This window comes from Macrobrachium nipponense, chromosome 49, assembly GCF_015104395.2.
Source record: "Macrobrachium nipponense isolate FS-2020 chromosome 49, ASM1510439v2, whole genome shotgun sequence".
Classification (NCBI taxonomy): domain Eukaryota; kingdom Metazoa; phylum Arthropoda; class Malacostraca; order Decapoda; family Palaemonidae; genus Macrobrachium; species Macrobrachium nipponense.
Genome location: NC_087224.1, coordinates 11,102,228 through 11,246,406, shown reverse-complemented (window position 1 = coordinate 11,246,406; position 144,179 = coordinate 11,102,228). Strand labels below are relative to the sequence as shown.

At 39.7% G+C, this 144,179-nt stretch overlaps 3 protein-coding genes across 3 annotated transcripts in view; all 3 read left to right on the top strand.

The window, feature by feature from the left end:
• The window catches only part of LOC135205204 (protein phosphatase 1 regulatory subunit 21-like), a 123,896-nt gene extending 108,096 nt beyond the window's left edge, over nt 1-15,800 (top strand). Inside the window, exon 15 of the mRNA XM_064235567.1 lies at nt 15,264-15,800. Coding sequence (XP_064091637.1) covers nt 15,264-15,284 — 21 coding nt within the window. The 3' untranslated portion in view covers nt 15,285-15,800. The remainder of the gene's footprint in view (nt 1-15,263) is intronic.
• Nucleotides 15,801-42,711: 26,911 nt separating this feature from the next.
• Nucleotides 42,712-107,999, top strand: LOC135205203 (sucrase-isomaltase, intestinal-like). Its single transcript, XM_064235565.1, is given in 40 exon segments — nt 42,712-42,872; nt 47,891-48,033; nt 61,639-61,743; nt 62,137-62,288; nt 67,529-67,700; nt 68,799-68,898; nt 69,341-69,465; nt 70,064-70,189; nt 71,092-71,223; nt 71,839-72,069; nt 72,990-73,180; nt 73,910-74,017; nt 74,858-74,994; nt 75,494-75,617; nt 76,326-76,455; nt 78,400-78,561; nt 81,350-81,498; nt 82,644-82,776; nt 83,652-83,868; nt 85,411-85,534; nt 92,754-92,878; nt 93,394-93,536; nt 95,119-95,223; nt 95,539-95,690; nt 96,366-96,537; nt 97,704-97,803; nt 97,948-98,072; nt 98,453-98,578; nt 99,003-99,134; nt 100,084-100,144; nt 100,147-100,313; nt 101,022-101,182; nt 101,827-101,928; nt 102,866-103,002; nt 103,469-103,592; nt 104,415-104,544; nt 104,825-104,986; nt 105,524-105,672; nt 106,770-106,902; nt 107,641-107,999. Coding segments are annotated over 40 exon segments (5,604 nt in total). The 5' UTR covers nt 42,712-42,757; the 3' UTR covers nt 107,863-107,999.
• A 9,564-nt stretch (nt 108,000-117,563) lies between these two features.
• LOC135205328 (phenoloxidase-activating factor 2-like) lies at nt 117,564-136,399 on the top strand. The gene is made up of 7 exons (XM_064235774.1): nt 117,564-117,716; nt 130,910-131,160; nt 131,786-131,973; nt 132,172-132,320; nt 133,628-133,925; nt 134,102-134,299; nt 135,600-136,399. Exons 2-7 carry the CDS (start codon nt 130,911-130,913, stop codon nt 135,744-135,746), a joined length of 1,230 nt encoding a protein of 409 aa, XP_064091844.1. The 5' UTR covers nt 117,564-117,716; nt 130,910; the 3' UTR covers nt 135,747-136,399.
• The last annotated feature ends 7,780 nt before the right edge of the window (nt 136,400-144,179 follow it).

Below are 144,179 nucleotides of genomic sequence, written 5' to 3'. Positions count from 1 at the left end.
TCGCAAATCTGTAGATTCGCATGCATCCAGAGTTGTGAACTTTGAGCCTTCTCAGCGTCGCAACTCGGAGGCACAGAACAGAAGAAAGGTGTGAGTTCTAACCAGCCAGGTGTACACTCAACGCCACCCAGCTTGCGTCACTCTAGCTTGGTGGCGGAGAGCGATTCACCTGCCATGCGAGAACCTTGTAACCATCTGTGGGGGAGGTTTTGCCAGGGCGAAAACGCTCTCCTAGACTCAAGTCGCAGCGATCACCATGGGTTGATCACTGCTTGCGAACCGTTCCCTCTGCTATTTCTGCAGGGATAGGGTCTCAGGAGGGATGCACCCTAGAAAGATCAGAGGGTCCTTTGCCTCAGGATGCAGACATCCCCAAGATCCAGAGGACTTTTGCAGAGGTCATAGCACTGATTCATCAGCACAGTGACCTAGAGGAGGGGACCATGGCTTCATCTTCTGATCGCCCCTCTGGTCTCAAATCTCTCTTGGGTCCAAAAAAGGAACCCAAGGTTTCGACGGGGCTACTATGGTCCGGGCTTGCCGAAGGTATGCTTAACTAAGTGAATGGTCTGGTCTTCAGACAGGACAGTTCACTCAAAGCAAACCATTCGGATAAGGTTCTTCCTCCTCCTATGTGTCATCAGAAGCGATATATCGCCCCCGGAGGGATCATTGCCAACAAATCAGGTTGAGCCGGACTTAGTACGCCTAGGTCCTAGCCTTATGCTGCAGCACCTTACTGTGGAAATCGTCTCGCTTTCGCAGCAAGAGGCAGTGAGACTGGAGGCTACCGCCATGGCAGCTCTCCAGGCTGTCTCTTGGTTGAATCTGTGGTCTTTCACAGTATCCAAGGTCACTGCTTCCTCAGGCTATCATCCCATGAGGATTCGGCCTTTGGGAGACTTAGTCTGGAGGTAGGGTCATCTCCTACCTGACCCACCAGACTGCCAACCTGTGGGCCTACCTGGTGTTGAAGAGGAGGGACGCAGTCCTGAATCTAATCGCCAGGTCAGTCGGTTCTGAGTTGGCTTTGGAACTTAGGAGTGGGTCGTTGCTGGGTTCTACCTCTCTTTCCGCCTTCTTCTTTTGCTTTGAAGGGAGCGCAACTCCTCCTTTTCAGGGGAGGGAGGTAAGGGAAAGAAAAAAGGGAAAAGCTAGGGGCAGCATTTCCCTCCAGCTGCTGCCATTGGTGGGGGATGCCTATCGAGCCAGTGGTCAACATGGCAGCAATAAAGAGTCGAGGCTACCCCTCACAAACCTTCTGGTTCGTCACCAAACTTACATCCCTGGATTGACCAAGGATGTGGCACTGAAACAAGAAGTGCAAGAAATGCTGAGCAAAGCCAAAGGAGCTGTGGAAGTCATGCAAGATCAATCCCTGGGTTTCTACAGTCGAGTCTTCCTTGTAGAAAAGGCCTTGGGGTGTCCTGGAGGACCAGTGATAGATCTTTCTCCTTTGAACTGATTTGTTTGCCAGACTCGGTTCATGATGGAAATGGTATGGTCTGTGCTCGCTTCAATCATGGAGAATGACTTCATGCTTTCAATGGATTTGAAGGATGCCTATTTCCTGATACCCATCCATCAGTTTTCCCAAAAGTAGCTTCGCTTTATCCTTAAGGGGATGGTGTTCTAATTCAGGACACTGTTTCGGACTCTCGACCACTCCCCAGGTGTTCACATGAGTGTTCACCCTCATTTCAACTTGGGCCCATTCAGTTGGGATATGTCTCTTGAAGTATCTCAACAGTTGGTTAGTTCTGCCTGCTCGCAGTTGCTATAGGACAGGGATGATCTCCTTGAATTTTGTCACGATCTAGGGATCGTGATAAATTTTGATTAGTCAGATCTCATTCCCAAGCAGAGGATAAAGTATGTGGGCATGCTGATCGATAGGGTAGCAGCAAGAGTCTTTCCTGCAGACTTGCATATCAGCAGTTTCAGGGAGGCAGCACAGCTTTTACTATCTTGTCAGGAGCAGCCAGCTCAGCAATGGCAAGTTGTGATTGGTCGCTGCCCATGGTCCCTCATGGGCAGCTTCACCTTCGGTCTCTTCAGTGGAGACTGAAGGAGTTTTTGTCACAGGCTCGAGACCGTCAGTCCTTTCCCATCCTGCTCTTGGAGGAGGTGAGAGAGGATTTAGCCTGGTGGCTTGACGACAGGAACCTCTTAATAGAAGTAAAGTTCCGCACTCCCTTCTGGACATGCTTCTGTTCTCAGACGCATCGACCGAGGGGTGGGGCGCACACCTGAGGGAGTTGCTGACTGCAAGTGTGTGGAAAACCATCATGACAAGAATTCTGGGATCGAGTGATGGGACGCTGTGGTGTTGAGAGACAACACCGCAGTAGTGGCATACAGGCAGTCCCCGGTTATCGGTGGACTCGGTTATCGGCGATCCGGTTTTATGGCACCAAACAGGACGAGTTCCGGTTATCGGCGTCATAAAGGTGCTTGGGTGCTTATGGCACCAATAACCCGTTATCGGCACCACAAACCCCATTATGGCACCATAAATCACCGAGTTCGGTTAATGGCAGTTTTCGCTTATGGGCACACTCCCGGGAATGGAACCCCCGCCAATAACCAGGGACTGCCTGTACACAGTGGAACCCCTATAAAAATGCTGAAAACAGCCTATTTTGGTTGGTAAAACTCAAGAAAATCCCATTAAAAATGTTTACACCTGGTTTTTTTAATGGTTTTATCACAAGATTGTATTTTATGATGAAGTTGATGAAAAAAAAAATAAACAGGAATTTCTGGATATTTCTCATAGAAAAATACCGTGAATAGGCAAGTTTCCAGAGAATAATAGGTACATTTGGTCCAGAGAGAAATCCGCAGATTAGTGAGTCCGCGAGTCGGGAGAATGCACATATTATGGGGTCCACTGTATGTCAACAAGCAGAAGGGTCTCGTATCTCTCCTGCTTCACCAGTTGGTAGTGCAGGTGCACAAGTGGGCGGCAGCTCACTTGGTAGAGCTGTCAGGCAGGTACATTCCAGGCAAGAGGAATGTAGTGGCAAACAAGCTCAGCCAGTATCAGGTGATATGGACAGAGTGGTCCCTCACACAGACTTGGTGGAAAGGTTGTTTGACCTATGGTAGGGGGTGTCCAGTCGTACACTTGTTTGCCACCCGGCACGACAGTTAGCTACAGGTCCCCTGTTCCGTAGTACTGGACCCAGCACCTGTGGGACAACCTCGATGTGTACACCTTTCCCCCTGTTCTGCCTGAATCGCAAGGTGATCAGTAGGGGGCTGATCACTGAATCTTCGCATGATTCTGGTTATTCCCAAATGGCCTCAGGTCGTTTGGTATCTTGACCTGCTAGCTCTTCTTTCCGAGGCACCGAGAGAAATTCCTCCCTGGCACAACCTTCAAAGTCAGCCACATATAGAGCAGTACCATTTGGCTGCAGTCCCTGTCTTCATGGCTGGAGGTTATCCACCGTCTCTTGTGAGCAAGAGGCTTTACTCGTCAAGCAACAACAGAGATGGCAGGATACCTCAGACAGTCCTCTGCAGCAGTAGTGCACTGGGGAAAGTTTGCTGTCTTCTGTGGTTGGTGTCATAGACGAAGTTTCTCTCTGGTCAGAGTTACTCTTCAGCAGGTCATGGACTTCCTAGTCTTTCTTTGCCAAGAGAAGCTTCTCTCAGTCTCTGCAGTTAAAGGATACAGGTCTGTTTGGGCCTAGTCCTGAGACTGAGAGGTATAGATATTTCTTCCTCTCTAGAAATATCTTTGCTTATGAGGAGCTTCGAGAGGTCTTGTCTACCCAGGGAACTCAGGCCTCCTGAGTGGGATATGACTCTCATACTAAGAAGTCTGACTCGTCCACCTTACGAGCCTTTATGAGAGTCATCAGATAGGGATCTGACACTCAAGACCGTCTTTTTGCTTGCCCTGGCATTGGCGAAGAAAGTTGGAGAAATTCACTCTTGCCTTCAGTATGAAACACTAAAGGGGATTGGGATCGGTTATGCTCTATTTCATCCCGGATTTCGTAGTTTAGACTCAGAATCCTTCGTTCCTTGATAAGTCATTTATAATCCCCTCCCTATAGGACTTTTGTGGTGGTGACCCTGACGAGATGCTACTTTGTCCCATTAGAGTACTCAGGTGCTATCTGAAGAGGACTCGTCATCTCCAGCCTGAGTACTAAGGAGCACCAGGGTGACCAAGAAAGAAGTGTCCAAGAACATTATTTCTTTCTAGCTTCGTGAAATAATCAGGAAAGTGTACTCCGCAGAATTCAGGTACGATGAAGTAACAAGATGCCGTATAGTACTGTTGCCTAGTTCCTGCAGGTTCTTCTGGTTACAGCATACTTGCACAGTCTTCAGTTTTCTGGGCACCAGCTTGAAGAGCCCCAATATATTGGGTTAGATTTCAGGATTAAACTGGCCCAAGAGTCCCCTAAGATTTTCGGTATGATCCTAAATGGTTGTTTTGGTAAAATATGGTCTGTTACTGTGTATTAAGCCATGAAAACCAGATTGGAAAAGTAATTTATTTTCTCTCAACAAAAAATAAAAAAAGGACTTATTTTAAAACAAGGAGAGTGTTATTGTACAAATGAAAATCCTTCTGTAAAAATACTTCTTTATTAAACAATTGAAACAAAACTCAATAAGGTTCAATAAGTAATGAAAAAGAACACTGGTGCACAATATTTAAATAACCATTACTTGCTCAAGAACGCTCATCTTGAACATTTAAAATTAAATAAATGACTCAGGTTTAGAACATTTCAAGTTAAATGACTCAGGTTTATGACATATCAAATTAAACACAAAATATTCAGTGTCCAAGTTTCAAAGTTCCAGCTCTTGAATAGGAAGCTCATCTGAATTGTAAGCTTCTACACCTGTGGGGAAGAACCAATTGACAGTTAGCAGTGGAATGAAATACTGACACACCTCACGTTACAACAAAACCCAAATTTTTTAAAACATTGGAAAAATTAACAAAATAAAAATTCAGATAACCTTTGAGTCTCACTTTCAGCTCACTACATTCCCCCTCACCAGTTCCACTCTAACTGTATTTATTTGTTCTTAACATTTCCCAGGTCAGGTGTAGAGGCTTTTTTTCCCTTTTGAAAACCATAAATATTCTGGTAACAAAATTATTCGGTACAATCAAATTTCACAGTCAACTATATCCCGAGTTCACAGAAAAAATATACATTATAAACAGGGCATTCATACAAGCATCTTAGGCCACACAACATATGCAAATTACAATAATTTCTTTATATACACTGTACAGTACATAATAGAAGAGCACCTAATACTGTATCAGACTTACAAGTAATGAGCAAAAATTGGTCTAATTTTTTTCCGAAGGACTTCACTCTCAAATTCAAATTTATGAAAGGGACAATTAATTTAGTTTAATTACTTTTCCTTTCCAAACTTTCAGGCATAACATGGGGTAATTGGGGAGCTGAGCCCTTAGACCGCATAGCAGGTGGACTTCCTTCCACTCTTCTCCTAAATGTTAAAGCTTTAGCATGAGATTCTGCTCTTTTCTGTTGAATGGTAGAGCGTGCCTCACTGAGCTCCTGCAAAACAGGAGAAAGACTCAAGCGTCTTCTAGCTATCCGAGATGACCTAGGCTTCGGTTGTTCTGGTTTTAATGTTTGCTTGAGTACTTTTAGCTTCCGGGTCATACCTTCCTCTGGGGTTTCAAAACCAGAAAAATCAGCTACAAAGCTATCACAGACTGGAATGTCTGGTTCTGGGTACTGAGCCAAGTCAGCACAAGGAGTAGTAGAACCTTTATGGTCTTCTTGGCTAGATAGCAAAACATCAGAAACATCCAAAGTGTTCAATGGTTGATCTAACTCTCCATCCCAAAAGACGAAGTCAAAACTGGCTGAGGCGACCCTTCTAACAATGGTGAGACCTGGATATTAGGGTCTGCTAAGGTTCCAACAGTTGACTCAGACATTGAAGGCATCGAGATCAGATCATCCATAGCAAGAGCAATACTTCCCTGCTTGACTAAACAAGAGGTTGCTACTGGCTCAGGAGTCAGGATACCAGTCATGTCAAGAGTTGCAGGTTCTGCTTCCCACAATTCAAGTACTGTAGGAAATACAGTTGCATACAAATCAGGTATGTCAGCTGTCATAGTCGATAAGCTGGTAGGAGATAAAGGAATGGTCAGGTCCAGGATTTCAGGAGTATCTTGCCAACTATGTAGAGCTAGTCTCCTTTCATATGTCCTGGGAGGTTTTAAAATAGACTTAGGCATTTTTCTTTGGTATGTCATGGTAGATGCTTTATTTGGCAGACTTGCAAGAACTGCAGCAACCACTTCTGAAGAATCATCCTCTGAACAAGAGCTGGAATCGTCCTAATTATTATTAATAGCGCTAAGAACAGAAACTGAGGAGTATCCATCACGGCCTGGAATATGCTGGGACTCTCCAGCAAAACGGAATGATTTTGGGTACCACTGGAAATGCCTCTTTACATAGAATGGTGGCTCCAACCAAGCCTTCAGCTGAATATGGTGTGCCTTGACTCTCTCCACTGTCTAAGTGTTTCAATTTATAGGTTACCCTATTTTTTTAGAACTGAATCACTTCATAGGGACCATCAAACCTTGGACACAGTTTGTTGGTCGTGAGATGACCCATAAGGGCAACTTTCCTCAGGACTAAGGTACCCTTCCTGAAAGGCTGGTAGCGTGGATGACCTTCTGCCCAAGGATTCCTGGTTTCAGCAGACAAGAGAGGGAGACTATCCATGTCATGGGCTGTTTTTAGAATCTTTTCAGCAGGTGTACAACCTAACTCAGAATGCAACGAGTGGTTGTAACTGAGGAGGGCTCTTGGCAAGTGCTTATCCCACTAACAAGCATCATCAACTAGGACGCTTAATAATTCACCAATGGTGTGATTTACATGTTCAACAGCTCCATTACTCGAAGGTTTGTGGGGAGTTGTTTTAACATGAATAATATTATACCTCTCCATCAGAGCACTGAATTCACAGGAAGTGAATTCTGGACCATTGTCTGTCAGACATCGGACTGGCACTCTAGGAATAGACAGGAAAACACGTTCTTCAATAGCCTGGCAGATTGTTCAAGTTTGCTTATTCCGAATGGAGATTGCAGTAACCCACTTGGAGTAATGGTCGACCATCATGAGGCAACCAATGTAACCAGTAGATGAAGTTGGAAGGCTGATGAGGTCCATAGCAACCAACTCGAATGGAGTCAAGGTGGAGATGCAAAGGGTTGGAGGAATAACTACTTCCCTTTACACCTTACACATCTGGCACTCCTTACAAGTGAGGCACAAATCCCTAATGACTTTCGTCAGGGAGTGATGACAAACTAACTTCCTTAGCATGGACGTCATTTTGCCTATTCCCAAGTGAGCATTCTGTAAATGCGTCTCGGCTACCAAGTCTATTAGAACCTTAAACGATATAACTGGAACCAAGTGACCATCACTCAATTTCTTGAACAGGAGATCTTGATATACCCTAAATTCTGACCACTTGCTCTTCAATCTCATCCAGGAGCGAGGCAGTTGAGAGGCAGGCTCCGGAGTGCACCATCCTTTTAATGGCCTGGAGTTGACGGTGTTCACTCTGTATTTCTCTCAACTCATCATGGGAAATAAGGGTGTTACCATAAAAGTCAAGATGATTTCTACCATCCAGTGTTGAGTTTGCCACCATCATGACAGAACTGGTTGATGTGACAGATTACATATGAGTGTTCAATTGGATGACAACTGCAGTATCAGAACACAGTTGTCCATTTAGAGCATCTAATTTCAAGTTAGCTTTGGTCAGCAAATTCTTGCCAAGGATAACACAAAAATCCATATCCCCAGCTGAGACAACAGCAAAGGGGAAAAGCAGTAACCTTTGCACGCTTGATCCTTCCAAAGCTAGTTGGACTGTTCCCAGAACTCTACTATTCTGTCCAGTGAACCCCTTAACTACATCAATAGTTAAGGGGGCCGGCCGGCTAATGCCATTCTTTAAGGACAGGACTTTGATATTCACACCACTTAATAAGGTGACTTGGGACATCTCCAAACCGCATATGATTTTCGCCTCTGACCTTCGGTTTTGTGACACCAGGGCGATTTATCCAGAAAATAACCATTTTTCAAATTCTATCTCCTCCCTTGATAATTAATATTAAGACCTGGTATTACTACCATATATAGACCTGATGTAGACCTCCAATCGAATGAGGATTTTTTTTCTAAAAGTCATTTTTTTGCTAGATATGAATTTTTCATTATGGTAAAAAAATAAACCCTATAAATTAGGAAAACAAAATTTATAAAAAAAAAAAGACGAAACAAAAATGGAAAAAAAAGGGCTTCATTTGATTGTTCTATAATGTCTTTCTGAGTTATATACCAAATTCCAATGTTATAGCTTTAAAACTAAGTGAGAAGATAGATTTTGAAGGTCAATAACTATAGTTTTGAGATACGGGCGTTCAAAGTTTTTCTTCGTATTTTTATAACGACAATGTTAATAAATAATGATTATTATGAATGTATATTTCTTTTTTGTGTATTAATAAACCAAAACTATTTTGTTTATCATTATTTAATCATAAATGATGATCCCTTTGCTCATATATCGTAACTTGGGGCACTGCGTCAGGCAAGATGGGGCACTCCTTCCTAAGCAATTCTCTCTCTCTCCTTCACTAACTCGGCTTATTACTGCGAATTTTCTTCTTCTGTATGTTACCTAGATGTTTTCCTAGTATTTTCCGTTTTGGCATAATGAAATTCTTGCCGAAACAAAGATAAGCAAACGTAAATGCAAGAGAATGTCAAGAGGTGAAATTCGAAGTTGTACTCTCTTTTTATAAAGACAATGTTAATAAATCATGATTATTATGAATTTCATATTCCTTTTAAGGTATTAATAAACCAAAACTATGTTATTTATCATAAATTAAGATCCCTTTGCGAGATGTTTTCCTTGTCTTTTCCTCATTGGCATGATGAAATTCTTGCCGAAACATAGATAAACACATGTAAAAGCAAGCGAATGTCAGAGAAGAAATTCGAACGTGTAGACTACTTGAAGTATGTGCTCACACTGAATCATGGGATACTCCCCGAGTCCCCTCTGCGACTCAAGGAATCACTACAGATGCCCTTTCTCACAATTTCTTTGACAATAATTATCAAAATTGACGATAACAGAAGAAATATTGCATTTTCTTGTACGGATGAATGTTTTAGGCTTATTGAGTTATGTTTACTAATTACCCTGTAACTACGAAAGTAAGAGGAATTTTGACGAAATATTTCGTATACGTATTCTCAATTGCCATATGAAGCTCCATGAATTTTTTCATGACTTTGCATTTTTCGCCCTATACCCCCATATATAAGGGTTCCGGCCGGCCTCCTTAAAGTGTCATATGAAATATTAGCCTCAGTAAGCACAGACTCATTCACCAGGCATACTTGAGCTCCTGTGTCTACAAGAGCACAACAATGAATACTTCCCAGGGTCCCAATACCTACTGCAGGATGACAGGTATTATGTTGACAGTAAGACACCAAAGGAACAGTTTCACTGGCATACAGCACTTCAGGGCACTCAGGATACACTTCAACCTCTTCAGCAGTGAAAACTTCTGGTCCATCTTCAGGTTTTGAACTTCTCACCGTACATCCTTCAATTACAGTAGTAGGGTGGACAAAGTTCTTTCGTTCAATGACTGGGTTCAAATGTATTCCAGCCAGATACTGAAGATGAATCCTAAGAGGATCCTTGAGCGAGGGATCGCAACATACCACAGGATGACTCAGTCCAAAATGAACCCAAATTTCCAGACTGAATATTTTGGAAAATGCTAATAATAATTCTAGAGCAGGAACAGTGCCTGGATACTTCATGGCCTTGATCCGGTTTCTAATGGCCTTGTTGAGTTTGAAACCTAGACGATCTGCGTCTTTAAGGAATTGTTGCACCAACGCTTCTTAGCTTTTCTCCCTTCAGCAAGGAGTTATCCGGCAAGCCTTGTTCCTCATGCAACAGTTCCAGTGCAATTTCAAGAGATTCGGTCATAGAATCTGGACCACCACTGACTTTGGTGTATACTTTCAGGCCAGCAGGAAGTAGTGTCATATTTGGGCTAGGGTCATGAGAACTTGTGGTACCAGGAAGTCGGGATAAATAGTCAGCTGCAGTGTTCAGGTCACCAGGACAATACTTAACAATGAAATTGAACTCTGACAGTTCATCCAGTGTCCTAGCTAATCGACTATCTATCATCTTCATGTCCTGGAGATAAACAAGTGGACGATGATCTGAATAAATTACAAAGAACTGGCCATATAAAAATGACCTGAATGTCTTGACACCCCACCTAAGAGCAGCTAGCTCACGCTCAATAGTGGAGTAACGGGTCTCACAATTAAGGAAGGACATTGAGTCATAGGCGATTGTAACCCGTGATCCATTCTGCTCCTGACACAAACAGGCTCCAGCCCCCTCACCAGATGCATCCACGTATAGTTCAAGGGGCTTAGCTTCAGGAGAGTAGTCTGGGTATGACAGGGTAATTTCTTGCTTAATTAGCTCCTTCAGGCGATTAAAGGCACAATCCATCTCAGGTGTCCAAGTCAACTTCCTGGACCCAAGTCTCTTAGGGCCTCCAGTAAGGCAAGATAATGGTTTCGCAACCACAGAACACATGGGTACATACTTCCTCTGGAAGTTCACTAGACCAAGGAAGCTTCGCAATTCCCGCACCGTAATGGGCTTACGGAAGGATTCCACCTTCTTGATATAATCGGGCAGCTTCTTCATACCAGAACGGCCCACTAGGTGTCCCAGATACTGTACTTCAGACTGAACCCATGAACTCTTCTGAAGGTTAATCTTCAGCCCATGATTCTGTAAGGTTGTCAGGACACGATCAACTAGTTCAAGGTGCTCAACAGTACCCAACGTCCTTTGTCCTGAGTTACCTAGACCTTTGAGTCCCACTGTGGTAAGGTAAGACTTCCAGGTCTGCTACCACAGTTTCAGACACAAGGTTGACCTCTGCTCCTGAATCCAACAAAGCATCCAAAATCCGGTTGTCAGCGACAGCAACAGGGACAACCATTAGATTGGCAGGGTCAAGCTGAGCTAGGTTCACCCTCCAAAGGGTACGGAAAACCACTGCAGGTTCCTGTACTACAGGAAAGTCTGTTCGCTCCGATGTGACTGCTTGAAGCAAGTGTGGGGTTGTTTCAGTACTACCGGCTACTGAAGTTATCGGTGGGCTAACACAGTCTTCTTCACCACCCAAGAAATCCTCTTAACGTAACCCCAACATCTACATTAGAGGTCTGAGGTTTAACCCCTCATTTTCACTATCAGTTCTTGAGGACCTTGAAATGGTGCTATAGACAGTCCGTGTCTCATAGCTTCCCTTCTTGTTCCTCCAGGACTTTCTTCTTCTTGAATGAGCAGCTCGGGGTTTCTAGTATATTCCTGGCTCATTCCTCTCACTGCTGTCAGACCCTGTAGCTGCTGTTAACGAAACCAAGCGTTTTTTCCAGTCTTTTGGTCTCACTGTTTTAGTTCTTTTCTCCCCCCGATGAGATGTTTTCTGGGATGATGACCGAGCAGGTGATACATGATGCCGCCTGGCTGTGTTGAGTAGGAGATATCATACAAGTCTTAGTAGGGGTTTTTTCAGACTAGATGCTTTCTTTTTGGTGTCCTTCTTACAGGAGGCACTTTTGGACAGAGAGCCAACAAATGTCTGTCTGACCCACACCTAAGACAAAGATTGAGCTGACGACGACAGTTTTCAAAATGGTATCCAGGTCGCTTACACCAGGCACACTGCTGACATTGCTGGAATTCTCCAGCAGGTGGGGACCTATATGGGCTCCGAGAAAGTCTAGGTTGTCGTGGTGCACTGGGAGGATGAGGGAATCGTTGGGCTGTCAAAGCATCACAAACAGGGCTAGCACCTTGCCAGGACTGACCCACCTTAGAATGGATGAATTCTTCAGGCCCCGTTCGGCACTCCTTCCTGGTGGCCAGAGGTGTGGTCTTGATGACTGCCAGGTCCCTCAGTAGCTGCTCCTTAGCATTTCCAGGTATGGACTTTAAGCAGCTGTCTCTTAAGCTCTGCCCCATCTAATGGCTGGTTAGGGTGAGCAACCTGGTACAAATGCTCAAGGCGAGTAGCAAATATTGACAGGGACTCGCCTTCCATCAGTCGGACCTGCTTGAACTGAGCCTTCCGTCTGGTTCCGATCTGCTTTTTCACTCTGCTGTACCTGGCCTTGAGCTCCTTCTTCATTTCAGGGTAGTCTACCTCTGTTCCTCCTACTGCATCGAACACAACGAATTTCCCCCTCCAAATACCTGCCAAGCTCAGGTGTCCATAAGTGTGTACTGCCCTGGGAGTACCGGGCTGAACAATACGTTTCAAAGGAGGTGAGGAAACAGGAGAAAGTGTGTCCAGAATCCCAGTTGTAAAGTGCTGGTCTGGGACATCCCTTCCTGTCCAACGCCTGAACAAGCTAACCAATCTCCATGGTATTTACCGGTACAGTATTCGATGCCTCAGATTCAGATGAAGAGGAGGAGGACTGAGAAGGTTCTGGTGAAGCTTCTTGCAGAGGGACTTGTCTCCTACTCATTGTCTTAGGACGGACATTAGAAGAAACATCTACTGGTGCATAGGTAGAAGGAATCCTTGTCGGCTGTGAAACTTTACCATCCATTCCAGGGGGATCAGAGACACAAGCAGGACTATCCTGATGGGACATCAATCCCTCACCTAAGAACCAGGTACTGGAGGTGTCCGTTGCCACCATAGACACAGGTCGACTCCATGTCAAGGTAGTAATTGTCGTGCACTGTGCCATATGGGTGACACAGGCAGCACTACTCTTCAGGGAACGCTCCCACTTCAGAGCTTGAAGTTCCTCTTCTAATCGGAGGAGCCTTTCTTGGAGGAGTACGTACAATGGTCTCATGATGCTCTGATAGCTTTGTTAGCAATTCCTCCTGGCTCATATTTGCAACAGGGTCTGTGGACTCTTGGGACTCCATTTTTTCTGGATTCGTCCACCCTAGTGCATATGAGATTCGAACTCTTAAGGGGTCCCGGGTCTGGACACCAAATGAAGTAACAAGATGCTGTATAGTACTGTTGCCTAGTTCCTGCAGGTTCTTCTGGTCACAGCATACTTGTCACAGTCTTCAGTTTTCTGGGCACCAGCTTGAAGAGCCCCAATATATTGGGTTAGATTTCAGGATTAAACTGGCCCAAGAGTCCCCTAAGATTTTTGGTATGATCCTAAATGGCTGTTTTGGTAAAATATGGTCTGTTACTGTGTATTAAGCCATGAAAACCAGATTGGAAAAGTAATTTATTTTCTCTCAACAAAAAATAAGGAGTGTTATTGTACAAGTGAAAATCCTTCTGTAAAAATACTTCTTTATTAAACAATTGAAACAAAACTCAATAAGGTTCAATAAGTAATGAAAAAGAACACTGGTGCACAATATTTAAATAACCATTACTTGCTCAAGAACGCTCATCTAGAACATTTCAAATTAAATGCTCAGGTTTAGAAACATTTTCAAGTTTAAATGACTCCGGCTTATGACAACTTCAAGGTTAAAATGACTCAGGTTTATGACATATCAAATTAAACACAAAATATTCAGTGTCCAAGTTTCAAAGTTCCAGCTCTTGAATAGGAAGCTCACCTGAATGGTAAGCTTCTACACCTGTGGGGAAGAACCAATTGACAGTCAGCAGTGGAATGAAATACTGACACACCTCACGTACAACAAAACCAAATTTTTTTAAACAGAAAATTAACAAAATAAAAATTCAGATAACCTTTGAGTCTCACTTTCAGCTCACTATGACACCGGTACTTTTCGTCCGAGAGCTCACTAAGTCAGAGGTATTGGTTCTTCCCTTGCATTCCGCAAGAACCTGTCAGTTCCTCAGGAGCTGAAAGCGGGGGTGTGGTCGAATCAGAACACGTTCACCTCTTTCTACCTTCGGGATATAGCCCACAAATCCTTGGATACTTTTTCATTGGGACCCATGGTGGCTGCTCAACAAGTTGTGTAGCTTACCCAGCTCCTTTAACAGGACAAGGTTTCATCTCGTCTTTTGTGTTTGGTATGAATGAGAGTGACTAGCTCTCCTTCTGCTTTCTTCCTTAGGGCAAAGAGTTGCGTCCGTCACATGCTGAAACTGGCAGCCGATGCTGGTAAGACTATATGCAGAGTAGCCTTTCTATATTCTTTGGTCTATAAAAGCATATATCCTCCCCTTTCCCTAGCAAGGGGGAAAGGGAGCCTTGGCATAAGACACACCCAATGCTTGTATTTGCCTTATTGTTGCTGACATCAAGTGTTCTTGATTGCATTTTCATATGAGACTATGTATACCTCCCTCATATGAAATGGTCCAAAGTCTGACCATTGATCGTGCAGTCCACATACTCTGATCAATGGGTCAGAGGCTTAGTTCCCTTCCTTGCTTTTATGACCAGGAAGGGAACGTAAGGTGGCAAGAACACCAGTCTGTAGGCATTACTTCTTCTGTAATGTGCATATAAATTGATTCATGTTTCAATGAGGGAGACATCATGGATTATAGAATAAAAAATGGGGGGTTGGAAAGTATTCTAGAAAGATCTAGTTGATAGTAACTGAAAAAACCTCAAAGTTGCTGGTTTAACTTTTCTGAAGGTGTGGCAATTTGTAAAGAAGATGAGAACTGCCATGTCTAGCAGTTACTACATGTAAGTTCGTCATGTCAAGTTCAGTGTGATATTCTTGTTACTCTTTAGGACGGCAAATGTTAAAGGATACCAGAATTCTAAGTACGTACTGGCAGTCCCCGGTTAATGGGGGGTGTTCAGTTCCAATGGACTTGGTGATAAACGAAAATCGCTATTAACGAAATTGGGCAATTTATGGATCAGCACTGGTAACAAGAAATCGGCACATTACCGTGCCAAAAACTGCCAATTTCATGTTGCTAGACAAGCGCAATAAACCTGGATCGCCATTAACTGAGTTCGCCAATAACCGGCGACTGCCTTTATGGTTTTTTATGATATATTTGTTACATCAAACTTATATTACAACAAGATTTTAGTCTTAATTTTCATGGGTTTACCTTACTACGTATTGTTGCTTAAGAATTGGTCTTTGGCTTAGATATGTGTATCCAAATTAATCTGTGCTTTTCTTTTCAGGCTAAGAAAGGCAAGAAGTAAGAAGTGGAGTTTTCAAGGTTCATCCAACTACAATAGATTGATTTATTGTGGTAAATTTACTGCTTAGTTGTTATTTTTGTATGCTGAATGAATGGATGAATGAATGTCGAATATCAAATGGGTATAAGTGTGTGAAGAATCCACGAAAGGCTCATTTCATCTTAAAACTGACCAAAGTTTGAGACATTACGGTGCATTGTATACTAGTTTGTGATAATTCTTTATTATAATAAAAGCTCTTTTTAAGATATGATTTTATGATACTCAGAGAACAGATATATAGATCTGACATGATAGTGTAGCATTGTATAACCTGATTTTCATTTTCTTTTGACTTCCTTATAGAGGCTTAGAAATAAGTGATTTAAGTCAATTAAGTGAAAGTATTTCCTGTATGTATTGTAATATAGACTTTTTCATCTGTGAAACTGCCGACTGTAGAGGGTCAAAGCTTTACATTTCTATTGATTTGTTAAAATTGAGTTACATTCCATTAAAGTTTATTTACACATCAAATTGCTTTTTTATTATCGATCACCTTAGTGAGCTAAAAGGGATAAATAGAATTCGGATTTTTCCCAGATAGTGACCACCCCCACAGGTTTTAATCGGTATGTTTCCACTGTGTAGCACGTTTAGTACAAGCCTGTTGGGGATTACCGTAAAAATGTAAACAAAAGACTAAATATCATAAAAATAAATATCCCTACGAAAACCCTTGGGGATCACCATCTAGGAAAGATCCAAGAATTTTTTTAGTAACGCCCAACTGAAAGACTGTGTACCAGCATTATTATAGTATTTTATTCCATACTACATAATTGAATAGTAGTATTTTTGTACTGTTCAATGTTCTGCTTTCTTCCATGAGACTAGCTTTATTTGACCCAAAGACCTTGTGATTTCAGACTTAAAAAGGTTATGATAAATCAGCATGGAAGATATGAAGATGATTAACTTTGAAGGTGCAAAATGAAATCCAAAGAAAAATTTTGTAAGGTATGAACGATGATTGAATGAAGGCGTTTTTTGTTTGTTTGTATGGTGTTTTTACGCTGCATGGAACCAGTGGTTATTCAGCAACGGGACCAACGGCTTTACTTGACTTCCAAACCACGTTGAGAGTGAACTTCTATCACCAGAAATACACATCTCTAACCTCTAAGTGGAATGCCCGAGAATCGAACTCGCGGCCACCAAGGTGGCAGGCCAAGACCAAACCGACCACGCCACTGAGGCGCTGAATAAAGGTGTTATTAGACAGTAAGGGTGAACAAGATACCTGGGATATGTGACAAAGGAGTTGCAGAAATAGGAAAAGAAGAGATTTTGAAGTTGGAATAAAACGAGGCTTACCAATGGTCATTCTGTCGAAAGCAGTCAAGGACACTAGTATATACACAAATATATCCCAACATTTTTTGAACTAACAAAAGAACTATGCTGCAAAAATCTCCACAATTTGTATAGAACATTGTCTGACTGATTTTACAAACATGCATTTGTTAATATGCTGAGTGATTTTAATTGAAAATTATTTATTTACCATACTACCTGCAGAGCTGTATGCAGGTAAGTTATTCCTGTGTGGAAAGGGATTGTATTCATAAGTATATCTGGGTCATACTATTGTTATTTCAATTTAAACATTTTAAAAAGCGAAGTACCTTGTTATCATGTATATCTGGAACCTACAACCATTACATTTTGATTGACAAAATACCTTGTTATATAACTATATTCAAATTGAGCATTTTAATTATAATTAAAATACTCAAATTGAATACCTAATTTGAACACTCAAAGAAGGAGTAGAGTTATATCTTAAACTAAAATTTCTTTATTCATTCAACTTTTTTTTTGTGCAGCCAACCCATAACAATGGTCTATCAAGTGAAAGTACCAGAGGCTGTGTGAAATTAGTTGCCAATCTTAACTTTGTTTGCAGAATAGTATTAGAAAATACGGTGAAAAAACATATTGGAAATGTGAAAATAAAGAATGTAAAGCTAGGGTGCATACCATGCTAGAAAATGATAATTCACCTATATGTAAAACGTTTGGCGAGCATTGCTAGCCATCTCGTCCATCAAAACCAAAAATGTATGAAGCAAAAACAAAATTGAAATCACTAGCCACTAATTCACAAACTTCTGCACGAAATTTCATCTAGTTTAGATGATGATGCACTGTCTTTGCTATTGTTAGAGTATTAGAGGTTGGAGGCAGAAGAAAAGGCAAGCTCCCTCCCCCAATCCCAACCGGAAGTGGGTACATACAATACCTGAAGAGTATAGATTTCTTTTAAATGGTGAGTACTTTTTATTGTACAATAGTAGTGAAGATGATCCGGATAGAATTTTAGTGTTTAGAACTTAAGCTGGGTTAAAGGACCTTGCTGATAATGAAGATTGGGCTTGTGATGGCACTTTTAAATGTAGCCCAGATATATATTATCAGTTATTCACCTTACATATTATCATAAGACATACAGTGGTACCTCGAGATACGAAAGGCTCAACTTACGAAAAACTCGAGATACAAAAGCCAATGCGAAAAATTTAACGGCTCTACATACAAAAAGTTTTCAAGATACGAAAGGTTTCTGAAAGTCCGAGATTCGCCTGGATAACAATTTTGAAACTCGCGCCACGCGCCGCCATCTTAGTACTAGTAGACTCGCCACCATCCTCCTGCTCTCCCATTGGTTCCTGATGCTAATCACCACCATGAAATCCTCTCCTATTGGACAGCATCCCTCCCATCATGCATCTTATACGTATACATGGTGGCGTACCTATCTCGGCCTCTTCGTACCAACATCTTTATCGTACGCACACGGCATTCGTTTGGTCCAACGATTTCGTTTAGTAACGTAAATTCGTTAGTGATTTCGTTGCAGTGCTATTATCGTGTTGTGAGAAAACTTTATTGTGCAAGTTATACGTAAATTACGTACAAGATAACGTAGTCATGGGTCCCAAGAAAGTTGAAATTCACAGAAAGAAGCGCATGCTCTCTTTGGAGACAAAGATGGAGATCATCAAGAAGTACGAAGCTGGTATGCGATTTAGTGTGATCGCAAAGGAATACACCCGTAATCCGTCGACAATAGGCACCATCCTTAAACAGAAGGATGCCATCAAAGCAGCTACATCGTCGAAGGGCATCACTATTTTGTCCAGCAAGAGGACCCACGTGCACGACGAGATGGAACGGCTGCTCCTCGTCTGGATAAAAGAAAGAAATCGCTGGCGATACGGTAACGGAGACAGCAATCGCCCACAAGGCCAGCGCTATTTTCGGCGATTTGATTGCGCAGGCGGAAGACGACAGAGGGGAAGGGACTTCAACGCCAACCCCAGAGTTCAAGGCTTCGCATGGCTGGTTCGAGAAATTCCGTAAACGGACTGGCATCCATTCGGTGGTGCGTCATGGGGAGGCACCCAGCTCGGACACGAAAGCGGCCGAAGCATTTAAGAAAACTTTCGACGAGATGATGACCAAGGAAGGCTACAGTTCTCAGCAAGTCTTCACTTGTGATGAGACTGGCCTTTTTTGGAAAAAAATGCCTCGTCGGACATACATCACGGAGGAAGAGAAGAAGCTACCCGGGCATAAGCCTATGAAAGACAGGCTTACGCTCGCACTTTGTTCAAACGCCAGTGGGGATTGCAAGGTGAAGCCCCTACTGGTGTATCATTCCGAGACTCCTCGAGCCTTCAAGGCCCACAAAGTGCTGAAGGAGAAGCTTCCAGTGATGTGGAGGGCTAATGCAAAAGCCTGGGTAACGAGGCTTTTGTTCACCGAGTGGGTAAATCTGTGTTTCGGCCCGACAGTGAAGAAATTTTTGGAAGAGAAGCGCCTCCCCCTGAAATGTCTGCTGGTGTTGGACAATGCCCCTCCCCACCCTCCTGGCCTCGAGGAAGATATCTTAGCGGAGTATTCCTTCATCAAGATTCTTTTTCTTCCGCCCAACACCACCCCTCTCCTCCAGCCCATGGACGACCAGCAAGTGATAGCGAACTTTAAGAAGCTGTACACGAAACATCTTTTCAAGAGATGTTTCGACATCACCGATACCACAAACCTCACCTTGCGTCAATTTTGGAAGGAGCATTTTGACATCGTCATTTGCATCTGACTCATCGACCAAGCTTGGCAGGAGGTTTCGAGGCGAACCTTGAATTCCTCGTGGAGGAAACTGGCCTGATGCCGTATCCGACCGAGACTTCGAGAGATTCGACATGGGCGAAGCTGGTGCTGCAGAGTCAGAAACAGTTGACGATCCCGAAACTGTTTTGGAACCAGATCTTGACGAGATCGTTGCATTCGGCGAGTCCATGGGGCTGGTTGTCGACGAGGACGACATCAACGACCTTTTCGAGGAGCACTAAGAGGAGCTTACGACGGATGACCTGAAGGAGTTGGAGGCCATGCAACATAACGTCGTTCAAGAGGAGTTCTTTAGCAGCGGCGAGGAAGAGGAGGAGCCTATGACAACGGCAGAAATTAAGGATGTTCTAGCCGCTTTTCATAAAGTGCAATCGTTTATCAAAAAAAGACACCCCGAAAAGGCTCACACAGGTCGTATGCTTGCGCAGTTCGATGATGTTTGCCTGAGTCGTTTCAGGAACATTGTGAAAAGTAGGCAGAAGCAATCTTCCTTGGATCGTTATTTTTTAAAGAGGCCTTCAGCATTGGCAGGAGTAAGCAAAAAGGAGGAACCAAGTGATAAAAAACAGAAAGTTGAAAGAAAAAAGGAAGAACCAAGTGATAAACACAACGTTGAAAGTGGTGATGAAGTTGAAATTCTGTAAAAAAAAAAAAAAAAAAAAAAAAAAAAAAATCAAAAAAAGAAAAAAAAAATTTAATTTGTAGTTTTTTGTAAAGTTAAGTGTTACAGTTTTGTTAGTGTGTTTCGTAAATTTTAGTTTTATAGTTTTCCTTAAATTTTTTATGTGTTTTCGTAAAGTTAAGTGTACGTACGTTATCTGCCGTTTGTCCTCCTCCTCCTCTGCCGCCACTTTCGGAGATAGCCTCACTCGAAAGGCAAGCTTCCACATTTTACGTTACAGTAATAATATTTCTTGTACACTAATATACACTTTATTTACAGGTTTTGCATTTTTATTATTAAGTTACGTATTGAATGGTCCAAATTGTTGTAGTATTTTATTGTTTATAGGTCAATTTAGCTTTATTATGAAATTTACTGGGGTGTTTTTGGAGGGCTTGGAACGGATTAATTTCGTATCTTGAGGTACTACTGTATTAGCGAACCACGTCTTTTTGTTTTGGTACCTCGTAAATTACAAGTAACCTTCAGCAGACTTTTTAGCGCCTTGAAGAACTTACACCCATCATTAGAGCCTGAAACCTTAATGGTTGATTTTGAGAAAGCCACAGGTCTGCGTTTCAAAACTTTTTTTTTTTTTTTTTTTTTACAAAGGTTTTCCAACTGATATAGAACCGTTTTTGCATGTTAAATTAAAAAATAAAGTTCATTTTCCTGGGTCAGGTCTGGTTTCTAAGATATAGTCTGTTTCTATTCCAGCATATTTTTCCAAAATATTGCTATTATCCAAGCATTTATAGAATTTGTTTTTGCAAGATCAGGTCGTGGGTAAACTTTAGTAATTATTTTTATTTCTCTTTTCAGGTCTAGATATGTATGGACGTGTGGTTCTTCCAGACCATCAAGCAAAAATCACGGATTTTGTGAAGAAGCATATCAAGCTTACTTTGGAGTTAAACTAGGGGACAAGGATAAGTCATTTGCTCCCCATATCTGCTGCAAAACTTGTAGAGAACTTATGGGATTGGAGGAACAAGAAAAGGAAGAGTATGCCATTTGGTGTAGAGGGAAGGGAAAGATCACGTTACCAACTACTACTTTTGCATGACAAATCTAAAAGGCATCAATTGCATGAACAAGCACCATGTTCAATACCTTGATGTTACTTCTGCCATAAAGCCAGTTCCCCATGGCCTTGATCTTCTTGTTCCTTAGTCAAATGTCACCATGGAATCTAGTACTGATTCTGAAACTAGTGACATGACTGATACAGCCGAGTGTGGTGCATACAGGCCAGAAGAGGACGACCAACCTGTGCCTTTGACCCAAGCCGAACTCAATGACCTGACAAGAGACCTGAATCTTTTGAAGGTGTCTGCCCAGCTACTGGGTTCTTGTCTTCGAGAGAGATGTCTACTGCCACCAGGAACATTCTATTGGTATCAGGACCGCGAGAGAGAATTCAGAAAATTCTTCACATTCGATGAAGCATCTTCACTGGTCTACTGTAGCAATATTGCTGATCTGATTGAATTACGTACTTGGTCTGAAGTATGATTCTATGGAATTGAGACTTTTCATTGACTCATCTAACAGAAGTCTCAAGGAAGTTCTTCTGAATACCGGAAATAAGTTTTCATCGATCCCTGTTGGGCACTCAATTGAAATGAAAGAATCCCACAAAAGCATGGAACGTCTATCGTCTGCTCCGAACTACAGTAATACCACCTTGACATACGAGCACTCCAACATAAGAGCATTCCAAGATAACAAGCCAGCCTCTGAGCAAAATTTTACATTGAGATACCAACACGCTTACAGATGCTAACGCTAGATGGTCGAGTGCTAGGGAACGCTCTAAGCCCGCTTCACTCGTTCAATTCACATGGTGGTCGACTTCCATACACATCTCCCATGTTGTGTTTGTGCTATTTACATGATTTTCACTGTGTTTGTGAACATTCTTTGTAATAAGTAAAGGAAGCGGTAAGGTTGGCAGTGAGAAGAAAAAACGCAAGATGACGATGGAGATGAGGCATGAAATTATCGAGAAACATGAGCGTGGTGTCTGCGTGAGTCAGTTGGCATGCGATTACGAGCAGAGTACATCGACGATATGTACAGTCTTCAAAAAGAAGGATGCTATCAGTAGCAAGGAGGCTGAACCAGAGGAATTTATTTCTTCAAGGGAGATTCAGCTCTTTTTAATGACAATTGCCCTGACTCATTTCCACAACATTTTGAAAGGGAGGCAGAAACAAAGCTCCTTAGATTGGTTTTTGTTTAAAAGGCCTGCGGCAAGTGAAAGTGAGGCAAAAAGAGCTAAGACAAGTGAAGAAGAGTAAATAAACACAAATTGCAAAAAAAGAAAAAAGAATTAAGCTTAAAAAAAGAATTAAGCAAAGTTCAGTTAAGTTATTTTAAGTAAATTTAACTATTACGCTATGTGTAAGGAACAGTATTGAATACGGTACCATCCAACTCTCTCTCCCTCCCTCCCTCCTCCTCCACACACACCACTGTTAGCTGCTATCATCTGTTTCGAAAGTAAGAACTCATAATGAAACCACATTTTATTTCATATCAGAGTAATCATTTATTATATCATTTTGTGTGTGTGTGTGTGTACAGTATGCCTATACAGTATAGCAATTAAAATCATGTTTTTTCCATTGTTATTATCATTGATTTGGGTGTTTTTAGAGGGCTAGAACGGATTAAATTGTTGTCAGTTATTTTATATGAGAAAAATTGAATTGAGATACAAACAAACTGATTTAAGAACTCGGTCCAGGAACGAATTATACTCTTATCTCAAGGTATTACTGTACCAGGAACATTCATGGCTGAGCTGTGGAGATCTTACAGTTGTTGGACTCATCTTAGGACTTTTCAAGATGGTTACACAAAGTATCCCTGCTTTCTGTCAGACAAGAGTGGCCATCAAGACAAGGATTAAAACTTGGGTCACACAACGTTCTGTCCCACCCACTGGTTGAACCGAGCAAGATATTGCTTCCACCCCTCCACATCAAAACTCAGTCTCATGAAGAACTTTGTAAAGGCATTGGACAGGGAAGGTAGAGAATTTGCTTTCCTCCGTCAGAAGTTTCAACCAAAAAGCATGGAGAAACTTAAGGCAGGTATATTTGATGGTCCTCAAATAATGGAACGCATCAAGGACACTACTTTTGATGATGCACTGAATCCTGCTGAACTCTCTGCCTGGTTGTCCCTTAAGTCGGTCATTGCAAACTTCCTTGGCAACCACAGAAATTCCTAGTATCAGAAGGTGGTTCATGAGTTAATGGAGGAATTCCGCCAACTTGGTACACTCATGTCAGTGAAAATTAACTTCCTATGGTCTCATCTGGACTACTTTCCAGAGAATTGTAGAGACTTCAGTGAAGAACAGGGTGAGCACTTTCATCAAGAATCAGTGTTATGGAGGAACGCTATCAAGGCTGATGGAATGTCAACTTTCTGGCCCGACTACTGCTAGTGCCTGAAGAGAGATGTGGAGTCTGCTCAGCACAAATGATAGTCCCTGAAGAGACCATTCATCCATGTGCAGCTCCCTAAGTTCATTATATGCTACTTGCTATCTATTCAAAATATTTTGTAAGCCTTCTGTGAATAAATGTCTAATATTTTCAATACAGTGGACACCCCGTATTTGCATTCTCTGGATTCACGGATTTCTCTCGGGAACATTTCCCCACATTATTCGCAGAAAATTCGCCTATTCACTGTATTTTTCTATGAGAAATATCCAAAAATTCCTGTTTTTTTTATCAATTTTATCTGAAAATGCACTTTTTGTGGTAAAACTCTTAAAAAAACCAAGTATGAAAATTTTTAGTGGGTTTTTCTTGAGTTTTAACTAACAAAATAGGAGGTTTTAAGCATTGTTATAGGAGTTCCAACTATTCGTGGGTTTAACTCTTTGCAGGGGGTTTGGTATGCATCCCCCGTGAATACAGGGGGACTAATGTATTGTGTTTCATTCACCTACAAATAGATTGGAATTTTGGATATTTTTAATGTGCTAATATTTCATTAACTTAATCTGATTGAGTAAAATCAGCATGATTTTGAATTCAGTGCAAAAAACTGGCCTAAAATCAGGTATTATATGTTAAACCCTGTAAAAAAAAGACATGTTAAGTAATACTTATAAAAATAAAGTCCTATCTATACAAAGTTTTCTTTTCTATTCTTACTAAAATAAATCAGTGTTTGGAACATAATTAAATAATTCACAAATTATAACAAATTATGATAACATTTACAAGGAGAGAGAGAGAAAAAAAAAATAAACATGGTACTTCGTTAATCAAAATGTAAAAATCAGATAAACTTGATAACAAGCTACTTTGCCTTATTAGAATGTTGAAATCAAAGTAACAATAGTGTGAGCCATACATACTTGATATGAAGGTAGTACTTCGCATACGAAATTGGACATTACCCCAAAAGGGTATCGAGAGAGAAGAAAAAAAGTGCTTTACTGTTTACTCAATGCCCTCTTCTATTTCCTGTACGTATCGCCATCACTGGTCCCTCAACCCCTCTGTGCTTCCCCAATCTCTTCTGAATGTCTTGATCCCTAATGCAATATATTACCATCTCTATGTTTGAGGACAACGAATTTACCTAAATCCTGTCTGCTTTTTCCTCAAGTTTGAAATCTTATAGATATCCTTTCCTCCTCCTCTTGTTCCTAGTCTTCCATTCAACTGCTCTGTAACACTCCCAATAACCATCCTACCCTCCTTCTCACAGCTCTTCTCTGTACCGTCCCTCTGCACCCTGCGCATGCGTACTTTCCTATCCTTAAATGCTTTTGATTTTCTTTTAATAGATTCTTACACCTCTCCATTACACCACCATTTTCTCCTCTCAACACTCCATATCCACTGGCTCTTCCTACCAGTTCCTCTGCTCCCCCTGCAAATATTTGTATCTGTCTGCCTGGATATTTTCCACTGATACCCTGTCCAAATTCTGCTCCCCCTTTTCTCCTTTAAGGTCCCAAATCTCAATTCTAGATCTCCTCTTTCTCTTTTTGGGTTTCCTACCTCTCATTTTAAAATCCATCACCACCAACCTATGTTGTTTAACACACGCTTCTTACAAGATCACTTTACAGTTCGTCATATTGCGTTTGTCGGCTCCTCTAATCAGGGTATAATCTATTTGGCTTTGCACTCCTCCACTTTCATATGTTATCAAGTACTTATCCAACTTCTGAAACCATATGTTCGTTCATACAGGCCAATTCAAAACTGAGCCATCCTGACATTCATATCAGCTCCTATTATTAGTTTCTCCTCCTCGTTTACTGTTCTAATGGCGCCCTCAAACCCTTGCCTAAATAATTCTTTCTCTTGCTCTTGGTATGCTGATGTTATATTTATTACTTAGTCCCCCTATTAATATGGAAAATTTAAAAGCGTATTATTCACTCTCTTAACCTCTTACCACTTTTTCCTTCCAGTTCCTACTTACTGTAATTCCAGATCCATTTCTTCTCTCTCGTGATCTGCTGTAATGAAGATTATGCCCATTTCCTAGCTCAAGTTCCACTTCCTTTCCACCTAGTCTCATGCACATACAGGAAATCTGTCCTCCTCCTCTCCCTCAGTCTTCCTGTCAGAGTACCAATGGTCCACGTACCTGCTCTTATCTTCCACTCAACTTCTTTGGCCACAATCATGGATCCTGTGGTACCCTTCACCCATTTATCATGTCAGTAGGGGGATTCTGATGTGTATCGCTTACAGGGGACACCCTAGCTGCATTCATATTCCTTAAAATATCAGGCATGGTGTATTGTTTGGCAGTGGGCCTTGCCTTTGAGTAAAAGGTCCACCTGCAAGGTTTACCATTTATCAATTACATGTGTCATCTTCAAACATTTCTAAGGGGATCAAAAATTTCTATGACTGTCCTCTAAGAGAGTAAAACAAGCATGAAAAGTATAAAAAATAATTCTTTAAAATATAAAAACCATTGTACTTAAACCTTTAGATTACTTGAATACAAAGTAATTACTTCTCCATTAGTTCTAACATCTCTTGGAGACACTGAATCTTTCTTCTGGCGTCTAGCTTCACAGTGCTGCCGCACGCTCAAATCAACAAGCATTCTTGGACTTCTTTGCAGTTTCACAATTAACAAGGACACGTTCTCTGATTCACACAATATCCTTCGTGGTGTCCATTTTCATCAATGCATTTCTGAAGGTGTCTTGGAAGTTGGCCTCCACTCTCTCCAGCATTGCTGTCATTTTGGGCAACTTCACGCAAAATTGCTTCTTTTAAATCCTACAGTGTACAGGGCTTATGCTCATACACACGTGCCTTGAGGTATCCCCACAAGAAATAATCACAAATGGACAAATCACGGGACCGAGGGGGGCCAAGGAGTGTCAGCAAACCTGGAAATGAGGCGGTCACCGAAGAGAGGGCAAAGCACGTCCATTGATGCTCTGGCTGTGTGGGCTGTCGCTCCAGCCTGATGAAACCACACGTCGGATAGGCACACGTTTTCATTGTAATCCAGGCATGAAGTTATTGATCATCTCGTTGTGGTGCTCGGAGTTCACAGTCACAGCACTTCCATTATTGTCTTCAAAAAAGTAAGGACCAATGAACGCAGCTTTATCAAGAGCACACCAGACTGTCACTTTTGGGCTATGCTGTGGTTTTTCATGCCGTTCTCTCGGATTTTCAAGAGCCCCATAACGACAGTTCTGTCGATTCTTCATGCCATTGAGATGAAAATGAGGTTCATCACTCCTTAACAAAATGGGGTTGCTATATGCCTAAAAAATTGCTTTCATCTGACCTGCGAAGTTAAGCCTCTGTGCATAGTCCCTTGGTTTCAACTGTTGGACAACGACTAATTTGTAGGGGTGGAAATGCAGATCTTCATGCAAAATACGCCTTACTGATCAATTACCGATGCCCAAGTTCAATGGAATGCCTCCGAGCAGATCGACTGGGACTCAATCCGCAGCATAGCTTGTCTCAGAGTCAAAGTAACAGGGTCTGCTCAACTCGGCAGTGGGGGCGGAGCTAATACTGTGACGTCAGAAGAGTAACATGACTCGCGCTTCTCCATTGAATTACTTAAAGAAGCTTTAGTTTTTATACATTTAATCCATATCGCATGGTTTTTTTTGATAAAATCTGATAAAACCTGTAAAGAGGTAACATGCTTGATGTTTTTTAATAACCATTCAAAGTACATAGGGTCTGCTTAAATCGGCAGTGGGGGCGGAGCTAATACTGTGACGTCACAAGAGTAACACTCCAGTGTTTCTCCACTGAATTTCTTAAAGAACCCTTTGTTTTTATACATATAATCCATGTCGCGTGGTGTTTTTCATAAAATCTTGATGATAAAATCTGTAGAGGTCACATGTTTGATTTTTTTAATACCCATTCTCTCATTTAGTCACCAAACCTTGTTTTATTGCACAAAATATACCAGTTTGAACACACATAGCTACTCCAGCTTTCTTCATATGTTTATTCATTACTTATTTATTTACTTAGCTATAAACTGGTTTGCTGTATTCTCTTCAAGTCCATTTCTTTTAACATGACAACTCTCTCTCTCTCTCTCTCTTTCAGGTAGTAATATTATCAAGATTTTAAATAATTCTTAAGAAATTTATTTAGTTCTATCACTGTGTTCATACCTCACTTTGAAAAGCAACTTTTTTTATGATAAAGGTTAGAATGATAGATTAATTATATTTTCCAAATCTTATTGTGAATAGTTATTGTTATGCAATAAATACAAAGAAAATGTGGATACAGGCAGTGTAAAAAATGGCAGTTGCATTTGCACGACTTGGCCACAAAAAAGAAAACAATATCAAAAGTATAAGAATTACATCATATACGATATAAGGTATCAAAGGAATAAATGATGAAGAAAATGATACAGGGAACACATTTCCCGCAAATTTCTCATTAGCACTTCATATCACATAAATATACTTCCGAACACATAAGTTTACAAATAACACAAACTGTATACATAAAGGTATTAATTATGCATGCCTCAAACGATTATATTATTTTCGAAAAAAAAAGTACAAAAAGGTATTCGTCAGTCTGGCTGGATGTATCTGATGACGTTTCACAAGGGGCGGGGCTAGATTTCAGATCTCGCATGAACGCTTAATTTTTTATAATTTTGCGTGCGTGTAGATAATATTTTCTGTGCGCGATTATGGGTTTGAAAATAATTGTAATTGTAATGTGTTATATACCAATTGAAAGGGCATTCTTTGTACTTTTACATGGCATGTGGCAAACGTAATAAGATGAAAAATTATGTAAGAAAAATGTGGTAAATATTTACATAAAATTTAAAAATTTTGGTCCGTCTTTGACCTAGAATTCCTCGAAAATTTCTGAGAACACCTATCAATTTTATTTATGCATTATATAGTAAATTTTATCAGCTTTCTAATCCATTTTTCAGTTTCTTTCTATCATCATCCCTTAGGCAGCTAGGCTACGAAACGTGAATGTATGTAGGTTGACGGATGAAGTAATTGCACATTTTTGTGTGCGTAGATAATTTTTTCTGTGCGCGCTTATGGATTTGAAAGTAATCGTAATTGTAATGTGCTATATATCATTTGAAAGATCATTCTTTGTACTTTAACGTAGTATACGGCAACATACAATAAAAGGAAAATCTATATAAAAAACGCCATCGCAAAAATAGTTGTATGAAAATGTTATCGTAAGTATAGTTTCATAAAGATATGGTCCTATTGTAACTGATGACGTTTCACAAGGGTCGGGGATAGGTTTTAGTACCGCCTTGTGAGCAGACCCTGTTATTTTGACTCTGGCTTGTCTGATCTGACACATTCCACATTTTCCGTTGTATGTGCTGTTTGTGGGGCACCCATCGGTCTCCTATCCAATAGTATATCTCATGTGCGAAGTGCATTAACCCAACGTACAATTGTCTTGTGGGTGGGAACGGCCTGATTTTGATGAATGTTGAAGTGGCGTCAAAATTAACGCCTAACTGCTGTAACAGACTCGTTATTCTTCACGTAACTGTCGTAGGCATACACACAATGTTCTATAGTCCACAGCACCATGGCTTCACCTAAAATCGAACAGAAAATGTCAAGAAAAAAAAAATGCTAAGGCCCCACGTCCGAAATAGTACCTGCCAGACATATGTCCTTCTCTCTGGTGCTGAATAGTAGCCATTTCAAAATTGGTCATCCTCTCTGCCCCACGCTGTACCAAGTAACTGTGCTGTAAACAATCCGTACCTTAAGTATGAAGTTAATCATCCAGATTAGGCAGTATCCTAGTTTAGGCCTACAGTAAGTGATAACTTAGTTATAACATTTTTGGGTTATTATTTTATATAATAGATCAAGTAACCTAGGATGTGAAATAAACAACAACCTGGGTTAGACAAAGTAGTACCCTAACAAGAAGGCTACATATTACTATGTTTGTTTTATATAGCCTATACAATTAAATGTGATCTATGTAATCTGGATTAGGTAATATGTACCTGATATATAACTATCTAGATTAAGTAATACCTTATACCTACTAGACAAAGAAGAAAATAAGCCTAGGATTATAAATGACTTTGTTTGTTATGACTTGGTAGATTTTCTTGAAGGCTGTACAGTGGTCCCATTGTCTTTGTGGGAGATGTATACCAGACACCTCCCTCCCCCACGGATAGTTGGAACCCCTATAGAAAAGTAGAAAAGAAAAACCCACAAAAAATTTGTATACCTGTTTTTTTAATAGTTTTATGACAAAAAGTGCATTTTATGATGAAATTGATAAAAAAAAGGAATTTCTGGATAATTCTCATAGAAAAATACCGCGAACAGGCGAATTTCCCGCAAATAATGGGTAGATATGGTCCAGAGAGAAATCTGCAAATCTGTGAGTCCATGAATCCAGAGAACGCGAATACTGGAGGCCCACTGTATACTAGCCTATTCTAGGCTCAATAAAAATAACTTGGTTTGTTATGACACTGTAGCCTAGCCAATCTGTAAAGCTACATATTCATGGAGCTATAAACATGGAATGGACATGTGCGAAGTCACCGTGTGCAACATGCCGCCATTGCAAAGGGTGGAGAGAGCTTTGTTATGGCGCCAGTGAAGCAGAAACGTAATGACACCTAAAAAGGCAGTCAGTGCTTTGCCAATAACTGTACAAACTACCAAAACTGAACATGGCATCTCTTTTCACAAGTCAGTTCAGTTTTTACATGCTTTTCAGTCAGTATCAGCAATGGTAAACATAACCAAACAACACAATATCACCCTTGGGCCAGCTGTCATGGCAGTTGTACTTTTACACTGACAGTAAATCTTGACTTGAGGTGACAGGTTGCATGACAAGTCATGCCTACAGCTGTAATCAGTAAGTATACAGTTGCAGTCATCACAGATCATGCTACTGAATTGCTGGTACTACAGTTGATTGCACTTAAAATCGAATAGTTGATGATCACTGACACAGACTCCAATCTGACTGATGAAATATGACTCCAAAAATGCAAAATAATCAATATTTTAAGTTTTTTATGCAAAATGCAATAAAAATGCAGTTTACAGTTTTTAATACACCCAAAGCATTAAAAGTAAGGTTTTCTTAGGATTTTTGACGATTTTCCGGCTTATGACGATTTTCGGTTTATGATGCGTCTCAAGAACGAACCCATCATAAGCTGGGGACTGCCTACTGACATTTATTAGATTCCCTGACAAAACTAGTCGAAAGGAACTGCAGGAGAACAGTACTTCCAAGTCAACATACTAGAGTATGCCGTGTGCATTTTGCCAAGTCACTGGTCAACTCTACCAAGCAACACACACTACTTTATGAGCGTGCAGTGCCAACATTGTTCCAGCTACCTGATCACTTGAAGGTATTTGATCATAATAATCTTGGCAACATATCAGTTCATGAGGCAAACAAGCAAAGATGATCACGTCTTTTTCCAAGTAATCCTTTTTAAATATATGTATACAGAAGCACACAACTACTACTAAATGTGTTTTATTCATCTGAAATTATTATATATAATTGAAAGTTACAAAACTGAAATATGCACTTTGCAGCACAAGAGTCCAGCAGAAAGGAAAACGAGTGCAGGTACCACCACAGTATCATCTCCTGCCCCGCCTGAAGTACCATCAGTAGTGAGAATTGCCATAATAAGTATCAGTCAGCAATGATGTTAAATAAGGTACCATGATCATTTTGTTTAGCTCTGACATATTAAGGTATTTTATAATATGATCAATAATCATTACGGTGTATTAACTTGCAACTTTTTTGGAACAGGAACATGCAGTCAGGCTCTGCAGGGTAGAAGGATTCGCCAGAAATGCAATAAACTTGTTCTCTTCAAGTAATAATCAGTGGTACGAGCTCAGCTTTGGTACATTTAGCATAAAATTGTCTAGAAATTCTGTAATTTAGTGGTAAGCCAGCCTGTATCACAATGCCCACCTCGCCATATTGGAGTGTAATCTGTTTATTTTCCATGACAATATCTTGTTATCTATGACATTTGTTGCATTATGTTAAAGTAAATTTATTAGTAAACATTATTCAATCTATCAATTTCTGATTACATTATAATACATTTAAAATATATATAAAATGATTAGTATTGAGATTATTATTAAACACCTTATATACTTCACATGCGATATAATTGTGGACCTGCAATCATTGTTATCATTTTCGACACTGAAAATTGTGCCCACTACTAAAACTCCACGAGACGCTACAACATGGGCATCATATTCTACAATAGAGAAGAACTTTGGCATACAGGAGTGTTGTTCTACGGTGGACAGGATGGCTGAGGAGGAAGGCTCAATTGCACTTCTTACGTAGATGCATGGAAGAACACGACCTAGTTGGGCTGTTGAGCGCTTCCTTCATTTGCGTTCGTCATGGTGGAATAATTGTCCTATTCAGAAGTTTACTTCGACAGATTTTTAATGTATAATGTTCACTTGGCTGAGGATGAACCTGGTGCAGGGTTCGAAAGCTCTTATTATTAAACACCTTATATAGTTCACATGCGATATTATTGTGGACCTGCAATCATTGTTATCATTTTCGACACTGAAAATTGTGCCCACATGATTAGTATTAATAAGTGACATTAATAAGTGATCTGTAAAAATAAATTATTTATATCAACAATTGCGTTTTTGTAATAATAACTGATACAAGCAAGCACTAAGCATAAGCCAACATAATTTAAGGCCATTGTGTCATGGTGATATGGTTTAAAAAAGCAAACCCAGGTAAAATGCATGTCTAGATATCTTTACTTAAAACACTACAGCATCGTATTTTTTTACATGCTTAATTATATGCATTGAAAAGGGATTTTCAAGAGCTTTCCAATGAGCTTATATTTATTGAAATCGGTGGAAAATTAAGGACAACAAAAAAAGCGTCTGCAAGGTTATGCTCTAAAGCTTAATTCAGCGTCATCTCTATAGTTCCAAGTACATAATAGTAATGTCTTGTGTGGCCTATATCTTTAAAAATTATATAAACTTAGGTTAGGAAAAATCCTTTACAGCAGGGATTTTCCCATCTTAGGCCAATTACAGGACAACGAAGACTTAACTATATCAGAATCTACTATACTTATCATCGCCTCAGCGACGTGGTTGGTATGGTATTAGTGTCCCACCTCGGTGGTCGCGGGTTCGATTCTCGGCCATTCCACTGAGGAGTGAGAGATGTGCATTTCTGGTGATAGAAGTTCACTCTCGACGTGGTTCGGAAGTCACGTAAAGCCGTTGGTCCCGTTGCTGAATAATCACTGGTTCTATGCAACGTAAAAGCACCATACAAACAAACAAACTATAATTATCAAAAAGACTGTACCGTCGTTAAACACCCAAATGTCCTCTGTAAAATTCTTTAGAACATAGTTTGGGCAACTGGTTTTGCCTCACTCTGTTTTTTATTTATTTTTGTTAGTCTCTCTCTTTCGTATAGGTTGGTGCTTTAAGATTTTAGTGAAGTCCTTTACTTATAATTTGTTTGCCTTTGAATGTACTGTTTAATTTTAACTGCTTTTACGTTATTGAGAGCTGTTGCCATTACAATTTACTATAGATTAATTTGAGTATTGATGTTTACAAATATATATATTTTTAGCCTTGAAAATGCGACTTGGAATTCGTCGCGAAATGTCGGCATTGAAATAAAACTGTCAAAGGATGAGGATACCTTTCCCTTGTGAGGACCAGGGAGTATGGCAGGTGTGTTGTTTGAGATTAAGCTGGCCTTATGCCAGCACGGGCTCTTGCTCCTAGAGCAGTCCGTACCAAGACAGGTAGCTGGGTATTGTACTGATAATTTATTACAGACGAACTGGGTTGACATACATAGACGGGTGCGGACGGAAGGGTAGTGTCCGTCACGCACGCACGAACAAACATTCATACGGGCTGCTCTACGAGCAAGAGCCCGTGCTGGCACAAGGCCAGCTTAATCTTAAACAACAACAACAACGAACAAACATAAACAAAAAGGGACAGGGGACCCCGCTGTCAATGTGTTTCCTCACAGACGAAAATACATGAATAATATTACATAGAGGGAACGGATTCCCGACATATACTATACATCAAAAGAAAGGGCGTAAAATGCTCTACAGATTGGGTAAACGCGGCTTAATGATGAGATGTAATTAAAATATAGAAAAAGCGTTGCCCTTACAAATACTCAACCGGCAACCGCAGGACAATGATTATGGAATAATGATTGGATAAAAAATATCTTGAAGGCAGGAGGCGACCCCGTGTCCTTATGACACTTGTGGGGCGTTAACGAATGCCGAGTCCTTCGGCGTTGCTGGCTGACAGGATGATGCCTCCCCTGGCGGTTACCTGGGGGTCCTACTGTCGACTGCGGAGGGAGCTGCGTTGTGTGCAGCGGCGGCGTGGGGAGCCCCAGGTACACTACCTGGGGGCTTCCTCGACCTGTCGACGCCGCTGCCTCACCTGTGGTTCTGCGCTGCCGCCCTGGGGACTTCCTCAGCCCAATCTACACCGCCGCCGTACCTGGGAGTCCCCACGGCCCCGTCCCAGAAAGAATAGACAAGACTATGCCACAGATTTCTGTCGGCAACAAAGTCGTGGGAAGTGACAGGTGTGAAAAAGTTTTCCCAGATGGAGCTAACGACAGTTGGTTTGTAGCTGACTGATTAAAATTATCTCACTGATTTACATAACTGTTCTTCTCGTCTCTACGTCCACGTGTGCTTTTAAGACAAGGTCACCAGGAGCCGTTTCAAAGGCATATCCCACCTACTACTACTACCATTGCTTGTCATCCAGCCACGTAAGTAAAGCAACACTTTTTAGGTATTTGGACTTGGGATCATCCAGTTATTTCTTTTTATCTAAATTGACCACAGAGTTGACATTCTTAATTCTCATAAATTCATTACGTTCTTAATGTGTTGTTCGATGTTACTTGATAAATGACGAGTTTTAAAATTGATCGGTTAGGAAGCTCGAAATGCTGAAGATTTGGGACAAGCATTTTGAGGGATTCGTTCCATAATCTTTATAACCTAGCACCCAAGTCCTTATGGGTGCCGGTCCCAAGCCCGGATAAATGGGAGGGTTAGTGTCAGGAAGGGCATCCGGCTGTAAAAATCTGTGCCAAAACCAAAAATGGAATGAGCCGAAATATGGAAAGAGGTAATGCTAGGGCGTACTCCGTAAACGACGCACAGAGACATCGCCCTAACTCTGTGGTAAGGCGAGGCTACTGCATCAGGAGCGGGTGCAGCTAAAGAAGCGAGCTCACATTGGGTTCAGAGTATGTCAGCTAAATGTTGGTCCATGACTGGGAGAGGTAGAGAATTGGCTGACTTGATGAGAGAAAGAAAGTAAGATGTTGTGTGTGTGCAAGAAACGCGTGGTGGAAAGGAAATAAAGCTAAAGAGTTGGGAGATGGATATAAGCTATATTATAGTGGAGCAAATAAACAAGGTAGAAATGGAGTTGGCATAGTACTGTCTAGTGAACTAAAGAACTCGGTAATAGAAGTGCATAGAAAGAATGACCGTATCATCAGATTGAAGATATGTTATGGAGGAGAGATTCTGAATATTATAAGCGCATATGCACCACAAGTTGGTTGCACAGAAGAAGAGAAGGGAAATTTCTGGAGAGACATGGATGGAATAATGCAAGAACTGGAAGAGCATGAGAGGGTGATAGTTGGGCAGATTTGAATGGCCATGTCGGAAGTGAAAATGAGGCGATTGGGCGGGTGCATGGGGGCCATGGAATTGGGGAGAGAAACCCAGAAGGAGAGAGTGTAGTGGACTTTGCTGTGTCATTCGCATGGCAATAGTAAACACATTTTTTGAGAAGAAAAGGGAACACCTAATAACATATAGGAGTGGGGGAAGATTCTCCCAGATAGACTATTCTTGTATAAAAGGATAAATCTGGTGGAGGTCAAGAACTGCAAAGTTATTCCAGGCGACCATGTAGCCCCCCAACACAGGCTGCTATGTATGGACTTGAAGTTGAAAAGGGAAAGAAAAACCAAAGCTAAAGGGATAAGGAAAATTAAATGGTACGAATTACAGAAGGAAGGGGATAAGAAGAGAGAGTTTAAGAGGAGGGTTTTTGGAGGATATTGATATAGGGATTGAAGATGTTCAAGAATGGTGGGCACGAAATGCAGCAGTAATAAGAAGGCATGGAAAGGAGCTGCTAGGAGTAGACATCTGGTATCATATGGGAAGAAAAGGATAGTTGGTGGTGGGATGAAGACATTGAGAAAGTAGTAAAAGATAAGAAGGAGGCAAAGAAAAGATGGAAGAGTCACAGTCAGTGGAAGACAGAAATAGGTACAGAGAGAAAAACAAGGTGGTGAAAAAGGTGGTAGCCCAAGCTAAAGCAAAGTCGTTTATGATGTGTATAATGAGCTGGGGACAAAGGAAGGATTAAAGAAGATGATGAAGCTATCAAAGGCTAGAAATAAGAGCACCAAAGATATAACACACATCAAACAAATAAAGAATCAAGAGGGTGTAGTGCTTAGAAAGGAGGAAGACATTGTGAAGAGATGGAAAGAATATTTCGAACAGTTGTTAAATGAAGAAAATAATAGACTAATAAGAGAGGATGGCAAGTGAACATTGGCATGGTAATGAGGTTTTCTAGGCAAGAGGTACTAAATGCACTGAAGAAGATGAAGAATGGGAAGGCAACCGGACCAGACATGATCCCGGTGGAGGCATGGAAAGCATTAGGAGATGAAGGAGTGGATATACTGTACGATCTTATGATAAAGATCCTTGAACAGGAAAAGATACCAAATGAGTGGCGTGGGAGTATATTGATCCCAATTTTTAAAGGGAAAGGCGATGTCCAAGAGTGTGGTAATTATAGGGGCATTAAATTGATGTCCCACACTTTGAAGATACTGGAAAGGATGATAGATGCTAGACTGAGAGAAGAAGTACAAATAGGTAAAGAGCAGATGGGATTTATGAAGGGAAGGGGAACAACAGATGGTATATTTTGTCTGAGGCAAATAATGGAGAATTCGGGGAAAGACAAAGGGACCTACATATGTATTCATTGACCTTGAAAAGGCTTATGACAGAGTCCCGAGACAAGAGGTTATGGAGGAGCCTGAGGGAGAAGATGGTGCCAGAGAAGTATGTGCGATTGATACAAGAGATGTACCGGAATGTATTTACCAGAGTGAGGAGCAGTGTTGGGGAGACAGAAGGTTTTGAGGTGAGAGTAGGATTACACCAGGGGTCGGCTCTGAGCCCATTTATCTTTAACATAGTGATGGATGTTATAATAGAGGAAGTAAGGGAGACAGTACCATGGAACATATTGTATGCGGATGATATTGTTCTGTGTGCAGAGAGCAGGGAAGATCTGGAAGTGAAATTGGAAAGATGGAGACAAGTACTGGAGGACAGAGGAATGGAGAATAAGTAAGATACCAAGACAGAATATATGTGTACCACCCACTGAGGGGGATGATAGAGAAAGTATTCAGCTTGGTGGAGAGCAAATAAGGAGAGTTGATAAGTTTTAAGTATTTGGGATCTTTTGTTAACGCTGGAGGAAGTATGGAAGAAGAAGTAAAACATCGGGTACAGGCAGGCTGGAACAACTGGAGAGCGGCCTCGGGAGTTCTTTGTGACAAAAGAGTGCCGCTTAGGTTAAAAGGAAAATTTCACAAGACGGTGGTAAGAACAGCAATGCTGTATGGTACGGAAACAGCAAGCATGAGAAAAGCAGAGCAGAAGAAGATGGATGTGGCAGAAATGAGAATGCTTAGGTGGATGTCTGGGGTAACAAGAGTGGATAGGATCAGAAATGACTACTAAGGGGGTCAACTAAGGTGGTGGAAGTATCAAAGAAAGTGCAGGAGGGGAGGCTGAGATGGTATGGACACCTGTTGAGGAGAGATGAGGACCACGCTGGGAGACATACTATGGGAGTGGAGGTGCAAGGAAGAAGAAAGAGAGGGAGACCAAGAAAGAGATGGAAGGACTGTGTGAGAGGAGATTTACATGAGAAGGGAATGATGAGGCAGAAGCGCAAGATAGAAATAGATGGAAACGGCTCATCCGAAATGGCGACCCCATATAAAAATGGGAAAAAGCTGGAAGAAGAAGAAGAAGAAGTTCCATAATCTTAATATATTTTTTTTTTTTAGCTGAAAACTGGTCAAAACGCATTATATTTTCATTGCCAAGTGTTTTTACTACCATCATTGTATCAATTAAAACAATAAATGACGTGATCATTCATAAATAACAATATATCATCAACAAGGGCTTTTACTGTCATCATTTTATAAGCAAATGAGAGTATCATTACTAATAAATAACCTTACTGTTAATATCGCAGGAAAATAACGAAACCAGTTACTGAAGTCTATGGAAGACAGCTTAAAAGCAGCAGCAACAACAACAAAACGAAAATGATACAAAGATTTTTAACTATATTTCAAAGACAAGAGGTATCCGTGACTCTCACGTCACCTCATTCATTGGCCAGGCCGCCATGGGAACTAGCCACGTGACGTTGCTACTGATAACAGGAGATTCGATATTTCTTCTTAGGTCACCGTTTTTATGAAAAAAAAAAAACAAGAAAATAGGTTTTGTGCATGGTTATGTGCACGTATTTTATTATTCTGGGAAACTGTCGTGAGAAGTGGATCGCACTTTGAAAAGAATGCAAAATGTGTATGCCCTTATAATATAAACACTAATATATATATATATATATATATATATATATATATATATAATATATATATACACACACACACATATATATGATAGATATATATATATATATATATATATAATCTATATATATATATATATATATATACACACACACACACACACTACATATATATATAATATATTATATATATATATATATATATATATATATATATATATATATATAGATATATATAATGATTCACATGTATTTCTTTTCAGGGAAAACACAAGACAGTGGTCATAAATTAACTGCTGAATCATGACTGAATCCCATGCTATGTGAAATGTCCGAATATCAACAAATTCAATACACCTACAAATAAGGCTCCCAATGTTGTATCAAACCAGTCATTCTGTCATCCACCTCTATATTGCTCGAATCTTTTTTTCAGAGTTTCCTATATTATATTAATTAAGGCCCATCGTCTCCAGTGGTTGTTCATCTTGCATTATTCAACAATTTGTAGGTCTTTCTTTCATCATTATCTTCAGCTTCTCCGAGCTTGTCCCTGTTCACCAATCTAGCATCTTCCATCCACAGTTTCACTACTTGTTTGTTTGTTTGTATGGTGCTTTAACGTTGCATGGAACCAGTAGTTATTCATCAACGGGACCAACGGCTTGACGTGACTTCCGAACCACGTCGAGAGTGAATTTCTATCACCAGAAATAAACATCTCTGACTCCTCAGTGGAATGCCCGAGAATCGAACTCGCGGCCACAGAGGTGGCAGGCCAAGACCATACCGATCACGCCACATTTCTTATCATTCCAGCTCCTCTTCTTACACCGCATTTAATCTATGCAAACGGTTCCTTGCTTTTTGTGAATGACCTCTCCTCTCGCCTGGGTGTCATTCATCCTAAATACTTTTACGAAACGAGTGTCTGTTTCTACCTTGGAGGAATCAAGGTTTCTACACTCCCGCTATTACACAATAACGTTCAATGATCCAATTTTCTGGTTTCCATTTATCATTTACCACTTTCTCCTGTTTCCTCTTTCAAACAACTAACAATATCTTTAGTTTCTGCATGGTTTTTTGAATATCATTTTTGGTAAGAAATTTTATATATATATATATATATATATATATATATATATATATATATATATATATAAATATCTGGTAAAAATGTTCTGTTGTATCAGAATTCCATTAAATAAAAGGAGCCCATAATATAGAAAGAGAGTACTACTATATTTCACAGACTGCTTTATCTCTTCTTCAGGTGGGTAATGAAGAGAGGGAGAGACAGCAGTCGCTGAAATATTTGGCATTTACTTTCTATATTTTGGGGTTTTTGGCGTTTTTACGGACTTCTTTTATTAATAATATATATATATATTATATATATATATATATATATATAATCCCATGTGTCTGCATAATTCATTCAAATGCAGCAACAGAAAAAATATATCCTGCCCGAACTCTTATTTCCCGTTCCAAGCACTTGGGGGAGAGAGAGAGAGAGAAAAGGGCTGTATTCATTTCCCTAATTTAGGTCAACCGTAAAACTCACAAATGCGCTCAGGTTGGGAGAAAAAGCCACGCCATTTTCAATTTCCATCCCAAGACATAAACGAATATATTTGAAACGACGCCATAAAAAAAAGCGAGACGAGATATATATCAAATGAAGCTAAAAGCCAAAGAGAGAGAGAGAGAGACTGACTCTCTTTGCAAAAAGTGCGAGACATCAAAGTACATATACATTAAAGAGACTAAGGCGGGCGGAATGTACAAAGAGCGAGTCTTCCTTTGAGAACAAATTAGCTCTATTAAGTTCGGCTCGCTTCCCGCTCACCGGAGGGAAGGAACCTCGTTCTTTTTTTCAATTTTTTTTAGCAGCATTTAGCTGTCACTGTCCTTGACCGCTTTACGAAGGCTGCGTCGCCCGGGAATAGGACGAGAATGCATTCCGGGAATGGCACGTCCCCCCAGCCATGTCATGCTTCGGAACACCAATTCCTCTCGGCTGGGTACGAAGATGTTTTATTCACAGCTCGTCACATGTAATGCAAGAGGAGGTGAATATGTTGCTACTACTACAACAACAACTAATAATAATAATAATAATAATAATAATAATACTGATAATAATAATAATAATTTTCCTCTAGATATCTGTGGGAATCTTTATAGGTCTCTTGAACCCTTTTGCCGAAAACTTTGTTTACCAAGTTTGGTTGAAACTGATCATATTATGTATATATATATGTATATATATACACTAGCAAAGATAAATTCACATATAAAAACAGCAATAGAAGACAGACAAAGGCTGTCTCGCGTGGCGCTTCAAAAAAAGTAGTCTGACAAATTAAACTTGGGAACTCCAACATTCGTCAGACCTGCAGGACGAACAGTTTTACATCAAAAGCGTCAAAGATTTATGTTCATTTTCCCTTATGAGCTGAAACGCTCGATCATTAGGCATGAACAGAATGAACCTCTATTTTTAGGGGAAAATGTATGAATGAAATATCCAAGCCAAGAAACATTGGCTTGGATATGCACAACCAAATTACTAAGGCTTAAAGAACACCTGACCCGAGCGAACCCTCTAACAATATACTTCGAATCCAAGATTGTGGAACTGGCGAAATAGCCCGGGTAACATACCGATCATCATTTTAGGATGTTAACTAAATCACCAAAGATCTCACACCCATCAATCAGAAATGGCTGCGCAGAGACACTCCAGCCAAGAAAACAAAAGAATGCTGAACTGAACTGAATATAGAATTTAGGCCAAAGGCCAAAAGCGCCCGGACCTACGAGGCCATTCAGCGCCGAAACGGAAATTGACAGTAAAAGGTGTGAAAGGTGTAACAGGAGGAAAACCTCGAAGCAGTTGCAATATGAATTGTTAGGAGAGGGTGGAAAGTAAGATGGAAGAAAGAGAATATGAAAGGAGATACAGTAAAAGAAATGAAACGGGGTTGCAGCTACGGATGATGCCAAGTGTCCCAACTATACAATCATGAACTAAAACACGGTTCAAGAGAAGCATAAAAATCACGTATACAGTTTCTTCTCTGTCCCCGTGGAAAATGTGCTCTCATTTTTGATTTCGCGTTTCAGCGTCTAAACCACCAGAATTTGAAACCAAACGGTATGAACTGGTGCCTAAATCAAAACCGCACACGTCACTGAACGCAAACTTCCATCTCTGACAAAATTAATATAGTAGAACGTATAATATTAGTTGCTCGGACGAAAGGAAAACGCGTCGATGGACACGTAAATTCTGAGTGGTTATCTGTGAGACTATTTTTGGTCTAGATTTAAGGCAGCCTTATGTCAGGAGGAGCCCCTTGGTGTGGTAAGATATGGAATGGAATACACACACACACACACACACATATATATATATATATATATATATATATATATATATATATATATATATATAGAGAGAGAGAGAGAGAGAGAGAGAGAGAGAGAGAGAGAGCAGATAGATATAGGAGGAAGTACATCCAGGTGGTCCTTAAAATACATTTATTGCAACGTTTCAAAACATAAAGTTTCATTTTCAAGCTGGAAAGACATAAAACAATAAAATTAACATTAAAAGCACTAAATTACAAATAAAGACATCATACATTATAAACGACAAGATTAAAAAAAAATAATGAAAACTAGTTGTAGCAGAACCAACCTCAAGAGAGAAAGGAAGGACAGAAGTCAGAAGGAACAAACCAGAAATTACCTTAAGGTAAAGAGTTGTCGAGGAAGACTGCTCAGTGGTCAATTGAGGAACAAGCTGTTTAATTTTGCCATTCGGTGCCCGTCCCAATATTTCAAAATCTTTGTATTGTAAATACTGTTTGCATTTATTGGCGTGTTGTCTGTTAGAAAATTCAGGATTAGCAAGTTTGTTACCAGTTCTATAGCTAACGCCCTATTAATGAAAGCGTGAATACTTAGTACACGTGAGACAACCTTGTAAAGCAAACTAGCACATAAAGAGAACCCCATATTATGAGAGAGAGAGAGAGAGAGAGAGAGAGAGAGAGAGAGAGAGAGTCATGGAAACAAATGCAACGTAGCGTAACATCTAAAAACATACGAGCATCGACGTTCAATGCTTATACTGGCAGGAAAACTACTCAAGACAGCTGTTGTTCGGCGACGACGACATTCACCCACATTCAGACCTTAGAAACGAAGCCAGATTTCTCCCAGTCATGATTCTCTCACCCTATCGCGATCGTATGTCTTCGTATATAAGTTCAGGGGAACTGACCGACTTCACCTCACTCGCCCAGAGACCTCCAACGCGGAAGGAAAGGAAGGATGAAGCCGACCAGGGAAACCCCCCGGATTCTGCTGCTGTTGGCCTTGATTAACTTCTGGCCGTTGGCGACCGCTCAACTCGCGGGCCTGGAGGCGGTTGAGTGTCCATTCCCAGGTGAGTAACACACACACAGAGAAATTTTATGTAATCAAATAATCTTTGTATAAATACACGAGCCTCTCCTACAACACAAACGACAGAAGGCTATTTTCCACAGGAAGGAGAGAGACTGAGTGAGTGAAGTCCTACAACAAAAGAGAGAGTGAGTGGTTATCCAGAATTTGTGTATCTGTTGTTAAAATTTAAAATTTGTTGGCGTTAGTGTCCAATGCAATACAACAAAATGCCCGAACATTTTATCATATGCTAAACATGTACTCATTTGTGATAATAACGAGATTAACTGCATAATAATAATAATAATAATAATAATAATAATAATAATAATATCACATTCTTGACAGAAACGCATAAATCTGTAAGTCTGAGGTAACATATAATGAGGTTTCACACGAACAAGTTTTGTATCATCTTTTAGCAAATTCTACCAAAATTAGCCGATACTGGTGGCAGAATTGAACGAACATGCGAGACTTTGTTTTTTTTTTTTTTATTCATAAATCTAGAAAAACACTAGATACCTGACGCACAATTTAAGCTGTGTCACAAGTACCCGATTTTTATTTATTAATCTCACCGTTTTGCAAAGCTGAGCGGCAATGTCTGGGAATACTGTTTGCATCTGGTACAAACGCTGGTCACAAAATACTGAAATACGTTACTAAAACAATCCTAGTGTGACTGACAACTAAACAGTTTTGGTACTAAATAAACACAGGAAAGGCAGTTTAGAAAAAAAATACCTTTTTGCGTCAAAATGCTAGAAGACGTGGAAGACATCACGTCATGGCGACAAGACCTTGCCCAAGGGTGCCAGATGTGCTTCTGCAACACATTATGCCTGACGACACACTGATGAGGAAATGCCAAGAAAATGTACAGTGTGTGCTCAAGTGATCCACTATTTTGGTAGCTAGATGCCAGGATGAGGTAGTGTTCGAGTGACACACCTTTACCAATACAGACTTTCGTAATAAGGCCAGGGAGAACACGCGGTATTATGATCAAACTTCTCTCCGTTAGTGGTTTAGACCTCGAGACGGTCTTCCAACATAATCTTAAAAGTCGTTTTGCCTTACCAGTTTTTTTATATTATTATTAAGAAGCAATTTATAAACACCGCACAAGTGATTCAACGAGGAAGGTAATTTCTATCGAAGGTTACCGATCGAATATGGATGGAGTAGGTGGGTTTCATCTTTTACTTGTTGAGTTGAACCGGCATGAAACCTAGCTACTCTCATAGTCTCACTTTAAGACCTACAAAACGGTTTCTTTCAATTTATGATATTATCGCTGATACCATTATTCAATAAGTAAAGAATTTCATACAGAACAATCCTAAATGACCACCAGACACTGGAGAGTTTGCCCGGAATAGAAAACAGTTAAGAGATACACGAAAACAAAGCAGGTAACATATCGCAGACAAACATAGCCTCAGGTCACCAACAACTGGACAACAGGTTCTCTCGTTAGGGTGATTGCAAGGTCATTCAGAGAAGGCAGCGGGTCACGTGACTAAGTGGAATTAGGATCAAGATGGGTGTCCTTATGTCCAAAAATAGAACAATTTAAGCCTCTTAATGTCCTAAATCGACACCATGATAAGGGTTTTATAATGAAAACCAAAACCTATAGTACCAAAACAGGGCTACTTTTGCCCTAAATTAGACTCTTAAAACTAGTTTGAGACAGAGCTGGGACTTTCTAAGAGCCTCATGTCCTAATTTAACATGATAGAGTCCCCACGTCCTAAATTATGACTACGCCATGATTTCTAGTGTCCTTAAAATGAAGACCATAACCACGAGTATTCATTCTTGTTATCATTCAGAGACCATGAGATGGGTATGGGTCCCCATGTCCTAAATTCTTGACCATGGCATATATATATATATTAATCAGGCAGATATTCCCTTTACCATCTTGGGTTTATAGTCTATTGACTGTTCACAGAAGTTTTCAACCAAAGATTTAAAGGAGAGGAAAGCTCGTGGTAAGTTTGCAGTGTAAACCTTGGCGTCAATACCAATCCAACAAACATAATATTGACATCTTCGGCTTTGCTCCCAGTTTCTATACGTAGCCAACAAAACAAGAAAAATAAATAACAACCAGTGGCCGAGAGAGAGAAGTTAAAGACACGAAAACCATCCCAACATTTCAAAGACGGACGGGGCGAGTCCAATCGTCCCAGGAGAGACGACAGAGACGATGGACCCCGCCCCCCCACCCCCGCTTTGCAAACAAAAGGCTTCAAAGACTCGGATATCTTCGGAGTCTCCATCCATGCAAATGTGTCTTCATACGACACCAAGTTAGAAAGCTCCTTGTGTGCAGATTAATACAATACCTGCGCATACACCTTTTCGATATCCATGCACTTAGTTACACACACTTTCATGATAGGTAATATAATTAATTAATTTCAGCCCACATGCATACAGGTATGTCAAATTCAGAGACGTTCTTACTAGACCAGTAGTAAAACCCTCACCATTGTGCCCAGCACGTTTTCGCCTTTCTGGGTTAAATTCATAGAATCTACTGGTCTCGTTCACCTGGGCAAAACGGGGAAACCTGTTAGTTAAAGAGGTCACAGCGCTAATTAACCCGTTGGTTCCTGGCTAATGTGATCCTTAATTACCTATGTGAGTATGTATTCACTGATGGCACTTCAGTATTACAAAAAAATTTGGACCTTAATCATTTTAGGATAAATACTATTTTTTTTTAAATTGGAGTCGTAAGTTAGGATTTTTCACCTTTTACTTTTTCATATGTTTTCAATAATTGCTTTTAAATGTTAGAATTCGTAAATGCCAAATAGAGATTTATTTAATGTGGAGAGCTTTCATGAATAAATGCCTGTGTTCAAGTGTGGGTATTGTTAAGTATGCGAATTTTATATGACCTGGATCTTAAAGGCTTGCACTTTTTGAATGGGAAGTCACGTAAAGCCGTTGGTCCCGTTGCTGAACAACTACTAGTTCCATGCAACGTAAAAACACACAAACAAACAAAACTTTTTGAATGGTTTAAGTCAAAATGGTAGGAATTAATTTTAAATGTGTGTGCAATCCGTACAAAATTTTATTGCCATCATATGATTCCAATGCCGCCATTAGTAAGTAACGTTGATTCTAATTTTTTTTTTGTGTGTTATCATTAGCAAGTCTTAGGATGTGGAAGGTTATCAAATCATGTGTTTCAAGAGCGAGTTTCAAATGTGATCCAACTCCTTTAAGGTGTCATGCTTTAAAAGATAGGTTGGTGTACACGAAAAGTTTTACCCGTTTATTCTCTTCAAGTTAAGGAGTTTCATATCATGGGTCATAATCATCTGTTTTATTAAATGTGGAGCTTTCAAATACTTCGGTATCTCCTAACAATATTGACGAGTACCTAAATGATCAAATCAGTCAGTCCATTAACAATATGTGATTTTTTAAAAACTCCTTACACATCGCAAGATTTCAAATACCGAATTCAGAATTATGTAAATTTTAGTTGTAAATTTCACGCAAACAGCTTTTTCAGTCTCACACGAGAAAGTTCTGTGTGCTTGAAGTCATGTTCAATTTAAACAATGTCATTGCATAAGGTTTCTTGTGCTACATTCATGTATGTTCCCTAAAACAAAGGCATAAGTAAATATGGTCATTTTCCCTAAATGTTTTCCAGAACAGCCAATATTTTTCCATTTTGTCGCTAAAATGAAGTCAAACATTAGTCTTTGAATCTTCTAGAGAACTGTCTACAACTTGCAAGAAGAGGCCAATATTTTTCCTGTTTGTGCTGATAATCGTCACACGAACAGGTTTTCATTGTTGTGTGGGGACATATTTAGCACCTTCCCTGCACCTGTACAAAATCAAAGGTGCGCTTATTCATGAATACTGCGTCAGAAAAGTATGTTATTTGGCTTCTATTTGAATGTTAACTCCAAACTTTGCACAAAACAGCAATTTTTTTAAAAAACTATGTTTTAGACACTAATATCAGTAGTTTCCAGTTATTTTGACATGTCACCAACATCCCACCCCCTTACTATCAGGGCTGAACTTGGACTTAAATGGGCACCGGGAGTGTCACTTTTCATCTCTGTGACCTCTAAAACTACTGATCAGACACTAACATCTGTCTTTTTGGTTATATTTTACATGTCACCCCCTTCCCAACCCCTGTTCCTACTGGGGCTGAACTTGGACTTAAAAAGGCATCGGGAGTTTCACTATTCATTTAAGTGACTTTGAAAACTATGGATTAGACACTTAATATCAATAGTTTTTGGTTATTTTTACATCTCACCACCTTCCCACTCCTCCCCACACCCCCTTACTATTGGGGCTTAACTTGGACTTAAGGGCACCAGGAGTGTCACTATTCATCTTAGTGACTTTAAAAACTATGGCTTATACACTAATATCTGTGGTTTTCGGGTTATTTTTATGTCATTCCCTTCCCACCCCTTCTCAACCCCTTACTACTGGGGCTGAATTTGGGCTTAAAGGGCATCAGGAATATCACTATTCACCTCAGCAACCTCGGAAACTATGTAATTCGACACTAATATCTGTCATTTTCGGTTAATTGTACATCTCACCCCCTTCCCACAGGCCTTCCTTGGTACCAGTGATGTCTTATGCCCACAGTATTCTTTTCCAAATTTTAAGTCATATGTATATACCAAGTTTAATGGTTAAAGTTGCTTAATACATGTCAGAGTTATACTGGAACACACACGAACACACAAGCATACATACAAACATACATACGTATATCCATTTAAATATATGTATGTATGTATTATGTATGTATGTATATAGTTATTTCATACACTGGTTATGGGATGAATAAAAAATGAAATAATAACTCGGCAACCCACCAGACTTTCAATGGTTAACATTTTAGAATTTTAGATGTTAAATAACTCTTAAATCTAAAGACTATATATTAATATTAATACCTTCGGATATGGTTATAAATAACTTTTATACATTTCTCAGAGGGGCAAGAGGTGCTATCTGAAGAAGAATGCGGCAAATACAGCGCCTGCGAATGGACTGAAGGGCGCTGCCATATGGCAGATGCCAGCAAGGGAAGTTACCTGGTGGTTGGAGCGCCTGTTCAGACAGACAGAGGCTTCAAGGTAAGTGTCAACAAGGAAAAGAAAAATCTTAAGCTAAAAGGCAGCCTTATGCCAGCACAGACATTTCACTCTTTGGAGCAGAGCATATCTTTATCGTCGGTTCCAACAACGCAGATATTACGTGATTCTGGTTATTGGCGATCCAGTTTTATGGGTCTTGTCTCGCGCCATAAAATTGGCATTATGGCGCCATAAGGTGTAGAGTTCCAGTAATTGGCGCCACAAGGAGCCTCATGCCCATAACATGCCTTACAGAGGCGCCATAATGGTCAAGTAGTAAATGTCATTTTAGGTTAGGTTGAATTACAACCCTGTAAATATTACTCACAAACCTTTTTTGTTCTTGTTTTTGCTAGGATTAATGTGCACTCAGGGGTAAGCTTTGCCAAAACACTACCGGGCAAACAGAATCTACTATGTAAAAAAATATTAAGTTAGGCTGGGTAAGATTAGGTTAGGCTGCAAACCTGTGTGAGAGGTGGACAAAGAGGCAGGTAGAAGTGTACTGATTTTTATTACAGTCAAGGAAATATAAATATACAGCATGCGGACGGAAATGTGGTCACCGACCCGCGAGAGAGTAAAAGTGGGTCGGCGAGACCCGATTTGTGTTTCTTTAGAGACATAAAATACAAAATATAAAAGTACACAATATGTGGTTATACAAGCTTTATACACTGACGGAAAGCCCGCTGAATGCTCTCTCAGGGGGAAGTAAGAACAACGCGAATGATGAATTATGTACAGAGAAAATTATGAATAAGCGTTGTCCTTACAAATACTCCCCCCCTAAGACAATAATTAGGTATGATTGTTGGCTGACTTTTTTGTACTTCGGGTAGTCACTCGCGGAAGCGAGCGGGACGGCGGAGGCGCCCTCGGGTGCGTGATATTAGTTGTTGTGTTAGATCCTCGGGTTTTCCGGGGACGGGATGCCTCCCCTGAGGTGATGATCCTCGGGGGGTTCGACCGTCTTTCGAGGGCGGCCGTGGCTACGGCTAGGAGGTTTGGCGATCGAAGGAGTCGCTTTTTTCCGAGGAAGATTGAGGCGCCCTGTGGAATCCGCGTCTGTGAGGTCCTCGTCCATGATGAAGGCTGGTTTCAGGCGATCGATTGTGACCCAGTCCTCGCGACCGTTGATGGATAAGAGATATGCCTTGTCAGTGCGTCGTAGGACGCGGAAGGGACCGCGGTAGGGTCTCGTTAGAGGCGGGCGGCGGGCATCGTCCCTGACGAAGACGTGCTTGCACGATGATAGGGCCTTCGGGAGGAAACGTTTGGTTCTGTCGGAGAAGGTTTTGACGCAGGGCGTGAACTTCCCGGCGGATTCCCGAAGCCTGGCGATGGAGACGTCAGCGTCGTCGGCATTGGTCGGGAAGAACTCGCCAGGGACTGTTAATGGCTCCCCGTATACCTTCTCCGCGGGTGATGCCTCGCCGTTTGCCCGCGGGGCAGTCCTGAGACCGAGGAGGACCCACGGTAGTTGGCTCTTCCAATTTTCGTCGGTGCAGCGTGCCATCAGGGAAGCCTTGATCGAACGGTGGACTCTCTCCACCATGCCGTTAGCTGCTGGGTTGTAGGCGGTGGTGGCATGTAGCGACGTTCCCATCATTAGGCGGGCCAAGGCAGTCCACAACTCCGACAGGAAAACTGGTCCGCGGTCTGTCGTGATTTCGTCTGGCACTCCGAATCGACTGATCCAGCTGGCGAGGAGTGCTTCGGCACATGCTTTCGTGGTCGCCTCTGACATCGGCGTTGCCTCGGGCCATCTGGTGGAGCGATCGATTACCGTCAGGAGGTACCTGGCGCCTTCCGACGGGGGCAGGGGGCCAACGACGTCTATGTGGGATGTGGCCGAATCTTCGTTTCGGCTGCGGAAATTTCCCCACGCCTGATTCCGTGTGCCGAACTGATTTTGCTAGTTTGGCAAGGCACGCAGGTCCTGGCCCACTCGAGGGAGTCCTTCCGAATTCCATGCCAGACGAACTTCTCCGTCAGGAGGCGCACCGTCGTCCGGCCCGAGGGGTGCGAGAGTCCGTGTATGACGTCGAACACGGCTTTCCTTCGGGAGGCTGGGATCAGCGGGCGCGGGCGGCCCGTGCTGATGTCGCAGAGGAGCGTCATGCCTGCGGTCCGAAAGGCACGTCTTCCCACTTGAGGGCGGTGATAGCAGTGCGGTATGCGGCAGTCTCCGGGTCGGCAGCCTGTTCCCGGGCGAGGTCTTCGTAGTCGACCCCGAGACGCACGGCGTTGATTTCAATCCTTGATAGGGCGTCTGCCACGGGGTTCTTCTCGCCAGGCACGTACTGGATGGTGCAATGAACTCTGCGATGGCTGCTAGGTGCCTCTGTTGTCTCGCTGACCAAGCGTCGCCCGCCTTGGTGAAGGCGTGTACCAAAGGGAGGTGGTCCGTCCTGATCGTAAAGGGGGAGCCCTCGAGGAGGTAGCGGAAATGTCGCACTGCTTGGTACACTGCCAGGAGTTCGCGGTCGAACGTGCTGTACCTCGTCTCGGCGGCTGATAGTTTTTTGCTGTAGAAGGCGAGTGGCTGGGGCTCGCCCTGGACCACCTGCTCGAGGACAGCCCCGCAGGCGACGTTGCTGGCGTCGGTGGTGAGGCGTAAAGGTGCATCAGGGTCTTGGTGGCATAATGTCGCCGCTCTGGCGAGGGCCCTCTTCGTCTCGTTGAAAGCCTTCTCTTGTTCGGCCTCCCACGTTAGGGCCTTTGGTTTCCCCTTCAGGACCTGTGTTAGAGGAGACATGGTGCGGGCGGCGGCGGGGATGAATCGGCGGTAGTAATTGACATTCCGATGAAACCTCCTGCAGGGACTTGACCGTGGTTGGTGTTGGGAACTTCTGCACCACGCCTACCTTCGAGGCCATGGGGCGCACGCCCGTCGCGGAGATCTCGTGTCCGAGGAAGTCCACCTTCTCGGCGCCGAAGGTGCATTTGTCGAAACGGGACGACCAGCCCGTTTTCCTGCAGGCGCTTCAGGACCGCTCGGACGTGATGTAGGTGCTCCTCCAAGGACCTGGAAAAAATCAAGATATCGTCGACGTAGCAGACGCAGAAGGGCAGGTCCCCCAGGATGCTGTCCATCAGGCGCTGGAAGGTGGCCCCTGCATTCCTCAGGCCGAAGGTTGAGTAATGGAAAACGAAGGAGCCAAACGGCGTGATGATGGCAGTCTTGGGGACATCCTCGGGGTGCACTGGAACCTGGGAAATAGGATTTTAAGAGGTCCATTTTTGTGAAGACCTTCGCCCCATGAAGGGCCCCTGTCAAATCCTGCATGTTTGGCAAGGGGTATTGGTCGGGGATTGTAGCGAGGTTGAGTCTTCTGTAGTCTCCGCAGGGCCTCCAGGTGCCGTCAGGTTTCTGTACCATGTGCAGGGGCGACGCCCAAGGGCTCGATGCTTTCTTGCAGATGCCCATTCGTTCCATCTCCGAGAACGCCTGCTTCGCCTCCTGGAGGCGCCTGGAGGGAGTCGTCGGAACTTCGCGTGTGTCGGGGGGCCTGTGGTGGCTATGTGGTGGAATATCCCGTGCTTGGGCGGCGTCCCTGCCGCCTGACGAAGTTCCGGCTTGAAGACTTCGGGAAACTCCTGCAGGAGGTTGCCGTATTTGTGGGGGGCGATGGTACAAATTGTAGGGGCGCCCGGGCCTGCTGCTAGTGGAAGGGAAAGGCATGTCCCCATGTCGAGGAGGCGTTTGCGGCCACGTCCACCAGGAGGCCGTTCTGCGCCAGGAAGTCTGCCCCCAGTAGCGGGATCCTGACGTCCGCGATTGTGAATTCCCAGACGTAGTTTCGCCCCAAGATGGATATCTCGAGGGGCTTCGTGCCGTAGGAACGGATGGGGGTCCCGTTTGCGGCGACGAGGGAGTTTGTTTTGTCGGGCTCGCGGCTACGGTCTTTTCCTGACGGCGGGAATATCGAGTGCATTGCCCCCGTATCCACCAACATCCTCCGGCCGGAGATCGCGTCGCGGACGTAGAACCCTACGGTGTGTAGTTCCGACGCGGCCGTTGCCACGGGCGGCCTTGGTTTTGTTTGCCGTCGTCGTTTTTTGACTGTTGGAAGGTGCAAGGGCTTTCGCACCTCCTGGCGAATCTCCCGAACCTCCGGTGGAAGCGGCACCAGGAGTTTTCACCTCGCTGCGTGTGGGAGGACTTCCCTTGGGATACGGCGCCGATCTCTTGCGTTGGGTCCGTCGTCGTCTTCTTCCTTCTCTGCGGCCAGGCACACGGAGGATCGGGGGGGGGCGGCGAGCTTCGCGGCATTGTTTGACAACGTCAGCTTCTTTGCCTTCTCTAGTAGTTCGTCGTCCTCTATGGGTGTGCGCGTCGTCAGCTGCTTTCGGACGTCCGGCTCGAGTTGCCGCAGGAATATTTCGCGGCTCAGGCTGATCTCTACCTTTTTTCCGTCGGGGCCTATTTCGGGCAGACGGACGAGGCCCATCACAGTGTCCCAGGCATCTTGGGTGTCGGCGCCGCGCATGGGGTTCGCGACTAGGTCGACGGGCGCGGGCGGCCCTTTCAGCGATAGGCACGGAATAGGCTGTCAAGAGCCTTTCTTTTATCTCGTCGAGCGTGACAAGTCCGATTCGTGCTCGACCGGTCAGCCAGTTAGATATTCGGCCGAGCACCTCTGTCGGGAGAGGCCTCTGCGACGAGGTCAGCCTGCAGCACTTGTTTGTGAGTCCCGCGATCCGGAATTGCCCTTCGGCTCGGAAGAACCAGGAAGACGGGTCAGCCGTTGTGAAGGGGGGCAATTTGACAGCTTGAGCGGCCGCTGTGTCAGAGTCCGTCGCTGGGGCGGGGGAGGCCCGGGTTTCCCGCGAGGTTTCCCGCGACGGATACTGTTTGCGCCCATTGTCCTCTCTCACAAAAACGGTCGACAGAGTCGTGAATGGCGGGCCAAACCGTTTGAGGAAACGCCTGTGAACACACCTTGGGCAGGTATGCCGTATTTAGTCCGTTAGAGGCGTTGGTTATTTCCACGGTAGGAGCTTTCAGAGATCTATACTGAGGCGCCGTATGAGTCCGTTAAAGATCTCTGAAGGTGAGCGGCGGTAGTGAGTCCCTTAATGGCTGAGCCAAAACCGCTTGGGTCACCGTCCAAACCGGGAGGTCCCACCGTTGTGAGAGGTGGACAAAGAGGCAGGTAGAAGTGTACTGATTTTTATTACAGTCAAGGGAAATATAAATATACAGCATGCGGACGGAAATGTGGTCACCGACCCGCGAGAGAGTAAAAGTGGGTCGGCGAGACCCGATTTGTGTTTCTTTAGAGACATAAAATACAAAATATAAAAGTACACAATATGTGGTTATACAAGCTTTATACACTGACGGAAAGCCCGCTGAATGCTCTCTCAGGGGGAAGTAAGAACAACGCGAATGATGAATTATGTACAGAGAAAATTATGAATAAGCGTTGTCCTTACACCTGTAAAAAACTGCTGCCACTCATTTTGCTTGAGGTTACTGCTGGGTCCAAGGGAAGCTTTGTCAACCCCCACTAGACAAGGTAACAGTCATCTTAGGCTAGGTTAGGTTAGGTGGCGTTTTGTAGTACTAGGTTAAGTAAACCCGGTGTAACCAGAATCAAGGTTTTATTCAGTAAACAATTCCACTACAGTAGTACACTGCAAATAAAAAAACACGTTGTTGAACACAGACATAAACATAAATAAACACTTGAGTTAACTAAGAAGGTACATAAATCACACTCCTCATGAAAGACAGTATAACCAAGAATATACACAAAGCATATAACATACAAAGGGGCATCATAAGTAACATATACAAAGAGTCTACAGCTGTAATACGAGACACGTCACCAAGGAACCATAAAAGTAAACAAAAGCTATAGAGACCACTAATATGAAACAGGTTTATTTTTACCACATTCTTCCCTTCTCAGTTAAGTTCACTTGGAGTAATCCTGAAGGTACTTTGGAGGTTGCCTCACTCTCTCTGACCTTCGAAGTGGAGGAGGTGAGGCTACCTGTTGAGGGACTGTGCGGGATTCCTGAAGAGAGTCATGCTGAGAAGCAATATCCACATGGGAGAGACCGCGTGCAATCTCCTGAGGAGCATTTGCAACTGACAATTCCTCAGGAACCTCGGACTGAGATACAGGAACCCCAGCATCTGTACTTTAACGGTTGTCAGTAGCCATAGGAGCAAGATGTCTTAATGAAACCGTAGTCACCCTACCATCTGGAAGCTTCACATGAGCATACTTAGGGTTCGCCTCTACTATTTCAACCTCATCCACTAAGGGGTCGTTCTTGCTGTATCTTACATGGCGTCTCAGGAGAGCAGGCCCTCCTTGGATGAGCCAAGTAGGCAACGATTGGCCGGTGGTGGACCTTCTGCTATGCAGGAAAAGGCGCTCATGAGGAGTACAGTTCGTGGAAGTGCACAACAAGGAGCGTATACAATGGAGAGCATCTGGGAGAACAGTTTCCCACTGAGACACATCGAGGTTCCATGTCTTAAGGGCTAATGTCAGAGTTTTCCATATAACTCCGTTATATTTTTCAGCGTGACCATTCCCTTTAGGGTTATAAGGTGTAGTGCGACTGGTAGCAACACCTTTCTTCATCAGGAAATCCTTCAGCTCTTCAGACATAACAACTGATGACAGTTCTAGTGGTCATATCTGCACAAGGGAAAACAAACGGGAACCTTGAAAATTCATCCACAACAGTGTGGAGGTACTTGTTTCTAGATTGAGAGGGAACTGGCCTTTGAAATCTAAGTTCAACCTCTCGAAAGGCTGGGTTGCTTTGATCAGTTGTCCCGAGGGATTTGATGAATCGAGGTTTGAGCTCTAAACACACTTGCAAGAGGTGGTAATTTTCCTCACTTCTTCTACCGAGTAAGGTAGATTCCGCCCCCGGACAAAATGCATCATGCGAGATATCCCAGGTGGACATAGGATTTCATGAAGTTCTTGGAGTTTATCAGAAGTAGTGGCACCACAGATGCGGGAGAGAGCATCAGCTGGTATGTTTTCTGTTCCTGGACGGTATACTATGTCATAGTGAACACTGAGAGTTTCAACTCGCCACCTCGCTATTTTGTCATTCTTTATTTTACTGTTTGATTTAGAGTCAAACATAAACTTACACTACGTTGGTCAGTGATGAGCTTGAAGTGGTGTCCAATTAAGTAGTGTCCTCCACTTCCTCAATGCCATCCCCTATGCATTTCATAAGCTTCCTTTTCCACTGAGGAATGTCCTTGTTCACTGCGAGTGAGAGTGCGGGAAAAGAAAGCCACTGGGCGATCATTCTGGGTCAGAGTAGCTGCTATCGCATGATCAAAGGCGTCCGTTTCCACAGTGAAAAGAGAGGAGGGATCAATGGCCGTTACCACCGCACTAGCAATGTCTTTCTTCAAGTTCCCGAGAGCTAGCAGTGCTTCAGTGGACAGAGGAAAACCATTGGCTTGTGTGAGAGGGCGGATTTTCTCTGAAAATTTAGGTATCCATCTTGAGTAATGTGCAAGCAATCCCATGGTCATGTGAAGAGAAGCTGCATCTTTAGGGGGTGAAAGATTCCACAGTGGTTGCAAGTGTTCCGGATCGGGTTTGATTTCCCCATCCATTACGAATACCCAAGTAATTTAATGGATCTGACTTTGAAGTCACACTTGTTGTGGTTTAGAGTGAGATTGTACTCCTCAGCCACCTTCAAAAACCTCCGTAAATTCTGGTCATGCTCCTCCTCTGTCTCACCACACACACAGTAACATTGTCAACATAAGCAAAAGTACCACTTACTTTTTCTTTCTTAAGGATTTCGTCAAGCACACGTTGAAAAGCTGCTACTCCATTTTTCACTCCAAATGGAATGCGACTGAACTCATAAAGTTTGCCCCCAGCTTCAAATGCAGTGTACGGTCTCTCTTCTTCTCTTATTGCAACCTGATGGTAAGCACTTTTCAGATCTAAGGTACTGAACACCTTGTACCGTGCAATGTTGTTCACCATCTCGTCGATATTTGGCAGGGGGTAGGCATCAAGCTCAGTGAACCTGTTTATGGTACGAGAGTAATCTATAACCATCCTCCTTTTCTGATTCTCCCCTGATGTCACCAGCACTTGAGCCCTCCAAGGAGAATTACTAGGCCTTATTATTCCTTCCGACATCATACGCTCAGTCTCGGCTTCAATGAACTTCTTGTCACTCAAGGAGTATAATCTTGACTTATTAGCCACTGGTTTACAATCTGGTGTCAGGTTCTTGAAAAGGAAAGGAGGTCACCTTAACAACACCTAGTGAACATATCTTCAAGGGAGGTTTTTCTCCTCCAAAATCCATTTCCAGACCAGAATGTTTCCTCAGGAAGTCATGCCCTAGTATCACATCACTACATAAGCTTTGTAACACCTTGAGTTCAACACCGTGATAAGTCTCTCCTTGCAACTCCAAGTCCACAGTGCACAGACCTAAGATGTTTGAGGACAGGGATTCATCAACCATAGAGACTTTTCCATGCTCTGGAGACATAGTTAGTTTGTTTAGGTCCACTACATCATGACACACAAAGCTGTCTGAACTCCCAGTATCAATAAGGGCACTGACAGAGCTACCATTAAGCTTGAGAGGTGTTATGGATTTTTCAAGACACTTAGGGGAGGCCCCCACTATTGAAGCTAGCATTGCTGCAGAATGTTTTGGGCTAGAAGAGCCACTCACCTGTTTCACAGAGCGGCACACCCTAGCATAATGCCCTTGCTTCTTACATTTCAAACACACTGCGACTTTAGCAGGACACTGAGTCCGTGGATGCCGGTTGTTCCCACAAAAAAAACATCGAGCACCAGAAGTAGCAGCAGAAACAGACTCACTGTTATTTTCAGCACTAGATGATTCCTCCTCTTGACTCACTGCTGACACAGCAGCATTGACAGGTTCTGCTGAAGAGTAGGAGGCTGAATGCTTCTGGGCATTTCCAGAGGTGCGGGCCTGTTCATAAGCAGTATTTAGGTTCAGTGTCCTATTCTCCAACAGACGCTGGCGTATTGCACACGAGACCAAACCATTAATGAAGGCATCCCTAACATAACTGTCACACGCTTCCTCCGCAGTTACACCTTAGAATTGGCAGTCCTTAGTAAGTAGCTTCAGTGCCTGCAGGAACTGATCCAGGGACTCACCTGAGTTTTGCCTGCGAGTGGCAAGTAAATGTCTGGCAAATATTTCATTCTTTGGTTTCACGTACAAAGATGTCAGAACCTCTTCAGCCTTCTCATAAGTCTCACACTCAGAAATAAAGTCATACACACTAGGAGCCACATAGTTAGTGAGAAGAACCAGTTTGTCAAGCGTAGGGGTAGTCAGCTGCACTGCTTGAACGAAGTTTGTAAATGTCCTCAGCCAGTGTGTCCACTCCTTGGCGGCCTGGGCAGAGTCAGGGTCCACCTCGAACCGGGGTGGGCGTAGAAGTCGTTCCATGGCGATTGAATTGTTTTACTGAATAAATTGAAGTAAACCCGGTGTAACCAGAATCAAGGTTTTATTCAGTAAACAATTCCACTACAGCAGTACTAAGAAGGTACATAAATCACACTCCTCATGAAAGACAGTATAACCAAGAATATACACAAAGCATATGACATACAAAGGGGCATCATAAGTAACATATACAAAGAATCAAGCATTGTACCATAATCTAGCGAGTCTACAGCTGTAATACGAGACACGTCACCAAGGAACCACAAAAGTTAACAAAAGCTATAGAGACCACTAATATGAAACAGGTTTATTTTTACCACACTAGGTACTAACACCTTTTGACCAAGGTTAATGGTGGGTTCAAGAAGCTTTGTCAATCCCCGCTGGCCAAATACCACGTCATCTTGAGTCAGGTTAGGTTGCAACCTTGTAAATGCTTCTACCACACTTTTTGGACTTGGTTAATGATAGGTCACGCCATCTTTGGTGATATCAGATTGAAACCCTGTTAAGACTACTGCCTTACTTCTTATTTAAGGTTAAAAGGTACGGGTCCCAGCAACCACTTCTCTGGTCAGTTAGGCCAAAGCATCCTTAAATGCACGAGTTGTTAGGTTAACAATTATTGCTATAATTAATATGAGCACATTTTCATTTTTGGACACAGTAATTTTAGGGTGTAGCAAACTAAAAATCTGAGTGAATTACACCAATTTATAGGTGAAATTGGTTTGACGCACACACATTATATATATATACTATATATATTTAAATATATATATATATATATATATATATATATATATATATATATATATATATATATTACAGTTAATATGTATAATCAGTTATGTATATTCCCTGAAAAAAAAGGTTAATTACAGTTAATATGTATAATCAGTTAATATGTATATTCCCTGAAAAAAAAGGTTAATATATATTACCCGTTTCACTTAGGGAATATACATAATACCTAAAAATTTCAGTTATTATACATATTACCTGAAATTTGGAGGCTTTTTTTATACTTATTCCCTAAAGTGAAAATTGAAGGGGTGAAGTGAAAATATGACAATACAATATGAAAAATAAAATACAATAACTCTTCATATTCATTTATTTCCAACACATCTTTATTCGTAAAACATATGTAAAAATCCAAGACAATATTAAAGTGACATTTGTTACGCTTTGTTGTTACGTGGCAGTTTAGAATATCTTGAGTTACATTTCAGCTGTGATTTAAATCATTTGTATCTTTTTGTCTGACATCATCTTGTTCCGTTACAACTATTTCACAAAACCTTGACCTCCGCAAGTAGAAACCTCCTGGACTGCTTTTCTCACTGGGAGCGTCGTTTGCATATCCATATCTTCAATGGAGTATAGAGCGTACCCGCAAATGTCAAATTGATTACTAAATTTTCCGTCTAGCACATCACTTTTGCTTGCAATTTTGTACAGCTCTTGTGAATCTCTTTCAACAACGACTCCAATCAAATTTGTAGGATCAGTTCTTCTTCGATCAACATTAGGGATTGGAACAGTGACATTGTCACCAACATTTGCTCGTCGATTCCTTTTCCCCATTTTCTGGGCTTGTAGTTCCTGGGCTTCTTCCATCGCTCTTTTTCTCTCCTTAAAGACCCAATTACGACGTAGTGACAGTGGAGAAATGGTTCAGATGTTTCATCTTTGCGTTTTCTTATCAGTTTTTGAGTGTCACCACAGTTCAGCAGCTCATATATTTTTTATTTTTTTATTAGATAGTACTGGCGCTGGCTTTTGACTTTCGTCTCCTGGCTGGTAATTAATTCATTTACTGTTTCAAAATATTCATCACGTGTAATTAGCACTCTTTTGTATTTGCTATGCCACTTTTTTAGTTCTTCCACAAAATGTTGCTCCCTTCTGGCTTCAGAATCCATTTTACAATCAGAGACTTAGAAGTTTTCACTACCAAGGACACAAGCCACACTGAAACAAAGAGAAATACATAAACAAAGAAGACGTGACAAAGGGCAGTAACTCAATAGTCATATTGTTAATAGGCCTATTGGAGAGTAAGTAATTAGTAATTAGCACTCAAGAGTTATCGTATTTCAGAAATGTCACTTTTATTATCGTATTTTATTTTTCATATTGTATTGTCATATTTTCACTACACCCCTTCAATTTTTCAGTTTAAGGAATAAGTATAAAAAACGCCTGAAAATTTCAGGTAATATGTAGAATAACTGAAATCTTTAGGTATTATGTATATTCCCTGTGTGAAAACATAAGGTAATATGTATTAACTGTTTTTTTTTCAGGAAATATACATATCAACTGATTATACATATTAACTGTAACAATCACACACACACACACACACACACACACACACATCACACACACACACATACACACACACACACACACACACACACACACATATATATATATATATATATATATATATATATATATATATATATATGTCAAACCAATTTTACCTTTAAATTGGTGTAATTCACTCAGATTTTTAATTTGCTACACCCTAAAATTTGTGTGTGCCACCTGCGTCAGTTGTTACATTAGCCTAATGGGGATGGGGAACAAATGGAGTAGTTTTCACCAACAATTTTTGTCAGAAATGCATAAGAAACGAAATAAGCATTCGGAAAAATTAAAGGGGAGTATTTGATGACGAAATAGTGTCATATATATCTACCATGCTTAATCTATGCTAGGCCAAATTCCAGGACCAGTTTGCCTCTGGTCGAACCATAGGCCTATTTACTAACGGAGTTAGAGTGATTTTCTATTTTGCCTTATTTTTAACTTATTTTCTGAACTGTCACTCTCTAACCTGACATTCTACACTAAATTTGACCGTGAACAATCAGTCATTATTTGATTGAATTCGACAAATGAGGACATTTAATCCTGGCTAGGAATACCACTCATCTGTCAAGGGTCCATGGATTCAAATACATTTGGCCAGAAGGATACAACTTATTATTCTACGCACTTATTCCTAACAAACTGTTAATGTCCACAAATTCTCTAAAATTACTCGGTACTTTTGCGAAAATAGCCCATAATATTGTCTACCCTTAGCCTTGCATGATGCCAGTGGTATAAATTAAGTTACCATAGGTTAATCTACGTTTGGTTACCTGCAATACTTTTCTACCAAAATGAATACAAAATTTAGAAAATTCCCATTTTATCTATCTTAACTGCAAGTTACCCGGTGTTTTAAAAATGAAAAATAAAACAAATCTGTTTAAGATTGAAATTGACGAGCGTTGTACACTATCACACAAAATTACAAAACCAATTGCGTTAACTGCCATATTTGAAATTTCTGGAACATCGATACTTATACCTTGACGATCCTTGGAAGGTGTAAGTGATGACAGTTAGCCATTATGGTTATCAAGGTAGGCTCGATCCGTTTCTGAGACCCGAAGAACGATCCTTCTTTAGACTCTTACAGTCTTCCGGAATGCAAAATGACCCCCGGCTTACCGAATCACCACCAGCACTGTCCTATCCTCGCGAATATCTTTTCACAGCAGATATGACCCACTTCTTTTTGGGGGATTCCTTTCATGCTTCCACCACTGACGTCGGCGGAACTTCGCCCTCCTTTGAAAAGTTTCGTACCCAACTCCTCTTCTTCTCGGAGGAATCTGAGACACTGCGGGGTGACGTGGGGAGCAAATAAAAAATCTTTAATATAAAAGTGACGAAGAAAATACTCCTCGATGCATTCTTCGTCTTTAGGTTGCGCGAAAGTGTCTTAGTTATTTCCCCTGACGCAATATACAAGTGTGTTAGGAAGACTTTCGCTCTCATATTGCTCATAAATTGCTACACAACACGAATGTTTTAGTTTGTCCTTCATCCCATGTTCTTTATATAAAAAAGAACGTGGTCGTGTTCATAAACTCAACAACGGTCACTGATGGTTCATTTTTTTTTTTTAAATATTACGGCCGCGTTCATAAGTTCACGACTGTTATTTTCATTATTACCAACCTAACCATCGTTTTTCACCTAACCTCCTATGGACAAATTTAAAAAACGAAGATTTTCCAAGCAGGATAATAAGTGTAAGCGTGTTTTCTATCTTTCTTTTTCCAGGTATCTCTCCAGAAGGCAGATGCCAGTGTTACAATGTTCGGAGGAGATATTACCAACCTGGTTTTCGAAGTTATACATCATGAGGACTACCACCTCCAGATCAAGGTTAGGGAAATGTAGAATGTTGATGAAATCGACTTACAAAAGAAGAGTAGTTGAATTATCAGACAATGCATATAGCAATCAATGCAGTAGAATGAACTGACAATTTATTCAGAGGCCATGTGAAATACTTCAGTGTACTTGGATATAAATGTTTGTATGTTATTTTACTGTTGTGTTGAATTTTATTTTTGAAATGAAACATTCAAGCCGGAAATGCATGTTCAAATTTATATTTATATCTTTAAAAAATTCAGTCGAGCTTAAGAAACCATCACATTTTAGCACCAAACGAAACAAGCTCAAGCTTTCAAAAGCTCTAAATTATTGACCAAAAGCCAAGAGTCTCTTGAAAGCCTTGCTTTTCTGTGAAGGATTGTAATTATTTACCATCAGATCTACGACGCTGACAATGAAAGGTACGAAGTTCCTGTGCCTGTCAATGTACCTGAAACACCCGATCCTCAACAACTGTATTCTGTGACTGTCTCCGAGGATGGACAGCCACTCGAATTCGGCGTCACCAGAAACTCCAACGGAAACACGCTGTAAGTTCAAGAGGTTACTGACGGTGTTGGGTATACTACTGTAGGGTGGAATATAGTAAAGTTTAGGCCGAAGGCCAAGCACTAGGACCTATGAGGTCACTCAGCACTAGAAAGGAAATCGGGAGTAGGTACGTTTGGAAGGTGTGACAGGAGGAAAATCTCGCAGTTGCACCATGAAATATTGTTTAAAAAAGGGATGAATAGCTGGGAGTTCCGTAAAAGTAATGAAAGGGGTTGAAGGCACGCCGCAAAGACCCTTAGTAATGCATACAGCTCATCGCGTGAGGTGCACTGAGGGCACTAACACCTTAGGATACCATGCCTGTAAGATTTAATTATCATTTCAGTTTTATTTAGACAATGGGGTGAGTGGGATGACAGACTTGTGTCCGTGCCTTGCCCAGGGCAAAGGACAGCGGAAAATGAGAGAGAGAGAGAGAGAGAGAGAGAGAACAACCTAGGGCCCGCGGGTAGACCAGACTCTTTGGAAATGAACAAAATGTTGAAGTGCGCCTTTCTATTTGATCTCTAATTGTGCATTCACTAGGAGCACCGTCTCTGCTAAACCTTCAGCTGAATACTAAACATTTTATCACTTTCAACATTGCTGCTGACACCGTTGTGTTTTGTAGTGCAAGAATACTTTCTCTCTCTCTCTCTCTCTTCTCTCTCTCTCTCTGTGACACACACGCATCTATATATATATTTATATATATATATATATATATATATATATATATATATATTATATATATAGTGTATATGTATATTACAGATATGTGCGTGAAAGTGTGTCCTTAGTATACACGTATGCATTTATTTATGTATCTATTAGTTCGTAAAGATCATATCCTCCATGTCAGAAGGAAATAAATAAATAAAAAATAAACAGCCAAACTGAAGTGTAAGCGAAATCTGGTGTTTAATCTTACTGAGCAACGTTGGCTGTAATCAGTAACCGGACGGGTGACCGTTAGTGAATACCAAACAGCAACATCACTTGGCCTCTCGTCGGGAATTAGAATTAAAGCAAGTATGGAGAATGCAATGGAATATATAGAATTAAGGCCAAAGGCCAAGCACTGGGACCTATGAGGTCATTCAGCGCTGAAAGGGAAATTGAGTGGGTAGGTTTGAAAGGTGTAACAGGAGGAAAACCTCGAAGCAGTTGCAATATGAACTGGTGGATAGCAAGAGGAAAGGTAATATGAATGGAGGTACAGTAAAAGGAATGAAAGGGGTTGCAGCTAAGGGTCGAAGGGACGTTCCAGAGAACTTTTAGTAATGCCTACAGTGTACCCCGTGAGGTGTATTGATGGCACTGAACCCCTTACGGGGATTGACATATTAGCACCCGTGATCATTACTCAAAGGTACTGTATAGTATCTAATGTCCTTACTGTAATGGATGAGAGGATGGGTCACAAAGAGACGCCCACAAAGCTTTAGAAGTGGTATTACTCTAACATACCTTAATAGTAATTGATAAAAGGGCAATTAATACAAGATACTTAATTTTAACACTTATTAAAATTGAATAAAGATTATGGTCTAAGAAATCAAAGAATCGCAGAGAAGACTATGAAGGTATTTTGGCATATTATTTATATTTTTTTAAAATTTTCAGGTCGTTAAATAGGTAACTAAGAGAGTAATGTTGAATTCACTTTACTTGTTAACTAAAATTCTTCTATTTACATATTTATTTATTTAATTGTTTGTTCATCAAACAATTTACAGAAAAGTACTCAGTCAGACCGACGCTAAGTCTAAGTCTACCATCCACAGGTCAAAAAGACCTGGCAAGCCAAATTTATCCTACTTCCAACAGGAAACGTACTCAAGCATACTCACTATTTTGGCAGTCACGGGAAACTTGTACAAAGCACCAGGATTTACAGAACAGTTATCCCAAAAGCAACCGGGATTTGGCCCCGGGGGAAGTTGGGATGGTACTGGTAATACAAAGGACCTTGGGTAACAACTTTAGTTTTCCCTGAGCATAGGTAGCTACTAAAGTATAACGAAAGTTCTACGTAATGTCTCCTCTGCCTGAGCTGTAAGGGTTTCTGTCTTCTCACAGATTCCTAAGGCCTGTTTCGATTCAAATGGCGCCCCGTTTCAAGCTAACTCCTATGAATGTCCAAGTATATGACTCAGTCATTTGGTTAAGTAATTTGGACGGCGTTCTTCAACGCGCTCAGGTAAGGCGAATGCCTCAAGTCTGACGCATGCGCTGAGTCAGTGATGTAATATACCTACCTGGCTATGCAGGGGTTTGCTGACTCAGGGGGAAATTTCACACGTTCTTTTCCTATTTCGGTTCTCGGCGAGTTTCGTAGAACTAAAATGGAAGGGAATTTACCTCCCATAACGGAATGGGACAGACTTTCACCCACGGTGCTATTACTAAATGTGGTGGAAGCTCAATGGGACGCCGGGTTCAATACAAGCCCTCGGGGATCAAAGTATTACGTATATAAACCCATTTCTACATTGTATGGCCGACAAATTATATTGATAAACGATGTCTTTGATCCCCGAAGGGCTAGTACTAAAGATGGCGTCCTATTGAGGATCCGCCATGTTTAGTACTAGTACCTCGGAGGTGATACGTAGAGCACACGCCAAAGTAGCACCAACCGGTTTCTCTGTTTGTCTGTCTTGTCTGTCAACGAAGTCTATTTTCCCCAAACGTCAACTGGAACATGAGATGGAATGGATGCCAATGAGGAGGAAGGATTCTTCAAAACTCACTGATGAATTAGAACGACATTTGGCGTTTGTGATAGTTACAGAAATTGACAGACGAACAAGCCTCAGCAAACTAACACAATCCGAGTGGGTGAAAAATATCGTGGTATTATTCCCTTTGGGAATGCCCGATAATTGGAGCGTTTACATATATATAAACTAAGATATACTTAACTTTTCGAATCCGGATTGAGTCAGAGTAATGATTTTCCAGTTAGGGAGGGAGCGAGCCTTATCTGCTCTCGATTGAAGGTTAAGTTAGCCATGATCGTGCCTATGTACCGCTATATAGGGATCAACAACATAGGCCACCACCGGTTTGTGGCTTAGACTTTCACGGGGCGTGGTTGAGAGTTTCGTAAAGCATTATACGCTGTACAGGAAACTCGATTGCTTCGTTTTTTACTTGTTTATATTTAACGCTAATTTCTGAGACATTTTTTGGGAAAAGTTTTCGCGTCTGTCCTTCTTTCTACGCATTAATATCTATATATATTTATATATATATATATTATATATAATATATATATATATATATATATATATCTATAGGTAAATATATAATACATAGTATAAGACACACATATATATATATATATATATATATATATATAAATATATATAATAAATATATATAATTATATATCTGTATCTCACGTCAAGCATGGACGGCACACGAGTCATGATCTTCATAAAATTTCCGCTTTGTAATCGGTTTAATAACCGTGGCGTCGGTTGAATATTCTTACCGTCAGGGATTTCCCTTCAGCTAGTCGCCATTCTTTCAAGTACCGTGACTCTCGCTACAGAATTCCACTGGACCGTATCGCAAAAGGCTTTGTTTTTGGCAATACTGCCGAATAATTGAAGCTCTTCCATGTATCCTAGATAAAATAATAGCTGTTTTTAGTCTAGATTAATTAGGTTTTATTTAAGATATATTTTATGTTACATTACTATTTGGCTACGTTCACTATCCCTCGTATTTCTGGTTAACAAGACGATTATGTTATTATTATTATTTTTTAGATAATTTGAAATATGTTTTACTTTTTTATTATTATCATTTTTGTTTTAGATAACTTGATATTATAGTTTCAGAGAAGGGTGTTCATGAAGTCCTTGGCTCAATATCATTATTATTATTATTATTATCTAGTTTAGCCAAACTCTTGAGGTTTCTAGAGTAAAGGACCAGTCCTAACGGATTTGATAAACGAAAACGTTCACAAGGTTATATCTTCGGCTATTTCCGGTTGCCGGGACCTTCAGTAATTTTTTTTTAAGGACAATGATTTTGTAATTCCACCCTTCAAAGTGTAATTTTTCTACTCTCTCACTCTCTCTCTCTCTTTTATTAGCAATGCTTTATCTCCCCAATTTACAGTGATTTGGCCGTGCCATATTTTCAAGATTAATTATTGTAATCTCTGTCTCTCTCTCGTCCTTCATAAGCAAAGTCTTTTCTAACCAAATTACAGTGGTTTGCCCGTGTCACATTTTCAAGATTTAATTATTCAACTCTCTCTCTCTCTCTCTCTCTCTCTCTCTCTCTCTCTCTCTCTCTCTCTCTCTCTCGTACTCTTGATTCTGAAGAAATTTCAACAATAAAACATTTATTTAATTTTGCTGATTTTGTTTTGATTATTATCTTATTTATTTATATTTATTATTATTATTATTATTATTATTATTATTATTGTTATTTATTTTGGAAGGAGACCCTCTTTCAAACAAGTTTTATTGAAAGATATTGCTGCATCAGCTGCATTCACTTGTAAATAGTCTTCTCTATTTTTCTAACAATAGCTTTCTCTCTGCTACTACAACTGGCGAGTATTGCGCCGATATTACTCATCAGGAGCAGTCAATTTCGGGGATATTGCTTAAAATTTATTTATTTTTGTCATAGTACATGTACTGTGACAAATAAATAAATTTTAAGCAATATCCCCGAAATTGACTCCTCCTGATGAGTAATATCGGCGCAATACTCGCCAGTTGTAGTAGCAGAGAGAAAGCTATTGTTAGAAAAATAGAGAAGACTATTTACAAGTTGAATGCAGCTGATGCAGCAATATCTTTCAATAAAACTTATTATTATTATTATTATTATTATTAATAATAATACCTAATCATAATAATAAGAATAATAATAATAATAATATTAATTATTATTATTATTATTATTATTATTATTATTATTATTATTATTATTATTATTATTATTATTATTATTATTATTATTATTATTATCATTATTATTTTTTTTTTGTGCTCTATCACAGTCCTCCAATTCGACTGGGTGGTATTTACAGTGTGGGGTTCCGGGTTGCATCCTGCCTCCTTAGGAGTCCATCACTTTTCTTACTATGTGTGCCGTTTCTAGGATCACACTCTTCTGCATGAGTCCTGGAGCTACTTCAGCCTCTAGAATTATTATTATTATTATTATTATTATTATTATTATTATTATTTGTTGGCAGTTTCCAATCAGTCGGCCCCCTTACCTTCGAGGACCAATTTTTGCAAATCCACACGAAGCTCCCCTCAACTTACTTGTACGGCTTCGGAGAGAACACCCACCTCTCCTTCAGACACGTCTTCGAACCCAGGACCACTTTCCCCATCTTCGCAAGGGACCAGCCGATCGGCACAGTAAGTTACATGTTACTCTGGGAAAATTTTCATGGGATTTTTTTTTTTTTTTTTTTTTGCTGTGGGACGGATATCCCTATGTCCTTTACCTGCCCAGACCCGGGAGAAGGCTCCGTGGTTGTTTATTCATATCCTGAAATGAGGTTATCTTCGGTTAACTTTTCGTGGGTTTGATAATGACGCAGAAGCCATGAACAAATTTTAACGGTTAACGCTAGTTACAAATGTCATTGCTTGTCAAACACTACATAACTGTAAGACAGCTTCTAGTCAGAATCTAAACATACGAGCGAAAGTTAAATATCACTAACGAACGATTACATTAATCTCATTTATGCAGCATAAATCGTCAGACATTGACATACAATTCTACCCATCAATGACTGAACTTGATCTTAAGATTGAATTCCAGCAGTATTCGTTAGTGGGAAAAAAATCTGTCTAACATTATTATATAATTCTAAAACCACTCACCAATTTCCAAAGATGCAGTATTTAGGAGTGGCAGAATTAATCTGTTACCAGAAATGTTTGTTTATAGTTTTTTATTATTTCATTATTTTTGTTTACTGTGGGTAAGCGATTTAGTAATGGCTTAAGTGGAAAGTTAGTGTTAGATAGTTCCTTCCCCACTTATACTACTAAAGAAGTCTTCCTGTTAGTTAAAATAAAATTATATCATATTTTCTTAAGAACAATAGATTTTATAATAGTCTAAGTCCAGCCATTGTTAATCATTTGGATGCATTTCCTGTCCAAATGAAGACAAAATTCTTTAGAAAATTATTTTTTATAACCTTAAATTTGTGCGTTTTAGTATTTTCCATAAATGAATTCTCACTTCATATTATTCCTGAGGAGAAAATAAAACATTTAAACAAGTAAAATGAAGTAAATACAAATACATTTATTCCAATATTTTGCATAATTGATAGAGCCTTACATTTCCAATTAAATGTCTGTTTTATATTTTATATTCGGTATACAGACTCGTCTCGGCCTTTACAATACAAATACTTATTCTATAATATATTAGAACTTTGACTTTTGTATTAAATGTCACCTAATTCAAAATACTATATATATTTTTTATCACAGGAACAAATGAACGTTTACGGACACCTTCCTTATTATATGGTCATGGAAGACGACGAAGGGAATTCGCATTCCGTTCTTCTCTTCAACTCTAATGCCATGGGTGAGACAGGACTCAGAGAGAGAGAGAGAGAGAGAGAGAGAGAGGAGAGAGAGAGAGAGAGAGATCACAGAAGGAATGAGGAATCTGTTCAATGAAGCCAAAAGGAAACTTAGCATGTTTTTCAACTTTTATGAGAGAGAGAGAGAGAGAGAGAGTAACAAAATGACTGACGCATCTGCTTAGAAAGCCAAGAGAACTTTCTAGCTTTCGTGAGAGAGAGAGAGAGAGAGAGAGAGAGAGAGAGAGAGAGAGAGAGAGAGAGAGAGAGAGAGACTAAAAAGGGCCATAGAACATGAATAACAATTAAATAAACACGTACTCATTCAAGGGGCATATATTTGTATGTACACACACACACACATTATATTTATAATATGTAATATATGCGTGTGTATATATGTATGTATAAATGTATAACCTTGCCTGTCCTGCCCTTCCACAGAATACTCCACCTACCTTCTGGACGACGGATCTCCTGCAGTGACCCTCAGAACAATCGGAGGCATCCTGGACTTCCACGTGTTCCTCGGGCCCTATCCTGAGGACCTTGTCAACCAGTACACCGAAGTAAGTATTCCCAGTTGGGATGTGACTGCGACGTTTTTTCCCTTTGCAGTTCAAAGGCGTCTATAAGAGATGACGCCTGAAATGATTGGATCTTGTGATGGAAGTCGTCCACTCAGTTAGAAAGGAATGTTCTGCCATTTTCATTCACATATGCAAATAAATTGAGCGAGGATATCTGTATATCACTACAGGTAGTTATTACAAGAAAGGGAAACTGTGCAACGTTCAAAGGAATATTCTGTAATCTGTATAATCAGCAAAGCCTAAAAGCCTGGGTTGCAATATTCGTCCACCATAACTGAGATTTAGTCTCTCTCAAGAGATTATACTGATTTCCAAGAAACTAGTTTTATAAGCAATACGGTTCTTCAGTTACATAAAAAACAGTGAAATGACTTCAAAATTCTTAAGATTAATTGAGAATATTGTTAGGTCTCTTTTTTTACCATGAATTGTGACAGGTGTAGTAACGTACAATAACTTGAAAATTAACTTCTTCAGCCTGTTCAAAATGACGACGGTATATAAGATTCTCTCATAAAGATATGTCTTGCAATCTCATAGAATAACCTTCTGAAGAACTTGTCTTGCTTACCAGCTGGTTGGCAATCCCATCTTCCCTCCTTACTGGTCTCTGGGATTCCATCTTTCCCGCTGGGGCTACAATTCTACCAGCGGGGTCAGGGAGGCGAGAGAGAGGATGAAGGCCATGGGAATACCACAGGTAAGTGGTCGCGTGCTTACCTAAATTAAAAACAGGTTTTTAAAAAATTAGCCGAAAATTGCGTTTTCTGTACAGCTTATAATGTCCACGAAACTCTCTGCCATAGCCAGGTGATGGCCAGTGTTGCCAGACGCAAGATCTTAGATAACTTTAACATTAAATATAATAAAAATGACTGTGGCTAGAGGGCTGCAATTTGGTATGTTTCATGATTGGACGTTGGATGATCAACATACCAATTTGCAGCCCTCTAGCCTCAGTAGTTTTCAAGATCTAAGAACCGACAGAAAAAGTGTGGTTTGAGACCATTTTTGTAGTTGAAAAATTAGGAACTACGAGAAAAAAATCATTTTTGTACAATCAGATTCGAGAATGAGATGGTTTGGGCATGCGGTAGATTGATTGATTTTTGGTTACTGGCGTCACAAGGGCATGTGGTAAGGATGTGTGTAGAGTAAGGACTGAAGAGAGCTTGGATGGAACCTGTTACGGGTAGAGGGTCAAGGGACTAGCAAAGGATTAGTTGGCATGATAAAGTGCTGGAGGATTTGGACAAGAAGGGTTCAGCAGAGGAAGATGCTTTAGATAGAAGTAGTTGGAGAATGCTCACTAAGGCAACCGACCCCTTAGCTTAGGGATAGCAATGGGGATGAAGAAGGAGAAAAACGTTCTGACAAGAAGAAAGTGGTACTGTAACCATAATTACAGATGCATCTTCTGATGAGCTACACTTAAAACACAAATGGAAGTGGCCGGTCTGTGAGACAGCGTTCTACCTGCTCTGTTGTAGATACCATACTGAAACCCCAAGTGACCACAGATATATAGATATTTGTCTGAAACTGAATGATGTCAACTCATAAATCAGAGGTACTGACCAAAGCTTCAACCTTCATTTCCAGGACGGCCAGACAATGGACATTGATTACATGGACGGGCGCAAGGATTTCACCTACGATCCAGAAGCCTGGGCTGACCTTCCAGAACTTATTGAGGAGCTCCACAAGGATAATCTGAAAGTCACTCTCATTTTGGTGAGATATCAGTACGGATATGATTGTAATTTTCTCTTCTCTTTTTTTATCTGAACCAACATAATCTTTCAACAGACTGCCTCCTTAGACAATGTATTGGGTGCCCAGATTTATCACATTATTCCTAACTAGTTAACTTCCCACTGAAACAATATAAAAAGGTAAAAGTCAATCTTTGTTTTTATAGGAATATTTTGTGCTTTCTATGGAGGGAATGCCTACAAAAGAGATTTTCTAAGTGAACATCAAATTTATGGCATTTCACATAGTTTTTAACACATTCTGACATGTACGTAAGTGCTTTCACAGTACTGTATGCATGAGTAACGCCTGAGAGGTGTATTCACGCATAAATATATGTATGCATAAGTGGGTATTTGAGTAAAATTCTGAATTTCAGATTTGTTGGATAAGAACCAGAGAAACCATCTTTAGAATAGAAAAATATTTTTTCATTGGCATTGGATGTTAGCTGATTGCAGATTTCACCTGTGATGGTGATTTTGTTCTCAACTGTAAATCTGATCTCCTTGATTTAAAACTGCATAAATGTCAGAGTCAAATCACTGGCTTTTCATCTTTGAGATTCCTTACTTCCGATTCCTCTTCATTTAGGATCCAGCCCTGGTCATCGACTTCGACAACTATCCACCTTCTACCAGAGGGAAAGAAGCAGATGTTTTCATCAGGTGGGCGAACGAATCTCTCGTTCCGCCCGACCAAAAGACGTGTTGCAAGGATTACATGGTCGGTTACGTCTGGCCAGAGGAGAAGACCGTCTTTCCAGACTTCTTCAAACCAGAGACGCATGACTGGTGGCAAAACGAGCTGAAGCTTTTCCATGACGTGAGTTCCATTTGATGTTGAGTTCTTTTATGAAGTTGACTGGAAAGGTGAAGTCAATTTTACAGTTGTGGGATAGATGGCTTGGAAGACTGGCTAAAACTGAGTTTCTGGAGGTAGGCAGGTGGTGGAGGAGGTGTGAGGAGAGGCACATTGGACAGCAGTAGCATTAGTGGAACAAATACGCATACTCTATTGAATTTCAGTCCTCATTGTGACCCACTGACATGTACATCAGACTTCTTAGATTAGTTACATGTTTTTGTAGCACTTGGTATTTCACTAGGTTGAGTCGTTGACGCGGCACTCAACGCTCGCCTAGTATGTAGGCTTGAGGTTAGCAAGAGTGTTGGTGTATAGAAGACACTTAGAAACTATCAAAGAGCCCCTAGAAATGCATAGAAAGTTAATTGCTTTAATTAAAAGTTCCCCGCACCCATAGGGAAACAAAATATTCCAATGTCTCTGGAAGTTAATAAGAAAAACAATTTGCCAAACTGATTTCTTCTTATGAAGTGTCTGCTAAGCAAATATCTTAGAATGTTCCTAAAGACCAACAGATATTGGCAGAACTTCTATGAAAAGTTGCCAGTTATTGATAAGATTACTTGGAAACTGATGGAATATCGGTAATATCTCAGGGAAATATGTTTCCACAAGACTAATATAATTTGGTAAGAGTCTGGAAGTTTGCATATATTAACAAATTATCTCTTTGAAAAGATTATAGATTTTGGCAAAGGTCTCGGAAGAAGTTTCCAGTGAAAGCCAGACGCTGTTGGCACCTATGCTACTTTGGCCATTACAGGAACTTGCAACAGTTCTTGAGAGTTTGGACTGCATGGCAATATGTCATGATGATTCCTGGAAAGCCAACAGAACCAGCAACTGGATAAGTAATTCCATTTCTTTGTTATCACCAGGTGCTGGACTTCGACGCCCTCTGGATTGACATGAACGAGCCGTCCAACTTCGGCACGAACTTAGAAATGCCCTGGAACTGGCCTTCTGGAAAGGAGCCGTGGAGCCTCAAGTGTCCCAACAATACCCTCGACCTGCCTCCTTACCCAACGAAAATGATTCGTGTTGGGGACAACCAGAGCAAGAGAATAAGGTGGAGGATCTTGACCTCGTGACACTCACCAGGCTATCCCTTCTCACACTTAGTGTTTGAATCAGTAATCCGTACTCCTTGTTCTCTGCTTTGTAGCATTCCTTTCTTCAAGAAGCAGGTCCACCTCTTGCTATGGGATGACATCTCTTTTTCTTCTTATTTTTCCCAAGCCTGGTCTAAATAAGGATACTAGCTGGTCCATCTCACTCATTACTCTTATCATGACAACTCAAATCCAGAAATTTATTCAATATCTTAATTTTGAGAGTACTTTCAGAGTCTGTCTTTCTGTCTCCATTGTCTCTGTATAATAAACTACAGACGCTGATAAGTAATGTTATGCACAATGCTGAAAACCTACCCATGTCTTATGTTTCTCTCCAGGTATCCCAGTCTCTCTCATAAGTACTATACTTTCAATATGAACTTTCGGATCTTTCCCGGTAAAGTTTAGGGGTAGTTATCTAGGACTAATATTTCTTGGGGGTCATTATCTTCATGGTATTTACAGTCTTTGGTTAATGTTTTTACGGTCATTCCCAACGGGCTTGTACTAAACAAGCCACAAAGGTGGATACATACCGGGTTAAAAACCTAGGAAAGATCCAGACTTTCTTATTGACATAGAGTGGTCTACCTAAAGCTTATCTTAGCAGGTTTTCTTCCAATACATTTTAATATTCACTCACAAATGAACTAGTAACTTAAAGTACGCGAATTCTCTTCCAGTGACCACACGCTGTGCATGTCAGCAATACAGACGGACGGAGCCGAAACTTATTTCCACTATGACGTCCACAGCCTCTATGGGTGGAGCGAGACTGTGGCTACTTACAAGTTAGTATATTACCTTCAGGATGCTGACTGAACTTCAGTCACTGTCTTTACTTAATCAGCATCATAAAGGCAAACTTAGAATTCTTACATATTCCTCTAAGCCTTTGTTAGATGAGGGTATTCAGCTGATAATGCAATTGGATTTTCCATGAAGGAGGCAAATCCAAGTTAAAATCCATCATATATTATCACCCCAATGAGTCTACGGGTTAACTGTTAAACAGCCGAATCTCCTGTTACGGAATTGTGGGAAATTTTGGACTGGGTGTTACAGGTTGATCAGTAAGCCCCAAGGTCTACTAACTCATTTTTGTTATATATGGGGCCCCAATAAAATTCAGCACAAGCTCTTGTGGCCCTAATTTGCCAGCTTTGGATAATATCGAATTAGGTGGCTTCATGACAGCTTGGCACGCTTTTGCAATTTAGATATCAAATAAAGTACATATTCTTAGGTTTTTTTTCTATTAAGGAAGATCTTGTCCTGGTGTAAGGTCAATTCAACATATTAGGAGCCCATTGCATGAGAATTAAATTCAATAGAAGTAAGATACAGAAATTATTATCATCCGAACATTTAATGATTATTTCTTACAATCTGTTTGATTAGATAACGTAGGAAGAATATTGTCGTAGGTCTTGGTTCAGTATCTTCACCTTACATTGCGTAATTAAGTAATTCATTCAAGTATGCTGTTTAACTGCAAAACTAACTGAAGACCCAAGTATTGCTTCAATGATAGATCATTTAAGTTCTCAATAAACACCTACGTTACCTAATCATTTGCAAACTATGCAATTAGCTAGTGAACTAACGAACTAATGAATTGCATTAATCAGTGGTCTCCAACAAGTGCTTCCCGAGGTCCGACCTGTCGTGCTGACGAGGTCAACCTTCCCTGGGTCAGGTCAATACGCCATCCACTGGCTAGGCGACAACTCGGCCAACTGGAAACACATGCATATGTCTATCATTGGTAACGTGCAGAATAAGTCTATAGTTTTGTTCACGTAGTCTCCTTGATTTTTGTTCTACATCATGGTAATTTAAAAAAGTTTCAGTGAGTGCTGTACAGGGTGTCCATAAAGTCCCAGTACCATTACAAGTATTTATATCTTGTAATGGTAATGGGACTTTATGGACACCCTGTAGTACTCTGGGGTATAAAAGCTCTGCCTAGATGGAAGATAATTTACAATATCCTAGGGCTAATTCTAGATGTCAGTGGTTAGATCTCCTTAAGAAAACTTTAATATTACTTTCCCCCTCAGTTTGCTGAAAGTTACCCACTTGAACCAATAATGTCATTGCGATCTGCTGACGGCCATATTTCCATCAGTCTGTTATAATGCTTCTGAGGCTGGAGATATACTTCACAAATAGTGTGAAAGTTCTTGTGGGACCTGAATATAATTGTTCACTTGATTTTAAATAGTGAATTTCTAACAGACCAGAATGATTATCACTTTTTCCAGGAATGCTCGATTTCAACATGTTCGGCATGCCTATGGTCGGTGCTGACATCTGTGGGTTCTTCGACGAACCTGATATGGAATTGTGTGCTCGGTGGATGCAGCTTGGAGCCTTTTATCCGTTCAGGTGAGTGAAATAATAGTCTGGAGCCTTTCATCCATTCAGGCGAGTGAAGTAATAGTCTGGAGCCCTTCATCCATTTAGGCGAGTGAAGTCATATCCTGGAACCTTTCATCCATTCAGGCGAGTGAGTAATAGTCTGGAGCCATCCATTCAGCCGACTGAGTAATAGTCTGGAGCCTTTCATCCATTCATAAGGGTGAAATCATGCTTGAAGTGTTTCATCTGTTTTAGATGGTTGATGTCAAAACTTGGAGCTTTTTGGATGATCTAGTGGGCTGAGTAACTGTTTGGAGCCTATCGCCTTTTCAGATGGGGGAAGAGCGCTTAACCTATTCACAGGGGCTAAATCATGTATGAGGTCCTCTATCTATTTAGGCAGGGGTTTCAATCACTCTGGGCCTTTAGTCCACTGAAGTGGGTGCAGTAAAACAGCTATACAAGTTTATATTTTGGACAAAAGGGTGACGAGAAATCAAAGCATTTTTCAGAAAACTAATAGACCAGTCATTGAAGTTAACTTCATAAGGCAGGGGTGAAGAAGAGCCTTTGATACTAGCCACATGACACCACTTGAAGATCCTACGATGCCTTCCTCGTGGTCCCCTTAGCGTTATAATTAACTCTTCATATTCAGAGAAGATTCATTCCCGTTTCAACAACCTCAGAAGGTTTGAGGCAAAACACCTGGCACTCATTACCGCTTCTCAACAGCCGGAACCACAACACACTGGGAACACGTGATCAAGATCCAGCTGTTTGGCCTGAAGTAGGAGCCATCTCCAGGGACGTTCTTAATCTCAGATACAAGTACCTGCCTTATCTCTACACGTTGTTCCACAAGGTGGGTGATGCAGGCAAGGCTCTCTCATAAAGATAATTGGAAGTTTTTATGCAACTAGTGTCTATATTTAGCCGAAATCTTTTCAGAAAGATTGACTTTTAAGTTTCTTTGTTTATCTTCTCAAAATGCTCATGTTCTGAAGACACAGTCTTGTTAAAATACCATTTTTCTTTGCTAATATTCTCTGGGTGGGATCCTACGCCAAGTCGAAATCTGAAGTGTGGAATCTCTTCTTTTGGATAAAAATCCTTAGGCTGCATTCCAAATATGTATGAATGATTATAATACATGGTCAAATTATGAATAATTAAATCCTTCTCAGATATATTACTTTTCTATTAAGAGGATATCATGATATTCACTCCCTGATGATGTATTGAAGATGTTTTACTCAGTTATTTAACCACATTCTAAGGCTGGGACCCTTAGATAGTGAAAATGTTTAATTTTCTGTACAGAAATCAAAACCTCAGACCCATATGCAGAGAACGCACCTCTTTCAGTCAAAAATGGCATGGCGAGACTCCGATACAATAAAATTAATATAAATTTTTGGTCAGAATTCCTACGCTGAAATCCAAGTCCAATTGTTATATTTCATTTGATCGGAATTCACGGCTTAAACCCCACAAAAAATAAATAGATTTCAGTATTTGGTTAGAATTCTAAAGTAAAGACCCATGTCCGATTGATTTTAGTTTTATTTCGGTTCTAACTCTTGTTTCGCATGCATCAAATTCCACTCGGGTTATCTCGACACTTATAAATGAATCCTTTATCTCTGAAAAGCAAATATAACCGTCTGATTACTGATTATCTGCCAGAGTAAACTATTTTCCCAGAAACCAAGGTTTTAGCTATTGACTTTCTCATGCACATGCAACATATGATAAAAAAAATCTTTTTGAAGTAAATCATAATTTGTACTATTGTTTGATTTTATTTGTCACTTACGAAATATTCGCGTTCCTTCTTTTTCCTCATCTGAGCATTTTAGGAATTGCTGTGCAAATTGCAAATAATATGGAGGAACATGGTTTAGCGTGGTGCTGTATTTTATTAAGGGATATAATTATGAAAGGTCTGTTAATCTTTAAGGCTCTCAGACGAGTTAGTTCAGGTGACATAAGAGCGACTTCACCGCCCCCCCCCATTTTAACTAGCGTATACTTGGAACGATTACCCGCCATAAGCGGGCTCACCCTCCCCCTCCCCCTCCCATCCCCCCATCCTCCCCCCCCAAAGAAAAAAAATCTATTCAGTACCTCCTTGGACCATAATATTTCATTCCTCCACAAAATTCCACTGAAATCTTTCTGGTTGGAAAATAAGGAGATGATTATAAATATATTATATACCCTCTTTCCTCTTTTCTTTAAGGTAAAAATGGTCTATGTACGTGTCAAATACCTTTAAGATAAAAGAGTAAAATTGCAGATGTGAAAATCATTTTTCAACTTTAACATGAAGATTTGTGTCCTGACATCAGGTAAAGCTATTAAAAGTCGGTTTTGGGCAGCGATACGCCACAATTATAACGGAGAAAATCATTAACGATTCCATCCAGAGAAAATTGTATTCGTACTTAAGAGGGCGTTTCTGTATCTCTAAGGCATGAGTACCCCACAGGGGTATACGAAAATATTTGAGGGATAACATGACTAAACTATTTTCATTTTAGATAGTTCGATGACTTTATACGCACACATTCTTTTCGTTTTCTGCAGCTACAAGTAAAAATAAACATTCTTTTAAATTCTAAGAGTTGATGCATATCACGGAAAAGTGTGTGAATTTGCATTAGTGCAAAGGGGTACCTTAGGCGGGCCTTTGATGCAGAGCCTCGAGGGGGGGGGGGGGGGGGGGGGGGGGCGAGGTTAAACGACTATATAATCGAAGTTTGGGGAAACTAATCAAAAGCCCTTCATGACTTTAACCGACCAGGCCCACATGCACGGCGGTTCCATAGTGCGACCTTTGCTGAACGTCTTCCCGAGTGACCTCGCAGCCAGAGACGTCGATGACCAGTTCATGTGGAGCACTAGGCTCATGGTGGCTCCCGTCATCGAGCAAGGTGCCGAGAGCAGAGAGGTTTACTTCCCCCAGGTGAGTATTACGTGTTAAACAGAAAGATGATATTCAAGGCAGGTAGAAATACTAGAAGGATGATCCAGCGTGTCTGGGGGGATGTAAGGTAGGGGCTTGGGGGGAGGGGGGGAGTAGGGGGTCATTTAATTCTGTCAGGGAGGCTGTGGAGGCGTGTGAATTGACAGTTAGTGATGTACATAAAAATGTCTGAAGTTCAACTATTTAAGTAGCAATTTTTTTTTGGGACAAAATTACAAAAAAACCATCAAAGATGCGATTACCGAGTACAAGAGCGACCTATTGGCAATTGCCAGGCGGGAACTATTGTGGAAGATACTGCTATTTTATCCTCACCACTGTTACAAGAGAGAGAGAGAGAGAGAGAGAGAGAGAGAGAGGAAAGCAATGCCTGATTCAAGAATTATGAAAACTTAAACACCAACATGAGCAGGACCCACATTATTCCCGAGTTAACAGGTCCACATCAGGTCTCTTACTTCCTCTGACACCTTACTACACTTACCCAAAGGTGAGTGTCCCGTGCTGGCACGGATAAAAGGTCAGTTTATCTACCGGAAGAACTTCGAGAGCGTTCCACAGGGAATAGATTTAGATGCCACAAAACCGAGAGAAGCAGAGAGGACAATAAGACCTAAGCTTCTGCTGAGGGAGTATCGGTAGCTTGGTGGCTGCTTGCAGGCTATACAAACCAAAAGAAAACCGATGTTTGGCAAGCAGACTCCCCGATTTTTGCAAACATACACGAGCTGAAATGCGAAGTGCATCTGTTGCAGTTTCCCGTGTGAAATGGTATAGCGTGGCGCTACCCAAAATAATCCACCTCATTAAAAAAAAAGTTTTGTTTCTTAATCTCTTCTTAGATTCTTAAGTTTTTTTTCGTGCAAACCTGTCTAATTAATTCTTAATCACCTTCGCCAGGACATATTGTATGCTTGGAAATTTGTGTTGATGTTCTTTTGCTATTCATATGAACTGGAGATTTATACTTTACAGACCTCAATAACTGAATCTGAATATAAAACCTATGCTCGGTTTTATTGCGTGATGAGAATCGATAAGATTAACGTTTATGCAAGTAATCTACCATGAATAAAAAATGCGTCGGGTGTATTCTATTAACATACATTTCCCATATATATATATATATATATATATATATTATATATATATATATATATATATATATATATATATATATATATATATATTATACACAAATATGAAGGAGAGACTGCAAGCCTTTGAGAAAGCACACTAGCGCGGGCTGGAGCCTTAATGAAACACGAAGTTTTCCGAGGGAACTGTCTTAGTTTGCAGAATTCATTATACACTTTTACGTAGTCGCATTCGTACCTGCATTAAGAAGTTTCTTGGCGTTCTGTCGAGAGAGAGAGAGAGAGAGAGAGAGAGAGAGAGAGAGATGTGTGATCTAATCACTCAAAGTTTTGTTGGAGGTTTTTTGTATTAATAGATTCATAATTAAAATACATGAGAGAGAGAGAGAGAGAGAGAGAGAGAGAGAGAGAGAGAGAGAGAGAGAGATGGTGATCTAATCATTATTCAAAGTTATGTTGAAGGTTTTGTCTATATAAAAGAGTCTAGTAAAAACTACGATGAAGGTTTTTGTACACAGAGAGTCCACGAGTCTGAAAAAAAAAAAACACACAAGACCTTCTTTAATTTAGGAACATCTTTGGAAAGCCAAAGAAACTGGCTCCAGATTGAGGAAAAATGAGAGAGAGAGAGAGAGAGAGAGAGAGAGAGAGAGAGAGAGAGAGAGAGAGAGAGAAGAACGTCGCGGACTTCACTCGGTACAAAGAACCGCCGTTAATATCCCGGGCCAATTGTCGGAGACTAAAACAGAAAGATGGCATTTTCCCGGGGCACGATGACCGTCTCTTTTCATTAACTTTATACGTCGGTTTATGGTATCTTCTGCAGATGCTGAGCTCAGATATGAGGTCGTTTATTGTCCGGGAAAATGATGCGCGCGCGGCGGTTCCTTCCTTGGCCTTGGCCCGTCTTCTCGAATCCATTTCGGTTTCTTCCCCGACTGTTCTTTCGTTGTCTTTCGCCGGGATTCGTGTTTATGTGGCTATATTATATAATATTATATATATATATATATATATATATATATATATATATATATATATATATATATATATAATATATATATATATATATATAAATTAAAACTTAATAGCCACTCGGGTGTAGAACTGTTTTCAGTGAGGACATGGGAGTGTTATATCACAGGTCGTGTTTTCTGCCACTCGCCAGGCTGGTCTGACGAGACGTTTTAAGATACTATCTGCAGTGTAATGCTTCCCGGTTTCCGTCTGCTCTGTTACCAAGTAGTCTTCTTCATGTATCTGTGTATTTATACATGTAATTAAATATCAATTGTGGAGGTGCTGGTCATATAAATTTGGATCAAAGAACAGAGATTGTGTATGTTACCATGGGTTTACGTATCATCTTAAAGCTAAAGGTGGAGAATTATTTATTAGTATACTCTTACCTAATGTCTTCAAAACCGAGATGAAAAAATTACCGAGGGCAAGACTTTCACGTTCTTTAAAAGTCAGGTAAACTTTAGCATCGGCCAAAGTATCTGAGATTTCATTACTGTCCTATGGAAACCTATCAATCAACAGTGTGTCCGAATTCTTAAGAGTAAGTTGCAAGGACACGATAATGAAGCCACCTAACTTGTTGGATTTGGCTTAGGGTATACTAATGGCTGGACCAACCACCAGTTGAATGTCTCCCATTACTCCAGGGTCTGTGGTATGAACTGAAATCGGGGAAATTAGCAGCTTCTGGCCCCGAGAGGAGGACTGTGGAGGCTCCACTGGAGGTCCTCCCTATTTACATCCCTGGGGGAGCCATCCTACCTTGGCAAGAACCGGGTTTAACAACAGTTGAGAGGTAATGCGAGTTTGTGGATTTGGTACATTCTGAGGAAAGTAAGACCAGGTCTTAAGTTAACCAGAAATATTGTCACGTAACATTTTCTGAAGTGAAAATTCAACAAGATATTGTCAGGCAGCAATTTTTCAAATTCACAGTCATTAAACTGTTGCCAAGTAAGAATTTGTTAACTTGAAACTGGTTGAAATATTGCCATGCAATCATTTATTAAGTTAATTTAGGTAGAATTTTATAAATTTTTAAAAACTAATTATAGGGAAAAACCTTAATTTATGCTTTGTAAATAGTTTGTTCATTGCAACATTACCATAATTAGTGGGCGGACCTTTCATCCTAGCTTATGAAACTCCATAAATTTGTACTTTACTCTTTTACCTTAAAATTTCATCTATATTTTTTTTCCTGGCTCATTTGGTTTAACCTAGATCAAGAGTTCCATAAGGCATGTACATAAGAATCTAATATATATTAATAATAATTATTCTTTAAGTGCTGGTAAGTCTACATTACTGATAAATAGCAATAACAGTGGAACGACTAAGTTGATCTCTTTTTAAGATAATACTAAATTTATGCAGATGGTGATGCTACAATAACAGCAATGTCTTGAGAATTCACTTAATGATTAATCATTTTACCCTAATTTTTAATATCACGTTTCAACAAACAGAAGATAAATGCAATTACAATATAGGTCATTTGTATCTAAATCATTGGGGTATTTTATATAATTAGAATCTTTTCACAATTGCGAGTTTTTGACCTCGATTATTCCGTCGACCCATGGATTGAATATAGGATTTAAGCCAAAGGCCAAGCACTGTGACCTATGAGGTCATTCAGCGCTGAAATGGAAACTGACGGTAAAGGGTTTGAAAGGTGTAACAGAAGGAAAACCTCAACTATGCATCAATTGGGTGGAAAGTAAGATGGAAGAAAGAATATAAAAGAATATAAAAGAGGTGATTAGAAATCAATTTCTAATCACCAGAAGGAAATTCCCCTGATTCCACTTTGCAAAGCGGGGAACCGAACTCGGGACTACCGAATCGGTAGGCGAGCACGTAAACCAATCGTCCAACGAGGAACTTTACCTAATGAACCCCTTCATTCATTTTTTTTCTTATGATTTAACTTCACAGTCGAACCAATCCCATGGGGCTTACAATAGCCCTGGACGCCTCAGGAAACTCAACAGGAGACATCTTCTGGGACCAAGGGGACGGTTACCAAGCCATGAAGAGGGCCTACATGAGTTTCTTCAGTTTCGATGGGGTAAATGTTGAACCATTTTGTGTTTTCAGCCCTTCCGGTTGCTCCTGACTTAAACAGCGCCTCGAAAATCACACTGTTCTGTAGATTTCGGCTGTTTTAGGCATTTCTGGTTGCTCTGGTGCCTCTAATATATTACTGTTCCGTTGATTTTTGCAATTTTATGAACAGGACGTTGTGTGTATGTATGTAGGAAAGATATTTGACGTTGAATCTCTTCCTATAGCTGGTTCACTTAAGGTGGATTCTTGGGTGAGCCCTATATCTGCGAGATGTTTGTTTGGCGGCCGCTGATTGGCTAGAAACTGACTACCTCCCGATACCAGCCAATCAGCGGCCGCCAAACAAACGTCTCGTAAGCATAGGGCTCATCCAAGAGTCTACCTTAAGTGAACCAGCTATAGGTGACTAGAGATTTTAGCAGTAGACGTGCAGGGCGGGATCTTGTAGATACGATGTTCCACTTTCTTCCGTAGCATCGACGTTTGTCTCTTTTCTTAATACATATTAAGCATCCAGTACATAAATACAGGGCTCAGAATGATCTAAACATGCATCATGTTCGTGGTGTCTGTTCATCAAAACTCAAATTCTGTTCCGTGCCATATCTTCAGTACCAAGACTTATTGCAGTCTAGGGTTTCGAAGTTGCTTTATTCTGATATACATTGAAGCACTCTTTCATTTATTCAATAGTTACTGTGTTTTTTTTAATAGCTGAATGTTCACGCATTCGAAATCTCACAGTCTATCCTATGATCTTAATCTCCTAGGCCAATTCCTTGCTAATTCAGTGCTCCTCTAGCTTGTTCCAAAGTAATGACATTAAAAATAGGTATTCAAGTATAATTACAATAACAATATGCTCTCCATCTACAGAACGCACTCTCAATGGACATCAAACACGGAGAAGAATCAGTAGAGGGTCTGGTTCTCGAGTCCTTCTCCTTCTACGGGTTCTCAACTAATCCCACAGACATCAGCATAAACGGCACCAGCATCCCGTCTTCTGATTGGTCGTTCGACGCCGACAACAACGTGCTGGAGGTCTCCGCCGTTCTCCCGCTCAATCAGGAATTTACAATGACGATCGCTCGATAGACTCGCTCATTCATTCGCTCGCTCTGGGAGCTCTACGGTGCCTCAGTGTGACTCATTACCGCTCAAACTCATATGATCTGTTTGTCAGCAAGTTGAAGAGCGCAGGGTTTTTCAATGAGGTCGTGGGAGCTTTTTTGTCTTGTTTGTTGTTGAAATTCATGGAATGTTCGTAACTGTACTTGAATTTGAAAGGTAAGAATAACTGAAAATCTAATATAGCGTCATTATCTTCTATGTCATATGTATTAATAATAAAAATGGAAAATATTAAGTTTTTTTTTTAACTCACTATGTAGCAAGACTTAGCGAAAAATAATAAATAAATAAGGAACAAACTGAAAGAAATAAAAGAATGAAAATAGGAACGGATGATAAAAAACTAAGCAAAATAAAGCTAAACATTACTGAAGAGAGAGAGAGAGTTAGGGGCTCCCCACTAACCTTGGAGTGAGGCTAGTATGACATTCGTTAGATTTTGAAAAAATCACCAGTAATCTAAATCCCTTCAAACGACATGTGTAAGAAATAGAAAGTGCATAGAAAATGGTAATAAGATTAAATGCAAATCGGCGGTAAGAGATTCACTCACTTATGTGTCATAATGGTCAGGGTATCATCATGACCCCATGGTCACTCAAACCTGACTCCCGAGTAAGGTCAGCTGCCGTAGGTTCCTATAGTAGATTCACATCAACCGTGCATTTGATGTCTAGGCCCGTCCCTTACGACGCTTTTGATTGGCTGTTGATAAGCCAGTCACAGGGCTGGGAACTCTCAGTCTCTCTCGAGAGTTCACATGGGTAAAATGTGTGTTCCACCTCTCCTGAAGTATGCGGTTGAAAGATGTATCCCTCGGGAGAGGAGGAAAACACATCCTGCCTATGTGAACTCTCTCGAGAGACTGAGAATTTCCAACCCTGTGACTGGCTTATCAACAGCCAATCAGGAGCGTCGTAAGGGTTGGGCGTAGACATCAGATGCATGGTTGAGGTGAATCTACTATAGCCCATTTGTGGCCAATCCTTTATACAGATCAAGGCCACCGAAAATAGATCTATTTTCGGTGCTCTCAGTATATGAGCCGCGGCCCATGAAACTTTAACCATGGCGCCTTTTTTTGAGATCAAGCTAGCCTTGATCTGGCATGTGCTCTTGCTCCTGGAGCAGCCCACAAAATGGCCTGTTGGTGGCCTGTCCTATATCGTTCCCAGAAGCACAATAACGGCTAACTTCAGCCTTAAATGAAATAAAAACTGCTGAGGCTACAGGGCTGCAATTTGGTATGTTTGATGACTGGAGGGTGGATGATCAACATACCAATTTGCAGCTCTCTAGCCTCAGTGGTTTTTAAGATCTGGGGGCGGCGGACAGAAAAAGTGCGGCCGGACAGACAAATAGCCATCTCAATAGTTTTCCTTTTACTGAAAACTAAAATGATGGAGGTATGACAGCTGGTGGGACAATACCTTACAGAAAATGAACTCCATGCTTTAACTGGCTGGCCTACAAAGGATTTTTGCTATTTTCTTCTTTGTAGGGCCAATGACTAATGAACTGGCCTACACAATGTACTACCAGAAGACTCTCACCCATTTCCTATGGACACTGGGTACCAGCCAGAAGCTTTGGACCGAGGTAGCCTATAAGAAGTCTGTAACGAGGTTGGATGTCACCAAGCTGAGTTACCTGGAGACTGTTGTCACAGTCTAGTGTAGCGGTGGTAGTGGAAGTTCTACACAGGAGTAGTGTAGGCTCTGCACACTTCCTTTATTCATGGTTAGAACTGCCATAAGTGTATAGACTTTAAGGCTAGACCCGTGGTTCTCGGCATGGGAGGCGTCAGCCCTAGGGAAAAATTTAAAATCTAATCATATTCGTTATTCTCTTCATAAGAGTTAGTTCTCTATGGTCTACTACTCTCTTTTTTTCATTTTCTCTTCAATTCGGGAGGGAATTACACTCATACATGCCAGGGGGCGGGACGGAACGACAAACTCGTAGAGGGGGCGTGGTAATACAAAGGTTAGGAACGACTGGGCAAGACTTTAATCCTTATCGTTTTACACATCCTACATAAACTGCCTACGTTTGAGTACTTTCATCTTTGATCGGAAAACGCAAAAATCTTTAGGGATGAGGTTGTCAACCCACATGGCTTTTTCTTTTCTTTTTAAATCAACAGATGCTGGTACCCATTTACAGTTAGCTGGACTAGTGAGATTGACGGTATTGGAATCAAACTTCTTGGTCCCACCAGCTATCAGCTGAACACTGTACCAACCCACCCGTGGCATTCACTGTCCCAGCTGTAGCTCACCAGGGTATTTATCTGGGGCCAAGAGGAGGGCATACTAACTTCATCATCTAAATAAACTTCCTGAGAAAAACGTAGGCAAAAAAACCCATAGAAAATGCATGCGTGTATATATATATATATATTATAATATATATATATATATATATATATATATATATATATATATATATGTGTGTGTTGTGTGTGTGTGTGTTGTGTGTGTGTGTGTATGTGTGTGTGTACTATATATAAATAAAGGTATAAGCCACTAAGAAAGTGAAACGCTGGGGTAGCAGCTACTTCCTTCGTGGCCTGTACCTTTATTTATGCATTTATCACGTTCCAAACATTCGTGATTCAATTATACTATGATATATATAAATATATACATAAATAGTATAAATATATATATGCATATAGATACAACCATACATACGTGTATAATATATATATATATATATATATATATATATATATATATATATATATAATATATATTATTTAAGATTAGATTCTTATTCTACTATGCAATGCAGTAGCAGCAGAAACAACCACAATAATAATAATAATAATAATAAATAATAATAATAATAATGGAAGGAATTTCCACACGGCACGCAAGATCCACCCCCAGGCAAGTCGTGTGCAGATGCAGATATATGTCGTTCTCCCTCGTCTTGCAGGCACCAAGAGTCCCAATTTCACCGAGTCATTGGTGGTCCGCGGTGTTATCTTAAGGCCCCGTGGCCCGGGACACGTGTACGAAATAAACGTCAGTCGAGGTAACAATAAAAGAAAGGTATACCCCGGGGTATACACGCTGTTCTTCGGGGCCATCAAAAAAAAAAAAAGGCGAGATTTGGACTAGATTCCGTGGGAAATACGTCTCCAACACGGCCAGCGTCTGGAGATTGAAGGCTGGGGACGCTGCTGATGATAACATTGGCGTTTTCTCTGACTTGTGGATGATATTGGTGGATGCAGTATCGTCGTTTTTTTTTAAAAATGTATTCGTGGGTGGGACAATGTGAATATACTACTACGTGTTCGCTGTTGATATGCAGATCTCATAACCAACAAGGCTGGACCTTGATATTCAATGCCACTCGCATTCAACAAGGTATTCAGTATGATATATATGTATATATAACTGAATCACGAAAATATGGAACGTGATCATTACATAACTAAAGGCAAATGCCACGGAGAAAAGTGAAACAACGGAGTGATACAAGCCCTTTCGACTTACTGTCCTTTACTTAGAAGACTGATTAGAAATATAAATATCAGTTTACAAAGGAAGCTCGTATAATTGACGGATGGGGATTACAAGAGAGCAGATGTACCTGGGATCCAACGTAGTTGGAGAATTAGAGGACCTACCCGAAAAAGGGGGAAAATATTCTAGAGGCTTTTGCTGAACAAAATTGTGTGTGTTGTTGCAGTCTTGAAATTTATATACGCAAACATTAAGCTACCATTATCGTTCGATATCCAATTCGCCCTACCTTGGAAATAATGCCGAAGTGGAATTATAATTGATAAGTGATGACGAAGCACGTTATCAACCATCATTCCCTTCCCAACTGTTTCCGAGGTAGAGCGAATAGGATATTGAACGATGATCGTAGCTTAATGTTTGTGTATATAAGATGTCACGGTGATGTTGTAAAGATTCATATATATACATATATGAAATCACAAAAGTAAGCACGTGATTTTGTTTACCAGCAAAAGCCACAGGGAAAATTTTTTTAAAAAGAAAAGACAGAGTGCCAAGTACTTTCGTGTATTTAACTTTGTGCCCCGAAGATGTTTTAAGTACACAAAAGTACTTGGCACTCTGTCTTTTCTTTTTTTCAAAATGTTCCCTGTGGCTTTTGCTGATATAGACACATATATAACATATCCAGGGGATTAAAAGAAGATATAGAGTAGACTGTTTCAGGAGCGCCAGAACGTACTATACTAGGTGCTATCTCCTCAGTGCATCGGTACCTGACGAAGAAGACTGTATGGTTTCTATAGTTGGCACTTGGCGAATTGTATACTTAGCAAATTAAAGAATCTGGAATCTAGACACTCCCGTCTCATTGAAGCCTAACGCCAGAAGTGTAAATAAATATATAAGTACAGTGAAGTTGTGTGGCTGTTTTGTATATATGTATATATAGTGTTTGCATGAAATCAATGCCTGCTGTATTTTGACAATATGCAAAAGTATTTGACAGGTTTATTGACAAGTATCACCATGATGGCGTTGTTTTAAAACTAATCCAGCCACTGTCTCATCCTAAAGGTGAATGAAGATAGTAAGTGGTCCTGGAATTTCGGAAGAACTCTGGAATTCTTCACCAATGAAGAATGAATATTTTTCTTTTCCCAGTAACAAGGGCTCCAACGACGCTTATTATAACATCTCAGGATTTCAGACTAAAGCATCATTTTCTCAGGGCGACGAGTGGATGGGTGACCCACCCGGAAATGCTAAACTATCAATATTATACAAGTCTTTGTAAGGGTGGGGACAATATGGGCTACATAGTTACATTCCCGATGTGTAACAGAGTAACGAAACCTTCCCTTATAAAAAGTGGGGATGCCATATCTTAAAAACTAACCGTAGAATCTTGTTGAGAACAATCTCATAATGTTTCCCACACCCAAAATACCATTTCAATACTGCTATGAAATAACCTAATCTAACCTAACCTATGGGCATGGCAAAAAAAAAAAGGGGGGGGGTTGTCTGGTGCAATACTAGGATACATCCATAAAACGTAAGAAAAATAAATTGAAAAATATGAGATAGTAATTAAAATAACATTGTTGATGAAAATCACAATGATTTCGATACAGATAAATGCACCGTTGATAATAATGAAAAAGTTAAGTATATCTTAGTTTTACCAGACCACTGAGCTGATTAACAGCTCTCCTAGGGCTGGCCCGAAGGATTAGATATTTTTACGTGGCTAGGAACCAATTGGTCACCTAGCAACGGGACTTACAGCTTATTGTGGAATCCGAACCACGTTATATCGAGAACTAAATTTCTATCACCAGAATTATATTCCTCTGATTCCGCGTTGGCCGAGCCGAGAATCGAACTTCGGACCACCGGATTGGCAGCCGAGCGCGAAAACCACTCGTCCACCGAGGAACTTGATAATGATGACAATATGAAATTACGCACAAATACAAAATCTTCAGTACGGAGACCTCATTTTGATGCTTACACGAGGTCGATGCAACCGCAAAAATTGCTTGGATATTGCTCTAATCTTTCACAAACAAGAGAAGTAACAATTATACAACCAAAAATCGTCTATACCTGATATGATATACATACATACATACATATACACACACACACACACACACACACACACACACACACACATATATATATATATATATATATATATATATATATATATATATGTATATATATATATATATGAAAATTTGCAGCAAAAAAAATTGTACTACCGAAATGCAACTGTATTATACAGTATCGAAGCCAGCCCTATGAGAGCTGATATATATTCATATATACTATATATATATATATTATATATATACATACATATATATAATAATAATATTATACAGTACTGAAAGTAAATCTCATACCATTCATTTTAATGATGTTGGCTACGTACATAGATGGAGAAAGTTTTCTCATAGATGAAGCTACATTTGCAGGTTTAATTATGCGAAAAATCTCATACGACATTGGCTTGTTCTGTCATGGTAAATATGAACGAAAACAATACATTGATTAGGGTATTTTGTATGAATCAAGACAATACTTGTAACCTAATTCTCTTTCTATTCCGCTTTCTCTTCCTTGTTGACCAGTTTCCTCTCTCTCTCTCTCTCCCAGCTCCTCTCTCTCTCTCTCTCTCCTCTCTCTCTCGTCTCTCTCTCTCTCTCATTTTTAAGGACCATAATCCCCATTACGGCGTAACAGCTGCAAATAATGAGCAATTCAACGTTGTACACTTTCGTTTACTGGCAAACTTTTGCCGGTATAGAACTGCTTAAGTAGGCTGTTAAACTCGGCTAGGTAATTCTGTACAAGATGTTTTTCCGTGAAACCTTCCCCACCCACATCCCCCCAAAATAGCAATACAGTAATGGTATCACGTCTGAGTACTATCCTTAAGATGGTCTACTTGAGATGAGGATTCCGGGATTCGCTACGCACGCGCGCGAACGCGCATACACACACACACACACACACACACACACACACACACATATATATATATATATATATATATTATATATATATATATATATATATATATATGCATTAAGCTACGAATGTCCTTCAATATCCAATTCACTCTACCTCGGAATTAACATATTTTCTTATGTTAACCGAAGGGGAATTTTTTTAGTTGATAATAATTTCGTCTGGTAAAGCTAATTATTATAAAATTAAAATGGTTCAAGGAATGATCGCATCAAAGACTAAATTGTTTTAGAAATGTAACGGTAGTAAGACTTTGCCATCAGGCTAAAATTATTCGTGTAGAATTTAATTCTACAAAAACAATTACATTTAGGATCAATAGCTGTAAAATGAAACAGGATTGAACTAAGAATTACATGGAGGCTTGAACGTTAATCTGTTAATTATAAAGAGGGTTATCACAGCTTTTATACGCAGTAATTATGCAAGACTCGTTAACGTCAAGTATCGCAGTGTAAAGAGCTCTTTCAGAGCCAACCGGTCCCTGGCATGTAAGGGAAGGAGCTACCCGTAATTATAACCGTAGTTGAACGCTTCTAGTTTATGAGTCTGATATTACTGGTAAACTAAATATGTATATATATATTATATATATAATATGGATATATATATATATATACATATATATATATATATATAATATATATATATATATATATATATATATATATATATATATTATATATATATGAATTATTATCACATCACCGTGTTTCTTATACATGCATTAAACTACAAGTGTCCTTTAATATCCAATTCGCTCTACCTCGGAATTAATTATATTTTCATATATGTTAACCGAAGGGGTATTTTTGGGTTGATAGTAATTTCGTCCTCTCGTGGATTCGAACCAGTGCACGGAGGAGAAATCTAGATTTCAGTGATTTTACCGACTCGGCCAACAAGTGTCGGTAACATCACTGAAGTCTAGATTTCTCCTCATTGCGCTGGTTCGAATCCACGAGATGACGAAATTATTATCAACTAAAAAATTCCCCTTCGGTTAACATATATGAAAATATATTAAACCCGAGGTAGAGTGTATTGGATATTAAAGGACACTTGTAGCTTAATGGATGTATATGAATCAGGGTGATGTGATATAATTCATATATAATTAATATCATATTATATATACATTTATTTTACCAGTAATATCACTCACAAACTAGAAGCGTTCAACTACGGATATAATTACGGGTAGCTCCTTCCCTTACATGCCAGGGACCAGTTGGCTCTGAAAGGGCTCTTTAACACTGCGATACTTGACGTTAACGAGTCTTGCATAATTACTGCGTATAAAAGCTGTGATAACCCTCTTTATAATTAACAGATTAACGTGCAAGCCTCCATGTAATTCTCAGTTCAATGTTGTTTCATTTTACAGTTATTGGTCGTAAATGTAATTGTTTTTGTAGAATTAAATTCTACGCGAATAATTTTAGCCTGAGGACAAAGTCTTACTACCGTTACATTTCTAAAACAATTCAGTCTTTGATACGATCATTCCTTGAACCATTTTAATCTATAATAATTAGTTTTATCAGACTCGAAGTAAGTTTCTGAGTAATAATGTTGGCGTTTAGTTGTGTCTTTTGTGTGTCTTTGTTCCTTACTGTTGTAAATTAATGTTGAACCGCACGTAAAAACACACAAAAATATCTATCTATCTATCTATCTATTCCTATCTATCTATCTATCTATATATATATATATAATAATATATATATATATATATATATATATATATATATATATATATATCTATATATATATATATATATATATATATATATATATATATATATATATATATATATATATATATATATATAACGTTGCATAAGCCAATGAGAAGTGACCTCACATACCCATATCTTACCCAGTACCAAATAACACAAGAATGCAGCGACAATGCTGGTATTTGAAATATGAATGGTTACGAAATCCTGGCAAATGCGACCAAAATGAGCTCTAGAACTGGGAACAGGAGAAGAACTACTAGCAAATCTGCCTTGACATTTAATGCAAAATGGTGCTGTAAGTTTGGGAAAAGGCAATACGGATATTGTACCGAAGGCGAACTGTGGCTGACGAAGATGGAGCTTACGAAAAAAGTAGTAGTACCCTAGAAGAGTCCTCAGGAATCCGTGGAAAAATCCACGTTGCAGCAAGTTGCACCTAGCAACGGATTCAAAACTTTTATTACCCGAAGTCTCACCAGCTGTCAGTTCCCAAGTTGATTTTGCAGTCGGCCGAGATAATGCACTCCCTATAAAGACGACAGACACCTTCAGTCATCAGTCACTGACTGACCACTGTCTGGCTCTAGCAAAGGAATATGTCGTTCCGGGCTGGTGGCTACATTGGCCGTTCTGGCCACCTGGTGCTTCCTGGCAGTTACCTGCCAGGAGACACTGCTAGCCATCGAGTGTCCTTTCCCAGGTGAGACGAAATGATGAGTTTTCTTCTTAATTTAGAGCCTTTTGTTTGTATTATTACTGTCTGCGTTATTTCTTCATTGTTCGCTCTTCTCTGTCTTACTATCGTTTTGCAAATATGGATTCTATGATTAATGACTATACTGAGGTACATTACACATCACTCAATATATATATATATATATATATATATATATATATATATATATATATATATATATACATATACACACACACATATATATATAAAGGGCCAAAAGCACATTTGTAATTATAATTCGAGGATGAGTTTCTGTGCAGACAGGTTTCACAACATTAACTTTATATTGCTTTGGATAAAGCTATCCTTCCATATATATATACTATATATCTTATATATATATATATATATATATATATATATATATACCATATATATACAGCAAATCCCCTTGTCTAGTACAGTTTTGCAATCTTTCTTGATATTACTGCTTGATGTAGCTGACTTCACTTTAAATAAGAATGCCACCAACTTTTCAGAGGGCCAAGATGTGGCATCAGAGCAGGAATGTGCGAAGTACAGCGCCTGCCAATGGACAGACGGAAAGTGCCACATGGCGGACAACCAGAGCGGAGGCTACCTGGTTGTCGGGGAGCCCGTCGACACTGGAAGGGGCTTCAAGGTAAGATCATGAACCTTACATTGTTTTATTTAAAAAAAAATCACGTTCCCATACACAGTGTGACCTTAGAAGCATTTACTTGTAGTGTAAGGTTGCTGCATTATATTCTTAACCAAAAGGTCTTGATCCTAAGAATGTGGCTCTCGGTAAGGTCTGAGGCTACAAAACTTTCATCCATATTCCCTTTTTTATTTTAATTAATATTTTCCTTTCTTTCACCAAAAGCATTACCTTTAACATGAGTGGTATTAACTGATCTCACTGTTCTTGTCAAGTGGAGCTGCATTGGGTAGGAGACTGTAAGACTTCTTTTACAACTTCCATTCTTATCCTGAGTAACGAATCTTTGTGTTAGAATTTAAAGCCTTTATAACTAACCAGCGATCTCCCTTAGAGAAGGCAGTCAGGAGAGCTTAACCATTTCAAAAGTAAACAAGATATTTTCACGAGGTGAAAAAATACAGGTTATTTTCCTCTGTTTTACAGAGAGAGCCTAAATAAAGCATTAGTGGCTGGATGATCACATTTGAAGATGAATTATTTCCTCATAATGCTATAGATCTTTCAGTGATCTAGCCACTCAGCCACAAAGGATATATGAATGAAATTAGATTAACTCACCGAAACTATAGCCATTATACAGTGGCATAAAGTAGGCAGTAATCTCGTGCATGAGGTCGAATTACCCAGATAAGTAAACCCCCATATCTGAATCTTTGAAGAGACAGCGAAGCAAACAAATAACTCTATACAACTAGACACGCTCGTACGAATTCCCACACAAGCTTAAGTCATTGACGTGCCTAACTAAAGAGGTGACTGGAGGAAACATGCTTTCGTTCTCTTCTGTGGAAAAGACAAAAAAAAAAAAAAAAAAAAAGGAATCGAAGGGCGATGTGATATAAATTTTCACAACAGAGATGACTCAGGGCAATATAAAGCCGAAGCAACTGCGATAAATAAAACAATATACCCAGATAGGGTCAAATCATGTCAGCATTATGTAGCATCACTGCCATAAAGACAGCAGAGTGATACAAGCGCTCTAAACAGAGAGTGGACTCTGTGAAGCTTCAGCAAACGGGACAAAGAAGAGAAAATGATACTCTTACTTTTATCAGGGACAAATAAGGACAGTATGAAGCTACGTGAAGCTATGTCAGCTGAGAAGAGGAGATAGATTTACTGAAGACATTTTTTTTTCAGCCGACTCAGCCATGCCAGGGATGGGAAAAGGGTCATTTCAAAGGCATGTATCAGGACGATGTAAAGCTGTAGCAACTGAGACCAAGAAAAAGACGTTACTTTCAGAATAGAAAAGGGTATAGAATTTAGGTCTTAGGTCAAGTGCTGGCACCTATGAGGTTATTCAGAGCTGAAAGGGACATTTGCAGTAAGGTTTGAAAGGTATAACGGGATGAGAACCTTGCAGAAATGAGGGAGGTTGCAGCTAGGGGCCGAAGGGACGCTGCAAAGACCCTTAAGTGATGTTTACAGTGCACCAAGTTAAGCGCACTGTCGACATTACCTTCAGAAGAAAAAAGGAAATTATTATAGTCTCCATCAATTTCTCTATCTGCAGGTCAACCTGAAGAAGGCAGACGAAGCTCTGACTATGTTTGGGGATGACATTACGAACCTGGTCCTCGAAGTCATCCATCATGAACAACATCACCTCCAGATCAAGGTTGGATTATTTTTTTAGGTTTATTTGTTTTTTCCTTCTTTCCCTCCACTCTTCTCTCTGTCTCCATCTGTCTGTATGTCTGTCTTTTTGTCACTCGATCAAAGGTGAATAATTTGTCAAATTAACGTATTTTTTTTCTATTTACTTTACTATTGCCATGTAAATTTTTAAAAAATCTGTTCAACTTTCAAGAAAATATGGGCAGTACACTTTCCATAAACGAGAATTTCCTCTCTTAAATAAAGCCTAAATCTGTGTATAAAACAATAACAAATACACTAACACTCACTTTGGTACGTTACGGCTTATCATTAGATTTACGACGCCGATGCCCATCGCTACGAAGTACCTGTGCCACTTAGTCTGCCAGAAGAGCCTGACCTTGACCAGCTCTACACAGTAGAGGTCAGCGGAGATGGGCAGCCCCTGGACTTGACCGTTAAGAGGGCCGCCAACGACAATGTTCTGTAAGTATAGAGTTAGCGGTCAGCTGCGTTGGAAGAAACAAGGTTCTAAGTTAATATTTTATTGGAAGTAGTGTTCAAGGTAGTTTATGATGATATATACCGATCAAAGTTCAGTTTCAGTAGAGGAAGTAGTGTTCAGAGTTATATTGTACCGAAAGCAGAGATAACGTTTTGATTCTATTGACAGACATAGCATTCGATAGTAGCTTTTATTAGAAACACTAATGTTCAAAGTTACATCCTAATGGTTGAAGTAGTTAAAAGTAAAATTTGATTGGAAGTAGTAGCCCTAAAACTTTAGGCGTTGTCAAAAGTCTGTCAGAGTTAAGCAGCACTTAAAAGTAATGTCCAAAGTAATTCTAATTAGAATTACTGTCTAGAGTTTGTCTGGAATTTATGTCTTGAGAGGAAGATGAGATAGACTCAGAAACCTATCAAATAAGTTAATTGTATTGGGGCATGTGGTATTCAGATATGAATCTTCCTGATGAAGCACTGAATTCTGTCAAAAGAAAATTCGTTCAAAATCTGGGATAATACTGTCAGATTCTCTCTGTTTTAAGGTTCTGTCTCACAGACCCAGCAGCTTCCTTTTAAACTGGATTCAAATAACCAGGAGGACTTTACCTACGTTTCTTGTTTACCTGTCAGTAAACTAGATTAAACTTCCTCAAGGTTCCACACCATTGGCCCCTTGACCTATGAAAACCAGTTCCTGCAGTTCACAACATCTCTGGCCTCCACTTATCTCTACGGCTTGGGCGAGAACACCCACCTCTCCTTCAGACACGTTTTCGAACCTAGGACGACCTTCCCAATCTTCGCAAGGGACCAAATGATCAAAACGGTAAGTTAAAGGTTTTGTTGATGAGGAACTTCAAGCCTTTGGAAATTCACAGGGAAATGCAGAAGATGACTGGTAGTGTATTTGTTTTAGTAATGGAGACTTTCCTACTTTTGAATTTACAGGGACATGAAAAACTTAATTGGCATTAGTTAGATATTTAGCTTTGTTGATGAAGACCGTTTTGCCTGTTCTAATTTACAGGCAAGTACAGGAACTACTGACAATTCTAAATGAGCTTCATTCTAGTACTTACACTAGAGTAGTTAGGGCTTCACTGACAATGGCACAACTTTCCCATTCAGTCTAAAGTCACCTCTGTACAGAGAGACAGAGACTCCCCTTTGTAGTCCCCTGGGCCAGAATGGAGCCTAGCTGTAAGGTAGCTAGTCCTCCCAGCTAAGCAAAGGTAGGCCCTACCAAGTCCCAATTAATCGGTTCTAGTCCCCTGGGCCAGAATGGAGCCTTATGGAGCTGTAAGGTAGCTAGTCTGCCCAGCTAAGCAAAGGTAGGCCCTACCAAGTCCCAATTAATCGGTTCTAGTCCCCTGGGCTAGAATAGAGCTGTAAGTAGCTAGTCCTCCCAGCTAGGTAAAGGTAGTCTTTATCAAGTCCAAGTTAATCGATTCTTACCAGAGTTAGTTATGTCTACGAAAATGAAGAATACGGGAAGTAGATTTCTTACAATAACGTGATTTTCTTGAGCTTGTCGGATGTAAGACGGATTGGCTAGGGTCAGACTGACACTGCTTTCTGAGCCGTTTCTCAACGATAGCACAAAAGTAAAGTGGTCACGAAAGTACACTATTACTGACTTGTTTAGTTTTGAAAGTTCTCTCCTCTACCTAGTGGAAGAGAAGATATTTCTCTATTTGTTCTTCAAGGAATAAAATTTCAGTAAAACATTTTAAAGACAATTGTTCCTTGTCGACATCAAGTCTTACATTTTAAAACAATGGAACATTTCTTTTTTGCTTTTAAAAGTCAATAAATAATATACTTATCTGACATCTTCCTGCAACATGTTACTCTTTATCATGACGTTCTCTATCATCAAATCACATTCTTTTCTAACTTCAGTTTTTACATTTTCTTACAAAGAAGCACTTTACTCCACTGGCAAACAATTATTTGATAACTCCTAATCTACATTTCCCTTTCTGTTCATAGGAGGGAATGAACGAATATGGGCACCATCCTTACTACATGGTCATGGAAGACGACGCAGGGAATTCGCATTCGGTTCTTCTCTTCAACTCTAATGCCATGGGTAAGTCCAGACTCAGAGAGAGAGAGAGAGAGAGAGAGAGAGAGAGAGAGAGAGAGAGAGAGAGAGAGAGAGAGAGAGAGAGAGAGAGAGAGACTTCCTCTTTCACAAGCACATAATACTCACCAGCTCTTAACTCCCTGACAGAATATTCCACCTTCCACCTGGACGACGGAACTCCAGCCCTGACCATGAGGACAATCGGTGGTATTATCGACCTCCACGTCTTCTTAGGTCCATATCCAGAGGACCTGAATGTCCAGTATGCAAATGTGAGTTGTCCTGGAATGTATTGCATTTATTCGATTTGCTCAGTAACCCTTGAAAGTTACAGGTACTGGTGAAAGAAATGAGACGTGGAAATGTTTTAATTTTTTCTTGAAGAGCCTTGTTTTTGTTGGAGAATCTGTATTTATTGTTTGGAAAGATACCTAAACATGTAATTTTTTCTTGATTACTAGTTAATGCCTATAGGAAACTTCTTACACTAGTAGGAAAGCTGTGTGAAAATATCTATTTCATTGTACTTGCTATCTGCAGTGACTTGGACGAGAAATGAACCAATGCATTTATGTTTTTGTCAAGTCTGACGTGTAGAAATTGGACTGATTTATTCTTGATAAGATAGTAATGTATCTCACCTCTTCTCCAGATGATTGGCAATCCAGCCTTCCCCCCTTACTGGGCTCTTGGCTTCCAGCTATCTAGATGGGGAGTCAACTCAACCAGTGAAGTCAGGGAGACCAGAGAAAGGATGAGAGCCAGTGGGATTCCACAGGTTAGCTTTCTTTCTTACTTTCTTCAAATCTTCAGCTGAAAACCATTATGGGCATAGTCAATAGACTAAAACCGGAGGGGCTCCGATGTGGGCAGCCTGTAAAGGCAGAAATAAGTCATAGGATAAGGTTACTGATAATCTGATACACCTGTATTCAGGGGACAACAGCAAAGATCAGGAAAGAATTTTAAGACTAGATGACTTATGCCCCTAAATAAGTCACTTACCCTAGTTTAGAAGACATATTTTTACTCTGTAAAGTTGAATAAAAGAGGAACTCTATATGAGACTACCTGACTTATGCCTCTGCTTAAGTTACTTAGCCCAGTTTAGACAAAGTATTTTTGCTCTATAAAGCTAAAGAGGTATTCTGTTTGAGATTACCTATCTGTATAGATATAAATTCTTCATATTCCCATTCCAGGACGTCCAGTATTTTGACAGTGACTACATGAACGGCCAGAGGGACTTCACTTTGGACCGCGAAAATTGGGCTGACCTCCCAGAGCTGATTCACGAGCTCCACGCAGACAACTTGAGAGTCACTCTCATTGTGGTAAATATTTTTCAGTATGTTGATTGATTAATTGAATTATGAAATTGAGGCTAGCCGAGCACCAGGGCACTTTCTGTTATTCATCAGTGAAGCCTGGACAAAGGAAGCTGAAGTGGTTAGACGCTTAGATGAATTACGATGATCTGAAGGGAAAATTGAGAATATAAGGTTACAAAGGTGCAACAGGAGGAACACTTCGCAGTTGCACGATGAGGCCATTGTGGAAGGAAGAGATTGTGAAAGGGGGTAGTACAGTAAAAGGAATGAAAGGAGTTGCAGCTAGGGGCCAAAGGGACGCTGCAAAGAACCTCAAGTAATGCCCACAGCATCAAGGTGGGTGCACTTAGGGGCAGACATACCCAGTTTTGGCACTGTGGGTTGTTTATAGTTTTGGGTTTGAGTCCCTTTGTTTGAGGGGATAGCCAAGCACTGTTTTATTTCCTAATCTGTAAATTTAGACTTTTTTTCATGTATTACTTAATTGTATGTAAATTATTTACAACAAGCTTGTTTGCGTGCCCCAAACAGCTTTCCAGTAGGAGGGTGGATCTCTCCCTTAACCTCCCATCCCCCTACCTAACCAGCCACCACCCGGGATGGACAAACCAGTTTGCAGGGGGTGGGTGGCTGTCATGTCTCCCCTACCGTCACCCGGCGAAGGACAAACAAGATCCACTCTGATTTCATAGATAATTAAAATATTTTCAACTTTACCGTTAACTGTCTGAAAATTATTTACTGTCATTTCTTAAGTGTTTAAATTCAGTTCTGTTCTTTATGTTTACTTCTCCCAATGGAACATTCTACTCTTCGCAATCTTGCTAAGCAAGCTTATGTACTTAGCCTTATGCTATGGTGAATGACAGTACATCACTTCGCAAATACCCTTGAATCTACCAACTGCAAAAGGACCAAAGACTAAAATGAACAACCCCTCTCACCCTCCCAGGACCCAGCCATTGCCAACGAATTCGAAGACTACCCTACAGCAGGCAGAGGCAAGGAACTGGACGTTTCATCAAGTGGATGGACGAGAAATACGTGCCCCCGGACCAGATGCCCTGCTGCCTCGACTACATGGTGGGCAGAGTGTGGCCAGAAAACAAAACAGTCTTCCCTGATTTCCTGAAGCCGGAAACCCACGACTGGTGGCAGAACGAACTGCACCTTTTCCACGACGTGAGTTGTTGTTGTCATTGGACTGAATATAGAATCTAGACCAAGGGCCATTATGGGGTCACTCAGCGCTGAAACGGAAATTGACAGTAAAAGCTTTGAAAGGTTATCGGGAGGAAAACCTCAAAGCAGTTGCACTATGAATCAAGTGTTAGGAGAGGGTGGAAAGTCAGATGGAAGAGAGAGATTATGAAAGGAGGTAAAGTAGAAGGGACGAAAGGATTGCAGCTAGGGGCCGAAGAGACGATGCAAAGAACCCTAACTAGTGGTGCACTGTAGGGGGTTAATGTTATTATGTAGTTCATACTTTATAATTATTAAAATTGAATTCAAAAGGCAATGTTGCTGTTTATGTATATTATTTATTATCATTAACATTAAACTATATTTTGAGAAAAAAACAGAAAATCCAAAGCTTCATGGAATTTTAAAGATTAGACAAAAGTGAGGGAAGGTTAGGAGCCAAAGGAAATTAGAATTATAAATAAAAGTTAAATGAATTTCGGTGGAAAAGTCGACAGTCTTTTAATATCAATTACGACGAGAGAGAGAGAGAGAGAGAGAGAGAGAGAGAGAGAGAGAGAGAGAGAGAACTGGTGGTCAAGCAAAAATGAGAAATTTCATTTATTTATTTGGTGTTATATACGTCCTCCGAACGCATCGTAAATAAAACCTCTTGTGCCACCCTCAAAAATATATATATTTAAAAAGGTCCTGGAATACGACGGCATCTGGATCGACATGAACGAACCAGCCAGCTTCAACACCAACATGGGCGAGGGGGAACTTACCTGTCCTGATAATCACTTGGATTCGCCTCCCTATCCGACTATGATGGTCCGGGTTGGAGACAGCGACAGCAAGAGAATCAGGTGAGGCTCTGTCAGTTTACCTTGGTGTGATATGGCTGGGGAATTAGCAGCTTGGAAAGGCTGTTAAAAGTTAATATTTCCTGAGCTACAATACTTCTTAGTGGATATCAGCCAATAAATGACTTGCAGGCTTGAATTGGCAAGCAAGCATGTGTTTATATATTCAGGCACACATGTAGTAAGTGTTCAGAAAGACATACTCACAGCTCTCTCTCTCTCTCTCTCTCTCTCTCTCTCTCTCTCTCTCCTCTCATATATATATATATATATATATATTATATATATATATATGTATATGTATATATATGATATATATATATATATATAATATAATATATATATATATAGATATATATATATATTATATGTGTGTGTGTGTGTGTGTGTGTGTGTGATATATATATGCATGTATGTATGAATATACAGTAGATAGAGATATATATACGTATATGTATCTCTAAAACTAACTTTTTGTTCTAATCACATCATTACAAAAAAATGCATAAAACAAAATCTCCACTTACAAAAGAGAATGTTTAGACTACGCAGAAAGCATAAGAGGTTATCTATTTGACATATCTTATTGTTTTCAGATGTTTTTGATTGAAGAGATTCTTTTACTGACCCATGATTTTGCCCAACAGCGATCATTCCCTCTGCATGTCAGCCAATCAGTCTGATGGGGCTTATCTTCACTACGATGTTCACAGTCTGTATGGTTGGAGCGAAAGTGAAGCTACTTTCAAGTAAGTATTGCCAAGTTGCAGTTTCTGGTGAAAGCAGGTGCATTCATGAACAACTGAATAGCACATTTAAACTTAATTCCCTGAAACACTGAAACTGAGTTAGCTGAAGCTACTTTCAAGTAAGTATTGCCAAGTTGCAGTTTCTGGTGAAAGCAGGTGCATTCATGAAAAACAAAATAGCACATTTAAACTTAATTTCCCGAAACACTGAAACCGAGTCAGGTCATGCCAGGGCGATGAAAAATCACTGGCTCTGTGTCATGATCAATTACTGCTGCAGTGTTTGGGGGTCCTTAGCGGTGGGAGGTTGAAACCCACATTCTTTGGAAGTTTGAATTTCCCTTTGGTGTGTTTGTTCCATGTGAATAGATTTCATCTACTGGAATAATAATAATTATACAAAAATTGATAAGTTGAGAACACATGTGACACAATGACGGGCAAATAGTTTCTTTCTGCTACTGTCTTTGATCTTTTTTAATCAACATTACTGCTGTGATACCAATCTATTAAACTATCTTAATGAAATTTTTAGTGATTAAATGAAAATCAGAATCCAGTAATGATAGCTACTTATGGAGAAGGGAGAAAATTGAGTTTACCTAAAGTTTGTGAAAGCTGTATGATTTATAGTTTGAGAAGACAATGAACCAAAGACAAACGATGGCTCTGCTCCTCTATTTTTAACTCTTTTTGCACCCACCCTTCATTCTCTGCCTGTCTATCTCCTAAGATAGAACGTGCCTTGAGTCCAGCAAGGCGAGTGGATCCAAGCGGCTTTCATCTTCCTTTCCAATGCACAAACTTTGGTCGCAGTCTTCAGAATATTAATCTGTTTCTTGGAGTCTTGATAAAACGGGAACATTTTCTATCTTAAACCTTCATATCTCCCACTGCACGATCAGTTTAACTTGCTTCTTATTCTCCACCACTTCAGTGCTCTGGAAGCGTTGTTCCCCAAAAAACGTCCATTCATCTTGTCGAGGTCAACTTTCCCTGGATCAGGCCAATATGCTTTCCACTGGCTTGGTGACAATTCGGCTGAATGGGCCCAGATGCATATGTCAGTTATTGGTGAGTAGTCTAAGAACCTTTTCTAATACCTGTCATTTGTTATTTCAAGTGAAATTTACTCTTTGTCAACACATAATTGCTATAGGCCTGGCAAGTCTACATTGCCTGGAGGCAAATTCCCTTCAGAAAGTATCTCAGATCTTTCCTAGACAGTGAGTTATCTAGGGCTAATATTTATTGGGGTCTACATTGCCTGGAGGCAAATTCCCTTCAGAAAGTATCTCAGATCTTTCCTAGACAGTGAGTTATCTAGGGCTAATATTTATTGGGGTCTTATATCTTCATGATATTTACAGTCTTTTGTTTACGTTTTTACTGTCGTCACCAACGGGCTTGTTCTAAACACGCCCCAAAGGTGGATACATACCAGGTTAAAACCATAGGGGGTCACTATCTAATAAAGATCCAATATCTCCCTTATTTTTCTATAGTAACAGTCCCACATAATATTAACATTTCCCACCAGGAATGCTTGAATTCAACATGTTCGGAATCCCGATGGTTGGAGCCGATATCTGTGGCTTCTACAATGAGCCTAGCATGGAGATGTGTGCTCGGTGGATGGAGCTGGGATCTTTCTATCCATTCAGGTGAGTCTTTTGCTTGGTACTTGAGGTGTTCATTATCTGGGAGACATTTTACCTATTTAACTAAGGGGGAATAACAGCTCGGATCCTTTTATCAATATTCAGTTTAGGTGAAGGAACTATCAATACAGAGCCTGTAGCCTTTCAACCAAGGGAAACAACAGCTTGGGGCCTCTTGCCAATTAGTTGTTTAGGTGAAGGAAATACAAATAATAACTTAAGAGTCTTTCATCAATTATCCATTTGTTGAAGTATCAGCTAAGAGCCTTGTACCCATTTAAGTGGAAGGATAGATCCTTGAGGCATTTCAACAATTATCCGCTAAAGTGAGGGAAGTACTGGCTTTGAGCTCTGTATCCATTTAGGTTAGAGGAATATATCTTGGAGCCTCTTCATATTTCTGGTCAGTCAGACAGAAAAAATCTGGGGGACTTTTACCTAACTAGGTGAATATTGAGCTGTCCTTTTTCCTGAAACATGACAGATATAATTTCAACAATAAAATCCTTTGAATAGGATTCTTTTTCCCCATCACATCTCACTAAGTCAGATTTTTTACCTCATCCATCATCACTGTCTTACCGAGCGGCAGAGTCTTAGTAAATTGCAGTCTCTAAGCAATAAGGCCTATTGCTAACTAAAAATCACCAAAAGATATTTGGCATCAGCTTGTTTCATCTGACAAGCCATGTGAGCATTCTCAAGGAAACCAATAAACATTCTTTAAACACACTTTCTTCCATATCACAACACAGTATAAGAAAGTGAACATATCTATTTCTTTTTTCAAGTTATGTATATATATATTCTTACCTTATGTCTCAGCCGGAACCACAACGTGCGGGGAGCTGCAGCTCAGGACCCAGCCGCCTGGCCACAGGTTGCCGAAATCTCGCGTGAAACTTTGCTCCTTAGATACAAGTACCTGCCTTATCTGTACGCTCTTTTCCACAGAGTGAGTATGATGGCATATTTTGTACGGAGTTTTAGGATGCCATAACTGCAAAACAAAATGGTTAATTAATCAAAATTCTCATAAAGTATGGAAATACTGTAAAATGTAAATATATGTATGCAGTAGGCCCTCAGTACGTGCACATTTGTTACTCACACATATTCTTGTATTGTATACGTACAGTAATCATGTATATGTCTGACATACTGGATTGTTATAAATATGTATGAAATGAACAACAAATGTCTGATCATGCATGTGTGCTACACATTTCATACAGGCACATATGCATGGGCATTCAGTAGTACGTCCACTTCTGAACGTTTTTCCAACCGACCTTGCTGGCCGAGATGTCGATGACCAGTTCATGTGGGGTGACATGCTCATGATTGCTCCAGTCCTAGAGGAAGGAATTAAATCTAGGGATGTCTATTTCCCTGAGGTTGGTAATCTCAAGTATTTCTTATAGAAAAAATATGAGATGAGTTTTCCGACATCTGTGGATTCTCTTCCAGAATCTTGTTCTCCCGGTTCCTACAACTTTTGTACTTTAAGGATGGTGACTTACTTTCTCTCTGGGTAAACGTAACTTAACATTTCACTTCATTTTCCTAACCTATTTAAGCTAACATGTGTTTGGTTGCCTGCCAGATCAGCTACAAAGCTGACAGAAATAACCTTTAGGTCCTTTAGAAAGAAGGCGTCCCTGCAATCGTTGTCTAATCTAATTTTTATTTAAATGTCAGAGGGAAGTCAGATGTTAGGAAATTTATTAGGAAATCTTACATTGTACTTTAGCATTTGAACAAAGCAGTTATTAATGTTCTACAATAAAGCGCAAATTACTCTAAACCTTCAAAACATCAGACTTACTATGTTGGTCTCTCAAGACTCATTATGACCAATGGCTCACCATGCTAGACTCTTCACATCTGTTATAAGTCCTTTAAATATAGATGTTTTCATTTCCCCATTTCAGGATTTGTGGTATGATCTGAAATCTGGTGCTCTAGCGGCTACTGGCCCAGTGACTCACACCGTCGATGCTCCGCTAGAAGTCATCCCTCTGTATATCAGGGGTGGATCTATTATGCCTTGGCAGGAACCCGCAGTGACTACTCGTGAGAGGTGAGCCTTGTCAGCGAAATATCGTGCCATTTTAGTTCAGTTCATGGAATAATTGGGTTATGAGGGATACTGCCATATTTGAAAAAAAGAATTTGGATTAATACGAGAACAACAAGTACCTTATTCTGTCCTTTTGAGAGCTGCAGTATTCATGAATGGAGGGTCTAATAACCTCTTAAGGAAAAACAATTTTAAAAATGTATTGATCCATCAGGTGTTGCCCTGGGTTTGCAATGTAAAATAGATAGTATGGTTTTCAGTAAAACATTCTTCCTACAAACAACTCAGTGAAATGAAAAAGTATTCTGACAGAGTTAGTCTCACTTCTTTCCAGCTCTGTTAACAATTTTTCCTACCTCTGATAAGCCATATCATTATTCCCAAAACATAAATAAGCTGTTCAAATAAATATTCTTCCAAGTCATGTTAATATCTGAAAGGAAATTTTAAATTGTCATGTTTCACCAAGGATCTCGGAAGGGTAAATTAAACTTTCTGCTTTTTTCGAGTTGGGTCAGCTAACTCCCGGATATAAAGCAATCTTCCTCTTCCTTAGTAATGTCATCCCACCAAGGAAACTAAACAAATTCTTCCTCTTCTCTCAAGTTGAATCATCTAACTCAGGGATATGAATCAGTCCTCCTCTTCCTAGTTGTGTCATCCCACCCAGAGAAGTAAACAAACCCTTCGTCTTCTTTCGAATTAGGGCAGCTAAGTAAGGGGAATAAAGCAATCCTCCTCTGCTTAGTAGTGTCAACAAACTGAGAAAAGTAAACAAACACTTCCTCGTCTTTCTAGTTGGGTCGTTTAACTCAAGGATATAAATCAATCCTCCTCTTCCTAGCTGTCCCATCCCACTCAGAAAAGTAAACGAACTAGTCTTCTTCTTTCAAGTCGCGACAAGGAACTCAGAAAAGTAAACGAACCCTTCCACTTCTTTCAAGTCGTGACAAGGAACTCAGAAAAGTAAATGAACCCTTCAAGTCGTGACAAGTAACTCAGAAAAGTAAACAAACCCTTCCACTTCTTTCAAGTCGCGACAAGGAACTCAGAAAAGTAAACCACTCTTTTTCTTCTTCTCCTTATTTACTTTCAAGTCGTATGAACCCATTCGGACTGACAATTGCACTCGATGCCCAAGGGGACGCCGAAGGTGAGATCTTCTGGGACGACGGAGAGGAAGAGCATATCATGTCTGAAGCCTACATGAACTTCCTCACCTTTGAAGCGGTAAAGAACCCTTATAAAGCCTCTCTTTTTAATGCTTCTTTATTCTGTTTTTATTTGTTTCCCAATCTTTTAGTCCTGTATCACAGATCACTATTATTTCAGTTTTCACTATTTACTGTTATTGTTTATTCTCCGTTTTCATTTATTATCTGGTGCAGAATACTGGTGATGTTTTGGAAACTTATTACTGAATATTCTCTGGAGAGTCATCACTGAATGCTCCCTGTTATTTAAAATTGTCTTATTCTCTCCTTTAGTGGAGAATGATGACTATCAAAGGGTTGTGTACCTCTATATATCTTTCATCTACACTTCATTTTTTATTAATCTTGAAAGCAGATGACAGTTCATCAGGGGGAATGTGTTTTCAAATGCTAATAATACGCTCTTCAGTACAGAACAATACTTCTCTAAAGACAAAGTAGTGGTGATTTTGAATTTGTCATCAATAATAATCATAACAGGAGCAAAAGGTCCATTAAGGGTAATTTGTTTTCCTAAATATGAAGCAGACAACAAGAAAAATACAGAAACACCAGATTACTTTATTGGATCTTTCCCTCCTATAAAAAACTGGAACACGATTGTTCGTCGAATCTTACCAATATAATAACAATAATAAAGTTATTTCTAAATAAAAACACATCCACATGAACTGGCTCTTACGGAGAGAGCGCCACACAAACCGAAAACTCACACAGGAGAAGGAAAGACACTAACTTCGTGCCCTCCCAACAGAACCAGCTCTCCACCCAAATCATGCACGGGCACGAGGCCGTCAAGGGCCTCAACCTGGAGATGGTCTCCTTCTACGGGTACCCGAGCGACCCGACAGACATCAGCATCAACGGCACGAGCATCGCTTCCAGCGACTGGAAGTACGACGCGGACGTCAGCGTCCTGGAAGTGACCGTGGTCATTCCGTTGGGCCAGGAATTCGTGCTCACGATCACACATTAAATACCGGTTATTAGATACCAATTTGCTGCTGCGGATTGGTTGGGTTTTCCTTGGTGAGCCTCATGGAAAGTCAGACTTGGGTTTTTGTTTGTTTACGTTATTTATGTCGTGAAGGTGCTTAATAAAGTTAGAAAAATTCCTGTTGATTTTTTTTTCATTATACACAAATGAGGGATAATTTCCAAAGAGTAAATGTGGTTAATTCCTGCTGATTTTTTTCCATCATAGACAAATGAGTAATAATTTCCAAAGAGTAAATGTGATCAAGTCCTGCTGATTTTTTTCCATCATAGACAAATGAGTAATAATTTCCACAGTAAAAGTGGTCAATACCTGCTGATTTTTTCTATCATAAACCAATGAGTGGTAATTTCCACAGAGTAGATGTGGGAAGAGATGGTCTGACGGGTGCTACGAGGCAAAAGGATGCATTTCTTTCCTACCTTCCCTACGGTTTTCCTTCAGAGCTCGCTTCCAGCTTATGTTTTCCCCAAGCGCCTTTCATAGCCTTCCTCTCCTCAATCGTATAAGTCTACAGCTTCCCCCAGGAGTCAGACCACAACCTTTCCCGTTCTCTTATATCCCCGTCTCCTTCCTCTGGCCTGGGGTACAAAAGGCTACTACTGGGTTTCGTATCCCATTGGCTCCCCTGTGAAATAAGTTCTTTCATCAGTAGGAAAATTCCGTTGAGAATTACGTAAAAATTTCCCGTCGGCCTCGATGGAGGTAAATGTAATAATACTTCGACAGTCATGCTGTGCGGGGGGAATACCCAGTGGCGTCAGCCGTACTATTAAATTATTATTACTATCGGGAAAAGTAGCTTCGCCTTTCCGACTTGATACCGGATATATATATATATATATATATATATATATATATATATATATATATATATATATATATATATATATATATATATATATATGATTATAATAATCACTTTAGCACGTGATTCATTTATCACACATATCCACAGATGAAAAATAAACACCCTGTCTCTTATTTTTCACCTGTGGATATGTGATGGAATATTATATACTATATATATATATATATATATACATTATAGTATATATATATATATATTATATATATATATATATATATATATATATATATATAGTTCATGTTTTAAGAATTTTAAATTAAACTCCATTTATACTTTAGTTTATAGGGCCCTTCGATATTCTTCGAGTTGGTCTCTGTTTCATAATGAGATTTTGTTTTTAGTCAATTTTTTCTCACAGAATTCATATCCTAAAAATTTGGTTTTTAACGTAATTAACAGACTACTGTCACAACACTTCTCTAATCCGACACCCTCTTATAATGTCCCAAAGAAAAATATATTTGCCACAATCCCGTTTATTTCGGACAGCAAGTTTTCAACGAACCTTAAACAAATAATTGAACAAGAATTTGGATGCCTTAAGATTCAATTGATTCCAATCAATCCACTCAAGATTGGCGTATTCTTTAACTACAAGGATAAACTGCAGACCATCATGAGATCTAACATTATTTATAAATTCAAGTGCCCAGGATGTCCCGGTATTTATGTTGGATCTTGCCGGAGGTTGCTGCAGATGAGATATTGTAGCCATATGGGATACAGTTTTAGAACGGGCCAGAAACTGAGTAAACCAGAATTTTCCAATATAAAAAACCATGCTTTTGAGTCCTTATACATCAAACGGCTTGTTCCTTCTTTGAACTCTAACGTTTCCGCTTCTCCTCTTTATCTAGCATAACTGAGGTCGTAGGTTGGTGTGAAATCTTGGTCATTCGTTCTTCTCCTTCTCCTTTGAGTGGTTTGGTGAGAACTGGGTCTTTTTTACTGTAATCCTTTTAAGTTATATTAATTTTTATAAGTAACAATATTTTTTTCTTTCTTAACTTTATTTTTAAAATATTTTTTGTAAATTTTAACAATTCTTATGTTATTTTTACAGACTGAAGATGCACATAGAACATGTGCGAAACGTATCATGTGAATAAACGTTGGCCTATTTGATGTGTTTTGTGGACCCTGCTGTATATATATATATATATATATATATATATATATATATATATATATATATATGCTTAAAAAATCACAGTAGATGCACGTGACTTCATAAATAAGCGAATACCACGGGAAATGATAGTCAGGAATCCAAGCGCTTTCGTCTTTATTCAGACATCGTCAAGGAGCTACTTAATTATATATATATATATATATATATATATATATATATATATATATCTATATATATATATATACACGCATATAGTTACATCTAATGACCCCTCTACGATGGTATATCCAGCACAATAATATTCTGTGGAAGTGTATCGCACGGGGCTTCATCCATGATTCAAAAATAAAAAATACAAATGTGGCAATGACCTTACTCTTCCTTATTCTCTGGAGCCAAGCTTTTTTTTATAAGGAAAAACCTAACCTATAGTCGTACAAAAAAAACAAAACATTCCTTCGGGTCTGTTTTTGTTTTCCTATTTTGTCTCTGAAACCGGAAGTATCTAGTGGTCATGAACTCTGAATCCACAAAGAGAGAGAGAGAGAGAGAGAGAGAGAGAGAGAGAGAGATAGAGAGAGAGAGAGAGAGAGAGAGAGAGAGAGAGAGAGAGAAAGAACATTTTACCTTATATGTCACAATTCTTTTCCTACTTCGAACTAACCTCCGCCCGTTCCCCAAAAGTGACCAGACCACTTTTTGCTTGTCTGAGGAGGAAGCCTGCAAACTGGTTTGTTGTTGTTGTTGTTATTGTTGTGGTTCTTATTGAGGGGGTGGGGCTTGTAGGAAAGGTCTATAGCAGAGTCTCAAAAGGTCTGAAAAGGGTGTTACGCGTCGAGTTAAAGATGCAGGAATGTTACGATAGGATATTTATGATTTATTTATTAGAATGAAAGCGTAGAAAAATAAACAACATGCTTGTTAAACAGTACATAATAATTATTTCAAATAAAAGATAACGCATTCATTTTAATTTCTAGCCTTCTTTTTGAGCAGTAACCCGTTCCGGTCACGTGATCTAATGGAGACGCAGCCGTTAGTTAACTAAAATACATTTCTACAGCTACTCTGGCGCTTGGTATGAGAAATAAAATTAACGACGGAAAGATGAGTCAGTAATAGAACACATTCCCTTGAGATATTATTTCTCTCAATCTCTGTTTGTTTCCAGTCAATGCACTAACCAATACCAGCGTTACTTCGCCTCACTGAAAGTCACAACGGCAAATTAAAAAGGTTATTTACACATATAAATAATATATATATATATATATATATATATATATATATATATATATATATATATATATATATATATATACATGAAGGCAGATTAGTGAATAAAATCTCTCCTTTTTATATATATAAAAATTACAACACGGCTTCAATGCTGTTGAGATTCAAAGGATAGTTACTTAGCTGTACCAATAAATAAACAAACAAATAAATAATTGCATGAATGAATCATAAACTCTTTTATAAGTATAAAAAAGCATGCAAAAGAATTTTAAAAAATAAATAAATAAATAAATCTTTTTTATATATAAAAAAGCATGCAAAAGGATTTAAATAAATAAATAAATAAATAAATGAGTGAATTAGAAACTCTCTTTTATATGTATAAAAAAGCATGCAAAAGGTTTTAAACAAATAGATAAATGAATGAGTGAATCATAAACTCTTTTATATGCATAAAATAGGCGTTCAAAAGGACTATAACAGTGCTATGACAGAGAGACCCAGCTGGCCAAACACGCCATATATATATACCATCACGAACTCTTGCACCACACTCCGTAAATGATGCAGAACAGCTAAGGCCGGATGATGGCTTAGTCCTCATGAATACCGGAGAGGATGAGGGAGACTGCTTATCAGCAGCCAAGCTCGTACTAGCATTTTCATACCATTACGCAACCTGCCGCTACACACTGACTGACAAAGGAGATGGGAGCCAGCAACTCCTAATGGTACGGAATGGTTGTTAGCCTATAGCAAAGATGTCTGACTTCTGGCTGGTCTACCTTTTAACATTATTATTATTATCAATTCCAGTTGTCCTTTCTTCCTCACACCGCTGGACTCTGGAACGGACTCTCTGAAGATGTCGAGCTGCTGGAACCTACAAAGTTCCAGGGAAGATGCAGTGCATGGCTACCCTAGTACTATTCTGCTGGTATTTTAATACATTTTTTGTCATCTATTTATTAATTTATTTTTACCTTTTGTTTTCGATGAGCGAGATCTCTTCTTTCTGGATTTCCCATAATATGCTTTGGAAGCTCGAATTTCAAGTCAGTGGCCCCTTTGGTGGGGTTGTTCCATATGAATAAGGTTCATCTTCTCAATAATAATAATAATAATAATAATAATAGCCATGATTCCCATGACAAAAGTACTGCAGAAGATGGATGCTGGGTACCAACTCAAGAAAAGAGGCAACAGAATCAACCATCTGATGTTCATGGACGACATCAAGCTGTATGGTAAGAGCATCAAGGAAATAGATACCCTAATCCAAACTGTAAGGATTGTATCTGGCGACATCAGGATGGAGTTTGGAATAGAAAAATGTCTTAGTCAACATACAAAAGGGTAAAGTAACACGGACTGAAGGGATAAAGCTACCAGATGGGAGCAACATCAAACACATAGATGAGACGGGATACCAATACCTAGGAATAATGGAAGGAAGGGATATAAGACACCAAGAGATGAAGGACACGATCAGGAAAGAATATATGCAGAGACTCAAGGCGATACTCAAGTCAAAACTCAATGCCGGAAATATGATGAGAGCCATAAACACATGGGCAGTGCCAGTAATCAGATACAGCGCAGGAGTAGTGGAATGGACGAAGGCAGAACTCAGCAGCATAGACCAGAAAACTAGGTAACATATGACAATACACAAAGCATTACATCCAAGAGCAAATACGGGCAAACTATCCATAACACGAAAGGAAGAAGGGAGAGGACTACTAAGTATAGAGAACTGCGTCAACATCGAGAACAGAGCACTGGGGCAATATCTGAAAACCAGTGAAGACGAGTGGCTCAAGAGTGCATGGGAAGAATGACTGATAAAAGTAGACGAAGACCAGAAATATATAGAGACAGGAGAATGACAAACATAACAGAGAACTGGCACTGCAAACCAATGCACGGACAATACATGAGACAGACTATAGAACTAGCCAGCGATGACACATGGCAATGGCTACTGAGGGGAGAGCTCAAGAAGGAAACTGAAGGAATGATAACAGCGGCACAAGATCAGGCCCTAAGAACCAGATATGTTCAAAGAACGATAGATGGAAATAACATCTCTCCCATATGTAGAAAGTGCAATACGAAAAATGAAACCATAAATCACAAAGCAAGTGAATGCCCGGCACTTGCACAGAACCAGTATAAAAAGAGGCATAATTCAGTGGCAAAAGCCCTCCACTGGAGCCTTTGCAAGAAACATCAGCTACCTTGCAGTAATAAGTGGTACGAGCACCAACCTGAAGGAGTGATAGAAAACGATCAGGCAAAGATCCTCTGGGACTATGGTATCAGAACAGATAGGGGGATACGTGTAAATAGACCAGACGTGACGTTGATTGACAAAATCAAGAAAGTATCACTAATTGATGTCGCAATACCATGGGACACCAGAGTTGAAGAGAAAGAGAGGGAAAAATGGATAAGAATATCAAGACCTGAAAATAGAAATGAGAAGAATATGGGATATGCCAATGGAAATTGTACCCATAATCATAGGAACACTAGGGACGATCCCAAGATCCCTGAAAAGGAATCTGGAAAGACTAGAGGCTGAAGTAGCTCCAGGACTCATGCAGAAGAGTGTGATCCTAGAAACGGCACACATAGTAAGAAAAGTGATGGACTCCTAAGGAGGTAGGATGCAACCCGGAACCCCACACTATAAATACCACCCAGTCGAATTGGAGGACTGTGATAGACCAAAAAGTGGAAAAAATATTATTATTATTAATTTATGTAATAAGTTGATAGTATAATATATAATTACGGATTTTTATTACACAAGCTGTTTTTCTCGAGATCGTGAATTTCTTAGCATTAGCATTATTACTGGAAAAGTAAATCCACAATATTGTCTGTTCGATTTTGTAATTTGTAATTTTATTGACACATGTGATTATGAGTTTTCTTTGGATTACTATTATTAATATGATTATTATTAATGGAGACCTTCTCTGGGGGCAGTAGCGCAGAATACATCAAATAGCTGTTTCTAGTTTCTACGGCATTCAGTTTGTAAAGAACCTCCTCTCTGGGTCTTATAACCTTTTCATCAGCGCTTAGCTTTTATATGATGTTCCCTGGGGTCATGTTGAGGTGTTCTGTTACACTATTTAGTGATGTTTCCTCTGAGGTTGAGAGCGGATGCAGTACTCCCGTAACAGATCATCTTTACATGACCGCAGGGAACCTATAACATGAGAGCCAGGTGCTGATTAAACAAAAAGTGATCCTACCTCCAGCTTGATCGCGTGCTCAAATCTACGGTCAAATACGCGTTGTTTCACCAACGAAAATGAAAATAAATACGCTATATTCTATTAGAAACTATTGTTCTGTACTGCTTAACATGCACATTATTTATTTTTTACATTTTCATTCTAATAAATATATCATAAATATCCTATCCTAAGATTCTTGTATCTTTAACTCAACGCGAAACACCTTTTTAGGTTTCCATAGACCTTTCCTATCCCCCCAAACAACAACAACGACAAAATAGTTCGTAGGCTTTCTCCCCAAGTAAGCGAGGAAGGCTATAAGATACGTAGAGGTGACTTATACAAATGTCTAAGAAACAGCTATTCTATCTAACACTACCGCCCTCACAGAATAATTTCTCCTTCATTATCATTACGAGCATGATGTCGTGTGCTACGCTGTGCTGGAACACGGTGCTGCCCGTCATGTCTTCCCTACCCTTCCTATCCTCTCCCTACCCTGCCTCCGCCCATGGCGGACAAATGGGTATGCAGGAGGGTGGATGTGTCATGTATCCCCCTCCTGACCCCTTACCTGCCCAGCTCCCCCCTAGGTGGACAAACAGGTTTGCAGGAGGAGGGTGAGTGTGTCATGTCTCCCCCTACCTTCCCAATCCACTACCAACCGGGACGGACAAATAAGAAAGATCCACTCGGATTTTGTTGTTGTTATTATTATTATTATCATTATTATATTCACAAGAAAAGAGAAGTGTACGGTGAAATACAGATAACAAATAATAAACAAAGGTTTAAAAAGTGCAAACCTCCGCTAAAGCTGAAGAATTCCTCTTTAAAATCTAACCACTCGTTGCCTGTCACGAGTAACCAATGATAATACTTTTTGCGGAAATACGCCCATCCACGATGTGACCAGAGTCATCGGCGGGCAAGGGGAAGAGAATCTAATAAAGAATTATTGTTTAAGACAGGATTAATTTTAACAGTATTCTACAAAGACAGTTACATCACAGCAAAGGTTCAGGAAAAAAAAGAAAAAGAAAATGAGTGAACTATGTACCTGGCGTTCGTCGAATGTTGTGGATCGCAGACGAGGGATAACAAGTACAAAAAATGCGCCGAAGGTTCTCAGCCGCGGCCCACGAAACTTTCAGCCACGGCCTGGTGGTGGCCTGCACGATCATGGCCGACCTTAACCTTGAGTAGAATAAAAACTACTGAGGCTAGAGGGCTGCAATTTGGTATGTTTGATGATTGGAGAGTGGGTGCTCGACATGCCGATTTGCAGCCCTCTAGCCTCGGTAGGTTCTGAGATCTGAGGGCGGATGGAAAAAGTGCGGACGGACGGACAAATAGCCATTGCTATACTTTTCTTTTACATGAAACTAAAATGGACTTGGTGGCTCGCAGCCCCATCCCAAAAGACTTGCTGAGAAGATGAAGGCTAATATCTGTAATGATACCTTTAAGGAACTTTAATCGTCGACGTCAACATCAAAAGCAACGTTAGATTTTGACGGAACACCCATTTTTAATCCTCAGTAATATATTTACAATATAAAATAAATAGCAACGAGATTGGACTGACATCATGGCGAAACTTGGAAAGAATTTTAAGCAATCTTTAAAGAAAAAAACTGGTTTACAAGCATTTGATTTTTTCTTTTTCTTATCATTTTGGCTTTTTGTTTTTGTGAAGAGGGAATACCTTAAAATGATTTCCTCCATCTACACTTCGTGTAAAGATAACAATATCTTTTGTCACTATAGTAACGAAAACAACCTTAAATTACACAAACGGTTTACTACAACTTCAGAAAATAGCAATAAAATAATAATAATAATAAAAAAAGACAACAGCGCTTATATTTCTTATGTACTCATAACATCAAATTTGTTCAATTTTCCATTTCAAAAGGTGTTACCTCCGACTAGCGAGTTTCGTCAATAGGAAACAGAGGCGTCTCTGTCTCAACATTTATACATAACGTTTCATATTACCAAAGTTTCTGTACTTGCTTGCTTGCTGCTTGCCTGCTAATCATTCTTTGCCTATTTTTTTTTTTTTTTTTGTTTTATTATATTGGCCTCTTCTTTAACAAGATTCCAAAAAATTATATATTTTGCAAATTAATGAAGTTTTATATATAAATGTTATGATCATAAGGTATCAAAATCTGAAATCTATCCCTCGAGATATATATATATATATATATATATATATATATATATATATATATATATATATATATATATATAATATATGAATAATGAGGGTTCAATATCCTCATTACATAATATATACTCAGTAATTGGGCGGATACTTGGAAATCTGTTTGATGGTAAATAATAATGCCAAGACTATGTTCTTCCTAGTCTTGGCATTATTATTTATCATCAAGCTATATATATATATATATATATATATATATATATATATATATATATATATATATATATATATATATATATATATATATATATTAGATGGAATTCTGTTGTTACAGAACATTTTTACCAGTCATATATATATATATATATATATATAAATATTATATAATATATATTATTATATATATATATAGATATCGATATATATATATATATATATATATATATATCGATTTTTTGATATATAATATATATATTATTGAGAGAGAGAGAGAGAGAGAGAGAGAGAGAGAGAGAGAGAGAGAGAGCCATTGTTAATATTCATATTATTCTAGACAGCATCCATCACTCTTGTCACTTCGTGCTATATATTCAATATCTCGGTCATCCGAACAAGATGAAGATAAAAGGTCGAGAACAAAGAGCAGCTAGCGAAAGAATAAATGAATAAGGAATGGGAGACAATCCCCAAAGAATAAAGGAAACGAGAAAATTGCTCTTCGGTTTTACCCATAAGCTGAAATCGACAAAGATTCCTGGAGACTCCCTTCTAGGAAATTCCCTCGATGACGTCACGGAGTTACCAATGGCGCATTACTTGCCATTATGTTGGCGTCAACGCACCAATGTCGCTTACACCTACGAGGCAGAATATGGATCCTAGAGAGATAAAACAGTGTTTTGAGACCTCATGGTGGCACCAGCAAGTCTTTGTTGATATGTCTGTATGAATGGTTTGAATGAGCAGAAATTACGTAACTGGCAACTGCATATACTCACCTCGAAGGATGAGAAGTTGAGAACCTGAACTCAGCCACTTCTCCAGTCAGCCAGACATCCAGACTCAGTCCACCTGGAGACCCTTATCCGTAGCGAAACATTACTCCGTGACGCTTTCGCTTGTTCGTACAAGGATTTAAACACCAGCTTTTCCGCCGTATATAAAGTAAGTACCCTTAGACGCATCTGCTAATTGTTGCTTATCGTCAGGTGAGCCGTAACAGACATATACCCCTGACTTCAAGATCACGTGAGCTTTGGCTGAGAAAATTCCAGTGTTTAGAACAGAGAAATTTGTTTAATTTGATGTCCTCAGGTAGGGTAGAGGTGAAATAAGCATGCAGAGGGGTGGTTTCTCTTTGGGAGAAACAGACCGTTCTGATTGGCCGAACACAAGAGGGCTGACTCACCAATGAGGTGACTCTAGGAAAACTCTGAACACTTAGTAGCCATTGGTAGAAGCGCTAATCCTCTTCCTTGTTGTGGGGTAACCGTTATATTATTTATAGCCATTTAAACAGGTGAAATCTCCACGGGTGTATGACTTTATACGCACATGTATACACACTCACACACAGGCATATATATGTATAAATGTCTGTATGTAGAAGTGTGGTACATTTGTCGCAAATTCACTTGTAGCCTTTCTAAATAAGCAACAAGTACACATTAGTACCGAGTTCACTTTGTCTTCAAAACAATTCTGTTAAAACTCTTTCCGTGCAGAAAACTTAACCATTTAACCAAATTAAGTTTTCATCGGGATAATGCATTTCTCGTTCCACCATGATTTGCAGGTTACTCATACTCATGGTACTCGTTTTTGTCAATATTTATGACGACACGACATTCATTAATATGTACGTTTGGCCGTTTATTGTCCTTCCCCGAAGGGTGTCGTGACGTCACGGTCTACCTGCGACTGGCCTTGAAGATTATGCTGAGGGCTATCTTACTGTTTATGTTTCTGTAGGATATCGTTTAATATAATCTTATTTATATAACTTATACACAATATATATATATATATATATATATATATATATATATATATATATATATATATATATATATATATATCTATATTGTATGTATTATGTAGCAATAGTCTGAAAGTCGTTCATGCCTTCATCTCTTCATCGCTTTTTCCCTGACCCAAATTATAAAACAACAACAAAAAGAAACATGGAACTAGCTGAGCGTAAAAGCAAAATGATTTGTGATCTTGTACTTCAATAAGCTCCGCAAAACTGTAGACACTTCGGCCAGCTACTGTAGCGTCTTGGATAGGTTTATGGGTGAGGCCTCAACAGGGCGCATTTTGTTTGTGAGGTTTTTGTTTACGTTTTCCAGTGAAACGCGCTCTTGAAAGTCGCTGATATTACACGTACAGAGAAGCGAGGGATGTATTATACGTTAAGAGTTGGGTTTATTTTGACATATTCGATTTGTAAACTGCTCTGCTTGGGGAAAAAAATAGAACGATTATTTGTGTGGTATAAATGATCCATATACGATATGTATTTGTGTGTGTGTGTATATATATATATATATATATATATATGATATATATATATATATTTATATATATATATACATACATAACTTAAAATTCATATATTGTATATATATATATATATATATATATATATATATATATATAGATATATTTACAGTTATGAATGCTTTTTACATATGCACAGTGCAATGCTTGCAGCACGCAGATACTTTTGTATACGAATCTATAACCATTCAGTCATATATATATATATATATATGTATATATATATATATATATTATTAATATATTATATATATATATATATAACTTAAATCTTCGAGTACTTCTGAATATACTTCACAATTGTCACCCCGTATGGTACACTGTAGGCATTACTTAAGGTTATTTGCATCTTTCCTTCCTAAGACCCCTTTCATTCCTTTGACTGTACCTCCGTTCATATTCTCTTTCTTCCATCTAACTTTCCTTAACCTTCTGAAACAATGATTTCATAGAGCCACTACGAGGTTTTCCTCCTGTTACAATTTTTTAAGCCTCCTTAACTACTATCAACTTTCCTTTCCAGCGCTGAATGACCTCATAGGTCCCACCCCTTGGTCTTTGACCTAAATTCTATATTCTCTTCTGTTCTATTCACAATTGCAGGTACTCGGATATCCACATTTAATTCGTAATTTCAGATCATTTTTAAGTTGACCGGATATCCATTCCATGAGTGTCATTTCATACCGGTTTTTTTTTATTAGAAATAAACTCATCTCCATTCTGCAAATGCACGTTTCAAGGTCACTCCTGACCGTGCAATGTCCTGGAGACTGAATATGATCCACCCGGGCTGGAACCAGGGGGGGGACCTGGCAGTGGGTGCTCCCAGTCCCTAGCTTCCAGGGAAGGTGAGGTCATTCAGCGCTGGAAGGGAAATAGACGGAAGAAACTCTTGAAAAGTCTCACAGGAGGAAAACCTCAAAGCAGTTGCACTATGAGAGGGTGGAAAGTGAGATGGAAGACCGAGAATATGAACGGAGCTATAGTAAAAAGAATGAAAGAGGTTCCAGCTATGGGTCGAGGGGACGCTGCAAAGAACCTTAATCAATGCCTACAGCGCACCACATGAGGTGCACTGACGGCACTACCTTCCTAGGGGGACCACGTATAAGCATTTCATAATTCCGTTAATAAATATAGAATGCTTTTAATATATGATATAATTTCAAACATTCTTAAATCCTTGGCGTAATCTGAGGTACCCATGTTATGTTTTTTACTTATAAAATTACATCCATTGACTATTTACAGATATTAAGATATTTTTACAATTTACTTGTTACCTCCAACCTCTTCGTAATTGTAAATGCTCAAATATTCGCTTCCTAATTCCATTCCAAAATGACCTTTTGTCACCTAAAATATTCAAAAATCCATTGCGTATCACGCTCTGGGAACTCGAATCTCCAACACTTCAGAAATGATTTTGTTGCTTCAGATATCCCAAATCTACTTCAAATTGTTCAAAATGCCCATTTTCAAACTTCAAATATTCATTACAATCCCGTAAAAATCTTTTTCTTAAACGTTAGATATACCAAATTTCATTTTGGACATTCAAATGTCTAAAATTGCACTTCAAATGATAAAAAATTATCCAATAACTCCAAATACCAAAATATCCATTTCAGCTTCTCATAAACCATATTCATAACTTTAAATATCAAAGTAGATTCATTGACAATTTCGGTGTCCAAAAATCCTCTTTAATAACTCAAATTCACCAAACATCCGTTTCAATTCCTCAAAAAGACCCATTTCTTAAACTGAGACATTAAAAATGAAATTAATTTTTCAATGTAAATATCCGATAATCAATTTCCATGGTCAAAATTCTATTCAATAACCTCCCAAAGCGCCTCAGTGGCGTGGTTGGTTTGATGTATGCTTCTCACCTTGGTGGTCGCGGGTTCGATTCTCGGCCATTCCATTGAGGAGTGAGAGATGTGTATTTCTGGTGATAGAAATTCACTCTCGACGTGGTTCGGAAGTCACGTAAAGCCGTTGGTCCCGTTGCTGAATAACAACTGGTTCCATGCAACGTAAAAACGCCATACAAACAAACAAACAAACAATAACCTCCCAGAGGAAGTCGTGTCATCGTAGCTTCAGAAGTTCAAGAGGGGTGCGATACATTAATACCCTAATACTAATATTCCCCTTTTGGATTTTAATACATTTTTATCTCGTTAATTTATTTTTTTTTCTTTTATAGTAAGAGGGATCTCTTCTTTCTATATCCCTTTACCTCCTCTTACTTCTTCCTAATGAACATCTTGATATTCTTTGGAAGCTTGAACTTCAAGTCAAGTATCCCCTATGCTTGTTTCATTTGAAGAAGGGTTCATATTCTGAATAATAATAATAATAATAATAATAATAATAATAATAATAGGTACACTAGGCACGATCCCAAGATCACGAGAAGGAACCTGGAAAAACTAGATTTCGAAGTAGCTCCAGGACCCATACAGAAGAGTGTGCTCATAGAAATAGCACACTTAGTGAGAAAAGTGACGGACTCCTAAGGCGGCAGGATGCAACCCGGAACCCCACTAATAAAAACCACCCAGTCGAATAGGATCACTGTGATAGACCAAAAACAATAATAATAATGATAATAATACTCAAATATCCGTTGCTTATTCTAGAAAACCAATATTTGAATTGAAATAAAGCAAACATTGGTCTTGCAATCAAAATGCCTAAATCTAACCCCAAACGCTGAAGAAATCCAATAATGATTCCAGGCATACAAATATCAAGATCAGTTCCTCAAAAAAAAAAATCTTTCAACTTAAAATATAAAAGAAATCCTCATCGCAGTCCAAAAATCCAAAATTCAGCTCTAAATGCTCAAGAAGCCACTTTAATAACACCGAATATTATATTGCAGATTCTCAAACAGCCATTATTCGACTTGAAATGTTAAAAAGAAAGATTATTTTTGCAGTTCAAATACCTGCAATCAACTGCAGATGCTTGAAAACCCATTCCGAAACCTTGCCCTAGGTCAGGAGAGAGATTCCCCAAGCACTGTGGTCACCGCGACGCCACAGAACACCCGAAGCCTCTTCTCGGGAAACCACTTTTTGTGTTCCACCTCCTTGAAAAGAGAAGAAGAAGAGGAGGAATCAGGAGAGAGATAGAAACAAAAAAACATCAAGGCTCCGCCGAAGACCGGGCGAAGTCTTACTTGTTCCAACGTCTACTCCAGTGGGTCTCAACGAGTTTTATTTGGTTGTTAGATTTTAGGAAAAGCTCAGGTATACCGGATTGTCTCGTCTCTGAAGTTGAGCGAACTGGGGTTTAGGAGTTGGCATGTCTTGACATAATATGTATCTCTGTCTCTCTGACTTATTATTATTATATTCACAAGATGAAAACCCATACATAATTGTTCTGTGCAATAATATTGCTAAAAGGGCCTTGTTCAAACTGATTGGTATCTAGCGGAGTTATTTATTCCAAAAAGTTACAAGTTTTCAAGGACAACCAGTCCTCATTATCAAGCATTTCAAGGATACTTGAAAATGAGGACTGTCTCTCTTTGAAAGCTTGTAACTTCTTTTTGAATAAAAAAAACTCCGCTAGATACATCTAGTTTGAATGAGGGCCTTTTAGTTTATTAGTGGCTTATTTTTTGTTACTTTTTCCAGCGCCAACAATCCCTATAAGAATCACTCCTATACAAGGAGGATGCAGAGATTTTCTTTTCCATTTATAAGAATTTCTTTCTCCACGAAAGTTACTGGTTCAGGACACACGAAAATCTGGCTCCTTTGGAAACTGTGTTGCTCTCATTTCCTTTTGTTTTCTGTAAAACGGGAGACTTTTAGATTGTTTCGCCCATTGCTACTTCATTTTTCTCCACTAACAAATGTTGTAACTATTCAATAAACAAAGTATTCTGCACAGGAGTGTCAGTCTAGCTGTGCTCATATGTTTAATTTCACTGAAGCGTCATATTGTTTGTAGATGATTATTTTCACTGGCAACTTTGCGAACTACTCTGATGAAATCGTCGAGGGGCAACTCGGGACGATTTTAACCTTATCTAAATCACCAGGTGACAACACAAAAATGTCTTACAAAACATCACAGTTTGACAACTGGGAAAAGTCTCCAACTTAAACTCTAGTTGGCAACTCGCCTACTACGCCTTTGACGATAGCACCAGTGATGAAATCACTAAGGGACGACTCTGGCAGACGGTAATCAAATTAGTAACTGGTAACCAGAAAGACTTTTTGACATAACAGCAGCTGGCTACATTGCGACTCGAGACGAGTCAGTATCCGGCGAGATACCCGTTTCAATTCGCGGGAAATCCGGCCTGTTCTAAAAATATTGTTGTCAGAGCTCACGTATATGAAACATCTAAATAACATCATGTAGCGGGGTGTGCAGGAGAGTCAATTACGCTCAGTGGAAAGGGAACATAGCTAACTATAGTAGATTCACATCAACCGCGCATTTGATGTCTAGGCCAGTCCCTTACGACGCTCCTGATAGGCTGTTGATAAGCCAATCACAGGGCTGGAAACTCTCTGTCTCTCTCGAGAGTTCACATGGGTAGTATCTATGTTCCGCCTCTCCTGTGGGATACGTCTTTCAGTAGAGGTGTAACATGCATCCTGCCTATGTGAACTCTCGAGAGAGACTGAGAGTTACCAGCCATGTCATTGGCTTATCAACGGCCAATCAGGACCGTCGTAAGGGACTGCCCTAGACATCAAATGCACGGTTGATGTGAATCTACTATAGTTCCCGAACAATCGATTCATAGCGCAGCTACTTTGAGGTTTGCCTCCTGTTTTTCGCCTTTCACACTTTTTCCGCCTTCCATTACCGATTCAGCGCTGTAGGACCTCGTACTGGAACCAACTGGTGAGATCTGGTTTCAGATCCAACTCTGGATGGGATGCACACTCGACTACTGAGAGATATCTGGTTCGAGAGACAGATATGACAGACAGACAGATATACAGGAGTATGTGTATGCATAATCTCGGTTTCTTATTTTTTGTTTATGTTTAACGGAAGTAAATATATATACAAAAATATTACAAATACACGAAACAGAGGGACTTGCACGTGTTAGGTTCCCACCAACTTGTATATGTAAGTATATATAAATATATATAGCATATATATGTATATGTACTTATATATGTTATATATATATATGTGTGTGTCTGTATTATTTGAACAAAGTTACAGCCACGGAGGACAAACTGAAACACTAGAGATGCTAAGTACTTTCGTCTTATTACCAAGGCGTAGCCACAGCAACTGAAGATATACAGAGTCAGGTGACTATAATATATATGTTGGGTATAAGTCCCAAGGGAATACAAAAAGGTCGGGAGGTCACAGAGTAGTCAAAGGATTAACATTGAAATCTGCTTATTGGTAATCCTCTTTAATATCTTTTTCAATTCCTTTTTGAGCTTATGTTTTATTACCCGGTTCAAAAGAAAATAATCCATGACACATTGAAATTATTCACGCAGGTTTGCTGTAACTTTTCTCGTTTTTAATACTTTAGTGACTTTGAAATAAAAAAAATATGTACTATATACATATACATCATGTGTTTATATATAATCTATATGTATATATATATATATATATATATATATATATATATATATATATATATATATATATGAGAAACAGTCATATTGTTGTAAGGAAAAATAGAGATACATTGGTGTAAAGAGTGACAAACACACACACTCACTCACAGAGAGAGAGAGAGAGAGAGCGTTCAAACTTGCAAACTTTGAATGTTTAAGAAGTACAACAAATCCCCCAAATCCCAATATAAGCTGATTCACTCATGCAGAGGTATAACACACGAATCTAGTTGAACTATGGGATGGTGTCGGGGGCGTGAGGGGTTGGGGTGGGCGGGGGTGGGGGTTTTATCCAGGAAGCAAGACGAAACTTAGCTATTCCTAGAATTCCTGCTGAGCAAGTTACTTACTATCTAGAGAGAGAGAGAGAGAGAGAGAGAGAGAGAGAGAAGAAAGCGAGAGAGAAGAGAGAGAACAAAAGTATAATGGATTTCTTTTGGAGAAGTAGAGGAAGGAAGAATATTAACACTTATTGGTTTTTCACAGACAAGGGAGAGAGAGAGAGAGAGACAGAGTTTGTTGGATGTCTAACAGAGGAGATGAAAAAAGCATAACAACATTGCCATTGGTTTCTTGCAGAGAGAGAGAGAGAGAGAGAGATAATGACAAAAAAATTGTTTCTCAGAAGATCAGTTCTAAGTAGAATCTAATGTAATTTATCCGCATTAGGCTTGTAGGATTCTCTCTCTCTCTCTCTCTCTCTCTCTCTCTCTCTCTCCAAATATCCATTTTTTTGTTACCTCAACCTTTTTATTTTCGTATCCATCCCATTCTGTGTGTGTTTTTTTTTTACTCATGTACGATAAACAAGAATAAAACACAACGACTTCTGGAAAACGTACGATAATCCTCGCCAACCAAAACGCGCGTGAATTCCGCCTGGTTTAATATTGATATTTACTTCTGTCAACGAAGTCGAACGAGGGTTATGTATTTGTCTAAACCTATCAGCTTGTTTGCCTGTTTGTCTTTCCGGCCACTAGATGTCTCTGGTGTGGCAGGGGTTAGTTAAGCGCTTAGCAAGAGCTGAATCTGATGGGATTCTGGCGTCGAGTCAGGAGTGCTTACTACAAGATAGCGTTTAATGACTTTATCCAGAACTTTTAACGAGTTTATTTCTGCGCGTGTGCGTGCGCACATTACGTTCACGTGCGCTCGTGTATGCTAACTATTAACCACATGTTTAACCTCGAGTTAACCGCGGTGGAATTCCCCTTTATCTCAGGTGATTATGCAACAGGAAAATAATAATTTTCGAGATGCCAGTTAGTTATTTGTTTATTTTTTTGGGCAGCTTTTGTAGTTGCTACTTGCGTGTTTTTTTGCAACAGCTGTTTCCGGGTTGCAGTGACTGAAGTGTATCAATAATCCTTTAAAGGAAGTCGAAAAAACGATCCGACCTACAGCTTACTCAGGGCACATGCTAAAATCTACGGTCAGGTAGAGCGTTGTTACACCAACACAAATGAAAATAAATACGCTTTATTTTAGTAGAAATAATTGTTTTGGACTGTTTAACCTGCACATTATCTATTTCTTAAATTTTCATTCTAATAAATAAATCATAAATATCCCACCCTGAAATCCCTGTATATTTAACTCAACGCAAATACCTTTTTCAGAACTTACTCCCCGAGTAAGCCAAAATGTAATCTGCTGATAGAAAATTATATAAAGATTGTTTACTAAGTCAACCACGTACAAACAGACACAAACAAATATCCACCGTAACTATGGATATCCTGCAGGAAGTTCACACCTTTGCCAATCCAATAGCCATTATTCTCTCTAAGATTAGTGAGTGCTGCTCTCTCTACCGAGAGCCAGCATCTTTAATCTGTTGAGGCTATGTCTAACTTACATAATATTGTGGAACAGTCTTCATGGATGCCTGATAGAAACTGAGGCTACTGAGCTGGAGAAAGGCTGTGCTTTCTATATACTACTGAAACAATTTCTTATTTATATATCTATGTTTGTGTGTAAAAATGTTAAAGATAATAACTCCACAGTCAGACTTACCGTCGTCCAACTCGGGCCAGTGTCTCTTGCCACGGACTCCTACATAGGTGCGCAGACTGGAGGTACATAGGTCGGATCTGGCACGGCACGTAATGTCCCTCGAGTTGAGACGTGGTGTCTGGACCTTCTGTTACATTACCGGTATTTTCGACAATACGGCAATCTCAATTTACCAATGAGGACACCCGGGATTAATCCTACAGGGAAGGGACGATTTAGCATTGGTTTCTGAAGTACCCATTCTTCTGTTATTATAATGATAATAATAATAAAATTAATTTCAGCTCAAAGCCATATACATGGAATATGCAAAGTAGAGACAATAACTTTATGCAAAATGATAACTGGCCATATCCACATACTTGCCGAAGAAGTAGAAAAAATAACATTCATAATATTGATAATGCCAGTAATTATATGGAGACTAGTAAAAAAATAGCATTCATAATAATTGTAATGACAGTCATAATAAAGAGAATAGTAAAAAAAATATTAAAAATTATACCAATTAAAAAAGATTGCAGACAATTTAAACTAACCAACTACTGATTTTCGAATCTAAATTAGTTCTTGTTAAACAAATTAATGGACCGAGTACAGAAACAAATACGCAAATCACTATGAAATAAACAATATGCAATGAGCAGATAAATACACGAGTCATTTAACGAATGGGATCAGACACGAAACCGGTAAATATTAGAAACAGGAAAAATACAGAAATAATGAAAAATGTAAACTAATTCAATATTTACGTTAATTAAAGACTTACAAAGGATTGTGCTGACGCATACAATGGTCATTAGTAAATTAAATACCACAGAGTAAATAAATAGGTAAACAGAGACTAAATTAATCAACCAGAGAGAGAGAGAGAGAGAGAGAGAAGATTTGTTTGTATGGTGTTTTTACGTTGCATGGAACCAGTGGTTATTCATCAATGGTGACCAAGGGCTTTGCGTGACTTCCGAACTCACGTCGAGAGTGAACATCTGTCACCAGAAATACACATCTCTCACTCATCAATGGAATGCCCGAGAATCGAACTCGCGGCCACCGAGGTGGTACGCTACTGAGGCGCTGAGAGAGAGAGAGAGAGAGAGAGAGAGATTTCACTTCCCCCAGCGTCATAACGAATTCTGTAACAAGGGGGGACTATAAGAAAATGCACTACAATCTTTTACCAAGTTTCCTCCCAGTTGGAAATTAGCTTGTTTTAGCGTGTTTTTTTTTCCTGTTATAAAATCAGTGCCGCTAACGAGGCAAGGCTCGGCTTTATTATTAAACTCACGTCAGTCTTTTTGCTTAATTACTGCTGGACTGCTGTTACGGATTGAACTGGGATTTGTGTTCCAAATGGCTCTACGTATATTAGTGAGTGATCACCTATCAAAGTGCTGATCAAACGCAATGCTGAGAATAATAATAATAATAATAATAATAACAATAATAATAATAATAATAATAATAATAATTGAAATAGATATATCATTATTATTATTATTATTCAGAAGATTAACCCGATTCATATGGAACAAGCCTATCAAAGGAGCCCACCAAAGGGGCCACTGACTTGAAATTCAAAGTTCATTAGGAAGAAGTAAGAGGAGGTAAAAAAACATAAAGAGAAGATTCCCTTTATTAAAAAAAATTAACAAAGAGATAAAAATGCATTAAAGGGGAATGAGAATAGTAGTACGGTAGTAATGAACGTCTGAATTTCCAATTCTCTCCTGTACAACCTTTGCCTATTATTGACAGGCATGTTTTGATTATGTAAACACCCATTATATATATATATATATATATATATATATATATATATATAATATATATATATAGATATATATATATCATATATATATATATAATGTTTATTTACTGGCAGTTCTTGCTTAATGCCATAAAAAAAAATAACGCACAATTGACAGATGTTCTCTGATACCAAGAAAAATCAATACCATAAATGAAGATAGCCTTTTCAATCTATTATTCATTTTTCATTGACAAGTGACGCTGTAGTTTATTAAGATAAATCTGTAATGTATTTAATATTGACGGAAGCTTTATCCAGTGAAGGTTGAAAAATAACTTTTGGCAGATTTACTTCCTGTGAGGAGTCATTTCTACTAAACTTCTTTCTTGCAAGCGTTGATTGATTGTATCGGTATTAATTTATCATATATACTGGCAGGCGTTCTTTGCTTTTTACCAAGATTATCTTATCATTAAATATTGACACGAGTTGAAGGCTAATAATATAATTTTTATTTTGTCAAATTAATTCTCTCATACTATCAAGATAAATCTTCATTGTAATTGCTGCTGACACTGGTTTCATTCTTTCTGTATTAACATACCACTTCTGAAAGATTTATTTTCCGAGCAAAATTTATCACCTACTTTATCATTCACTGCTGTTGGCAGTGATATTAGCATCGTAAACTATTCATGGATATTTGATTTTTGTAGAGAGCAACCTGCCATTTATCTTTCTTTGAATGGAAGTTCAATAGTTCCATTAAGACTTTTCTTATCTGCTGAACTTTCCACTGAAATTCTTTATTTTATGGAGAATGGCTTTGTTGTCGTTCTTGCTCCTGTTGTTCTTGTTAGGGGTTAGGAAAGGTCTATGGAAAAGCCTATAAAGGTCCGAAAAAGGTGTTTCGCGTTGAGTTAAAGATACGGGAATTGAAAGATAGGATATTTATGATTTATGAAAATGTAAAAAATAAATAGCATGCATGTTGTTATACAGCACAGAACTATTATTTGTAATAGAGTGCAAAGTACTTATTTTATTTTTCGTTGGTGAAACAAAGCATTATTTGACCGTAGATTTTGGCACGCACCCGTGTCAGCTGGAGGTCGGATCACGCATTGTTTATATCATAAAGATTAACCTATCTATTACTGACAGGTGTCTGATTTATGACCAATCATCTATCAATTATTTTGTACTGACAGGCAATTCTCTGCCTATCATCAAGAATACTCTGCCTTGTATTTGATACAGTCAGACGATGAGTTATATAGACATATTTCACTTCCTCGTGAAAGAGTTCATGGTTCTATAAACAATTATTCACTATTTACATTTACTGACAAGTATTGACTGTTTCTATTTAGATATGCATATCTATTCCTTTCTATTTTCAGGGGCTGTACAATTCTGCTAGGATTAACTTATCACCTACTATTGAAGGTGGTTGGCGTCATCAAGACCAAACGATATCTTGTTATTTTCTTGTTACTGCCAGATGTTTGATTGCATAACATTAATGATAACAATGTTCTCGCTATAACAATAACAAAATAATAGAGAATAAGAATTTCCTCGTTATTACCCGATGTTTGATTTCATATCAATAGCAATAACCAGAAAACTGGCTTAAGAATTTCAACAGTTATAGCCAGATGTTTCATTTTATATCAATCACAAGAAAACTGGGAATAAAAATTTCCTTGTTGTTGCCAAATGTTTCACTTCATATCAATCACAAGAAAATTGCAATAAGAATTTCCTCGTTATTGCCAGATGTTTCCTTTCATATCAACACCAATAACAAGAAAATTGGCAATAAGAATTTCAACAGTTATTGCCAGATGTTTCCTTTCATATATATAACAATAACAAGAAAATTGGCAATAAGAATCTCCTCGTTGTTGCCAGATGTTTAATTTCATATCAATGACAATAACAAGAAAATTGGCAATAAGGATCTCCTCGTTATTGCCAGATGTTTGAGTTTTATCAATGACAATAACAAGAAAATTGGCAATAAGGATCTCCTCGTTATTGCCAGATGTTTGATTTTTATCAGTGACAATAACAAGAAAATTGGCAATAAGGATCTCCTCGTTACTGCCAGATGTTTGATTTTTATCAGTGACAATAACAAGAAAATTGGCAATAAGGATCTCCTCGTTACTGCCAGATGTTTGATTTTTATCAGTGACAATAACAAGAAAATTGGCAATAAGGATCTCCTCGTTATTGCCAGATGTTTGATTTTTATCAATGACAATAACAAGAAAATTGGCAATAAGATCTCATTATTGCCAGACGTTTCCTTTCATCAGTCTATATTCTATAGTATATATCTCCCACCTCCTTTCTGTTGACAGAATGATGATGGCTCCGGCCAGAGTCGCGTGGCTCCTGCTGGCCCTGGCAGCAACAACGGCGCAGTGCCATGTCGCCAAGAGGCAGGTCGACACTTCCAACATACCCGACGACGTCCTCATCGCCTGCTTCGCCGCTCTGGCGGACGGGAAGGAATGCAGTAATATCGTCCCGACGCCGACGCCGAAGCCGGAGAGACCTGGGTGTCGGTGCGTCAAGCAGTGGGAATGCCTGGACGAAACTGGACCATCAAGTAGGTGGCAGATCGACGATTTTTTTTGTGTGTCTTCTTTACTGATCGTTGGAATTTGAATAAATATGTAATTTAGACCAGGGGCCAAGAGCTGGGGCCAATAATGAAGTGAATCTAGGTAAGAAATGTCACAGATAAAAGTCACATTGAATTTTCCTAGATAGTGACACTCCCAAGGGTTTCAACCCAGTATGTTTAGTACAAGCCCGTCGGGGATGACCGTAAAATCATAAACAAAACTGTTAAATAAAGTTACTTTTTTGTTCCATGACATTGTTTTCCTAGCCAAACTTGTGACCTTTTTTCTATGACTTTATTACCGGCCACCAGTGAGGTCATTCAGCCCCGAAAGACTTTTAGACATTAAGAAGGTCTGAAAGGTGTAACAGAAGGAAAACCCCTAACAACTCATAGGCCGTTTGAGGGGGGAAAGTCAGGTGGAGGAGAGAGAAATGTGAATGTAGTTCAGGGATCTCGATGCAAACACGGGTAGAAGTGTACCATGTCAAAACTCCCAAGCTTTTCTTCACAGTTCATGGCTGTCAATGCAAAATCAAGTGTGACGTCGTTGACAGACTTTGACCGTCTTTCTTGCAATGACCAATCTTTCCTCTTTCCTTCGCAGTCACGACAGACACCGGAATCCTAACCCTGGTCAATGTCCGCTCGATCTGTCCCGAATCCTTCGAGACCTGCTGCACCAACGTCAACCCCAACCCTCCCGAACGACCCCCAACACCAGCGCCGCCTACCTCGCAGGCTTGTGGTCAGCTCAGGCCGCAGGGCGTGTCCTCCACTTTCGTCGGTTTCACGGTGAGTTCAGGGTGGCGTGCTTGCTTGCTGCTGTGCCCTCGGGGTTCTTTTAACGGTTGAGGGACTCCACTTAGGATGTTTGCCAAAACACGCACTCAGCCAGATGTCTTTAATCGTATAGGTTGAACTAAATAGAATGTAGAATCTTTCAACTTTACTTTATGCGTTTTGAAGGTGCTAAATCTCCTTTGTTTACAGGACAAACAGGCGCAGTTCGGACAGTTTCCTTGGATGGCCGCCGTCATGAACACCCAGGTACCCGGAACGAATGGCGCCAATGTTTATGTTTCTGGCGGTTCTCTCATTCACCCTGGAGTAGTCCTGACAGCTGCTCACTACATGGCAGAGTAAGTAGGCTGAACCAGCACAGCCTTGCTTTAACAGTACTATTGCTAGTGATCAATGTTTATACGTTCCCTTCTTATGTATTGCCATTTGTATGTTAGTGTCATTTCATGTCAACTGACATTTTATTTCATTACTCAACAAGGTCTCTCACGCATTACCTGACAGAACAAGAAAGGTAGAATTGTGAATGTTTTTTTTTTTTTTAAATTGCCTTGACTTTGCTACAGTAAGCAACTCTGTTTCCTGGTTTTCCTAAGAGCAGCTCAATCCTGAAAGGTGTACTATAAGCTGTAAATCTTTAAGTAAAATTGATGTCATAATAACTACAATTATGATGAAGCAATGGGCACCTCTTCCCATTAATCTCTCCAAAGTTTTGCCTTCAGTGGCATGGAATGACACTAAAGTTATAAAATCTCTTACATATCTAGGCAACTACATGCTCCACGATGGATTGTGAGTTACCTGTTTTCATTAATGCAGTGATCAATCATTCAGCAAAACTGTAACCTTTGGAATCATTTCATTCTATCAGCTAGTCAATGAAGCAGTTATCCAAAGCCTGTGACCTGCCTTCTCAACTCAGCACATTAGATTTAACTGCCAGTTATTCATTCTGATAAGAGCTTCCTCTCTGTCAGTCAAGCAATCAGTCAGCCACTCGATCTTCTACATAAACAACTCAGATTCGATTTCCCTTTAGATGTTTTTAATTCCCAGTTGTGAGGCCTTCTGCTTTATAGTCTGCCTAGGTTCCAAACTTCTTTAAAGCTCTCCTACTTCCAGTTTCATCCGTCATTTAAAAATAAAGCCTTCAGGCAAACCTAAGGGAAGTCTTGAGATCTTTTTTGTTATCTCTGGAACTGCTTCCCTGGGCGTTTTATTGCTATCTTCTCGCATTCCTTATCGTTTATGACAGAGAAATCTCACAGCAGTCATATCATTCCCCCAACCACCAAGAACGTATGTGCCAGCTACATTTGTTTAGTGTTAGTAGACAAATGCAGCCAACTTAGTCCACCAAAGACTGCCGTATAAATATTACGACCGAATCTTTCTTGCAGAAGGTATCCATAAAGATTATGGAGTGTGTCTATCCATGAAAGTTAATATTGTAGGGTGTTATAACGGAGAGTCATAATGTTCGCACTCACTATTTTTCAGTGATCCGGCTGTTACCTTTGAAATTTGGTAGTTTCAGGGCAAGAGTTGTAGGAACTTGTAAATTTTGTTAAGTTTTTTGTTTTTGTTTTAGAGGGAATGCCAAACCTTAGACAAGGAATTGAATCAAAAACTTTGCTTACAGATTTGTCAACAGTCCAGGGAAACTGGCTGTCCGCCTAGGTGAATGGGACTTCAAGGTTCCGTCCGAGCCCGTTCCCCACCAGGAAGCCAAAGTCACACGTGTGGCTATTCATCCTAATTTCGTGCCTAACCAGTTGACACATGACGTGGCCCTGTTGTTCCTGGATCGTGAGGTGCCGCTTGGTTCAACTATTGGCCTCATCTGCCTTCCAGAACCATTTGAGACATACAACAGTAACGAATGTTACGGCTCCGGTTGGGGCAAAGATGTTTTTGGCAGAGAGGGCAAATACCAACAGGTAGGGTACATAAGAAAACCAACCAGTTGTGTTACAGAAATCTTTACGTTTTTTAATTCTTTATGTTTGTGTAATCCTATTACTGCTGATACAGATTTTAATATCTCACTCTCTAGAGAGCAGATACAGAGTTCATGGTCTCAGACAATTCATTCAAGTGTCATTTTCTCTACTAGATCCTGAAGTCCATAAAACTCCCGATGGTTCTGAACGCCCAGTGTCAGAGTGCTCTGCGCAACACTCGCCTTGGGGCAACCTTCAACCTTCACAAATCCTTCGTGTGTGCTGGAGGCCAACCAGGAGTCGACCTTTGCACTGGAGATGGAGGCTCACCGCTGGTTTGCCCTAAAAAGGACGGCTCCGGCTATGTACAGGTAAATAATCCAAGGTATCCTTTCAGCTGTTGTCTTATTCAGAATTGTTACTGACAGGATTAGAGGACCATGATCATCAGTGTTATGGGAGACACGGCTGAAGAAGGAGACAGGTAGCTTGACCAAGCTACAAAATCACTACAAGGGTGACATAGAAGATCAGCGTGAAGAGAACATGGGTGATAAAATGTGTGATGCAATACAGCATAGGGCTGAAGGGACACTTACAAAATACTTTGATAATTTTTTGTTGCTTGACCCGTAGGGAGGTTGTGCCATCAGTGCACTTCGCGTGGTGCACTGTAGGCATTAGTTAAGGGTCTTTGCATGGTCCTTTTGGCCCCTAGCTGCAACTCCTGTCACTCCTTTTAGTGTACCTCCGTTCATAATCCCTTTCTTCCTTCTGACTTTCCACCTTCTCTAACAATTGCGAGGTTTTCCTACCTACCCTCAATTTCCCTTCCAGCGCTGTATGACCTCATAAGTCCCAGTGCTTGGACAAGTCCCAGTGCTCGGCCCTTCGGCCTAAATTCTATTTTCTGTTCTGCGTTGCTTGAGTAAACAATGTAGTCTATTTGTGCTCAAAACCACAGCTAATTTTGAGGAAAAATGATCAGTCCAACCACCCATATCCAAACAAATTCATGGTAGCAGAGAAAGTGCTTGATTTGTCATATGTTAAACTTTGGGCACAGGCCACCCCAGTGTTTCTCAGATTATTGCTACTTCATCTTCTACATGTTACCGTATAGGGCTCAAGACAGTGGCTGTCCTTGGCAATGCATTAATGCATACAAGTGCCAATGACGTTCAGCCAAGGAACCATTTTCTGTCTTACACATGTTTTTTTTCTGTCAGTTGAATTATATGCATTTTTTTTTCAAACCACGTATTCCCTATCTTCGATACTGTATTTTTTCAGGCCATGTTTTTCCTGTTATTTTATGTTGTTTGTTACATTCAGGTCATGCATTCTCCATCTTTGTAAATTTACTTCTCTTGTTCAGTCTACCTTTGAAACCTACTTATAATTTTTTTCAGAATCTCTCCTGTTTTTATCAAGTCATTTGTCATTTCAACCCATGGTCTCTCTGTCTACTCTGTCTATTGGGGAAACAAATCCACAGCTATGTATGTGTATATATATTTGAAAAAGGGCACTGAACAATTTCCCGTAAGATATCTGTACAGATTAAACTTTAAAATTATGTATACGTATACATAACTGTGAATTTTTTTCTCCATTTCAAGACTCGTACTACTATGAATATCTATTTTAATTGTGTCCATTACCTTCCAGACTGGTGTGGTCGCCTGGGGCATCGGATGTGGCGAAAACGGCATACCCGGAGTTTACGCTTCTGTCAGCGAAGCCGTGCCCTGGATTGGGCAGGAACTTCTCGCCACTCATAACTTTGATGTGCGACGGGGGCCAGCTGGGAAGTAGGCGTTTAGGATGAATGAAGAAGTGTAGGGGAAACGGAACAGAAAAGGTCTCTCTCTCTCCTTTGTGAACTACATTGAAAGATTACGCGAAACATATTCCTGACGTTGAAGACATCTGACGTCTTTTGATAATGGAAGTTCTCTCTTCCCAACCGCCTCTCTCTCTCTCTTTTTCTGAATTTTTGCTTACACGGAGGGTAAGGGACGATATAGATATCTGCTGATATAAGGGTAGACTTTGGCACTAATACGTTTGTCGACTGTTGTGGGAGAGACAGAAAAGAATAACAGTAATAATAAAGCCACTTTGATGACACGATTGCTGTTCCTGTGAACAACTAATATCTCTTGGAATAGTTTCAATTTTCATTCTATGTCAGTTTTCTTTTCATGAAGAGACGCGAGTGTTCGTTACTTCGTCAAAATGCGTACCACCAAAACGGAAAGGCCTCGACGAGGTAATCCTCTTCCTCTCTTATACAGCAGACAGAAAAAGTACGATGTACGATAGGAAATGATGCACAGAGTCTTCATGAAAAGAAGACTGAAATAAAATGAAGACTGAAACTATTCTAAGAGACGTTAGTCACAGGAACAGCAATCGTGTCATCAAAGTGCCTTTATTATTATTATTATTATTTTATTATTATTATTATTATTAATTATTATTATTATTATTATTATTATTATTATTATTATTTTAATCTTTGTTTTAACAGACCGAAAAAAAAAGGTACCAACCCCACAGCCAACCTTCGAAAATCTCTTTTCATCTTCCGTAATCCCAGTCATATAAACGAACCCTCTCCCCTGATGATACAAAACGTCACAGTATAGTTTGATGCAAGCTTTCACTCTTTACATCTTTCGGGTGGAAAGCTAAATTTAATTTCCTGGAAACAACATCCTACTTCCGTTGGCCCGAGATAAACACTTGAATTTCATATCTTCGTGGAGAAGCTATATTTTCGTGATGTTACGCACCCGAGCGCGAGGAATATATTTATGAATGGAGGACACACACACACACACACACACACGTGTTTACGATTTGGTCATATCTTCATACTCTCGACGTCCTAAACTTTAGATGCAACTGATGTAACCGAGGAGATCTAACAACAGAGATGGAGCTGCACTAGAGTGGCTCACAATGTACTAATTTTATTTATTTGATGCCTTTTTGCTTAGCCTTAGTGGAGATATGAATAGGTTTAAAACGCTCTATAGCAGAGGATTCTATAGAAGAAAGTGTACATAGATTTTCTGTTGGTAACTTTCCACGTGAACACTGGAGGAAATAATGAAGAAGGGGGATTCACCTACATAAAATATTATACCTTGGGGCTTCGCCGATTCTGATTGCAAGTTTGATAATAAAAGATGTTGCACAATAGAACTTGTATTTTCTGTAACCTACTGAAACTTTTACTCCTTTCTCTAAAAATTTGTATGGTACTTCATATACATAGTACATATATATATAATATATAATTTTTTTTTTATTTTTTGAAATATATATATATATATCTATAGATATAGATTATATATATATATATATCTATATATATTATATATATATATATATATATATATATTGTGATGGCTGGCTTGACCACCACACAAAACACTAAACTTTTATCAAATAGTATTCACCAAAATACCATACTAAGTCCACAAAAGGTGGAATAGTATCCAACTTCAATAAGAGTGCAAAGTCAATTCAAGGGGACAAAGAAAATACCACAAAAATATACTTAATTTTAATACACAAGTGTCAGATAGAAATAACACCTGAACCTCAATAATACAATAATTAATGAGAAACACTCACTCTTAAACTCCCTGAAAAAGAAAACAATTACACGATTAAAGAAAGGTCATCAACACATACATACTGAAAGGGGAGAGGGTCCAGAAAGGAGGAGGCAAGCGAAAATATCCCTAACAAATTCCTCTAACGACTTTATAGGTCTCCTCTTAGAGGACAATAAACTCCACGTCTGGAGGCTTAATCAGGGTGGCAGGGAAAATTCATCCGAAACTATGGTGTTGGAAGGTTTTCACAAGCTCCACTAATGACGTCAGCAGAGGATCACAGGTCGTGATCTCGATAAATAAATATAGGTATAACTATTATTACCTTGGGACAGAGAGGTCCTCTTGGCTTTTACTGAACCAAGGGCAGTACACAAAATGCAGAATAAAAGGTCCTTGCTGCAGAGTAAGGATATCCAATAAGCTATACAGCTTCAAAACGTAGCTCTGCAATGTGGCGAGGAAAAAATATAGTTCCAACAGCAATAGTCGTGCCCTTCAAGGTTGGAGGCTCAGAAACACACTGAGGCAAACTCCTCCAAGCGTAAACCTCCATCCCTCGGATAACGAAGGAGCGCAGCCACGTAACCAACACAACTTGAAAATATAAAACAGTCTTTAGCTAATAATAAACATCAAGATAACCACCGGTGAGGAGATAAAAAGCTAATAAAGAAAGTGTCAGGTATTTCCTTTCTTAAAACTAGAATCTTGAGTGTTGGTTCTATTTTCATCCAATAGATGATGTTATTTGTCCATTCTATCATCCTTGGGTGTAGTTTGCATTCGCTTTAATAGATGGCGTTGGTTGTTCTGTTCGTTATTTTAGTGTCCTTGGTATTACTTATTGTTTACTTTTGATTTACTTTCCAAGTGATAGCCACTACCTTACGAACCTCGCAACCTTTCACATGGTAAGAAGTTATTTGCTCTTTGATTATACACCTTATGTTCTATGAAAATAATTATTATGTTAAGCTATTATGGTTTAATAGTGATATGTTAACAGTGACCTTTTGTTCTAAGCTATTGTTTGTGTATTTATTTTGCAGACACTCTACCTTACCTTACCTTGCCTTGCCTTGCTTGACATTATCTTGCCTTATGGTGTCTTGTCTGTTTGACATCTTGTCTTAACTTGTATGACCTGTTGGATGAACAGTTTTACTTACCTGGTGCAAGATCTGTCATCATGGATCTACAATCTTCAGCCATCTAGACAATTTCAAGAATGTACCCACATTCTAAACCACTACGTACCATCTTCAGCCATCTAGATAATTTCAAGAGTGTACCCACATTCCAACCTACGTGTCATCTATTACTATTATGAATTATTCTATTTATTGTTAATAAATTAATAATTTTTATAATTCTTTTTACTTGATACCAGTCTAGCCTAATACATTTCCATCCATGCAAATAAAAGCTTGACAGAAAGAATACAACACTTCTATACTTAACATTAAAAATCTATAAACTTAATTTAGAAATTAATGACAATTAAGTTACAATATATATATTTCCAAAAAAATTTGCCCCAGCCAAACATATAGTAGCCCCAATCTTTAGCCATCTTGGCTGGCTGGTTGCGTTGTGATGTGTTCAAGAGATATGGAGGCTTAGTGTGGGTCTCTGGAACGTGATTTGGAGGCTTAGTGTGGGTCTCTGGAAAGGGAATTGGAGGCTTAGTGTGGGTCTCTGGAATGGGATTTGGAGGCTTAAGCCCCTTCCACACGAAGGGCAAATGCACGGCGGGCAGACACTGTTACCAATTTTGTGAGTGGATGGCGATCACGAGTGTGGTCCAAGTCAAAGGCTTGCCTGCCTGTAACTACTACCTCCCTTGGATTGTTTGGTCTGGTAACACTGTTGAAAAGCGAGAGAATTACGGGCAAATCAGAGTGCCCGTCGTGTCTTTGCCCCTCGTGTGGAAGGGGCTTTAGTGTGGGTCTCTGGAAAGGGAATTGGAGGCTTAGTGTGGGTCTCTAGAATGGGACCCGGAGGCAGAGGGGGGAACTCTAGTAAGAGGGTCAAGGACAGAGGGTGGGACTCTAGTAAGGGAGTTGGAGGCAGAGGGAGGGACTCTAGTAAGAGGGTCAAGGACAGAGGGGGGGACTCTAGGGAGGGAGGACGGAGGCAGAGGGAGGGACTCTAGGGAGGGAGGATGGAGGCAGAGGGAGGGACTCTAGGGAGGGAGGATGGAGGCAGAGGGAGGGACTCTAGGGAGGGATCTGGAGGCTGAGTGAGTGCCTCTGGGTTAGGTTTTCCTGGAACCAGGACTGGACAACTAATGTCAATTCCACAGGACTCTCGCCTTAATGTCATGATTTTTGGCTTGGAAGTCTCCAATAAAGGGATTTTGACGAAGGAAAAATCTATTTCTGGGGGAAGACCTGTGTCGGCTGGTGAAATGGTCCTGTAGCATGCATTTTTAGGTATAAATAGATTCTAAATATACCAGAGAAAAAGCTAAAATGGAATGCTGAAGTTACTACCCTACTCAATCACCCGAAGGGCGTCGGTATAATGCACTAGGTTTCTATCACAGGACTTCTGCCAATTAGAAGATTCCTTTTAAAGTCCCTCACAAGGGAAGAGCCGTTACAAGGACTACCACTCATACCTTCCGCTCGCTACTACTACTACCACCCACGCCCGGCATCTTCATTCCTGTAATTAGCGCATTGCTTTCTGCACGTGTCTCTCGTTGCTTCCTGTTGTGTGCTTTTTGTCGACGCTATTTCCCTTTTCAGAGGCATCTACTCCCCCCAAACCCTGTAGCTATTCTTCTATTCACCTTTACCTACCTTTCTGAAGATCTATGTGTCCCTCTGTCACCCTTCACCTCTTTCGTACCGGTTTCCCCTATTTCTCTCTGATAAACTCTACCTCTTTCCCCGTAGACCCATAATAACCGCCACCTCTTGTTTTTTTTTCTTACTCCCTGCCTCCCTCTGTTAACCTCTACATATTCCTCTTGATTCCTTTGCTCCCGCTAGACGCTTTTAACTCCTTTTATCTACACCGCTGTGTTCCCCTGTTAATTTCCCCCCCCTTATCCCAAAACACCTGTCCTCCTCATTTATACTTCACTCCTCTTTCCCCAGACGCATTTGTACTTCTATTATCCTCCACCTCTTTCTCCCTAGACCACTGTGACCCTCTGTAGACCTTTATCTCTTTATCCCCAGGTCCCTCTATTTTTCTTTAAACCTTTGCCTTTTCCCCAAGAAACCTATGTCCCTCTGTAGACCTCTATTTCTTTATCCCTAGGTCCCTCTATTTTCCCTTTAACCTTTGCCTCTCTTCCTAGAACCCTATGTCCCTCTGTAGACCTCTATTTCTTTATTTCTAGGTCCCTCTATTTTTCTTTTAACCTTTGCCTCTCTTCCTAGAACCCTATGTCCCTCTGCAGACCTCTATTTCTTTATTTCTAGGTCCCTCTATTTTTCTTTTAACCTTTGCTTTTTTCCTAGAACCCTATGTCCCTCTGTAGACCTCAATCTCTTTATCCTTAAGTCCCTCTGCTTCTCTTTTACCTTCTCCATCCTCTCTAGAACCCAGTGTCTACTCCGGGGACCTCTAAATGTAGATCCTTGAACCATCCGCCGGTGGCCCTCTACCTCTCCTCCGGGATCCGTGACCTCCGTTCAACTCTCGGGGCAGCGGCGGCGGCAGCGGAGTTGCCGAACTTTTGAAAACAAAGACTCATTTGTCTTGAGAATTTTGACTTCCAAACTCCAGGATCCCTTTTCTCTCGAATTCGTTCAAACGCCTCGACATTTATCATCTTCGAAAGGAGGGGAAAATTCCTTAATGAGGACGACGCGGATGCCATTAAGACGTTCTCTCTCTCTCTCTCTCATCATGAAGGGGGCGAAGGAGTGGTCGTTAAGTGAAGTCGTTAGATGTAGTTATGATGTCGTTTGTCAATTGGGTGGCTGGTGATGTCGCGGGCGACTGGTGTTGGCGTGATGACTGTCCTTTCTGAGACTTGTATGGGGAGAGAGAGAGAGAGAGAGAGAGAGAGATTTTTCTTACCTTTGAATAAACTTTTGCAATATATAGATATTATAATATATATATATATATATATATATTATATATATGTTGGTATATATATATATTTAGATATACGAAATATACATATATATATTTATATATATATATATATATATATATATATATATATATATATATCTATATATATATATTATATGTATATATGTGTGTATATATATATATTTATATATATATATATATATATATACATACACACACACACACACACACACACACACATATATATATATATATATATATATATATATATATATATATATATATTATTATAGGTATAAGCCACGAAGGAAAGTGAAACACTGGAGTAGCTAATCTTTATTTATGCATTTATCACGTTCCAAACTTTCGTGATTTATTTATATATATATATATATATATATATATATATATATATATATATATATATATATATATATATATATATATATAACCTGTTATCAGCGTAAAAATATTTCTGCAAAAATCGGTTCTAAACGCAACATCTCTTTAACACCAAAACACATTCAGAGCGTTAAAAAAAAAGAAAAAAAAATCGTCTTGGACGCAATATTCTTTCAATTCTAAGCGTTCTCATCGAAAAGTCGGTTTAGAACGCAAAAAAAAAAAAAAAAAAAAAAAACAAAAAAAAAAAAAAAAAAAAAAACAAAAAAAAAAACAGTCGTTAAAACGAGGAAAATAAATAAATAGATAAAAGCACTGAATCCAAAACGCACTTTTGAACTCCCAAATCTCTCAGCGGAAATCGCTCTCGAGCGCGAAAATCTTGGGGTGAAATCCTGCTCCCAACTTGTAATAACTTGGAACGAATTGGAATGGAATAGGAATCGGATTAAATAGTGGATTCCCGCCGCATGAATTCCCACATCCTCTTAACTATTTGAAGTGCTTTTTATTTCGATGCTGATTCGCGAAATTTAAGTCCCATCAAGAGCCTCTGCTGTTCCCGCCTTCCCTCCCCCCCCCAGCACCCCCCGCCCTCTTGCCCAGAGAGTGGTGCTTGGTTTTCCTCTCTTTCTTTATCTCTATCTCTCTTTCTCTCTCTTTCAGGTAGGTTTTCTTTTATCGCATTGGACTTTAGCTAGTGAAGCGGAAATTATTTCGAAGTGGTAATCATAAAAATAATAATGATAAAATCCGAGTGGCTCTTTCTTGTTTGTCCGTTCCGGTGTGGGCAGGGTAGGTAGGGGAGACATGGCACATCCATCCTTCCCCTGTAAACCTGTTTGTCCGCCCCGGGTGAGGGCGGGTTAAGTAGGGGATCGGGAGGGTAGCGGAGACATGACACATCCACCCACCTCCTGCAAACCTGTTTCTCCGGGTCAGGTAGGGGTCATGCAGCTCGTAATAATATAATAATAATAATAATAATGAAACATAACAGAAATAATACTAATAACATAACAACAATAAAACATGAAATATAACAACGGTAACGATTATAATGGATATAATATTTTTAGTAAAATTTTTGAAATAAATTGTTTTTTTTTCTTCTGATCGAATGTGTTATAGTAAGAGAAGCGAAAATATATTGAATATTTTCCTTTATTTACAATTATCATTATGACTTTTCCTTTCTAAGCATTCGTATGGAAAAAAGCTTGAAGTTGTTTTACCTTAATAAAGCGAAGTTTCCCTCATCATAAATTGCATAGAAGAAGCAAAGAAAAGACTAACACAATTAAATGATATAAGTCAAGATGAACCAACATTAGAAGGAAGCATAGACCACGAACAACAATGAAAAGCAAAATAAATAAATTCACGACGAACGCCTCGCTCGATTCCACCCCATCCGGCCCAAACACTTTCCCTCCGGTCTTTGGCGACTCGGCCAGGATAGCTCATGCGCAGTTCGCGGGAGCCATCCGTCAGAATATCACAAACAACTTACTCAGCGGGAAAAAGTCGGGGAGGTTGAACCAAGTCACGTCGTCTTCCCTTGGCGAGGCGAATAGGCTGGGGTGAATTCTATATAGCAGCAGTGGCGGTGAGCACACGGGAATTCCATACACAGCAGAAGTGAGTCCTGAGGAGTCGCCGAAAGGCTTTGGAAGGTGTTAATTGATGGATGTAATGAGATTACGGAAGGTGTGCCCGCGGCACTGATGAAAGGCGCTTGCTTTCCCGCGACGTGACTGGCTCTGTGAGAGAGAGAGAGAGAGAGAGAGAGAGAGAGAGAGAGAGATAACTGGACAGATTGGAGAAGAGCAGAGCGGGACAGATAAATCACATTTTAAGAGAGAGAGAGAGAGAGAGAGAGAGAGAGATAACTGGACAGATAGCAGGACAGATAAATCACATTTCAAGAGAGAGAGAGAGAGAGAGAGAGAGAGAGAGAGAGAGAGAGAGAGAGAACTTTCCCTTCTCCCAATTCTTGCTTTCTTTCCCTCCCAATACATAAAGACAAAACAGTACCACGCCGCTTTCCATAAGTAGAAAAGAGAGAGAGAGAAAATATGAGAGAAAATAACATCAAAGGAAAGGAGTGGATGGAGGGCCAAAGAGAATTATTCTTGAGCCATGCTGA

Coding starts and splice junctions, on each gene's coding strand:
- LOC135205328 (XM_064235774.1), top strand. CDS start 130,911: ATGATGATGGCTCCGGCCAGAGTCGCGTGGCTCCTGCTGGCCCTGGCA. Junction 131,161..131,785: donor GGACGAAACTGGACCATCAA/GTAGGTGGCAGA, acceptor TTTCCTTCGCAG/TCACGACAGACACCGGAATC. Junction 134,300..135,599: donor ACGGCTCCGGCTATGTACAG/GTAAATAATCCA, acceptor ATTACCTTCCAG/ACTGGTGTGGTCGCCTGGGG.